The 144179-nt window shown below is 44.1% G+C and overlaps 4 protein-coding genes across 6 annotated transcripts in view; 1 reads left to right on the top strand and 3 right to left on the bottom strand.

Annotated features, from left to right (window-relative positions):
* Nucleotides 1-26206, bottom strand: part of PLEKHD1 (pleckstrin homology and coiled-coil domain containing D1) — a 38614-nt gene extending 12408 nt beyond the window's left edge. The window contains exons 1-6 of one of the 3 annotated variants that reach the window (XM_048308399.1): nucleotides 16865-26206; nucleotides 16374-16729; nucleotides 8842-8935; nucleotides 7825-7914; nucleotides 7239-7315; nucleotides 2370-2461 (exon numbers count right to left, since the gene is read on the bottom strand). In XM_048308399.1, the coding sequence (XP_048164356.1) occupies nucleotides 2370-2461; nucleotides 7239-7315; nucleotides 7825-7914; nucleotides 8842-8935; nucleotides 16374-16522 (502 nt within the window). In that variant the 5' untranslated portion in view covers nucleotides 16523-16729; nucleotides 16865-26206. Of the gene's footprint in view, nucleotides 1-2369; nucleotides 2462-7238; nucleotides 7316-7824; nucleotides 7915-8841; nucleotides 8936-16373 lie in introns of all 3 variants that reach the window. The other 2 variants (XM_048308401.1, XM_048308400.1) reach the window with 2 other exon arrangements.
* A 105-nt stretch (nucleotides 26207-26311) lies between these two features.
* Nucleotides 26312-45952, bottom strand: SLC39A9 (solute carrier family 39 member 9). Its single transcript, XM_048308410.1, has 7 exons — nucleotides 45444-45952; nucleotides 41583-41691; nucleotides 38295-38486; nucleotides 35792-35860; nucleotides 34504-34589; nucleotides 32478-32612; nucleotides 26312-30769 (listed from the first exon to the last, which is right to left on the bottom strand). Exons 1-7 carry the CDS (start codon nucleotides 45537-45539, stop codon nucleotides 30539-30541), a joined length of 918 nt encoding a protein of 305 aa, XP_048164367.1. The 5' UTR covers nucleotides 45540-45952; the 3' UTR covers nucleotides 26312-30538.
* A 196-nt stretch (nucleotides 45953-46148) lies between these two features.
* Nucleotides 46149-53539, top strand: ERH (ERH mRNA splicing and mitosis factor). Its single transcript, XM_048308098.1, has 4 exons — nucleotides 46149-46257; nucleotides 49287-49374; nucleotides 50428-50548; nucleotides 53050-53539. Exons 1-4 carry the CDS (start codon nucleotides 46255-46257, stop codon nucleotides 53150-53152), a joined length of 315 nt encoding a protein of 104 aa, XP_048164055.1. The 5' UTR covers nucleotides 46149-46254; the 3' UTR covers nucleotides 53153-53539.
* Nucleotides 53540-69676: 16137 nt separating this feature from the next.
* Nucleotides 69677-143471, bottom strand: GALNT16 (polypeptide N-acetylgalactosaminyltransferase 16). Its single transcript, XM_048307131.1, has 16 exons — nucleotides 143138-143471; nucleotides 106313-106488; nucleotides 103426-103524; nucleotides 97061-97128; nucleotides 94576-94641; nucleotides 93099-93220; nucleotides 90956-91043; nucleotides 89912-89996; nucleotides 88781-88884; nucleotides 85080-85206; nucleotides 84047-84139; nucleotides 81395-81478; nucleotides 80253-80394; nucleotides 78845-78961; nucleotides 72222-72361; nucleotides 69677-69798 (listed from the first exon to the last, which is right to left on the bottom strand). Exons 1-15 carry the CDS (start codon nucleotides 143339-143341, stop codon nucleotides 72224-72226), a joined length of 1713 nt encoding a protein of 570 aa, XP_048163088.1. The 5' UTR covers nucleotides 143342-143471; the 3' UTR covers nucleotides 69677-69798; nucleotides 72222-72223.
* Nucleotides 143472-144179: the final 708 nt, after the last annotated feature.

Raw genomic sequence — 144179 nt, 5'->3', positions numbered from 1 at the left:
CCTTCTAAGGTTTCCTCTCAATGTTCTTAAAGAACATTAGTGAACCAACCTTCACCATCCTCTAGCTGAGTCAGGAAAATATTCTTATCTCTGCTTCACAGATAAGGAACAAGGCATAGAAAGGTCAAGTGAGTGCAGAGGGTCACACAACATGTAGCAGCAGTCAGTTTTCCTGCAGCTCCGTGTCCCATCCTCACCTGCCTAGCACATCATCCCCTCCTTAACCCTCTGGGCAGCACTGCCAACTCCCTATTGTCACCTTGGGGTGTCCCAGCCAAGCCCAGAAATCAATCCCTAACTTAGCCACAAAACTGCTGCTGTACGGAGCAGTTCCCCTCAGCATCAGTTGCTCTGGTGCACTGAAGACACACACGCCCAGCAGAGGCTGTGCTCTGGCCCTCACCCTGCAGCCTGATGCACCTGTGCTGTGCTAGGCTCCAAGCTCAGAGGCTCTGCCTTGGGCAGCTTCCAGCCACGCTTACAGGAACCCAGACAGAAACGCTCCTCATAGCCAAGCCTCGGGTTTAGCTCTCAGCTCTGCCACCTGGCTGCCACAGGAGCAGGGGCAGATTCACCACAGCACTTTTATCTTCCTCCTGTCAGGCAAGTGGGATGCTACTGGTTTCCCTGAGAACCTGACAAAGTTACTGCTGCTGGCAGGATTACTACTGCTAGCAGGAATGCAAGCCCTGGACTTGATGGGCTTCTGTAAAGTCCATGTCTGCTGTGAAACCTGGATCCCATCTGGGTGGAAGGTGAATCAGTGTGGATTCAAGAAATTCCCCAGAGCAGTGTTCCTCCAGAGAACCTTGACCAGCTGCCAGCAACAGTGCCTGACCTCAAAGCTTGACTGCAGGATGGACACAGATCATTGAAGGTAAGGCTAATGAGGCAGAAGTGATAGTACTTATATAGAAGTAGACAGATCCTGTCAAAAGAAAGTAGCCAACTATGACAATTGACCAGTTCTGAATGTTCTTGTCATGGACCAAAGAATCCAGTGAAAAATATATTTTATATTCCAAATATCTCCTGTTTGCCACACAATGTGTATTCCTCTATTCCTTCATCACCTTTTTTTTAATTGTACTAAAGACCTCTTTAGTCTTTTAAGCCCTTTAGTTTGTGCTGGTAGTTGCAAAATAATGTTTTGATGAAACTTTCCTGTTTCTAATTTTTATCCTGTTTCTGTTCCTTCAGGTCCTCCTCTCAGGATCCCCTGTTTTTCCTTTGTCAGGTGTGGAAACACTTCTCCCTGCCTGCCTCATGTACGAGCCCATCCATCACCTCGCATGTGTGAATGGTGCTCAGATAGACAGAGTGAATATGCCTTCATACTTGAGTTATGATCACTGTTACATGTGAGACCATATAGTGAGATCAGCCCTGATCAGTGTGGATGCAGAAATGCAAAAAGCTCCTCAAGACTCCTCCAGTGGCTTGATTATTAGGAGTAGATACCATTAGCTCCTGCTCAAGGCATCACCAACCTGAAGTACCCAAATTCCTGCTATCTTGTTTAAAGAAGGTAACTCTCCAGACAAGTCACTGGGCCCACACTTCTGACCAGCAGCCCCTAGGTCAGAAGGTCTATTAGACCTGGGTAATGCTCTTAGAGGGCATCTGGGTTAAAAGAGCTACTCTCCCCTTGGCTCTTGCTACAGGCAATGTGGGGAAGAGATAACCGGACCTCCCAAGGCAGTCAGAGCATCCAAGATACCAGGCCATGCAGAGGCTGGTTCCTAAATAGGGGATTTGACAACATAACCTACCTCTCTTCATACCTAAATTATTTTACATTCATCTGGAGCAATTTTTCTTTCTCCACTGTCTACAGAGAGAGCACTGACAAATTAGCCACTGCCATTAGATACCTCAAACAAACCCATGTAAATGCTCCCACTTCCAATATGAGCAGTGTGAGTAAACACAGAGATGAAGTAGAGTAAGACCAAAAAACCCACCAGCTAGGTGAAGAAAACTCATGCATGAAAAGCTGTGACCAGCCTCAGAAGTATCAGTGCTGTCTGATTCTGGGAGACAAAGGTATTGTCTGTTTGCCTGTGAGCAGCTGAAACCAGCACATCCAAACATCTCAGGGGTGGCAGATATTTGTACAGATGAGCCATGCAGGACTGCAGCATGTTGGCCAAAGCACGTTCCTCCTTCACGCTCCACACACATGTCCAGATCCCACCTTAACTTTTGCATGTTTTGACTCCCTTCAGACCTGAATTTCAGCTGCTGACTACTCAAAAGCTTCAACCAGTGAAAACCTGTAGCTGCTTGTCTTGACCACACTGACAACTCCAGGAAAAGCAAAATTACTATTTTGGCTTTCATGGCTTTTCAAAGCAAGAGTTTCCTACCTAAATATTCCTGTTTCTCCTTGGCCAGCTGTAGTCCTTGAGCTTCCAGGCTCTCGATCATGGCTTCTCCCAGCTGGGCATTCTTCCAGGTCCTAGGGAGAGCAGACAGAAAGCAGGCAATGTAAGAGAGCTAAGGGTCCCTCAGGCTAGGACAGGGGATTCAGCCCAGCAAACTACCAAGGAATTCAAACATGCAGACTCTTATCAGTTGAGACAGCAATTCCCTAAATTTTTTCTCCAAAAATGAATTAGAGAAATTTCCCTGGCATTCAGTAATTTTTTTTTTTTTAATACATGAGCTGTATGTCAACACCTCACAGCTATTCAAATGGTTCTTTCAGTGTTTTGGAGATTTCTACACTGAGCTTAATTTTAAGGGCTCTCCAGACCAATCCAGCATATCCACAGCCTCTAACTGCAACAGGATGTAAGTGGAACCCTTTAAATGACAGGCTTTAGAACCTGATTGCAGCTTTTAACTCTAATAACTTCCCACTGTCAGTGATATTGTCTTCTGCAGCTTTTCCAATATTTTGCTGTTAGAGTCACTCTTCCCCTTCAGACTTCACCCATTTATTGAATCCTTCTTATGGCCTTCTACCTTCAGGCTTTCTGGTATCCATCATCCATCCTGGAACAATCAATCCTTCCTCTGCTAAAGCTGTAAGCCGCTAGGACTTGGTGTCTGGCCCTACACTGTGAGTCAAGTGCTTTTTCCCGACAATGAAGAACCAGAGATAAAAGCCAGACAAGATGCTGGCAAGTAGGGAATGTTAAAGGAAGCAGGCATATTCAAAGAGCACCTTATGTTATTGTAGGACCAGGGTATCTCAACATCTCTTAAACACTTTATGAAGCCAAGCTACAAAAAGTGCCTGTGGAGCAGATGCCCATTACTGATTGAGTTGACAGACAGGATAGGCTTTAATACAGATATTAAACACCAAGGACAAGGACACACAAACCAAAAACAGAACCAGAAATGGAGTTTGCTGCTCACTTCTATTCATGTTTCATTAGAAAAAATATCTACACATATAAAATGCATAACATTAAAACATACATAAAATTTATTTCAATCTGTTTATATAGATGTGCATACAGGGACAGCAATTGTTGCCCAGAAATTCTGCCATCTTTGTTAACTCCTAAGGGATCTTATTAATATTAAATATCTGCAAAGCTTCCTGTACTGGGCCTCTTTGTGAAACATTTGAAATTGTAGCTTTTTGGAAAGTGTTAATTTGGCAATCTCTTATTTCAAGGCAACCTGTACTTTGTCTCTTACAAAAGCCAGGCGAATAAATTAAACACACACCACCCCAGGGACCAGGCAGCTCACAGCTCCAGCAGCCCAAGCTCTTTGCATATAGATGTGTTTCTTGTCAGCTAATGAGGATATTTCTAAAGTAGAGAGGAAACTAAAACACTAATTTAAAAGGTGCTGTTTTGCCCACAGGTAGACATCTTCATCTTGAGTGAGAACACGTAGGTGTGAATATGTTTTTTCACTAACAATCCTTGTTAAAGGATGAATCTGATCCCAGAGAAGCCAACAGCAAACAGGTCAAGATGGGAGTGGGGGGAACGACAGAGTTTATCGTATGATTACATGGAGAGCTTCAAAACAGCTAGAGCCTCTAAGGTGTCTGTTTACAGATTCACCTTCTCAGTGCTCCCTTCCTTCCCCAGACTAACAAGACATTTCCCTGTTACTCAAAGGTTACTACACCCACTGCTGTGTGACTTAGAAAATGCACTCATATCACTGTGTAGCATTTAAGCATTTATTCCTTCATCTGCTGGCACCAGTGCCAGTGTAACCACAGCTACAGGGAGGTACAGGCTGTGACTTCAGCTGAGGGGCAAGCAACAGCTTTCTTTAGTCTGTATTTCTTGCCAAGTGAGTTTCCATCAGAAAAAGCTACACTGCTTAAAGTATCAGAAAGCACAGGGCCAGGAAGGCTCATGGGACAAGTAGGAAGCCCCTGCCTGACAAAAAAACCAAACCCAAAGCTGTAGAGAACCTCCATCACATATATATCTCAATCACTGTCTGTTCCAGTCCTTTTGCAGCACTGGGAATATCTCTTTAGCTTTGGCTGCATTTTACCTTTCTTGGGAGCACCCACAGCCAATTTTTGGAGACACTTTGCATGTTATAGTCCGCAGGACATAAGTACCATGTTATTTTTTTTCTCCCACATTGCCCACCAAGTTTACTTTCTACCAGTTCAGGGAAGGCTGATGTGGACAGAGAGAGTGTATGTGTGCCCCTGTCCCCCACTACCAGCAGCAAAGCCTTTCTGGGTGGAAAGAGAGCCTGGCAGTCTGGGAGTCAGGCCTTTGTGCATTTCCAAAAAGCTTTCACGATCTGGCAAGTGTGGTAAGTCCAAGCCACAACACATTAGAATCGTGGGGAGACCATCAGTTCCCCTCCACAGTGAATTCCCTATCAGGGCAGGAGGCTTGGAAAGGAGGGAAGAACTGAAGGGATCACCGAGCAGACTGTGATGGTGGAGGCAATAACCAGTTGTGCAGGCACATAGACATGACCCACCCCAGATGTAAAGAGGCAGTGGACAAAATTGAAACAAAGGACAGAGGATACTTCCCAGCCTAGGTTTGTTTTTCCTCTTTTGCCTATTTCCATATCTCAGTCTATGGAGTTTGTTCTGGGACTGGGTTTTTTTGGTTTGGATTTTTTTGTAGTTGTTGGATTTGTGGGTTTTTTTTGGTTGGTTGGTTGGGGTTTTTTGAGGTTATTTGTTTGTGGGTTTTTGGTTTTTTAGGGTAGTTTTTTTGGTCAGCTCTAAATAACGATAAAAACAGCAGGATGATCACAACTAAGTGCTGCGGTACCACTGGCAGTACAATGTCCATCTAGAACAAAAGGATTATAACAGGTTGCCTAGAATAATTCAACTGTGTTCTTTTAGCTTTTCTATTCATTGCAGATGAATTTATTGGCCCATGCTGGCCTTTCTGACTGCTGTTTAGCTCCCAACCTGACCCCGTTAAATCACATAATCTGTGCTTTTCCTCACATGCAGGCTACCATCAGCACTGATGAGACTGGCACTGGAGCTGCACCACTCTCTCTGATGCAGGAACAGAAGCAGAGAGGGGAGGGAAGGTGTCTCAGGCAGATTTTCAGCTAGGTGCAGGTGGTCTGCTGTATGATAGCAGCCCCTCTCTACTTCTGTTCTAAATGCTACTGCTGGAATATTGAAGCATGGACTAGAGAAAAGGCTGGCTCTGTGACAAATGCAGCAGTGCAGGGCTTACTTGTGAGTACCTCTCCCGAGTTGTGCTGCCTTCCTCCTTCCCTCCCACACACACCTGAAAGATGAACTTGGTCCCAAATTATTGCCCTTGGCAATAGTTGAGCTTAACATTGGTGGACGCAAGTGCAGACCTGTGCTATTCAACAAAAATCTCCAAACTGCTCAAGGGCTAACTAACTCTGTCACTTTTCCTCTGTAGTGGCCAAGGCTGCTCATGCCAAGGGGGTGGCAGACCTCTGCCTTGGGTCTTGTGTCCCATGGGACTCCTGCTCCCATGAAATTTCAATGGACAGCCTTGTGTTGCAGTTCATACACTACCAGGGAGGTAACAGCTTCCCCCAGCACCAAAGCCAAGCACACTGCAGCAGCACAGAGCTTGGCTTGGGATGATCCACCATAACACTGGGTTCCCCATTTATTACAAATCAAAATTTTGAGCCTCACAACATTGAAATTAACTGAGATACTGCCTTAGCATGTACACATACATGCACACACTGGTATTACAAGTTAAACAGCTTTTGTCCCTACAGTGACAAGAGACCACCCCGGTTGTAATGCAGCCAGGAAGGGCAGAGCAAAGCATCATTGCTTTAAGCCTCATAGCTGAATGGCAGGCTCTGCCCTACAGACTCAGGAAGTTTCTATATCTCATTTGGGAAAGTGAAATCCCTGTTTAAGTGTTATCTCTTCCTGCATCTGCTGAGATTTAGAAAGAGCCTGCTCTGGTTTTGCAGGACAGCTGCTCATTGCACTGTCAGGCTCCTGGGTGCTGGGGATTGCAGTGTTGCAGGCCAACAAACTGCAAATCTCTGTCCAGCATTCTCAGCAGAGTGTGAACCAGTGCTGAATGCACACAGCAATGCAACCCTCTCACCCCTGCAGGTGGGCTGGAAATGCTTTGCTAACACTGCCTCTCCTGGGATTTAGGCTGCCTCTGCATTTCACAATTAAACTGTTTTGAGAGGCCAAATCCTGCTGCTGCATGGTCTGAGCACCCTCAGATCTGGGCAGAAGGAATGCACACCCCGCAGACACAGAACTGCATCACAATTATGGTTATTAGTCAGTACTGTGCTGGTGAGGTCCCTGCTCGTAGCAGGACATAGAGCCATCTGGGCAGCTGCACACTATCTTTGTGCCTTGCCTGTTCTGCTCTTACTTCACCCCAAATTCATATGGAGGAGTTGTCTGACCCCCACTTTTATCAAGCCTGCAAACCTTGCTTCCCACACAAAATGGACCAGGAGGGCTCCCATTCAGACTCAGGTCCCACCTCTCTGAGGCACAAGAGAGGGATGGCAGGTGAACTGAGTGTATCAGCATTTGGCAGATGACAGCCTGGGGGGGTGAGCAGAGAGCCATACTGCACACACACTGCACACCAAGGTGGGAAGCTTTGCATCAGTTTTCGAGCATTCCTGTTTAGAGAAAGGACAGGTCCAGAAGGGAAGTGAAGCTCTCACTGTTTTTGAGGAGCTTGTCTGACTCCCCATAGCCCTTCTAGTCAGGCTTCTTCCTCTTTATCCTTTACACATCTACAGAGCAGTTCAAAGCAAGTAAGGAATAGAAAGAAGCTTACACTTTTCCAGACTCCTGTAGCATCTCCAGCCACTGAGCCTGCTCAAACTCTGATTCGGCTGCTAGAACAATGTTACCCTGGAAGAGGGGAGGGGAGGGGAAAAAAACCCAGATTAGAGATGCTGGTGCCTTATGCACCTCTGTGCACTCATGGCATGAACTGGACACAGCTGTGGTGGGAAGAGAGCCCACCACAGTCTTCCACATGGGAAGCAGGATCACACAGGAGCAAATATGACCTAGGCCTACCACACATTGGGAAGTGTGCACAAGGCAAACAGTCACAGTAAGAATAATACTGATAGGGCAACACGAGCTCTAGGGCTCCTAAGAATGTGTCTACTGGTCTGCTAGTATCATAAAACCTGGTGTCAGAAAGTGCAAGTTTCCTTGTTGGTTGTCAAAGCAGCAGCAAAACCTTGAGGGGACTTGGGATGCTAAGTCACCCTTGCTCTCAGGATAGTCTGTCCAGGGAGGGTAGGCACACCTTGGCAGGGAGGGAAAAGACTGCCAATACAGCTCTGCTCATCAGCATTAACCTGTTCTGTGGGGTTTGGAGCTTTTGAGAAGAAAAGAAATATACTTACATGGAAGTCTTCATGAGAGATCTTTATGGCATAAGGCATGTTGGCCTCTTCTTTGGGCTCCACGATGCAGCCTCCCAGGGGTATGACACCCTGGAGATAAACCAGGGCACTCTAATCAGTCAGAAAAATCAAATATAACTATCAACTAATCAGGAGCTGAACTTTCACCCTCAGTCACTTGTGGGCCACTGCCCTGCCTTGGCTACCCCAGGAGGGGCAATACACACAGTTCCTGAAAAGCAGAGGGACTCTCATCACCACCAGGATACTCCCAGCCAGCATCTGAAAGGGGGTAAAGATGGCAGTCCTGCCTTCACCATGGAGGGAAAGCTGTTAGCTAGAACATGGAAACAGGAACTCTTTCATCAGGGAGGAAGGGATCTCCCAATTGATTCAGTGTGGTATCATGACAGAGGCTCTGCATTCATTAGAGTCACTGACAGCAGTCAAAACCCCCATGTGCTGCATGGGGGCACGCAGGCAGCTGGCTGCCCCCAACCAGGATGGGTGAAATCAGCACTTTTGGAAGCTCACGTGCTACATCAGCTTCCAGTGACTACAGAGGACAAAAGCAGGCTCAGAGCACAGGGTCACCCTGTGGAGCTCCAGGCAGCAGAGCTACAGAGGCCACTCCTCAGAACTGAGGACATGTGGGTTACCAGCTCCTAATGAGTGCAAGTACAGGTTAGGAACAAGAGGCAAATGGAGCTCTTAACCCCACCACTGGCTTTGCCAGCAGTATTTTTATAGCCACAAGATTAGTTGATTAGATCATGAAAACAAGGGAATATATCTACTATCAGGTAAAAAAAATAGAAGTCATATGCCTGCTAAATCATTAAATATCCTGGAAAGGTACCAATGCGATTCTTTCTCTTTTGAGGCTTCCCTGGACCTGTGAGATCTTTGTGACTTATTGGGACTTACCTCTTCTTCACTTGCTGGGCCCATGGAGGAAGGGGGAGGGGGAGCTAGAAACAGAATTACTCCCTCCTTGTGCAAGCAAACACTGCTCACCTTGGGATGGATATTGAAGTATTTATTGCTTTCAAAACTCTTCTTCTCACTCTCAGCATAGTACAGCAGGAAACTTTCCTTAATGATGAAGAACCTTTAAGACAGAGAAGGGAAATACATTCTGGTGAAATGGAGGTTGTGGTTCACAGCACAAGGAAATCTCCACCTAACTAAAGCTGCTTTCTGAGCAGAAGAGTTTACTACTCCCACCTAAGTCTGAGGCGAGGTGCCTCACTTCTGCTCACAGCCAAGAGCTGGTGCTTAACAGCAAGTGCCAAGTTCAAGCACTTTGTGTTTGCAGCTTACCCCAGCACGCACACACCAGAGCTGTGGGCAAACCATGGCACCGTGTGCTCACAGGGCACAGGGACAGCGCTCTGTGCCCCAGGCAGGACCACAGGCTTTTGCCATCTCTACATGTGTGCTCTCTCTAGCTCGTGTGTTGAATTCAACCTGTTGGAGAGAGCTGCTCTTTTATTCAAGGGTCTCTCGCATGGGTTAAGAGCAACTAAATGCTCATTTGGCAATCAGCTGCCTGCCACCCTCTTCCCTCCCATCTCAGCATAAGCCAGAAGGGAAGTGTTTCCACTCTAACACAGAATTGCAGCCTAGCATCCCCAAGTGACTCCTGAGGCAAAAAATTGGCCACCAAAGCACTCAGGAGCAGAAATAAATTTGAGAGATATTTTTAAGCAGAGCACCTGGCAAAGTCTCCCTGACCTTCACAACTACAAAGGAAATAGAATTTTTTTTTTCTCATATCTGTAACATTAAAATATGCCTTGTTCTGCTCACTTAGCCTCAGGTATGCTCTGATGATCATTGTGCAGCAGCCACAAAATATCACAGCTTCTTTAAGCCGAGCTTCTAACTTACTGGAGTGTGCCCTCAAAATAATGATTAAAGGAGTGCCACCTTTAACTTATTTGGATTTTTGAAATGCTCCTGGGAGAGTCCCTCCTCTCTTCAAAAATTGAGGTTGCATGCACTCTGCAGGCGAGAGATACCTCACTTAGTTTAAATTTGGTCTAAATCTCTGCAGCATTCAAAAATTATGAAGAGCAGCTAAAAAGAAAAATGGGGACAACTTTAGTAGGGAGGCTTCAAAAGAGTAAATTACAAAGAAAATGTGTTGTACTGTTTTGTACATATTTTCTGACATGAGAAAGGGATTTGGGAAGAAAGTGAAAAGCAAGAAGGTGAAAATTATTTTTAAATGCCTTGTTACACTTCACAAACCACATCTGTGTAAATCACTTTCATGTGGTCCCAAGGACAAGAGATCATGAAGAAATTGGAAAGGATAAGGCATTTCTGTGAATAATAAGAACATTCCCAGGAAACCTTCTTGTTTCTGGGAGGGAACAAGAGGAGACCTCCACAGGCAGTGCCAGTTTAGTTCCAAAAACTAAAGAAAGATGTTGAAGCTGGCAGAGAATTATCACCAGAATAATAAAATTATATCTATAATTATTAATAATAATTATTATAATTATTTTTCTTGGGTGAAAGCTTTACTGCTTCCATCAGCTTCTATCTCTTGCTCTTCTGCCGTGGCTCTGGCAACACAGATGAAATTGCCAAATGCCATGGAAACAGAGACCATGGGCTCTTGGGGCAATAAAAAAATGCAGAACAAAGTTAAACTTCTGAAAGTCTGCAGCAAACTCAAGCTCTGGACCTACTTTGTACCTTCTCCAAAGTGTTTAAAAGTGACAGTCATTGAACACGTGCATATTTATATCCAGAAGTCTTCAGAACATACAACCACCAGCAGCAGTTATTGTTCCCCAATTTTTTTCTTCTCCTCATCCTCTCATCTATACCTGTTTATGCTCAAATCAGAGGTGGGGAGAAGCAGGCACTTTGTTTCCTCAGCAGGACACATTTGATACCCTGAGGACATCGTGGTTGACTGCCCAACCTCACCTCTTGCTCCTGACCACAGCCTGACAAAATCTCTCTAAGCAGAACAGCACAACTCAGTGCAAAAACCACTCCTCTGTGCTGAGCTTATTTAGTAGGTAGAGGACTGAAAAGGTGCTCATTCACAGTGCAGCCTGTCAAGCAAGCCGTCAGAGTAGGAGCAATTGCTATTCACCTTCCACCCAGGGGACCACCACCATTCCAGCCCAGACTCCTGTTCCTGTGCACCTCCCAGAGGAGCTGCATTTAACATTCCCTCAGCTGGGAAAGCAAGGGGTGACCCTGCCCATGGTGGCTGTCCCATACTTGAATTGCTCAACTTCAAGACACCTGCCCATTTAGCAGAGGCACTGGGCACATCTCTGGGGGATGCATTACTGATGGAGTAGATTAATTGATGTCTCATCCTTGGGTGAAACAAGGACTGGCATTTTCAGATATTTCAGATATTTGCATTAATGGCAAAGGCAGCCATGACCCCTGCAGCAGGCCCAGAGCTGACACTGGCCAAGGCAGGTATCAGAGACCTCCAGAGAGCAGACAAGGCTTGTTCCTGGTTCCTCCTGTCCACATTTCTTCTGTGAATAGAAGCCTTGTGCCTTCCTGATTAATTTTTCCTCCCACCTCTGGTCATTAGCTCTATAAGAAAGTTTTCCTTTGAGTAGCTGCATCTTCACGTTATGCCTCTAATGCTTAGTTCAAGGAGGACTTCCTTTTTTAGAGGGAAATGTTGCCTTATCTGCACAATACATACAGAAATAACATCTTAAAAGAACAAACCTGCCTGCCCAATGGCCTGTGCCTGGTCCAGTGAGTCAGAGGGAACCAGATACTGTGGGCACAAGTATGAATCTAGAGATGCCAAAAGTCAACACCACACATGACATGGAGAAAGTCTACTCATCCTGTTCGACACTTTTCAGTCTGAATGATCTCAAGAAACATTTTCCAGACAGGTAAAGATATTGATCTTTAACTTTGTGTGATTTTAAAGCCAGGCTTTAGTTTGTTACGTACTGTTTGTTGCTCAATGCTGATAATCCTCGTATTATAGATTATGCTCCAATGGAAACCAAAATCAAAGCAAAAATAAGAACAAAATATAGCACAAATCTCTGAAAATTGATGTGTCTCTCACAGATAAATGAACTTTTAGATCCCTGACCTCACAGATGTGGAGAGAAAATATGGGGATTTGGAATGAAAATATACAAAATAAGAGCTTAAAAAATAATAATAACAAAATCCCACTGCAAGTAATGAAGGAAAACCATCAAAAATCTGGTTAGCTTGTGGGCATAATGTATTTATGCTCAGATCATGTTCCCTCATCTATCCTTACCTGGAAAGCAACACCTGAGCAACCAAGATTGTCACTTTAAATGACCTTCAGGACAAAGTCTCCATACAACAACCCAGGGACAATTGACACAGCATAGTGAAAAGAGGCATCAAGTAAAGGAATAGAGGAGAGAGTTACAAGACTCAAGAGCAGGTTGAAGAGTAAAGCAGCAGCAAGGTGAGCAAGAGCAGAAAGGGAAAGGATGGCCAAGGGAGAAAGGGGGGAGACACCCAGTTAGGACTGTGATTGGAGGACTGGAGACACTGAACATGTATCTGAATTAGGCACAGATGTGGCAGCAGAAGAAAAGGGAGTGTTATAAAGGCAGGGGAAGATTTTGAATACAAACAAGAACGCAAAAAAGAAGCAATTTAAAAATAGAGCAGAGTTCAAAACCTTGGAGAGCAGCAGCAGCAAAGGTGTGAGAGGTGAGACAGGCTGGCACAGCCACACTCCACAGGCAGCACAGGTAATACAAGAGCCATTCATGTGGTCAGCTGCTCTGGTCACCCATCCCTGCTGCTGGATCCTGCACTGTGAAACCGCTGAAACCGCAGTGTAATTAAACTGGAATAGCAGAGGAACAGTAACAATTTGAGTGACTCAGATGTCACTGAGTCACTGAGAGCAGAAACAACAGCTCTACAGGACAAGTTGAGATACCTGATCTCTGAGGGGAAAGTGCTCTCTTTGTATCAGAGAGGGCTAATTAAATTAATTAGCTAATCTTTGTACAAGTTTTTGACATGACAATGGCCCAGATGAAGTAGTTACACTATAAAACTGCAGCAGTCTCCCTGGTCCTTTCTTCCGGAGGTGATTCTCTGGGCACCGGTCCAGGAGCACAAGCAGCGAATCCCAGCTATGAGATCAGCCCAGCTCTCTATCCCTGGGGACAGCTCAGGAAACTGATGAGCAAATGATCTTTATCAGCATGTCAGGTCAGAGTCCACAGTACCTGCCCCTCACTCTTCCTCACCTGGCAGGCTTCCCTGCCTGCCTCCTGCCCTGGTGCCCGGCAGGAAGAGGTGGATGCTTCCTGGCAGCCAGCAGCAAGTGGGACGTTTACATACATGGACGAGAGGGAAGCACATGCCCTCGCAGCCCCGATGTCTCAGCAGCCCCTGCTGCCCTGTGCTCCACACACACACTGCTCTGCAGCTGTGTGATTCCCAGGGGGTTTCTGAGCAGAAAGCAGTCCTAAATAATTATCTTTTCCATCTGTCCTGTGACCACTGTCAGTAGCCACTGTGGTAAACAAGGTTACGTGCATGCTTTGCCACAGACAGGACTGGCTCAAGAAAAAAAATTCTCTCTTAACTGTGCTGTTTCCCTCCTTCCAGCTTGTCATCTCTGATGGATTTACTGAGAGATATAAGCATATTTTGTGCTTTGTTCTCTCCTGTTTTCAACTTTCATGCTCCACCTTGCTTTTCTGACACTCAGTTGTCCACCAAGCAGATGCCCCTCCTGGCACTGTCCCACTGAACCCCAAAGTCTCAGACATAGATGGTAACAGACAGTTTAGAGCATGACACTCCTATATGGGACTGGGATTATTCATAGTAAAGAAGGTGTCACTTCCATCCTGGAAAGCTACTGCACCCTATTCATGCCATATCCAGGGCAGGTATGCACATTATGCATTTCACTCCAGCCTCCGTGCCAGGCTGATGCCATTACCAGTAAAACTTTTGTAGCAGGAGAGACTAAATTGCTTATTATTCATTAGAAGGAAGAATGGGGTGCAGTTTGTTAGGAAGAGAAGGATCATAAGTCAGGGACCAAGAATATGATTTTCCAAAGCCGCTCCAGCAGTGACCCAATCTTAGACTGGTCAAAAGTACCAGTAAACTCAGAAGACAGTTGCTTCTCTGTTGGAAAGATATTTCTTTACAAGGAAAGAAAATTCACATTAGGAATAGAACTTCTTTTCTTTAAGAGATAGGCATCAGGGTGCTGCTAATGGCATTTCAAAAATCAAGCTCTGAAAGGCAGCATGCTCAGATGTCAGCCCTGCAGATAAACACAGCCACACTGGTCCAGTGCCAGAAGCATCCAGCCCACTCTTGGACAGTACCTGAGGCAGCACACAAATATTTGGGCTTCAGAGTAGACCACTGCATGGGCAAAAGGAAGGACTGAAAATGCTTCAAACAGCTGCCTCTAGTCAAGTCCAGCTGTCCCCACAGGTGCCATCAGATCTAGCCTTGACTAAAATAAAGCTCTGCTATCCCTCCCTGCTCCCTGCATAACCTCTGCTGGGACAATGTGAAATTCCAAAACCTGGGATTTCCATCACCAAAGTACTGGACACCATGCCTGGACACTTTTTCCTTGATCTATTATCTAATCCGATTCCATCCTTCCCTTAAACAGTTGCTTTTCTTCTCAATTTCTCCAGAAACATTGCTGCTACAGCCAAGTGAATGCGATCAAGCCAGTAAATATCATGTATCTCCCACACAGACCTATGTTCATGGCTCACGGCCTGATGAGACCAATCCTCCCCTTATACACCGTTTTATCTCCCATATCTTGGAAAGACTTTCCTTGGGACTGGGAGTAGTACTGTTGTCCAAGATTTCAGGACAAAACCTACGTTTATCAGAGATCAGATCCCAAATGACATGAAGCAATAGTCAATTTTTTTTCTTAATTTATCTGGAGTGGGAAACATCTCTTCTCCTTTTCATAAAAAAATGCACTTGATCAGCTATGTGTTGCTGAGCCTGGGGGGAAAGAAGGGGAAATGAATGAATTGCTCATCTCCCCATAACGATTTGTTATAATAACATGCAAGGTTATTTTACTTTAAAGCAAGTCTATCCCATGATAAAACAAACAAACCAACCAACAACACATTGCTCCTCTCTTCAAGTCTTTTTACTCCAGTACCCACTTCCTTCCAAACCCTACAGATTCCCTGTGTTCAACTCTCATTGACCTGTGTCTGGTCCCCCAGGACCCTCAGCTGCTGTGCTTGCAACTAATCTTCCATATCATCCCTGACCCACAGTCACCTCCCTTTCTGTTCCTAGCTGCTATCACTAAAATATTTACCACTTGCTGAAGATGGGGGTGACTTCTAGGAATAGAACAGCACTAAATAAATAATGACAGAGGGAGCAGAGATGGGCCATTTGCCTGCAAGAAATTTTTATTAGGGAGAGCCTTTTAAGAAAGTCTCCTCCATGGCAAATTACCTTCCCCTCTGTTATTCTGTCCACTTCTTTTCCATAACACAGTCACATTAGTTTCCAGACGTAATTCATTTATTTATCAATATTTGGGAGCTGAGTAGGGAGCATCGGCACAAATTCTTTTCTGGGTGAAAATAGGCTGTTCTTGGCAGGGGAGGGAATAAAACCCACACACAGGCCAAAGACTGCTACAAAAACAAAACTGCTTCCCAAGTAATGTTTTTGTCAGGCTATGCCATCTTCACAGACTGGGCAGCACTATGGTTACTACAGAGAGCAAAGCTGGGAAAGCTGGATTTAGAAATGGTTTGTATCTATACTGCAGACTACAGCAAAGAGGTACTTACCCACAAAAGGTAAGTGCCAGAGATCCAGTGATTTCCATAAAGAAACTACACCAACTCTAAACTGATCCACCATTTCAGTATTATAGAACTTACTTCTGTCCTTGGTTAAAGGTTATGGCAAATGCTTTCCAGCTCCAAACTTCCTGGCTGCTGATAGACAACACACAGCAGCTTACAACTCCCTTACACCTCCAGATGGGAGAGAATTCAGAGCCACCTTCTCCCCAGGGAAGAGTCCGCATGTGCTGTTCCAAGCATGCTGTCACTGTCAGGCAGCACAGCAGTACTGGAGCTGGTCCACAGACCCCTGCAGACCACACACACATACAGACCCACATGCAGTCAGCTCAGCCCTTGCCTCTGGCACCCAAAGGACTCAAAGAGCTCTGAGTGCTAAAAGAACAAAGGCAGTTTAGGGGCAAAACACACGAGCTGACTCTTCCTCTTTCATAAGAGAATTATTCAGAGGAGGCAGTTAGTCTCTATTCCCACCCTGAAGTGCACATAGCACAAGGTCTGGACAGATAAAGAAGAGAGCACAATGGGGTGCCACATGTGTAAAGCAGACTCAGAACAGCAGGGAAGCTATGCCCCAAGTTTTACCCCAGCCTCTGCCTGGCTGCACTTGAAGAGTCAAGCACTCAGGCTCTTAACTTATCCCAGAACCCTTAGGCTTTGTATTTCATCTGAGCATCCCTCAGCAACTGGGCTTACCTCCTGGACCATTTGGCCGACTGCCTCCCAAAGGGTCTCTTCCAGAGCACACCGTACAGCTGCACTTTGGTGCTGATGTCCAGAGCATCTGAATCCGTCTGTTCCATGGATGGAGAAGGGGATACAGAACTGGATTTTGAAGCGAACATTATAGATGGATCTGGTTCTAACTCTCCCCCTCTGCGTGGCAGCTCAGGGAATCCGATTAAATGCAATGAACCAGCAGGACGTAACCAGCCCAGCAGACAGAGAGACTGGGCTTTGATTTGAATCAATAACTTGACTGCTCAGCACACAGTCGGTAATTCTCTCCCTGATGCACAGATGATGAGAGTTTTCTCATTGCGTATTACTTCCTGATGCATTGAAAACAGCACACATCCCAGCCCAAGGGAAAAAGAAGAGTGAAGAGAGTCAGACATCAGAAACACAGAGAGCCAGAAAGAGCTCCTCAGAAAGAAAGATCTTAGCAATAACATAAGCCAAAATACCTCTGCACCAGAGCCAGCTTGGAAGGTTATTTCAGTCGACATTGCAGCACTCCATGCAGAAATTAGGGCAAGACGGATGTTTTACTGACAGGCATCTCTGACACATATTCCCAAAATCTTGCGCTCGGAGACAGGTTCTTCTGATTTGTCCTGAGGAAAATTAGGGCAGAGCGAGTGGGAGCCAGCAAGTTCAATCAGACTCCCTCTGTCATCGCAGGCAGGGGGAGAGGGGGGCCCTTGCTGTGCCAGCCTGGCACTGCCCACCTGGGGAGAGTTCACGTGGCTGCTGGGTTTGGACTGGGCAGTGTCCATACTGCACGCCTTGCTCTGCCTTAAAGGGCCATTGCTGATCAAAGTTAGAGCATAAAATTCTGCCTGCCTTCATGCCTTGCTGCATCTTGGAGATGTGGCAAGAACAGCCTCTGCCCTGCCTCTTAGGTACCAGCTCTTTCTTGGCCTCAACATGGACACATAGGAATATATCACACAGCTCAGGTAAGTCCATGTTCATCTCCTGCTTAGTACTCCCACAGCAAGCTTTTTAATCTGCTTCCCTAAGTCCTTGTTCCGCTCTTGAAACCCTTTCTCCCTGCACAGATACGAACACCGTTCGCCAAAAGAACCTATCTTTTGTAATGCCCACAGGAAAGCAGATTAGCATTATATTGTTCTTTACTGTGTCCTCCCTCCCCTCCAGGATTAGAATTTAGGGAAAATCCTAGCTGCTAAAGCATCTGAGGTTTTGGGATATCATATAACCAGTACAGATGCATACACGCTGTATGGCGTGTATGCCATAGATGCTGAGGTGTCTGCTCCCGATTTAACCTGTGCCATCCTATGTGAATCCATTTGGATGCCATAATTGCTGCATGTCAGCCCTTCCCAATGCAGTTGCTCAGAAGAGACACAGTGCAGACACATGGTCCTTTCCCATTCCCAATCAGAAACCTGGGATGTGCTATAGGCCAGGTCACACCACAGGACATGGACTCACTTAGCTTTATTCAGTCAGAGGCACTTGCAAAGCATCTTAAAGAGAGGAGATGCAGACAGCCTGCCTCAGGTTCACAGACTGCATTCAGTATTAGAGAAATTAGAGATGCAGGTCCCTGATAAAAGTCACAGTTGATCAAAAGATGAGGGAGTCAGCAAACTCCACAATTTGTTACTTTCTCTCACCCTGGTTTTGACCAACCTTTTTGGTCCCAGACATGGGACATGTCCCATCTCAGAGTGCTATTGAGGCAGAGGGTGGAGAAGAGAGCAGCAGATACTGCCTCCATCTCACCTGAGCTCTAACTCTTGAATATAACACTGCACTGCAGAAGAGAAGCATTAATGCTATAGGCACCATTCCATACACAGCACTAAGAAGGAAATACTACTCATAATCAGGAGAGGGAAAATTTTCTCTCAAATTATGTTGCACAAAGGGTAAAAATTATTCTGGGCCCTATGGCCTCACTTTACTCTATAAATGTGCAGTGAAAAGCCACAGAGCTCCCACGTAAAGATAGATGATCTAATGCCCCTGCCATTGTACTGCACCAACAATGCAAAGATCTGACAGCAGTGACCTGAGGTGAGGAGAAACAGATTTTCATCCTTTACTTATTTTTACCTTATACAGACCAAGGGAGTAAAGAGGTTTCTGGCTTCGAACATCAAAAAGTGAGATTTTTTTTTTTTCCTCTGCAGTCCTCTAAGACAAGCAAGGCACTGACTATTTACAGCAAATTCTTTAAAGTCAACAGTCCAGGGAAAAGAGCAACTTGCTTTTGTCAAGTGACAGGCCAGTAATGCTAGGGCAGTAGAGAGCAGCAAGGTGAATTTTCTAACTGCTGGTGTCAGAACACAGTAATCTGTAGTAAAAGTGGCTCTTTTAACATTTCCTTTATGTGTGTACTAATCTAATGAAGGGGAAACACAGTTGTACATCCTTGAGAGAAAGCACTGGAGCTTTAATAAGAAAACCTTTCTGTGGAGCAAAAGGCTGCACTGGTATGGCAATTATTTTGCTAATATGTTGTCTTTATTTTTCCTACACATCAAGCCAATAAAAATTTGCTAAAAATAAAACATTTGAAGCAGACAGCAGTGCAAGCTATACAGAAATAACACTTCTTCACAGAATATCCTGAGTCGGAAGGGACCTACAAGGATCACCTCCAACTCTTAGCCCTGCACAGGACATGCTCAAGAATTACACCATGTGCCTTCACCACAGGCCACACTCCAGTCCAAAGATGCTCCCTTTCAGTTTAAGGAGACACACAGTGGCTAACTTCAGCTGCTGAGGAGGCTTGTATTTTTAAATTTTTTTTTAAGTGAAAAGTTATACCTTCATGCTCTGGGCAGCCTTTCAATACTGTGTTATGCAGAAAAGAACAAACTGCTTCTTGGGCTGGGGCCAGTAAGTTGACATGGATCAGACCTGCTGCAGAGTTGGAGAGATTCAGATCTTACCTTCCAGTAAGATAGATTCCCTTTCCTTTTACAGCTTCTGATAGGTTCTGATAGCCATTTTTAACCCTGAGAAACATTAGCAATTATGGGAGGTATTAGCAGGTACCTGAACAATGTGGAGAAGTCCAGCTCCACTTTCATTTATGATACATCATTCTTGCAAAGAGAAAATGTCACATGTACCCCTCAAAGTGATGCTCCAGCTTCCTAGGTGCACAGTTGAGTGCAGATGCTATTTCAAATAGAGCAAAAGCAACTACCATCACAACTAACATCAACCCACCTCTAGTGAGATACACTGACAGAGCATGTTTCTTTTGCACATGATTAAATTTTCAGTGTCAGATGGAAAGTCAGAGCTGTTCTGCAGAACTCAAAGAAAAGTTGCTCAGCAAATGGCATTAAAGTCAAATGCCTCTGTAGATTTGCAACCCCATCTGACATCACCCTTACAGATGTATAACCCCATTTGACATCATCCCTTGGTAAGAATTACGTGGTCTCAGTGACCTCTTCCAGCTAAAGCCCTTCACCAGACCCAGCCCTTCAAAACCACTCAGATTCATGGTGGATGGCCCAGGAGTCATATTAACCCAACCATTTGCTGTGGATGTAGCACAACTTCAGGAGACTTAGAGGAAGTCAGAAAATAAGGTATCAGTTTACTGAAGCAAAGGGATTTGACAGCAATCAGCCAGCCCCATAACTTGGCTTTTGGGAGGCAGTTTTCTCAGGAACTGACACCATAGTCAATGACCGTTTTTCTCAGCATGAAAAGGGGATAATTCTTTTTTTTTTAAATTCTACTAAGAGATCTCTTCTGGAAGAAAACTCATTTACTCTAGTATTTTGTTAAACAAAGATTTCTGCTAAAAAGCCATTTTTCAGAATACATCAGAGTGGTCAGCCACATTTGAAAGCTTCCTCTAGAAGACAGCCCACAGGCTTCCTGCGAGGCACCAGGTTTTCCCCCCATCAAGCCTAAATACAAAGTGATCACATGGCTGACAAACAGAAAATGTTTGGAGCTTCAGTAGTTAAATAGGCTGCTTCCAACCAGCAACTTGTCCAACAGCAGAGAATAAATACAGCTCTACTTGTTTTCTTTCTTTCCATAGACTATGAATCCACTGCCACACACTCCCTTCCTCCCTGGGGAAGGGCAGTGCTGCATGCCTGCAAGCCACGCTGCTCCAGCAGCCCCAGCCAGTCAGATCCCAGTCCCATCTCTGAGGATGTGGGAGAGTGCAGCAGCCATGGGAGTGCTACTTCCCACAGCAGGAGGAGTGGGTGAACCTCCAAACAGAGGGACAGGAAAGAACAAACCTTTCCCCAAGGTTTTGTAACAGCATTCAGAGCTGGTGGACTTGCTGCTTGGAACAGATACCACCTCCATTTCTATTTACCTTTCCAAGTGCATCTCCTTTTAGCTACATCTTACCTGCTTGTAAATGAACATAATTCTACTCAATCCTAAATGTAACAACAGCAACAGCAGTTACCAAGGACATGGCTTGAGCAGGTGACACAGCTGAGCAGCAATGGCTTAGGCCAGTGCTGCTGGAAGCTTTCTGCATGGAAAGTATCAAAGTCGAGGACTACCCATGGTACAGTTGCCAGCTGAGTAGCACGGGATATGTAAAGGACAGCTCAAAAATTTGTAAAGACTTTTTTGTCCTTTGCACCCCGTAATGCCCAGACACTCACGAGATCCACCAAAGAGATCAGAGACAAGGTTCAGAGCAGTTCTTCTGGGGGAAGTTCAATTGCTTACTCAGTCCCATTAATTTTGAGCATAGAAAAAGTGCTGCCTTTGCAACGAGGGCATGGAAGCACCATTCAGTATCCCAGGGCTTAGCTTCCAGACCTGGCAATGTCCTTATCTGACTGAGGTTGTCCTGTGCAGGGCCAGGAGCTGGACTTTGATGACCATTGTGGGTCTCTTCCAACTCAGGATATTCTATGAATCTAGGCAGGTAACTTGACTTCCCACTGTTCCTCATGTGTAACACTGGTACTAAATCCAGAACATCACAAGAATACATATACCAGGACAGTAGTTTGGGTACCATGGGCAGCCAAAAAGTCCTGCAAAAGAGAAGGATTTGTTAGCATTTCTTTGGCAGAATAATGGAGGGGGAAAATGTAATACCTCTACATATTAAAACAGGCAAACAACCAGAGAACCACCAGCATACTTCAGATCTGACAAAAAAATCCAGCAAGAAGCAAATGAGATCCAGGGCTGCCCATTCTGGAGAAGGACACTCCTTAGCTGTTCCAACACCGGTCAGTATATCTGAATTCTCCAAGTTTCTAAAACCAGGTTAGGTGCTGGACTTCTATGCACAAAGCATTTCTCAACTGCAAAGGTTTCAATATTGATTGTGGTCCACCAATTTCTACCCACTTTGTTCTCTTGGGTCACAAGAGGGAAAGAATTCATAGGCTTAACTTTTAAACAATAAATACATATCCAGGAAAACAGAACTGGCCAACCCACATATTTATTTCATTTGAAGTTCGTAAAATGCCCCGCACACAGAGACCAATATTGCTCTTGCATACACATTCAGTGCTTCCTTTACACCTACCATTGCTGTGATCACAGAAGGCAAGGCCTTAAAAAGCAAGGACACTGCAATTAGGACTTCATTCAGGAGTGGAAACTGTGGGGACCACACCACCAGTGTTCTTCACACCCTTTCCCTATACATTGTGCAATGCCCCTTAGTTAGCTAGTTGGAGCAGCCTCCTCTTCAAGTTTCTCCTTCCTGGTCTTGCTCATCAAGCCAGTCACAGCAAGGTCAGGGCTCCTGCTGTGCACATACACAGGGCAGGCACAAGACATCTCTTGCCTCCTTCCTATCCACATTCTCAAGTGGTTATCTAAGTATAGAGCACAAAGATCTACTGCTGCCATCTATCATAGCAGCAGACCATGACAGCTCTACTCTAAACCCTGCAATGTTGAGGAGAGCCAGCAGCCAGATGAAAGAAAAACTGCCTGGCAAGGAAGGACATTGAAGACATTGCTCTCTGCAACATACAGTAGGCTAAGAGGGCCATCTCCTTTTAGTCTCCTGTGAGCCATGCTGCCATACAGCTTTTGTAGATGAGGCTTCTCTCATAATGCCATAGTTTAGATTGTAGGGATAAACATGGAAAAGCTCCCAGACCCACTGCCTTAGTCATTCACTTGTACCCTGTCACCTTCACATGACATCTCTACACAGAGCAGGTATCAGGGGTACAAAGTTTTGTTCAAGATCAGTCGCCTCTCAATTTCTTTGTCAAAAAGAGACAAGAGAACATTGGAAATTCATTGCAGTCCTAAAACTCGACTCATTCTACTGATAGCACCACCCTCTGAGGACAAGAAATGCTTGAGTAAAAGTACAACAGTAAAAGTCATTCAGAGTAGTAGTAAGGCTCATAAGCAGGGTTTTCAGCAGGCCTCTTCACCCCTGTATAACCATGACAATCTCATTGAAAGTGTTTCTTCACACAGCAGAATCCCATTAACATCCACAGACTCCAACATAACTATAATCATATATCATAAGTTAATTACCACTTCAGATACTGGGGATACAGATACAGAACCAGCATTTTCCCCCTAATAATTTCAATCTGCTTTTAGATTTTCCAAATACTATATAGCTTTGGTGTCAGTCAGCATGATACAGCTTCATTTTTATTAGGTCTACAAGTTTTTTTGAATGAGGCATTTTTCCTTAACCCCCATCCACCATAAGCGTTCGTTAATCTCTCGACATCACAGACGAGAGGGAGAAGTGCGGTGATAAGGAGGGTGGAATGTTGTGCAATTCTGCCTGCAGGGATATTTGGATAAGGCTTGCACATATCAGTAGAAGAATGGCTTAATTTGTCAGCTGGAACAATAGATGACAGCTCATCATCTTGCTGCTGTGCTCATCCCTAATGAGTCTCTCATAAAAATGCTGATGTACATTTTTATTTCCTTAACAAATGAAGGAACACTCTACAGCAATCATCAGGAAGCATGCAACACCACAGCTCCTAAATATTTAAGTTTGTAGTGGTAACTCTTGTAACATAAATATACCCAAAGCACTTCCTCACATCTCCGAAAGGATTTACCACAGACTACAGTAATTAAGTCTCCAGTTACTGAGGTGACATATTTACTAAATACACTAAAAGAATGCTAATACACTGCATAATGCTTTACCACTAAAACTGAGTTTTGCTTGCAAAAAAACAAGACTGTCTGGGAAGAATACTGGCTTTCCCTTCTTAGTGCTTTACATCTGCTTGTACCAGCTTTAACAGCACCTCTGTCATTTGATTCAGTTCTCATACTGACTTTACATTAATCAAATTCTCTTGTGGTTAAGCCAGTATAAAGAGATTACACTCTCTCTTAATGACACAGGTCCTATGAGCTACCAGAAAAATCAAAAGCAAGCAACCAGCTGAGAGGATTGCTTATCGCTGGAGTGAAAGAGCTAAAACACTGTCTCACAGGATCTTAGATAAGTCTGTAGACAGCAAGTGCAGCAGAAAAACAAAAATCCTTTTTCTAAATGAATTGCTTATGAATCATCTCCATCAAGTGCTATCTCTTAAATGGATGCATGAAGTTGGCAAATGCACACATCACTCATCCTGTAACAGCAACATTCCCCTTTCTCTTTTCCGAAAAGGCAGGTCTGAAACCCAGTCCTGCTTACAGGGCAGCTGGAAAGTATGGAGAACATCTATACACTATGTCAACTCAGCAGCTCTAAGAGAAATCTCATCAATGTATACAAATACTTGAGAGAAGGGTGCAAAGGGCATGGAGCCAGACTATTTTCAGTGATGCCCAGTTACAGGATGAGGCAATGGGCACACACTGAAATACAGGACACTCCCTCTGAACGCTTTTTTCCTGCTTTACTGAGCACCAGCGCAGGTTGTCCAGGGAGGTTGTGCAGTCTCCCTCCTTGGGGATACTCAAAAGCCATCTGCACATGGTCCTGGGTAACTGGTTCTAGGTGGCCCTGCTTGAGCCAAGGTGTTATTTGACCTCTGGAGGTCTCTTCCGGCCTCCATCACTCTGCAATCAGTGCTTTTGACCACATTCAATCAGTGCCTTCCCACAATATGCTAAGGAACTTGCCAAGTACCATCCCCACACCTTATTAGAGTAAGGCCAGTCCATGTGTAAGCTGCTCAGATTGCTTTATTCCTTCCTGCATTGCTCCAGCTGATAGTTCTATCATACAATGTCAGACAAAATTGCAGACCACTGGCTTGCAAAACCCAAACCGCACAGATCTACCTAAAGATCTGAAAAGCCTATGCAGCTGTTTCCTTAGGGACTGCCTTGGGACAGGCAGTCAACTTCCCAGTTATTCCAAGTATCCCAACCCTGATTCTCATCCTTTCCCTAAATCCTGACAGTAGCAAAAGAATGCTGCAGTGGTAATAACTTTCTTCTACAAACCCCTAATATTGTACACACAATGGCAGATACTTTGGCAAGACACAAGCACCTTTCCATTTGCTCCTCCATTTATGTATTTGACCCCTACATGTGTTTTAAAATGTTAAATCTAGTCCCAGCCAAGTCTGGTAAAGTAACATTTTCAGTCAAAGCATGGTCATTCTTTAAAGTTGCATCTTGCCATATAAATCCACTGAATTTCTTTTTCTAAAAGTCTGCCTCTTCTATAATCACAGCACACAATGTGCAATTTACAGGATTAAAAAAAAATCTTTTATTAAAACCTATAGTCCCTAAAAATGTGGCTTAAAGTGTCTTATAGGAAAAAAACCTGACTGCCCTGCAAGCTTTAGCTCTGATAAAACAGAATTAATTGTCCAAGGACTACTCCTAACCCCTGCCTGAGCACCTGTTTCAGAGACCACTACTAAAATTTAATATCCTACTATTCTTTGCCACTCAAAATTATGTTGGTGGAAAATTCAACCCAGAGAAATTCAGGAGCCTGAGAAGGGAGGTTTTCTCCACAGCAAGAGCACAATCCTTTCTCAGTTATAATGACCACCATGGCATCAGAGAAAACACAGGAGAGCTATGGCTGAACAGGCTTCCATGTGATTACAGGCTGCAGGAGGAAGGTGAGCTGCCTTCCAGTAAAACTGCATCAGCAGTGAAGGCAAAGCAACACTGAAGAGCTGTCAACAGGTAAGCAGTAGGATCACTGGGCACTCACAAGGAAAGCTGAGCTGGGACTCTGTGCCTGAAAACAGCAAGAAGATAGGAGGGGAAAAAAACCCAACAAACCACGTAACAGGGGCATGAAATATTTCACCAGCACTCTTCCCTCATAAGACAAGAGCAAAAAGCAGGCTAGGGTTTAAAGCTGACTTTTCATTCAAATTTCACTGAAGCCCATACATGTATAGGAAAGACTACTTCATCACAAAGACTCCAAGAATGGAGGGACTTAGTGTGTGCATTTTGGGTTTGGGACTGATAAGACTGAGAGCACTGGATGGAATAAAGACAATTTCCTGTAGCTTCAAAGGGTCCTCAGGCCTTTTAACAGTGCCCTGGAGCAACCTTAAACCCATCATCTTGTTGCCCTCCAAAGAGGTCTCAGCTTTGGAAGCTCCAGAGATTTCCCTGGGGGTGCAGGAGGAGACAGCTTCAGGGCAATGCCAACTCCTAAATACTCTGTGAGAGACACAAGTTGCCAAACGCCCCGCTCGAGCAGAGCTGTCACATCATCTCTGCATTAATACCTCTGAACACATTAATAGCCATATCCAAAGCCACCTGCTACGCTGCCCCCCAGGATGCAGTTTCACATTCCAGGTTTGCAGGAGGTGCTCAGACATCATGAAGAAAAGCAGCAAACACCTTCCCACAAAAATAAAATGTACTGTCTGCATCGCTTGCATCCCCATTTAACAATGTCATTTCTTTCTGTCACAGCTGTCACAAAACCCCATGCAGTAAATGACAAGCCAACTCCAAAGCACTGCACCTAGTAAAAATTTAATATAATAAAACAAATTGAAAACGGCAATATTATTTTAACCATTCACAATTAAAGTGGAAAAATTATAAGGCAGCCATTCATGGAATGATTTTGTGTACAAACTGTTTGGAAAAAAGACATTAAAATTACAGTTCCATACATGGAGTCAGGTAAACAGCAATGACCACACAATGTTTTTCCCTGGAAAGCCAAGGCTGCTAGGAGATATAAGAACAGTAAGGAAAAAAAAAATATTTTTAAAAGAAGTTTGATGTGAACAGGAATCTGAAATTTGTGATAAAGAATCCGATATTCATCATAAATTTTCCCACCATACTGCAATCACTCCTCCTCCTTCCACCCTCAAAAGAATACAAGTATACTTCTCTTTTCTTTTCCCCAAGTCCCAGCACAGAACGTGAAGGCAGCAGCAGGAACATTTATTCCACATCATCTTTCTCTTTTCTGCAATCAGCTGATACCCCATGGACACATCTGCTACTGTCAAAAGCTCTTTGAAGGCTCTGAACTAGCTCCTGAATAAACATGGTGGTTTTCCTGGGCCTCTCGGGTAAGATTAGCCTTCTATATAATCCACCTGGAAATGGTTCTTAGTCAACAGTGGGTTTTCTGTGTCTAACACCCAGCCATCTGACAAGCCACAACAATAAAAAAATCCTGTCTTGGTGTGACAGCTCTGCCATCCTTACTTAAATTAATGTCAGTGCAGCTTCTGCATCTGCCATTGAGTACTGAAAAAGAAATATTTCCCTTCTTTATATAAGGAACAATAAAAGCATTAGAACAGTAGGGAAAGTACCTAGACATCAGGATCAACAGAGACAGCTTTAGTCCAATTCCTATTGCCAATTAAGAAACCATTAACTGAAAAGAAACAGGTGATGAGATTATGGATTTCCTAGAGGGACCTACAGAAGGAAAGGGGGACATGGCTGGCACTCGGTTTAAGCATTTACCTGCTACACCTACTGCCACCTACCTCACAGAAAAAAAAACCAGGCAGAGAGGGCTATTACAGAGAGAGTAAAAGGAATTTGTTTGCACCAAGGTCTCCTGAGAAGTGGAAAATGATACCAGCTGGCCCTGACTACACGCAATGCTTGGATTTACTGTGACAGATGGGGAGATAGGTAGAAAGAAAGGGTTATAATAAAATGGACCATTTAATTTAACTCATTAAAATACTCTGCTTCAAGAAAGTAATCCTCCATTTGGTACTAAAAATTTGGAAAGGTTTGATAATATAAAATTTTACATTCTCCATATCAACATAACCAAAAGCTTCTTTAGTCACTGCAGTTTCACTTACAGAATTGAAAATAATAATTCAACAGAGATAACAGGCAGCCAAAACAAAATGCTGTTGATACTTCTAAATGGGTAGAAGAAAAAATAAAAATCACAGAAGTCTTCCATCACTCAACCAAATGCCAACATGAAAAGTATGTTTTCAGAATTTTTGTGCCAATTTTAAGTTGCCAATGTTTTAATTCAAATTCCCTCACCTGCTGCTGTAACTTGGCCTCTATACTTCATGAATCATTAAACTGAGTATTACTATTTCTGATGGCTGCCCCAGAAACTGGAAACATGATGGGAAGGACAGGAAAATGGAAAGATGACAAGACCTCTCAGCAGTGGCACCTATGATTAATGTGCCAGAGGTTATGTCAGCAGTGAAAAGCCTGGCTGCCACATCCTCACCAATACACACTGGTCCATGTAAAAAGGTACTATCCACATGCTTCAACCGAGAACAAAAGGCATGAAACCATGAAATGGGACCTTACCTCCATAAACCATTGCTATTGTTATACACAAAGTGAGGCTGAAGGGGAATGCACTCAGGATGTCAACTCCCAGGGTGGGGTGCACATGCAAGTGATAGGACAAAGTTTAAAGAATAAAAACTTACTGCTTTACGAAATGCAAGTACCTAGTGCTGCAGTAAGCTATCTCCTGCTCTTGCAAACCCTCCAGCTTTTGGAAACGGTTATGTGGAAAGATTAAACGTGGTAAAATAGTGAGATTATCAAGGAAGAAGGTAATTAGGGAGAAATCAGGAAGAACAGAACTCTGGAGTAAACAGCCCCGTGTATCATTTGCATGTGTTAGGAACCTGTCCTGCTGAACTTTTTAAACCAGTCACTTACCAGTTGCATTATGTATGCTGTAAAAATCCCCAAACCAAAACAAACAGACAACACCATTGAAAAACACACAGAACAGGATCCCATCCACATCACTAATTTTGCAGTGGCTTTTCAGAACACAATATTAAGGTCTCATATTAAAAAATGCTTGTTTAGGCCTGAAGCACTAATTCTATCTGAAAATACTGTCTTATGGGAAAATATGACTTCTAGTAATTTTGCATTGATCTTATATAGTAAAACACACAAATGAACAAGCACTCCTGGGAATCAATACTAGGTTCAATCCTGGGATACATCCATACTGTTACAGAGCCAACAGACAAAGCCACCACTAGTCCAAGAGCCAGGCCATATACCCATTACCCTCTGAACTAACAGACAAACAGGACGATAACAAAAACGTAAAGAAGTTATGAGGCACAATGAGCTGTGCAGTTTAACTAACAAATGGCATGAAAAACAGTCACACTCATTCAAATAGAAACAAGAAGCACTTCAGTTGAGAAGATATATCAAGACTTCAAAATTCATTTTAAAAAAACCAAAAAGAAAAAAGAAAAATATATTTGGCAATGTTATCTTCAAAAGTGCAGACAAAGTATAGCTTAAAAGGGGTACAGCATTAAAAAGTTTTCCCCTAAAGAAAGAATTTTATGCTGATTCTGTGCATGTCAAGCATTCCTGACTTTTCAATGCACTACAGTTATTAGAGTATAACATGTTTTGCATAAGGGAAATGGTGCCTGATAAGACAAAGCTGTGCCTTGGAAATAGAGGGATCTTTTACCACTCTTCTGCAGTGAGAGACATCAGCAATTGGCAGAAAGTTGTCCAGTAGATTCACCAAAACTAATGCTTATCAGTAAGAGGAAAATGAACAATTCCCAAAGGAAAAGCAAAATGTCTAACAGGTTCACTGCGAATCCACCAGTTGGGTTTTTTGTTTGTGGGTTTGTGGGGTTTTTTGTTCAGAACTGCTTTAGAAACACTTTGTATTCTATCTGCAGCATTAATATTTAACTAAACATCTTGTTTTGTTAGCCATAATACCTTTATTTAGTGAAAAACCCACACAGCCCCCTACTGATTTCAGCAGCTCAGATTTTTGAAAATGAGCTAGTAAAGTTCTCTGGTCCCTCAACAGCTGTCTCCATCAGATTTCCACCCCTCAGAGCCCAGAGCAGCTCTATTTCAAGCAGCACTATGGGTATCTCTCTCAACAGAAGCAGTAGTGTTATCACAGTAGCCAATATGTAATTCCTGCTGACATTTTTGGTGCTTAACACTTGACTGACTTGGCAGAAGACTATCTCCCAAGAAACAATGCCTTTTTAGAATTTATTAACAATTGAATAAACAATCAAAACACTATTCTCCTTGCTTCTATCCTTCGTCAAACAATGGAATACACTGCAAAACTCATTTGCACTTTCTTAACCAGCTGATTTCTTACTCTAATCCTACACATTGTCTACATAATTTCTTTCCTATCAAGTGACACTTCTGTGACAATAGCAGTGTTATCCAGAGTTCCCAGTGTAGGCCATTTCTGCAATACAATTAGTGACAAGCATCACAAGGGCCAATCGCGTTGCCAGGACAATGTAGAACCAATGGGGGAGAACCCCCTTCTTCATTAGTGAGACTTCAACCTCTCACAACGCAGCCATCCTTGGGTTTTGCTCTCAGCTGCAGAAGTTGAACTGCAGAATACTTTGGTGATTGCAATTTCATGATGAGTCGCTATGTTCTTCCCTGCTCACCTTTCTTAAACTTCAAGTTCCATCTTCCCTGAGAATAGGGCCAGAAGTAACAATTAAAATAGCATGTGTCTTCAGAAAAGAAAGTTACATAGAATTTGCGTCCGGCTGCCAAAGTACATTTTGCTACACTAAAAACTTTCCCAGTATTCCTCATTTTGCAATCAAGATTCCCTCTGAACTCCATAAAGTAGATGGGATGAATGATGGGTAAAAGAATGATAAAGGGAGCAGCAGACATTTACTGCTCATGTCTTATAGAGGAGGAGAACAGTGAAATTTGAGCGTTTAGTGATGGTGTCCAATGGACAAAACTAGAGGAATAAGGCATCCTAATACTAGGGCTGCCACCTCCAGACGACTGAGTCCTTTTCCTCCAGTTGATTCAGGTTTGTGGCTATGAGCAATTCCTCCTACTTCTGGGAGAACATGAACTGTGGCAACATAAAGGAAAGTCCCAGCAGAAAACAGCATAGCAACTCCAGTGGCATTGACTTCTGAAAGGGCTTCTTTGCTGCTCTGAAACACAAACAGCAAAAAAAGTGAGAATAAGCAGAAGTTCTTCAATCAGTAATAAAAAAAATTTCTCTCAGTATCCAAGCACAGAAGGATTTCTATCAACTCTCCCTGTCTCACAATGACAATGGCTTAGCATGACTTTAGTGTTTTGCACCTTCCATGTAGTAACTGGCACTCTAAAGTTGTGGGGGAGCAGAAAGACACCCCTCCTCCTAGTCACTTCACTTTGGACTTACAAAAGAAAAAACCCTTACAAAAGAACCCTCAGAAAAGCAAGAAAGTCACAGTCTGCTGAAGCATCTTATTTGACCATGTCACAGCCAACATACCAAACAGGTTTTGAAAAAAAAATAAATTTCATATTGCAAAGCCACAAATTTTAGGGAGGATGCTCAAGATTGACTTTAAACAAGGGGTTCAAATAACATGTTAGCCTTTAAATATCTGCTCCACTGCTCTTCGGAACCAAGTCCCAAAACATCACTCATTCAATATTTTATTTGTATGTAGATGTAAACACCCAGAACTCTTCCAGGATTTCCATGCAAACTGCACGAAGAAACGTGTCTTCTGCATCAAAACTGAGCACCCCTTCACCTCCATAATAGGATTAAGATATGCTGCACATCAGTAAATGCAGTGAAATGCAAACCCACATATCAGATTCAAATGCTTCCTGAATGCTCTCCAACTCAGGTGTAATCTTAGTTCTTGTGTTTATTTCTCAGGTCATTTTTCCAGAGAAAGATACATCAGCTGGACCTATAAAACCACAGTGACAGCCCTGATGCCTTATCAATTCTCTGTTCTTTCTGAAGGGCAAAATGTAAACCCAACCCTTGATGAGAACACTTCAAAAGAGTGCTCAAAGGGAATTCTCTTTTCTATTTACAAACGCAACCTTTTTTTCTGCTGTCTCTTGTACTGTAATGTCAAATATAAATCCTATCCAGCTAAAGTAAAGGATTATCCCAGATGATTTATTTAATCTTTCCTCCCATGCCTTGAGTTTTGTGAGATCACGTTATATCCTTTACAACACGCCACCACAGCACGTCACCAGCATGACACACCGCAGTTCAGAAACAGAGGAGCATCCCAGGATATGCTATGAGAAGCAGAAACATTTAATTTGGACAAAGATGATAAACTCATGTGCAGTGTTCCATTTCACAGGCCATTTGTTGCACAGACCCAAAACACAACGATGCTTTATGGAATAAGGCAAAAAGACTGTTCTAGCTGAGGACTCAACTTCTGACACAGACTTTGAATATAAAGGACCACTTCTGGGATGGTGGGGGAAACCAGAGGAGATTATTTCCTACCTGCATATTAAAAGAAGAATGCATGCCACAATGCTGAAAATTACTTATTTAAATAGGCATCAGCTAAAACCTGGTATATGAATAAATTGTTCTCAGTGGGGAGCAGCAGAAAGGATAAAACACAGAAATCAGACTTCTAAAAAAAAAAGCTATACCAAACTCTATAAAGGAGTTACGTCACTGACTCTGATGGAAAAACATGGATTATTATCTCTTTTGTGCATTTATATTGCTACCTTTTCATCAACTTTTCTTAAATCTTCGTTCTGCTGAATTTTTCAAGCAGTTTGGAATTATGTAATGTGCAACTCGTATCACAGTCCTTTCCCCAAACTTCACCACTAAGCTAGATTTTGGGCAGAACAAAACCACGGACCTACCTTGCTTAGCCCTAAGTATGTCACCATCGACATAACAGGTGCTGCTAACGCAAAGACCAGCAAGTGTTTTCTGATTCGATTCCGTTCTAGCCCAGCGTGCATCAGGAAGGAAACCAGGCCAAAGGCAGCTGGTGCCTGCAAAAAACAATATTCACTGCTAATACAATACCTTCTAAAACCCCCAGAAAGATGAGAAAAGGTTGAAATATGACTTACTACATTGAAATGGACTGAACTGGAAGACATTCAGGGCAGGCACTAGCATGCTGCAGCTAACCCAAATCTAGAGCATTCTGCAGACTGCCCCATCTTAATAACGGAACCTAATGGAAACTCATGTTCTGGCTATGAGAAAACACGTACTTGTGTAGTCATTATAAATACCAAAATACTCATTTTGACTAGAGTCATCGCTATAATCCCTAAGACTCCATCAACTTAGGTCATTTCTCTTTTCGTCCTGTTACTATCACACATTAGATAGACAGGTTCTTCATCTGCAGTAGAAAAATTCTACAATTAACATGGGGAGGGAAACAATTGCCCAAAGACAAGTAACAGTCAGCCTCCATGTTAACAAAGACTTAAGAGCTCTTTTGATTAGTTCATTCCTCTTCTCACCAGGAAGCAAACAAATACTTCCTTTTCCCTCTGCTGGCATCCACTTTCTTATCCAAAAGGCATAGATGTCCTACTACTCACACACTGAATTTACCATATTTTTTCTTGCAAAAAGACAATAGCAATCCACCCTGACATTTCTGAGGTAACACATAAAACTAAAATACATTAAGCATTTTTATACAGAGAATCCTTTTTTTTTTTTAAACTTAGAAGGAAATCATAAGTGAAAAAAGATGAGAAAGAAAAAAGCATCAATCAGGATCAGAAGAACAGAAAAAAGATACCAGAGAAGAAATAATTTTCTCTTCTAATACCAAATATTCATAGGAGAAATTTTCCTCCTCTAAAATTGTACAATTTCAGAAATCAGTTAATTTGAACATTAAGAATAACAAAAGCAAGTTTCACCTGACAATAGCCATAAGTTAAGCTCTAAGAGATGACAGTGACATTGCCACCCTCAAAAAAAGTTATGTAAACCACAATTTCTTGCATGAACAAAGAAAAGACATAATAGATATGCATTTCCTAACATTTTGAACATGTAATTATGCAAGATTTCTGATAAATTTACAACTAACCACTGTAATCTGTGCATATGCTACCATAAGGCAAATTTCATCTGCACATGTATGTTTGGAGCCTATATAGCCAATAGGTACATTCACACAAGTATTAAGCAAAGATCACCCCCATCTTCAAGAGCCACTGTTTGCTTGTCACCATCAGCAAAAGATTTGTTCTCCTACAGAAATGGTATGAGTGATGTTGAAGCTACTACAACAGAGGTAACCAGAAGTTGTAATTTAGTACTCTGATATTCAGTGGTTTCAAAAGACTAACCCTTTAAACACTAAAACCCTTCACAACAAATATCCTCCCCATTTTCTGATGAACATCACGGAACCAAAAGATTGTTGTAATCAGCATAAAACTGCTTTTCCTCCTTGAATGCACTAGCATATAGTTCTGTGCCTCACCCTTTAGAACTTCTCTGAATATGTCTCTTGCAGCAGTAGTAATCTAGGGTTTTCTTGTTTGGTAAATAAACACTACCACACTAGCTTCAGAAGTCAGTGTGAAGCTGACACACTTCTTCATGAGCTACTCTTCTCTTCCTATTTTTGGGAGACTTTTCCCAGCTTCCGCAACCAAGGGAGGCGGTAGGCAGTCAGAATTCTCTCTCATTTGCACTCCTCTCAGACTTAGCAACAATCATGTGCTCTACTATCATACCTCATACCTGTGCTTTTTGGTCCTTGACACTGTACTAACCTCTTCATTTCAATGGCACTAAACACTTCTGTATTACCTCACTAATGAAACTGTAGATCTTTAGCAATTCCTGTGAGTGTTAACAGTCTTTTGAAGAACAAGTAAGATTTTTTTGATGATAACTCACCTTGTGCAACATAATCGCAACAAACACTATCAACTGGACACTAGTCTGAGAAGTAGAAGCTGCTGCACCCAATGCAACACCATCAGCTGAAAAAGGAGTGCAGATTCATGGATTATTCCTCCACATGAGCTTCCCCATCCCCTCAAAGGCTGACAGTAGAAAACATGTTGATTTAAGAAGCTCTGTTACTGAAAACTGCCATTAACAATAGCAACCCAATGGAGGATTCACTTGCCTTTGTTTGTTAAGCCATAACATTTCAGAGTATCAGACAACCCTCAACAGGAGCTGTCTCATATTTCCCAAAACCACAAAAACCATACCAGGAATCAACTCAGTGTTGACACATTCCTTCAAGTAACAAGGAACAAGTTTGGTTGTTTTGGTCTTCTGTACTAAAAGAGACTTCCTGTCTAAATTAAAAAACCTGTTTAAGATACTAAGCATTGCAAGAATTTTAATTATTACCCTTTAAATGATTTTTCAAATATAAATACTATTGAAATATTTTTTATCACTTACAATAAATATACTGTCTAAATGAAATAGAAAATGGATACTACACTACTCCTTAATATATAAACACTTTGGTTAGTGAAGAAGTATCTTTTTGATCAACATCTTCTGACTTATCTAGACAACAACCTTCAGCAGGACATGAAAATGCATCATATTTATACTACACATATATAGTGAAGAACTACAATGTGAACATGGCTTGACTGTAACATACACCTAACAATCAGTCTGCAAGTCAGCCTAAACGTGTTTCAGTGAAGTCTTTGTGCTCCACCTTATAATGTCTTTTTTTTCCCTGCAAGGTACCATTCTTTTAAATTAGTATTTTTTTAAAAAAACCATCAACCAACAAGCAAACCCAAAGGTGTTCCACACTACTCATCAAATACGTTAGCCTGTTTTCAAATTTAGCAGCTAAAGGAGTTAGCAAAGGAATTGAAGAGGCAGAGAGTGAGCATCACACAACCTTTCAGATGGGGAAAATAAAAGAGTAAAGTAAAGAGTAAAAGAGAAAATTCTGTATCCAAATAAAACTCTGTGAAGCATCTGAGCACCCAGTTAAATCTGGGGAAGATCCTTAGGTCTCCTTGCCTTTTTTTTTTTTGTTTTGTTTGTTTGTTTGGGGTTTTTTGTTTTTGTTTTTTTGGTTTTTTTTAATAAAAAGCCACCTTCAAAAGCAAAACCCAAGTGTCTCCATCACACCTGAAGATGACCCACACAGCAATGCATGTACTTGACAGGCACTAACAATTACAATTAACTGCATTACCTGCAGCATGCACTACTAGTCCCAGTGTTGTGGTGATTTTGGAATTGCCTGATCTTGCAGCTTCTGGATCTGAAACAGTCATGAGAACAGTTAGGATAGAGATCAAATGAATAAACTATGCTGGAAAAAATAATTGTGAGTATCACTGTACATATCTCTCCCAGCTGCTTAGGCAGTTGTACTCAAAACTACCAGCTTCTGTATTTCTGCATTAGACTTACTGTAAAATAGTTTGACACTTAACACCTTCAAATCACCTGAAGTTCTGCCAACAAACAAGTGACAGATTCGTAGACAATTCTTTGCAATTTGCAGGATCTCTCTCATAGGCCGAAGCAGATACTATTCTTAACCTCCTAAAATGAAATGTTAAAGGTTGGTGCCACCAAGAGAAAGAAAAGCTATTTTTGGATCCCAAGAATCCAGAACTGCTGCAAGAGTAAGGATGATTTGTCCCCACACAGCTCAATGTTTGTGGTTTCCTTCAGGTGACAGTCTGGGTCAGTTTTTGATGCAGTGTTTCTCTGGCAGTTCCTAGTAAACAATAAAGTCTATGTGTCACAGCACCAGCTGCAAAGATTTCCCTTTGACATTATACACCACAAAGGAGAAGTGCAGCCAGTGCTGCTTGAGATCCAGTGTTTGACCAGAATTGCCTGAACATTTACAGGTTAGCTCATTACACAGCACAACAGGGCAATATCAATATCCACCACTACACAATCAGTGGTGAAACTGTTATAAAGAATCGCTGCAGGGTGGGTAAGCCCTACACAAGTATAGAAACATCTTATTATTCAACTGTTTAATTCCAGACAGTTTGAACAGCCATGACTGAATTATCCCAGCGGTCTGTAAGACAACTGCAACCACACCTACACAGCTGCTTCACTAAGTCTGCAGTGATGCCAAAACAGAAATTCCAGTCCTGTCCTTTCCTCCTGCCTGTCCCCTCGCCCTCCAGTCTCTTCATTCCCAGGCACCCATGTAGTTTCCCAATGAGCCAGATCAGGGAAATAAGCTAGCTAAAAACTAATGCATTCTCTTTGGTCAGCTTGATCTTCTGAATGAAGGGAAGCCTATGTGACTAATTAATTGCATAAGCTGCACTTGCATGACAGCAATCGTTTACTCATGTCAAACGGGAAGAGATACTCACAAAAAACATTTCCTTTACAATTGTTCTGGATTGACCATTACTAAACACAAAGAGTCACATTTGACTTCATAACTTCACTGTGGCCTACTGAATTTTTCTAGTTTAGACTAACTTCTAGTCACTCGGTAGATAATAAACTACAAGACATTGGTTCAAGAGAAAAGTGTTCTTCTTCAGTCTCTTTAAAAGACATTACAAAACACTGCTACATCTCCTGTGATGTGTACAGGCTAGATAAAACTTAATATTCTATTTTACAGTGTGTATCTCTAACACAGATCACAGTCAGTTTTTTCCTGGTATTTGCTATGACCAGAGACATAGAAAAGGGTCATAACCTACACAAACCAAGGATTCTTTTGGAAGAAAAAGAATCCTTGCTTACCTGCATCTCCCTAACATCCTCACTGCCATTGTTTCTTTAGAACAGCTCTGAAAATCAGCTACCCATGGCCGTGGCTCCATTTACACTTCTTCAGGAGCACACAGCTGACATAGGCCCTGCACTGGCCTTTCATCTGTACCACCCCATACGCACAAGTTGCACTGTGAACTGACAAGAATCCAGCCAAAACATATTCCCCCTCCTTCGTGTGTGCGTTTTACTTTTCCTTTCAGATCAATTCCTTCGTTTTTCAGGGCCAAATTCCAGCATCAGAGGACATTGTGTGGGTGAAAATGAGCAGCCAAAGGCAATAAAATACCTTTTCAAATGACGGAACACCTTTGGTGCATGTCAAGCTACACTCTGAGCATGAAGTCACAGGCAGGAAACAAAGGCAACCATAGGCAATTTTAGAGTCTTGCAAGAAACTGACAAATCTTTATACAAAGCAGAAAGTATTTCAAAGTAAGTGAGGCTCTAGACTAGTATGAGAGGCCCACCTATGCAGTTACAGAGCTTACATCTAATAATCTCTGCCACCTTACTTATGATAACTTGTTGCTCTTTGCAAATTTTACCTACATATACGACAATCAAGTAGGAAAAAACAAACAAATATAAGACTAACCTGAAGTTTTTTAGAGAGTCAAAGAAATCCCCTATGAGTGATATTGTAAAACAGACAATAACTCAAGTGTCAAGTCACCCTTCACTCCCACACCATACATGCTCATACAGTTATTTCATCTTACTGAGGAAAGCTCTCAAATTATGGTCAATTTTGAGATAGATTTCCAGCATAAACATTTCACATGAACCTTCGTTTATGTTTTTAAAGCACCTACTGAAACTCTGGACATGACTGGACAAATTAAATCCCGGTAGCACTCAAAAATAAAAACTGCAACTTGTTAATTAAGACTAATTAGCAAGTCTAATTGAAGTGAACCTTTACTTACCATCTGTAGAGTGTACATGAGAGCTGCCTATCTGATCCACCAACAGCATGAAGACAAAGCCGAGGACAAGGGACACACCAATGTAGGCATGCAACCTGGAATGGTCGTGGACATGCTCATGTACAGCTGGGATTTTCACTACCATCTCAGACTCAATCACATGCTGCTTCTCGCTTGCTGGGTGATGCTTTCCTGTGAAAGGCAAGTGAACAGATTAGGAGACAGGAGACTAGACATGGCATAGTCACTTCTTTCCTCCTCTGCAAAAGCCTCCCTCACACTTTCCTGGACAATATACAGAAGTCCTTGTCTAAGGTCTTTCATAGACAGTGTTCTTAGCAAAGCCTGGCTGGTTTCTTCTCATACATCTTCAGCATGGAAAAGCAAAGAAAGCATTAATATGTCATAAGCCAAGCTGCATTTTAAATACAAATTAATTCACAAAAATTGCTGTATAATTCCTTTTTTAATTGAAGCTGCCAGTTTTGTCAATATTCAGAGATACCGTCAAGCAGTTACTTCGTTATTTTCATTTAAGTGAGAAAATACAGGATGAGGAGATAAAATGGGTTCCATTTAATAATAGATTTAATACCATCTTTAACTGATGCTGAGATACAAACAAGCTAGTATTGATACACCCCATTGATACAGACTATAACAATAGCTTAGTCAAGCACACTGATCTACAACTGTCAGTACCATCCCAGAAACCCAAAGTCCAAGTCCTAGGGATGAATGATATGTGGTTGTTTCTTTTCCCTACACAAGCTATTAAAGCTTGCCCATGCTTTTTTCATTTTGAGAAGGTCTTTTGGACAGCAACTACTCTTCAGAAGCTTTAAAAACTTATACCAACAACTTGACTTACTCTAGCAAGTCATCATCTTGCTGGAATATTCATACATCTTCTTGGATGAGACAAGTTTATGTTCATCCCACTGTACAAAACATCACAATGCCATTACTACAATCAAAGCACATCAGAATGGGCTTGGTAGCAAAGATTTCAAACATATCTTTGCTGAACGAGATTGATCCCTAAAATTACTTTGGACCACACAAGATTTTTGCCATCTATGTTATGAAGCTGACTTTACTTCAGATCATTTCAAGCCATAAATCTGTGTAAAACTCAGGGCAATCTTTCTGACAGTGGTTATACGGTTTCAGCAGCTAAAACAAAGGACTGAAGTCAGCAAAGGAATTTTATTTGCTGGTAGTACCCAAACCAAGATTTCACTACGCTCATACACAGGTTTATGATCAAAGAATAATCCAAGTCATGATATGCTGTTTGCTCTCAGCCTACAAGGTCAAAAATTAGAAGTTATTTATTCCATAGTTTGTGGGTAAATACAGAAGTAATAGTAAATTATTTCCATATCAATGAAAAGCACTCAAGTGCTTGATAGCAAGCAACCAGTCAGTTAAGCTACACCTGAAAGGGAAAACAAAGCTCTCTTTTTGTTTTTCTACTTACATTAATATACCTCAATGTTTCCCTTAGTTGCACCTTTCTACGTTTAATTATGTAAATAGATGAACTTGGAAAAAAAAAAAAAAAAAGAGAAAGCTGTTCTCATGTCTTAAGTTTGATTTTGAATATCCTACTTTTCTAAGAAAAATATGAGAAATATTTTTTGTAGTTAAATCTGTAATACCCATTAATTCTGCCCCTTTGCAATTATAAAAAAAATTTTACAGATAGACTGTTGTTAGACAATACTGTGAGTCAGACATCAAGTCTGAAGCCATTCACAGACAAACTCTTTTTTCCTAGGTAAATACTTCTGCTGTTACTACTACAGTACTGGAAAGTGTCTTTTTCTGCCATACACTAACAAAGTTATAGCCCGTACAGCTCTACACAACAAGCTGTCGAGTCATACATGAACAGTATGCCCCATTTAGTGAAAAAGTATTAAAACCCACAAATGTTCACAGCAATTGTATTCATTGCTAGCTGTACTATTACAAGAGAAAATTAGTCTACTCAGAATTAAAATTGAATAGAGAGCAAACCCACAACTACAGCTCATTAGAGACATCCGACATCAGAGTGCACAAATTACAGTACAGTATAAAACCATAATCAGAGCTTCTTTCACTTCTTGATAAAGCATGATTTTATGTATTATCTTCCATTTATTCTAAATCTAAGCAGAACAACATAAATTTAGTGGAAGCTAAAACAGTATACATTAAAGCGTATTACTAAAATGAAATATAAAAGTTTAGAAACATGAAACCCAGTACTACAAGGAAAGCAAAGGACTACAGTTACCTCTCAATCCCAGATCAGCAACAACACTACACCAGATGTTTGCAAGGTTCTTTACAGCCTCAACTTCATAGTGCTTTCCCCTGCAATCAGCAAGCCATTGCCATTTACCTTCAAACTTTTGATTCTGAGAATACTGGAAAAATCTCATACATGCAATGGCCATCTAATAGCACAAGTCTCCAAGCAAAAGCAAAATTTAAAGTGTGCTCCAAACAGAGGTGATGAGCACTGGCTATTTAAAACAATGTCATAACCTCAAATTGAGCTCTATTAAGGCAGTAAGACATGCTCCACACAAACATCCCCGCAAGACACAATCTCTGCTCACTTTGAGCTCTTCATTAGAGATGATGAGGTGGTGAAGACAGTGACAGTAGACCGGAACTGGATGCTTGAACACAGAGATTTAGAGGTGTAATGTACACCACCATCCAAGAAGAAATGCCTGCTACTCTGTGAATTAGCCCTATACAACCATAATTTTCAGCTAAGTATATTAATTCCAAGATGTTCTTCAGCTTCAGAGGAAATTCTTATTAGGGCAGGGATACAAATCTGTAAAACACCTCCTGCAATTGCTTTAATGAGAAGCTGTCTAAACTACAAAAAGAAATAGCAAATACTCCATAATTTTATTCTCTGCCAAAGGCATCCTTACACCTCCTTTGAAGTTCCAGTGGCAGTTAAAATTTCACTCTCCCCAGAATAAGAAACACTACACATGACCTATCATAAAAGGCTGTTATTCCATGAACAGTACAGTATCCAGACACACAAATGATTCAATAACTCAGGAAGAGTCATCAATCTACAGTCTGATCACATCCTTCAACATGCAATATGCCTACGGTAGTTTTTGCATTTCCATGCCTGCTTTGTGTCATGCTGATGTGAAGCTCTTCCACCAATCTCATGCTAAAAACCGTAAAAGGGTGCCTTGGTATATCATAACGCCACGACCTAAGTTATTTTGAACGAGGCCATCTGGGTTTGGTTCTTACCCTCCAAAATGTCTTCGTAAAGTGCATGTACTCCTTCTGGCACAATGACAGCCAAGGCAGTTCCACACAACAGCCCAGCACCCAGAACAGTCACCAACTTCAATCTCTCCTGCAAGAAAGTACAAAACAAGTATCATCTTTAGGAATGAAAATGCTTTCTTTACTCTCCCTTATTAAGAGAGGCTGGGGAAGGGGGTTACTTGTTACATAAATATTGAGCATTTGCAATTAAACCTTACCAACAACACATAAACTTAATGTTTTTATAGTATAGTAAAGAATAATAGTTTTGTTAATATTTTTGGAAGAATTTCTGTAACAAAAATAGAAAACACACATTGTTTATCAGTACTTGCTGCTATTACTTAGAGTTATCTTCCTAGTTATATTCTAGTTTGGGGCAAAAAGCTTAGACATCTCTTCCTCTCAACCTAATTACATTCTGTTTTACCAATAAATTCACCAATTCACTTCCTTGTGACTACACTGACAGGCTAAAGTCAAAGCCATGTACTAAAATCCAAATATATAAACATATAATGGGGTCTAAAATATGACAGTTTGCAAAGGCCATTACTCATAATTTCTGTAAGAACCCCTATCACGTAACATGCAGCAACCATGGGAGTTTAGATCCTCCTAACAACTGTGTAGCAAACATTTTGTGGCAGGACCATCATCATCTTCCATGCTCAATGAAGTCTTGAGTGCCACCAAAATACTCATGTTAACTACTGAGGACCTAGAGACAGAGGTCAGCATTTGAATAACAGGAAGCCACTTGTTGCATATCATTATTATGCCATCCATTCTCCTTCATGCACGGTAATGACAAATTGTTCTGTCTCACCGAAATGTGCAACACTTGCATAGAAGAAGCAGGAGGCACTAGGGACATGCACAATCAGCTTCCTGAAAGCAAGCCAAATGTGACCATAAGGGAACAACTGCAGTGCTACTGGGGAAAACGCAAAGTGTAAAGTTGCCACAAACATGCACTGCATACTAATGTATGTAATGATTATACTTAGTAAATTGTCATACAGTGGCAATCTACATGAGAAGATAAATTTTCAACATCTGCTGTTCATAAAGTAATTTTGCAAAAATATAGTATCTTACAAGGATAAAACCATTATTTTTATCTGCAACTATAATATCTTTTGCATACATACACAAACACAGAGAAAATTGTCAGAAGGAATACTGCTTTATTACAACTGCAAATACAGAGTATAGCTTGCTTTCAGTTGGGCACCTGTGAATTTTAAAGGTCCATTAAAGTAATACAGACTAACAAGTTATCATTACAAGATAAGTCTTCACATCTTCTTCAGTACAAAATAGTTAGTGAATACAGAAATTTAGTAACAACAGCCTACATAGATAGGCAAAAGTAATATAGTTTTATCCATTTCTGTTAAATACATTTGCATGTTAAAAAACAAAAGCAACACAGTAAAAAGTGCTAAAATTCCATGGAAAAAATCTCAAATTCCTCAAATTAGCAAACTGTTCCACTGCTCAATATTTGACATTGAAACTCCTACTCGGACCTATCAAAAACTCACACCTGCTTTCAGCAGGAAGTGGCCCCAGTTTCTGCCTCTGTTACACCACCACAACATTCAAACTGCTCCAATTCCTGGGGGTTTTTTAGGTTTTTTTACATTTAGACTACACTTTAAGAGATAGCCTCAGAACTGGTACAGTGCTGTTTCCAGCCCTAAATTAGACCAACTGAGTCCTGTAAATTAGGATTAAGCTGAAAGGGTACCTCTGCACACAGAACTAAGGCAAATCTCTGTTCAGTTTGTACCTTTTACCACCCATGTTTAGTCATACCTGCCTTTCCTGGAGTTTTATACTTTCAAAAATACCCTAATCTAATAGAAACAATAGAACACAGCATGAGATCAGAACACAAGTAATAAATTCCATGGCAAAAAAAATAATCTGAAGGAATGTATTAACACTAATGAATAATTTTATTTTTCTCTAGTATCTGGGGTCTCTTATGCGTAGCATTCACTTTTATTTTCAACTCAATCATTACATTAGCCAGTGGGAAGAGGCATTTTTACTCACTGTGGCCATCCACAAAACTTTTTGCAAACTATAGAATGGACCGTCCAAACATTCATTTCAGTTTGAAATTGTCTTTGTTGCAGAATCCTAAGCAATAATTTTAAACGAAACAATTATAACTTCTAATTAGACACTTCCAGGATTAGCTGGGATTTGCACATCATGGACAGAGATATTTTGCTCTTTTAAACCAGCATTGCATGCAAACCCTTAAAATATCTTAAATAAAAGACTTAAATCAAGTGTAAAACTGAGTCAAGAATTTCTGAGAGCTTAAGATACCACAATAAACTTGACTGCACATTTGTGTACTGATGGTAAAATACCACACACACAAAAGGCTAATAAGATGTGATTACTGCTTAGGCAGTTTTGGATCCACAACAGACCTGTATTCCTGCAGCTGCTGGAAGCCTAGAAAGGTTTAAGAGACCACTGATTCAACTATACAAAGAAAACACAAAGACAGATCAAGAACCTTACCTCCAAACAAGACTGAATATAAATTACGAGTTAACAGGTGACTATCAAGTACATACATGACTAAATGCAAAATTAAATTTAAAAAGAGACAGTATTAGCACATGAGGCAGCACCCTCAGCAAATTTGCAAGAAAACCCTTCGTGGGCTTCAGGACAGAATTGAGTTTTGAAGAGCAAGGCAGTGGAAGCAAGAACACTGAAGACACATAAGGCAAGGTCCACCAAAGCATCAGATGAAGCACTGGCAAAACAGAAGTCTGCTGATGTTCATGTGAAGATGCCCAAATACACTGTTAGGCTGAAATTCATTTAGTTGAGTTGTACTTTTCCTAAAATGAACAGCCTTTCCTTCTATGCTGCTCAGGGTCTACAGCTCCCAAAGCCTCCTAGTAATAATGGGACCAAAGGACAAGTGCAAGCAGCCCTCTGACTTGATGGAAGACAAAGGCACATTTCTCCTCCGGCGCCCTGCTTCCCAAAAGTAGCACTACTTCCAAGAGAAATGGGCACCCCTCATCAGAGTGCTCTTACTACCTTAGAACAACTAAACTCTCACTACACCATACCTCCATACAGTAACCATCATTTAGACCGAAAAAAAACCCGCGGGTATCAGAGGATATTAGGAAACTTACAGAGACTGTGACAATCGTCATCACCTCAACAACCATTCCTTAGACGCAGCCAAATATGATTAATGAGGAACTCCTGTACTGTCTGGAAACTTACCCGATCTAGGAAAGTCTCCCTCTCCTTTAACAGTACCTTAGTTATCCAAGGTATTTTTCCAAAAGAATGCCAATTGACTTTCACGTGGCAGTAACTTGAAGTTCTACAGTAATCAAAAAGCTAAGGTTTAATTTTCAACAGTGCAAGCTGTGAACCAAGGTTTTCTGAGAATATTCTTGGAATTTTTTTTTAAAGCCTTAATTTGAGGAGCCCACAGGCACATAATAAGAGATAATCTGTGACTTCACCAATTTCTTACACAAGCTTCTAAGAATAGCCATGCTTATTCATGTCCTTATACTACATGCTGAGACTTCACTCGTAACAGAGACTCGACTCAAATCTGGCAAGTTTAAATAGCTTCTGTACACACTGTGAAACAAACATAATTTCACACAGCAGTTTTAAATGAAAATTAATACTGCACTCATAACTTTTTAAGTTACAGCTTCATCCTTAACAGCGCTGCCGGATTGCAAAGGGACGGCACCAACTCCTACTGGGAGATCTCTCTGGTTTCTCCGTTAGCAACCAACGAGCAGTTTGGCGGAGGTGTCTTACCTCGGAAAAATTAACCGCCAAGGGTATAATCCCTGCCACATAGCAGGCGACCAGCATGGCCAGGGACAGCAGGCAGATGGAGGGGAAGTCATCCATTTCGCCGCTTTCTGTCCGGTCCCTTGAAGCGAAATCCAACAGCAACTTTTCCACCTCGCCCCTCCGCACGCCTCAACCCGTGCAGACACCGAGCTCCCAGGAGAGGCTTTCAGCCATCTCTCTCGCCTGGCGACAGCGGCCGACTCGACCCCCAGCCGGGGGTGTTCGGCCAGCCCGGGGGCGGCCGGGGGGCAGGAGCGGCCCTCACCTGAGGCGGGGGAACTTTCACCCGCACCGCGCCGCTGCCAGGACACGCGGGAGGGAGGGGTTGGAGACAGCGAGCAAGCGGGCGGCTCCTCACGGCGGGGCAGCCTCAGACAAGGCCGAGAGGACCCTACGGCACCAGCGCTCCCACCCCACACCCACAGCCGCTGCCCCGGCGGCCAAGTGGCACCTCAGCGCTTCCCCTTCCGGGACGGGCCGCGACCCGCCCCGCCCCCGCGCGCTTCCCGGCTCCAAGATGGCGGGCGGGCGGCGGCCCGCGATGGGCCGAGAGCGGCTCCCTCAGCAAAGATGGCCGCGCGCCGCGCCCCGCCCCGCCAGCCTGGCCGCCGGCCCTGCGGGCGCGTGCGCGCGCGCGCGCGAGCGGCGCTCTGGCGCGGGCGGCTCTATGGTGGCGGCCGTTGGCGCGGCGGCGCTTCCGGCGGGCGCGGGGGCCTGTGGGGGATCGCCGCGCGCCACTTCTGCCCGGCGGTGCTGAAGGAGCCGAGCCGCCATGGTGAGAACGGGACGGGACGGGACCGCCGGGCTCCGTGCACACCGCGCCCGCACGGGCAGCCTTCCCTTCCCCTCCCCTCCCTTCCCCCTGGGTCACTGCGGGCGGGAAGGCCGCGGCCGATGGTGCGGGCCCGGGAAGGCGGCAGCACGTTTTGGCGGGGCAGGGCTGGACGGGGCGGGGGCACAAAGGTGGCGGCGGCGCTCGGGGAGCGGCGCGCTGGAGACTCCCGCCCCCCTTCCCCGGCACCTTCTGCCCCTTCTCAGGGCGCTGCTGGAAGCGCAGCGCTTTCCCGCGAATCTCGCCCGTTGAGCGAGCCTGCCTTAAATGGCTGATTTGCGCTTTCCATGCTGCTTTCCCTGCTCCTCCCCTCTGCTCGGAAGAGGGAAAGGCGGGAGCTTGCGTTGGTGGGCTGTAGGAATGGCACGCTGAAGCTCAAAGGCCTCCCTATCATCGTGGTTTCATGCGTTCATCTAATAAATTAAGATCTGTTGAAGGAAGTTGGTGCCCTGCGGTGGGAGGGCAGCTGCTTGTCGGTTTGCAGCGAAGTTCCACATCTGCCTGGCACTTGCTCCAAAGCAGTTGGCTTCGGCCATGATGGGCAGCTACAAGCCCTGTGCCTGGTGGCCAGAGTGCCTGGCAGAGGTAACTGCAAGACATTTAGGTGTGTGCAGTGTGCTACTGGTATTTGCATCACTGCACGTCTTACCCTTACAATGCGTGTTTAGCTTCCACTTTTATTGTTTTGGGGCTTTTTTTTTTTTTTTTTTTTTTTTTTTTTTTTTTTTTTAACGCTTCCTTGTCAAATAGACTACAATTGGTGGAAGCCTCCTTGGGCAGATGCTGCCTAGCTTTTAAGTCTTGCTGGTTTAGCTCTTGGCACTGCCTTAACCAGTTTTACAGGGTTCTGCCTTCAGTAACAGGAGCAATTTCCAAAGTGCTCTCTAGAAGTTCGAAATTGGTATAATATAAACCATGTGGTGTCTCATTCCGTGTCCTGCTGAAAAGGAGCCAGTACAACTGTGCTTTTAAGGAAAATGCAAAGGAATCTAACTTATGCATCATAATAATAAGGGTCCGTATTGGGCTTTTCCAGGTAACCTGGTGCTAATGCCAAAAGGTTTATGGATCTTCCCTTGTTTTCGTTTTGTGTCACCTAGGCACACAGGGCAGGTAATAATAGTTGGAAGAGACTTCCCTCAGGCTTCTGAACTTGTCATTCTTTTGTACCTACATGGTATGACAGGAGCGGCAATTTTATCAAATCAATTTTTTTCCCTTAAATTAAAATAATGTCAAGTTCCCAAAGAAATGTTTGAAAAGCATTAATTCTACAATACACATGATCCAATGGTACCAATTTTAAAATTTTTTCTGGGCCAGTATCTGGTAATGGATATTATATAGTATCTGAAGTCACAAATGGCTTAAAGTCAGAAGCCCAAATGATTTCTGCTGTGAAGTTCTGTGAAGCTTACATGTCTGGCTCACTTATTTTTCTATAATCTGATTATTTGGATAATTTCAGAATTTATACATTCATTTAGCGCTCCTCAGTGATCAGCTAATTAAAATGATAGTGCTGGAAAAATTATTTTATAATAATGTTTGGCAATTATTTGGACTCCCTGCTAAGACATGCCTGTTCAAGTACAATGCACTTTGGAACAGCCAGATGCCAGCCCCCTTTGGGGAATTCCTTTCAAATCTATCATCCTCTGGCACACATGAAAGTGCATTTAAATGATCTACTCTCCTTTGTATGACTTTTGTTGTTACAGTGTGCAGCTCAGAATTCCCCTTTTTTTCCACTTCTGATTAGGAAAAGTCTTGCTCCTTCTTTTTGTCTGTGTAACATTTTCCTGAACTTCCCAGAATCTGCTACTGCCATGTTGAAACAGAATTTTAAAAACTGAAAACTGTATTCCAAGGATGGGAGTACTGTCACTTGTGGGTTAAGAATTTGTTCTGTTTTGGTTTTTTTTTTCCTGTAAATCCTAACATTTCTCTTTTCTGTCACTGCGTTTGATGAGCACTGAACTGGTGTCTTCACTGATTTCCAAAGTATGGGTCAGGATTTTTCTGTCAGCAGCTGGTTAAGCCAAATAATGTCTTACCCTGCCATTGCCTCTATGTTGTGTGCTCACCTCATATATTAGCACTGAAAATGTTGGATCCAATTAGCAGCACTGGAAACGGCCGTTTGCAGCATGCTTGCAAACTTTCTGTGCTATGCAACCTGTTAATTAGATCACAGATTGTGTACACTTCAAAAATCTTGCTTCTTTGCTCAAGTTACTTGCTGTAGCCAAGTGAAAAATGTTATGGAAATAATGGAAGCCACAGAGTGTACAATCATCTAAGTCTTCCCTGCAGAAGAACAAGCTTATGGACTCCAACATTTGGAACAGTTTTCTGTGCCATAATTACTGTTTAAGTAAACTCATTGAAGTGTGAAAAACCAGTACATCTGTTTTGCAGGAAATAATCTTGAATGTTAAGTGCAGATTTATCGTATCGTTTGTGCTCCCTTGAAGGTAAATGAGTAACTCAAAATAGCTATTTCTGTTAAAACCTTTAAGGTGAGACTGACAATGTGGTTAAGTTGGGTCCCCTCCTTGCTCTTTATTTGGGGCATTGAAAATTTTACTAACAGCTTGCATTTGGAACAAAATAAGTAAATGCACTAATGCCACAGCTTTTATACATCAACTTTATTGCTTTGCTTGTCTGTCTAAATAGAAACTATTTCTGTGGTATTTTTTTAAACACAATAGCTGCTTTACTGGTGATTTTACACATTTTAAAGTTCCATAAGGATTGATAGGACTTGTTGGAAACAAAACTTACTAACACAGCTTATATAAATAGTAAATGCTATTTGGAAAATGTCTGTGTCCTTGATTGCTAGTCTAATATTTTAGTATTATACTTCTTTTTACTTCTTCTTTCATATAAATAACTTAATTCAAACAAAAATCATTCAAAGTGCAAGTAAACTGTATTTTTTTGGTGTTTGTTTTCTTTTCCAGTCTCACACAATTCTACTTGTCCAGCCTACCAAGAGGCCAGAAGGCAGAACATATGCTGATTATGAATCGGTGAATGAGTGCATGGAAGGTGGGTGGATGCAGACAGGGTAGTTAAAAACTGTTGCTAAAACTCTATTTTTGACATATTCACAAACTTAGTAAGAAAATAAGTTATTCTTCATGTTTTTCAAAGGTAATTCACAAAACCCCTCATACTTTTAGTTTACTAATGTTCTAGCAAACTAAAACCTAGTTATTATTTGTTTCTAAAACTTCCTTTTTCTATTAAATGTCTGGTTTTGATTTAACTAGATGGAACCACATCCAGTTTGGGAGAGTAGACAATATTCTTTCTGAGCCCATGCAGATTTCATTGCAGGATCAGCACCTAACTCTCATATCTTTTCTTAGCACTGTAAAGGAAAGATTGCTACTGGAAATAATATATTAAATAAAGGATTGTATGCAGTTGATACATAATTTGCAGTCTCATGGCACATGTGCCAGAGTAAAGATCCTGTGAGACATTGATACACATAACGAGCATGAAAAGAAGATTGAAATATTAGAGCTGTAGTTCACTTAACATTAGTCTTGCAGGAAGTTTTGTGAAGCAAACAAAAGTATAATAAAGACCATGTAAATCTCTGTGCTCACTTTAATATTACATTTTTCTCAAATGTACCTGAATTATTAGTAGGCTAGCTTAAATTTTAAAAAGTGCTTTAAATCTGTATACAGGCTTGTGCTGTCACTCTTACCTCAGTACCCTCTTTGACTCTTGGATCAAGAATGATCATTCTTATGAGTTCTTCTGTTTCTCAGGTGTTTGTGCAGTAGAAATACATGTTCTAATTGCTGTCTTAAAATTAAGCTCCATTGGAGCTTACTGCATGGAAAGTTACATATTTGACAGAGCTACAACTTTTTCCCCTAGAGGATGAAAACTTTTCTTTCCATGCATCTTACCTGCTCTTATGGTATTATGTTTCAATGCAAATCACTAGGAACAAAAGAATTTTAACTCTAGGAAATCTGATTGGTTTTATGGTGATAGTCTCTAAACTTTATTTGCGGACCAAGAGCTGAAAAAGTTTCAGCAGTTTTCTAATATTGTGTTGTTAATCTTGTTTCTCTGTAGGAGTCTGTAAAATGTATGAAGAGCATCTGAAGAGAATGAATCCCAACAGTCCATCCATTACATATGATATCAGCCAGTTGTTTGACTTCATCGATGACTTGGCAGACCTCAGCTGTCTTGTGTAAGTTCAGTTGTACAAGTCCATTTCAGTGACTTAGGAAAGTCAGAAGTCTTCCCTCTAAACTCTTTCATGTGAGTTTAACATAATGCTCGTTTATGTGGTTTTTGCAGTAACTGTAGTGCAGCAGTAGCGCAGCTGCCATAACAAGTTGCCCAATCCAATTAATTGCACAAATATAAGGTATCTCTAAAGAAGGCTTAGAAACCAGCAGTTCTTGGGTTTTGTTCACATATAAGCTGACAGCATTTCAGATACTGAAATCCAACTGTTTAATACAGCTGACTATTTTATTACTGCTAGAATCTGTTTTAAATTTACCTTTGTGCTGTTGGTCCAGTTCCTCAGGAGGCAGAATGGTTACAGAATTTTTTTCAGCTGAGGCAGTACTAGTGGTGGGGTAGAAGGCTACAGAAGTCCATTGCAGCCAAACGTTTGTTTTGATCAAGATATAGCAAGATGAAAGTTTCTGTAAATGCTGATTACGTGGTTAAGGAACAGAGGAATTCTCTGGAGAGCCCTAGCTAATTGTTAACTTGGTCTTGTGAAAACATCTCCAGTTCTCATTTGTGTGTCAAAGCTGGGGGCAAGCAATGGTGGTCTTGTGCACTTCCCATTCTGACTGCACGGTGCAACTGAGTGTTAGATTTCACTGTTCAGAACAAAATTTATGTTAGGTTTAGTACTTTCCATACAATAAATTTCAAGGTGATGTTTTGATATGACAGTGGTATCAACTTTGCAGAAATGCTGTAGAAATAAGGATACAAATCTCATATTCAAGTAACAAAAGACATAGTATTAGGCTTTTGAATTTCAAAATACCAGAAAATTTTTAAGTGAGACTGTGGTGTAGACATTCCTGCAGCCAAAATCCCACTGCAAGTACTTGTGTAGCTGTCCATTGAAAGACTTTCCCAGTTTAAAACACAAAATTATTTTTAAAAACCTGAGCATCAGATTGTTTTCCTTTGTATTCTGGTTACTGGTGCTGACTTACTACAAATGCCATTTGCCAAAGTTTTCAGTAGAGCAAATAAAATGAGCTCACAGTTCTGCAGATTTACCTTGTCCCTACATATTCTAACGCGTTTGATCTTCAGGTGTTGTAGTGCTGGACTGATGAAATTTGAGAAACGCAGTTTATCTAACAGACTGAAACTAGCCACTTGTTTTAGGAAGTAGCAGCTGTTTTCTAGGATAGTTTTGTGCCTTTCTTAATTAGGCTTGTAAAATCAGTGTTGTGCCAAATTCTACTTCAGCTTACAGTTTTCCACCAGATGGCACACATAGCATAAGGTGTATCAGACATGTCTTGTGTTCACAGAAATTCCTGAAGTACTTGATATCTGCTTTTGCTGTGTAGCATTGTGAATGGATTTGGGGATGGAGGGTAGAAATCAGTAACTTTTCCTGAAATGAACATTTCTTACAGTACACTAGAACTGCTGCTGCATGAATATATACTGAAGCTCTTTGGCCTTGATCCAGTCATGCTGGGGTTTAAATAATAAGACTTTTCTAAGAAACAGCATGCTTATGGTTTTTTCCTTAGGTAAGAACTATAAATTGTTCTGGAGTGAATTAACTTGGGATTTTTACTCAGCTTCTTACCACTGACCATCTCACCCTTCTTATCTGATCAGAAACAGGTATACCAAGATTTAAAGACTGACCAGGATTCTAGTAGCTCTTGAAGCATTCACTGAGAGCACCATCTTCATGAACAAAATATTAGCTTTAATGACTGAGGGAGAAAGGAGGGCATGAGCCTACACAGATAACTTCATGCAGTTTGCTTTCATTTTTCAGTCTCATTCTGTTTTAATTCATCATGCCCTGAGTAACTGAATTCTCTGGCCCTTGCTAATGAACTGCTTTTGTCAACTATCCTTGAGTAGCAAAGAAAATGCATCTGTGCGTTCTTGTTTTCAGTTGGCTTTTTATGAAGTGCCCTTGTTAGACGTAAGCTTGCCCTCCGTGCCAACTGGCAAGAATCCTTTGTCATCCATCTACCTTTGCTCCTGGAAAAAGTTGATTTTATTAATTTTCAAAAAATTCCAGACAGAAGTTGAACACTTGAAAGCTTAAATAAATCCTTGAAGTAATGTTGAAGAAGTATTTGACTCATTAAGATAAATTAGATTGTTTCCTGGTGGAACTATTCTTCTGCATTCTGAGCTTTAGAATACTAAGATTCTCTATTTGTTGTCTCCCTTAAATAATTAAATGCATGAATTTAAATGTGAACACACTGTGATCCAGTCACTCAGTAGTCCTTGGAGCATCTAGTTTTGTTTCAGGCTCAGGCTGATGTGCTGGGCAACTGTTTTTGAGAGAACAGGATAATCCATTTGATAAGTGGCAATTCCCACCTACTTCTGATACTGTCTTCTGTACACAACTTTCTGCCTCATACGCTTGAGGACAATTAATTGTTTGTGAAGTTCTTCTGGTAAACATATTACAGAGCAGACTGACATTGCTTCGTGTTTCCTCTGCAGTTACCGTGCTGATACTCAGACATACCAACCATACAACAAAGACTGGATAAAGGAGAAGATCTACGTCCTCCTCCGCAGGCAGGCCCAGCAAGCAAGCAAATAATGGGGGCACCATCATGGCATGGGTTTGGGGAGGGTTTGGACAACAGGTGTGTACAGAGTGTAGTAGTGAACGTTTTGTATTATAGTCATCCTGTTGCCATCTTGATAAACTCCTTAGCCAGGACTGATTGTATTTTTAGAGATACAAGGATTTTGTTGGATTTTACTTTTTTTTCAGTGTAAATGGAGAAGAAAGTACAACATCTTCAGCAGAGTTTTGGGGTTTTTTTCCTCCTTTTGCTAATGGTCCTACCTTATTTGAACCCCTGGGGCTGTTCGCATTGTACTTCACCACATTTGCAGTATGTGTCCCTCTGTGGGTTTTTCAACATTCAGTTATGTCCTTGAGATGTCTTAATGGGAAATAAAAAACTACCCTTTAGCTAAATTTGAGTGCTCAATTTTGTGGTTCCTGTCAAAAAATACAAATCTTTTTTCTTGTTACCCAAGGGATAGGGCTTCAAAGGTCACGTGGACTGAACCAACAGTTGTTTCCTGTATTGCAGAGCAGCTCAAATTCTGGCTTAGTCTTGATACTATTTTCCCTGGGCATCTTTGGGAAACACAGCAACCCTCTTGCACTCTACAGCTGATCTCTCTACAAGGCGTTTGTATTCACGTGTGTCTGCTCTGGGATTGGTGGTGGATAACAGCAGGCTGAATGTATCAAATCACAAGCACTATGGATTAGTCTGCTTACAACTTCCCCCCAAGAAAGGAACAGGCAAAGCAGATTGTTCCCATGGGAGTCTGCCCCAAACTTCATTTGCTCTTTACAAAAAATAACGACTTAACTGTTTGCACACACTATTAAGTTATATCTGCTCCCATCTGTCTTGAATGCTCATATTTTTTAATTTTGTTGTACTGAAAAGGTTTGGGTTGGAGGACACATAAGACCAAAAAGTAGAGCAGGTATAAAAGAAAGGCTGGTTGGTACTCTGTGCCTTTAGAGTTTGCCTGCTATAGGAACAGACTGTACAGATATGCTCAACCAAGAGCAGTTCTGGGATTGACAGAGGAATGCAATTCTCTGCAGTGCACTTAACTTCCTAATACACATCAAGTTTCTGATGGACCTCACAGCAAATGCACTGGCTGAAAAGAATCTGAGGTTAAAGTGACTGTCTATCGTAAAGCTTTAATGAAAATACTTAGGTGATAAGTAATAGCTACTGAAGACTTGCAATCAAATTACTGAAGGGATATAAATTCTTAGATACTGGGTGAGGGTGTTAAACTTTTTCTCAGCAAAAATACAGGTTGGACATTAGACCTACTAGCTCTAGAATTATAGTGACCAAGAACAAATTCAATCTGCTAACATCAAAACATGCCTCCTTTATAATGAATAGTGATTTTCAAAACATAGTAGGTCAGAAGTATATTAATCCCCTTAAGGTTAATTAAATCTGTAAATACTTTGGCATGTAAATTTTATATCCAGCTTGACACAGTAAGTAATACTTAGAAAATTCACAGTTGCCCCTATAATAACATTCAGATTTAATACAATTCAATACGTTATTGAAACAGCTTTTCTAGTTTATCCTCCTGAATAGCACATACTAAAATAACATGTTTGAGGTTAACTTCAATTTTTTTTTTTTGGTAAAAATTCTAATATTCTCATGGATGCAATTTTGCAGTCTTTAAATGAAGCCAAATAAACATTTACCTCATTCTGTGGACTTGTTTTCAATTTAAGGAAAACCAGCAATGTGGTCTCTTTCCTTACTGTGAAAAGCACAAAGGAGTATGCTGAATCTCTAGTAATCAGGCATTGGAACACAGCACAGCTCTTCCTTCAAAAGTACCTTAAGTTTGGTCTGATTGTAAAAAATCTTCCTTGATTTTGGCTCTACTATAATAACTGTGCAAACTCAGGCTAGTAAACAAGTATAAAATACAAATTTCTTACATTAGAGCAGAAAGTAGGAAGAAGGTACTTTAAAGCAGGTGGTAATTAACCTTTCTGCCTTTTGAAAGGGACTTTGTGAAGGCATGTTTTTTAGTGTTTTAGAAAGCAGAAGGCTTGCAAGCTTTAACTTCAACGTCAGTTCACTTTTTTTTTTAAAGCATACAAACTGCTATGGTCATTTCAGTAACTGAAGTTTTCACAGAATTGGAAAATGCAAGTAAAAGGTCATTTCATACCTCCGGAGCCAGATTTCACCTTCTGCTGATAGAAAAGTGTGGTCTATAGATCACTTTAGGAGAAGGGACTTGGGCACCATCTCTTTTTCCCCCTTTTCACTCAGCTGCAAGTCTTTTTTTCTGAAATAAGCTACTGGTTAAAACTCTAGTGTGTAGTTCTTGAGCTGCTGTTTTCCATAGTCCTTCAGTGCATGTTACTTGATTAACTATTAAGAAAACAACAGATTTGTTGCTTAGCTGAGTAGCTGACCAAATACACTGAAAGGAAGAAAGAATGCTACAGTATCTGATGTGCAACAAGCTAGAAAGAAGAATATGGAAAGTTGTCTCCCACTAACCACTGCCTTCAGAAATTTAGTGAAGAGGGTTACGGGCACTTGGAAACTTATTGCGTGCTAGAAGACTGGCACTCTAGCAATGCAGTCTGCTCTAGCAGGGCATGAAAAGTGACTCCTCACTTTGCTTCTTGGCTCCTACTGAGTAATGGATGACAGCAGGGCATGTAGTACCTTCTGCAGTTGCACTTGTCCTCAGAAGCATCAGCACTTTGATAGCAAGATACTGATAACTGCCCAAGTTCAGCCACTACAAAAGTGAGGTTCAGTAGCAGCATTTTGCAAGGAAAGCCATAAAAAAAATGGCATGATTACAGACAGCATGTCAAAAAAGAATCTGTCATCCCATGCATGCTTTGCCTGCAGCAAATTGTCTGGTGCTTCTTACATAATGATCGGTACAAGTAACTGTGCTGGTCATGCCTGCTACAGCGTGGCAGTAAACGATAAAGGAAATTATTTTGGCTGCTTCTGCAGGAGAGTGCTGCAGTATTTTAAAACAGGGATTAAGAATGGAATCCAGAGACCTAGTATTTCAAAGTGCATGAAAATACTTAATTTTTTTAAGAGCAAGTCCATATGGAAGCCTAGCCTCAGACCAAGGAGCTGTATAAGCCCTCATCTATTTGCCAGGATTGCAGAGCAACTGAGGTGCTTGCCTGACTTGGGCTTGCCTTGTGGAGCCATAAGCCATGCTGCTTCTTTGCTAATCACAGACTTGGGAAGTCCTCCCACAGTTTCTGGACTGCCTGCCATGGACTTCAAGCTGAGGTATGACCAGACTGGTACAACTCATTTCCTGGCATGGCTATTCACTAAGTGAATAGTAGACTGAAGTTATGTGAGATGGCTGAGCTGATCTCAGTTCAGCTGAGCTGATCAACAGTTCCCTGCTGTTGAAAGGCATAATGCTACTTCACACAATGTACAAAAGAGATACTGGGTATTGTGGGGAAGGGGAGAACAGGACTGCTAGCCAGCACGAACAAGCAGAGCAGCTGGTCACTTAAAAAACCAAAAACTACCTGATATTTTGAGAACAAGGACAAGCACGGTAGGTAAATGGATGTATATATAAAGCACCCATTTATCTACCATTGCAAGCTCCTGCCAGTCAGTAATGCACTGGGTCAGGGAGTAATCCTACTAAGATTAGAATTTGAGTTGTGTTTGACACCACAGTAATAACAGGATCACTCTTACAGGAATCCCACTCTGCAGCCTCTGTCAGTATGCTGAAGGAGAATGGTGAAAAGCAAAACTGAGCTTGCATTCCTGCTCTGAGGGTGAAATAAGCTAGGTGGTTAAAATACTTGTCTACTGTTACTGCGATCATCACGTTCTTTTAAAATGGACTGAAATCTTGACATCCATCAGAATGCATCATAAGGGCAGGAACAACAGCAGGAAAGTAGCCTCATTTCTAGATCAGTCTGTTCTTGTGCTTATCAGCACCGTCAACGTACAGTGGAGAAAACAAGTAGTAGTCAAGACCACCTTGTTATCTTCCTTAGTAACTAACAAACCTGTTAACAGCAAGAGGAGATGTGACTACGCACAGTATTTTTAAGGTTGAAAGAACTACCAGATTTTTCACTTGCATTAGAAAAGGCTAAGTTGCAAAGTTGCTGGTTGGGTTCTTATTACCATATGCCAAGCAGTTTGTGCTGGTTCATGATGCACTGAAAGCAAGGATGCTTCTTAGGAAAACTTGCTGTCAGAGAGAAGAGGGGAAAGCTCCAGCTGCTTGACTTTAGAGTATATAAACAGTTACACACATTTGCAATCCCCACTGAGTAAGGGTCTGATTGTACTGGAACTCTGCTATGCTGAAAAGTCAATCCATCAAACAAGCTAATAAACAGAAACATCAAGGGTAGCTGGGTTACAAGTGCAAAGTAATTAAAACCTCCCATTTTTTCAATTGCTATGAAACTGATGTTTTCTAGACCCTGGTGAGCATTGAAAGAAATTGTTTTACCATTATCATACACTGAGGGGGGCAGGGAGTTTAAGTTAGCAGTTCTCCAGCAGAAGATGGGCTGTGAGTGAGGCTAGAGATTCTCAGCCTCAGTGAGCATCTAAGCCACTCATATTAGGTACCCACTTGTCTTTGAAGTCTGAAAGTTTTGACTTCAATATTTGTGTCAAGGTAAAATGATAAATAATTTGTACTAGCTATAGATAATAGGCAAGAGTACATCTGTTAAAATAGAAAATTATTTTGCACCTCTGTCATACTAGTCAATTCCCTCAGGTTTTCTACACCAAGTGTATTGTCTGCTATAACATTACTTAGTGTTGCCCAAATACAACCTACCATTCATGGAAACAGCAGGGAAATGAATCTGCCACTGAAACTCAGTGAATGGAGATGCTCAGCTTTGCACAGTACAAGGCAGCTCTCTTATTATCACCCATTAATACATGCTTCTTCCTCACTATGTCTGAAAAGGATTAAAGTAAAACCTGTCTTGATTTGTTACAGGAAAACACTAGATTCTAGGAATTAGTTTTCTCATTTCAGTAATCCTAACTATGTCTGTGGGAACAGTTTATCTGGATGAAGTTTGGGCATAGCTCCAGTTCATAGGTTCTATTCAAACTCTTTGTGCTGAGTTTACAATGACACACAAGTAAAACTTGCATGCTGCATGTGCCTGGTGAGCATTAGCAAGGGTTTTGTTACCAATTTTGTACAAACCCGAGTCATCTGCTGCTAATCCTAGCAGTTTTCTGCATGCTTTCCTATGACTTAGACTCCATGTCTAAGTTTGTCTTTGAACCTAGTTCAATGAAATAACTGCACCTGCAGCTCTCAATGAAGATTACCAGTCTTTCATACTATGGTAGTGATATTGCCTTAGTCTTAACCAGGAATGGTCATTTAATGGCCTCTAAAACTGCATGGGGTTTTTTCGTGTTTACAACACAATTGTTCAGTGATCACTCAGTGCACCCTCTATTCCTTGCCTCTATCATCTCCAAAAAGCACTCATTATTCATACAAAATTGAATAACTTTAACTAGAAAGCTTGAGAAAGAAACACACAAGAATAACCAAGTATTTGATCTTAATGAGGTCTCACCTCAGATATTCCAGGGAACTCAAAGCTTGTCTGAAATAAGCAGAGTAGGATCTACATTTAACTGTGTTGCTCTGTTTCTTGGCAGAGAGGCACCCAAATCAGGTCAGCCATAGCTCCAGGAGGTATTTCCCTTCTGAAAAGTCCAAGGAAAAATAGGCACCTCCCTCCATCTTGTAATTAATGGACTAAACATTTTGGTAGCATGTTGCATAACCTAGGCAGATCTCTACTCAGTGTGCTGGCTTCACTCCCTGTCTCACTCCTCAGACCTCCTTCTCCTTGGGTAGAGGACACCTAAACAGCTCACTTAGAGTCCACATGCCTCTTATGGGGGAATAGCAGCCAGCAGAATTTTTATCAGCCTTCACCTGCCCCCAAACACACCTCAAATAACACATTTTAAGCTTCATAAATCTGATTTCTCTGTTTACCTCCAGGCATACTGTCTTCAGAAGATAGACATCACTCCAGCCTAGTTGCAGGGAGAATAGAGGTCCATCCTCAACATATTTAACACATAACTCAGATGGAAAAATTTACCTGTGTGTCTAGCCCAGACTCTCCTTTAGCTCCAAGAGCAAAATGCAGGTCCCAGCCCAATGCCAGCTAAGCAGCTTAATGCTGAGCACTTCGGTGCAGTTCCCCCTTTTCCCTCCTCACACATGCATCCACTTAACTGATACCTCCTGCTCCACCTTTGTCAAAAACATGACACTCACCCTCACTAGCAGGAAGTAGTGCTAATTAGTGAATGCAGAGGATCCTCAGAGAATGGAAACGCCCTCTTCCTATTTACTTAGATAAACCTTATAAAGAGAAATCCATGGTGGTTGTTAAATGCACAGATGACAGCCCTGGCTCAGGGAGTCAGTGCATCAGAAGTAACTGAGGGCCCTGAGAGTGTTTTGGGAGAGGACCACTGTGCCATCCCCTGTTCTTGCACTTTTCCCTAGACACTCGGTGTAGGTCATTGACAGAAACTGGCTAATGGGCTTTGTGGCACTTGTATCTAATCAGATACACAGAGGAACTCTACTGTTGGGGGGTTTTCTTGGACTTTTTTGTTTACTTGGCAAACATCTCCCACAGATATTTTGCAGGGAAGATGAAAGGGTATTTGCAGACCTAAGGTAGAAAAATAGTGGGGTTTTCCATGTATTTTCCACATATTTTCCTCGTTGTTTCCACAAATTTGATGTTTTGGGCATGGTGTCCTGAGAATGAGAGAACTGGAGACAATGTAACTCTAACTGATACTGTTTAGGAGCTGTTTACTCATGGGCTTCATGGAAACTCAGAAAATAGTTGCCCAGAACACAAGTGGTGCAAAAAATTAGTTGAAATATATACTTCATGGCACTGGGTGGTTTTTAAAGTAACCCTTAACATGGCAGATAACTTTTTTTTGTAAACTTAAATGTAATTAATAATACTGATTTAGCCACATCCGCATTTCTTTGAAGTCTAATGCTTCAGCACTCTTGCAATTACTTTACTCCAGATGAGTTCTGAGGCCTTGGCAATTGCTTGCTGCTGTTATTTTGATCCCATGCCCTAGGAGTATAAACTTAGTTATAGAAACTCCATCTGAGTCCATTTAATGAACTACATGAATCAGAGACCTGCAATAAAGCCCAATTAGAAATGAGTGCACAGGGAGTATTGATCTCCTTAAAACCTTTTACAGCTTTCAGGATCTGCCTGGTCACTCATCACTGCTGCAGGCACTCGGCATTTCCTGCTAGTTCTCTTTCACTTGCTTGCTAGGATTATGGTCAGATTAAGATGTGATTGAACAGATCAGCTGGTGGGGACCCTGGGGTATGAGGGAGAGCCTCCAAATAACCCTTCTCACACATGTTCACAGTCCTCTAAATCAGGTTGTATTACTAACTAAGAGGGAATTTCTACAGCAGTGTTGCTTCTCCTCTGAGCAACACCAAAAAAACCCTCTGAGATTTTATCATCCTTTTCACTAATGAACATGGTGTCTGGAGGCTCTGAGTTCACAGATGACAGCATTACCATGCACAGCACACCCATGAAAGGGTCCTGAGAACTCCCCTCACTCAAGACCGTCAGCCTTGTTTGCAGTATATTATAAGATAAGAACCCCTGTGGTAATGAAGCACACATTATTCAAATGAGACATTTGAATAAGAAGTTTAAGAAGTGTGCATGAAGAGGGATGTGTGGCATCCTAGCCAAAACACTACTCGAAGTCAGATGATTTCAGGCTGTTTTCCAGGCTGTACCCCAGATGATGTATGGTGTCCAGAAACCCATGTCCAAAGGGTGTAGGTGGGATTTGAATCGTTTGGATCATTAGATTTTTGGAATTATAAAAGTCTCTGTTCAGTTGTTGTCCAAAGCTGGATACACCTCAGATATGCACATTTCAGCCTTCACAATTCAGGATCCGCTTCAACACCCACACAGAAGCACTCTAGTCTCAGCTGTGGTTAGACCACCTGCATGAGTAAGTGCTAAGGGAACCCAGAAACAAAGTGTTCCTCCATATTGCTTGATTTGATAAGCTTCTCCAAACACAGCCATTGCAAATAAATGAAAGACAAGAGTCACAGCTTTTTCTATTTAACCAAGCCGTATAGGCTTGTCTGGGGCTGGCAAGAGGGATTAGAGGACAAAACACTGAATGTCTTATAATGAGGCTCTTTTAAAATCCTTGGTATGGAATATCTGAGGATGACCTGCACCAGAGGGAAAGTAATTATCATTTTCTAGTAGCAGCTGGAGTATTTACAGGAAGGTCTTGCATTTCAGGCACTGTTTATGAGCTTGAAATTAAATAGTTGCTGCATAAAAATGCAAATTAATTCCTGAAGCAATCTCGGGCTTCAGGTCTTGCTCCAGAGACTGAAAGCTCTTCAACCACTGGGTTAGAATTATACACCCTTTGTTCAAATCAAGCTTTACTATCATGAGAAGTCCAAAGTGGAACAGCTTTAGCAGGCAGAGCTAAGAACAGCTGCAAGGTTGAGAAACCCCGGGTTCCCAAAGAGTCTGCTCCTTCTCTGATATATTGCATTGGTACAAGGGTGGGAGTGATTCCTGACAGCCATATGAGGTACAGTGAGCAGCCCCCTCCTATGGGTTTCCCCTAGCAGGACTCTCTGCTCAGGTTGGGAAAGCCACTGCACAAGCCTTGTGGCAGCCCTGGGGCATTCATAGTTCAGCATATGCTACCGATGTCCCTGGACAAATGGGGCTCCAGCTGTGCTGGCAGCTGCTGGTCCTGCCAAGGGCTCTTGGATGCTGCAGGCAGCCACCAGTGACCCAGCTGTGTCCTGTTCTAACCTGGGAAAGAGAAGCTGCAAAGACAGGTAGAAGCTAACTTTTCTACAACCCTGGTGCTCTGGGCTAAACTCATCTCTGATTTGGGTACCTGGCTTACACTGGTGACAGGCTGGTGTAGTTCACTGGCACTATTTATTTTTATTTTTAATAAGATCAAAATCAAACTGGGAGGGGAGAAATGGAAGAGTTTCCAAGAAATACAGATCTCTTCCCTCTCAGGACAAAGGATTTGTGCTCTAGAAACTTTCTCAGACTCTTCAGCATAAACTCAGTACCTGACAAACTCCTGCCATGGAAGTTTAGAGTAAACAGAGGTGATGTGTGACACATTAAATATTCCTAATGAGCATCAGGTGTTTGCAGGGAAAAATGGTTTCTCGTCTTAGATATGGTAATTATTTTAAAGATCTATTTAGCATTTAGATTGCTTGAGGGGAAAAGAGCTTGGAAGAGTTGATTGCCTTGAAAAATGCTCAAGTACCAAGTGGGTCTCTGAACATGGCTTTCATCTCCTCAGAAAGAAAGCAGAGGTGACACTGCAACTTGGGGTAATTAGAGGGACTTTGACATCACTAGTTGTCCTTCTAAACGGCGTTATAGCGCGCAGCCTACAGTTAAAGAACCGTTTAAGAGAGATAAAATACAAAAGATTGAATAATCTGCACTGAAGCCTTGAGAGGAGCTGTGAAAGAACTACCTTGAACATTCGCACTCCGTAATTCCACCCCAAGCAGAAGATCACTTGGTACGCTTTTAGACTTAGCTACATCTGTTGCATTTTTAATTCTCCATTTCCATCAATATCATCAGATCTCACTCGCTGAGTGTTTTACACTAAATAAAACTCCCGGAGGTACAGGCTCCATGAAAATCCCATATACGGCAGGAGGTAAGAGCCGGGAACCCGACTCCCCTGTGGCAGCTGAATATCTCCACCCACAGTCAGGCTGCACTGTGCTAGCCTGTGCCAGTAAGCCTGGTCTAGGGCATGGATTAAAACTACTCAGGCCAAAAGGACAAAGCAGCCTGCAAGCCTAATACATCAGGCTGAGCAAACCTGGCAATTCCTGTAGTAGAGAACAAGTCTCTACTGCAATTTGCTACTTTTCCTCAAAAATCTGAGAAATGGCCTGAAGAAAATGACTTCTGCCTGAAATAGATCCCTCCACGCCTGAGTCACTGAAACACCACTGGCATGCTCCCCGCCGTGCAGCATGCTGAGCAGCAGAGGCCGTCCAGGTGACAAGCCAGCATAGTCAAGCCTTAATCTACAGCTGTACTAAGATGTTCTTAATGGGCAGAAGTATCAGTGTATTAAGCAATATTGCAGATTAACAACTTGAGATAGGTAGGGTTTTTCAGAAGGGAACTGATGCTGGACACTGAGGGAGGATCTGTAGAGAGCATTCCCTGATCATGGCCAGTACAGAAGGCAGAGCCTATTCAAGCATTAGCTGTATTTCTCTTTCCTAGTAGGCCCTTCGAGATTTATATTACCAGTTTCCCTGTGTCTGCTGCTGAAGAAATACCAAGCAGGATAACCACCAATCTGCCTTCTAGCTCTCAATCTCACACCTGCCTTTGTCCAGCTCTTTATTGCTGCTTCTGCCACAAAGCCAAGTGACTGCCCAGCAGCATTCTCTCAGCCATTCACAATTCTTGAAGTCAATAATGTTAAAATTCACAAACAGAAATTTAGTTCAAGCAGGAACAATTCAGAGCAAGTCTGTTTCCCAAATCTCACAAGTGCATGCTCTAATGAATAACATCCACACAACGCTGCAAAATGAGAAAAATGCAGCCGTGAGGAGAAAGCCCAATGTCAGTTTCTGCTAAGAAGAATGTTTCTCTGTTCAGTCTCCTCACCCATAAAATCTGCTTAAAGACCTGAAAGGAGGAAATCAGATGTAAGTGAAGGTGATAGCAGAACACACAAGGACTAAATAGAGCAAGAATTTCATCCTTGGGCAGGCAAGGCCATAGGTGTAGGTGCACACACCAGCTGCAGGGTGGTCACTGCTGTAGTGGGCACAGCAAAGGGATTAGGACAGGCAAAATGCCCCAACAGCAGCACGGTGGCCCCAGCAGCTTGTACAGCCCAGCCTGAGCTCCCAGCAGTGCCAGCTGCTGTGCAAGTAAGTGCTGAGCCTGGTGCCTGAGGGAGGGCTTCCTTTTTTCACGCTGCACCACAAGCACAGAGAACTCAGACACTGATCAAGAAAGGAAACAAGTCAACAAAGAACTAAATGACTCACAGGAGAGGCTTTATTAGGAAACAGCAATAACAAAAACGGGTCCTATTTTCCTAGATGGCCGAATTCAAGTTCACTTCATGTTGCTGTGTTGGGATGATGTGACTGGTTTGCAGCCACTGGGGATCACGGCTGACAGCAGAACACATTCCTTTTGCTCTGTCCCTGGTAAGACGAGGCAAAACTCAGAATTAAGCGTCCCTATTTATGTTCTCCCCACTGAACTTCCAGCTGCAGTACTGAAGGCTCTTGAGTTTATTTTAAAAGGGAAGGAATCACTGAGATGAGGGGTGGAAAAGATCTAGTTCAGTCCTGGCCAGCCTTGGACTGTCCGATCCTCACTGAAATCCAGAGAAACAAGACTCAAGAAACAATGTTCAGAGACAGCAAGGAGAGAAGCAGGTGGATGCAAGACTAGGCTGAGACATCAGCCTCAGCTCACCCCAGTGCCCCACTTTCTGCTGCAGCCTGAGATATAGACACCCTCACACCAGCACACCCTGCTGCTAGCGGCATAACATCCCTTCAGAAAGTCACAGTCTGAGCATGTTCTTCCAAGTCCTGGCTGGCTGGCACAGGCCAAGCTGTCTCCTGAAATGGAAATGGGACAGCTTGCAGAAGGCCTGGAGGCAGCTGACACTAGAAACAAGAGACAGGTCTGTGTTGTCCTCAGAGCCTGACCCAACAGTCTTGTCCTAGAAACACCCCCAGCCATTGCAGGAAGAGTCCTACTCCTTTCACATCTCTTTCTTCTTCACCCTGTTGCTCTACTACTAATTGAGCTGAAAGGCACCCATCAAGCTTCTTCCCATTTTCCCTACGATGGAAACTATAGCCACATTTGAGCGTCCTCATACCTATTTCAGCACTTCCACTGCTTTTCTGCTTGCCACAGCAGTGGGAACAACACTGCATCTCTTCAGCAAGGGTGAGACTCAAGCCATCCCCTTCAAAACATACCAGCATTGACACGATTTCTCGTTTGCCCTCATTATATGTTGGGAGGACTGGGAAACAAGCTGTTTTGGTGGGTAAAGAAATTCACACAAACTCTGAACCATAAAATATGTCATCTCTTCAAATAAACTGTTCTGCATACTTTGTATGCAGCTGTCCCACTTTGAAACTGTTGTGGGCACTTCCAAAATACAGCTATACTGCAGGGCCACCTCTGGTCACCCAGCTGCTGAAGGGAAGCCAACAGGAGACAGCAGCATGTGTACAGGTTAGAACTAAACAACCACCAGGAGACCCCATGGCAGTCCCAAGGGGCAGTAACATGAAATGCCAGTGCAAGAGGGGAAAAGGGACCTCAAGAGCTGGGATGAAGCCTGGGAGAGCTCACAATCACCTCGGCAGGCAACAGCTACCATGCTTACAAGGAGCTCAGGCTGCTTGAGAAGGGCATATTGAGATCCACCCATCAGTTGAGACTGAGATGGGGAAGGGTAAAGCAGCCTTGCACTCTTGAACACGAAATTCAGGAGGAAGAGCCATTGGGAAAAGAAAGTAGACAGATCTGGAGGTGCAGAGGGATTCACGGGTGGCCTTTTGGGTCAGTGAACCTGTTTTGTTCACTTTATGCTCATGAATTTGTGCCTCCCCCAGGCACTGGCCAGCTCATCACCCAGAGCACCACTGCTGTTGCTACTGCCAAGCTCAGCCCTGCTGCAGGCAATGGTAAGCTGTACTAGTTTCCATGGAAATCAAAGAGAGAGAAGCTGGTTTCCACCAAAATCACATTAAAAACACATTTTTGTCCCAAGTGGATTATTTTGTTATCTTTTCTCTTGTTCTTTTTTTCCCCACCATGCAGTACAGATGAAGCAGAATTTATTTTAATGACTCAGATTTGTAAAGCACAAGTTTCATCAATAAGTCAGAAGCTGCTATTTCCATTCAGATGGGATGTCTCAAAAAAAGGCAAGCCTGAACACTTACCAGTGTAATTTTCAGCAAAGAAATACTACCTCATTCTGGCCTGATTTTAGTGACTGGTCAGTCACTGGTGAGATTTAAGCAGCATTTCTCAAACAGATGTAGATCAGTCAAAAAAGTAAAAGGTTGTTCACTTCCCTCCTGTCCCCAGGAGTCCCTGTCCCAGTGGCTCCTTTGCAACATGCCACAGTAAAGAAATATTTTTTAACACAGCTCTGGACTGTACCACAGCTGTTTGCAAAACGCCTTACAGAAACAAAGCCTAGAAATGGGGACGGCTGCTACCTTGAACCCCAGCTGGGAGAGCGATGGAAGGGCAATGCCTCCTGTCCACACATGGGCACAGAGTTCTCCACTGGAGAAGCAGAGCCAGAAGCCCAGCATGCTGCAAATATCCTGTTTATTTTCACAGGGCACTGTACTGCTAATTTTTTGCTACTATAGCAGCAAAACAAACACACTGAAAACAAGTTTTCTTTCAGGTAGATGTAAACATCTAATTTCAATATTTGCAGTTCTCCAGGGCTTCTCTGGCTCTGTTTAGAGTTCTCACAAGCCATGATGAAGGAATGAATCTTAGGCCCCCTAAAAGGGAGGGACACAGGAGCTCTTCGGCTCTGTCTGAACACTCACCAAGTAGTAGAGACCAAAAGAGAAAGGATGCAGGGAGTATGTTAGGATGCTTGCCCAAAGGAAGAGCAGCAGTCAGGTTTCCAGATGCTTCTGAACTTAGAATGTACTTCTAAAGTGCTGAAGAAGTCCAATTAGAGGGCGAGAGATATCCCCTTCCACACGCCCTGCAGCACAACAGCAGAGGATCTTGAGAATTAAGAGACATCCCCATAAGGTCTCTGTATCAAGCAAATCCCTTTTAACAAACTGAAGAAAAAGATGGTCCCTTAGCACCTAGATTTGTTACTGAATGTAGCCTGGAGAATACCTCTATTTCTAAGAAAATAATCTGTTTTGTGAGTTCTCAAATAAAGTATTTGAGTATTTAAAAAAACCCAACAAACAAGCAAACAACAAATCCAAATAACACTTGATTTTCCTTTTTAGATAAAGCATCTACTGAATTTGACCCAGCTGTATGACTGCTGTGGACATGGTGTTTCTATGTTTTCAGCCTCCAGCAGAGAAATTACTCCCCTATAATTTTTCCCACACTAGGTTCTAGTCCCTTTTGAGGCACCTGTTTCTACTCCAAACTCTTCTCTACCTTATGTATGTGTCAGACTGCTGCATGTCTGATCCTATCCTCCTCAGAGGATAACCCATCCCTCACCCATTTCTCCTTCCCTCCCAACCCCCCCAGTCTGGCTCTTCAGAAGATTAGAACCCTATCATTTTCCTAGGCAGGACTAATAAAATCTTCCCAGCCATTAGAGCTTGAGAACCTCCTGGTTTTTAGGGCACTTTGGTGGTCATCACTCAGGGTGTGCATGGCAGGGCTCCAAGGACACAGCCCAACTGTGTCTTGCTACAAGAGCAGCACTAAGAGAGAAAGCCCCAATTCTTCTCCTTTTTATTGAGTTCCCGCACCACTCAAACATCAGGCAGCATGGATAAGCATTGGTTTCCCCCCACACCAGCTGACTTCCAGCACACCTTCACCCTCCTTCCCTAGACAGAAGCTCTGGCACAGCTGCTTTCTGTAGAGGCAGACCCAGCTGACCCTCGTTTGAAAAAGCCTCTACGAGGTGAGCTGGCAGGCTGTTAATCCTTGATTTTAAACGCAAAGTCTCCACATCGACACTGCTGGCTGGGCTTTCTTTTTTCTTCCCCCCCCCTCCCCCCTTTTCTTTCTCTCTTTTTCTCTTATTGTTTTAAATAATAAGAGGTTAGAAAATCTTACCAGCCTCCTTGGGGAGTTACAATATTTGAAGCTCAGAGATGCACATGCTAGGAGACATCTGTGGGTTGTGATGCTTCTTTGCCCTCAAGCCAGAAGCAGAAGAAAAGTCTTTGAGAGGCTTATGTAAAAAATAGGCAGGCTGCTAGCTTAAGGAAAACATCAAGGGAGGAGTAACAGGAAGAATTAATTCCCCACAACCCCAGCTATTTCTTTCAGCACTTAAGTCAGCCCATTAATTGCCAGGAATTATACTTGTCTCCCTATCCAGCTGAGAAGGACTTTTCAGTCCTTTTCAACTGGTACACCATTGTTTCCTAGAAGCATCTCTGCCAGCTCCAGCAGTATCCCTCCTGAGGCAGCCCATGAACCCATGCAAAGAACTGGGGTATGTATATGTAGGGAACAAACCCAGTGAGAGACAGAGGAGGGGACTGGCAAGAAAGGATGCTCTTTTTCAGCAGAGGAAGCAAAGAGGAATAAGAACAGGCTGAAACACTTTCTTCAAAATGGATTTTATTCCAGGCATTAAACAGATTCTGGCACATGCTTTTTTGAAGAAAAAGGAAAACTAAACTGAGTTCCACATAAATTACATCTGGCAAAGTGCAACTTACAAGTGAGTGGGAAAAATAAACCTTTTGAAATCTATTTCTGTACAACAGTAGATTCAGCTCCTCTTAAATAAACCCCCATTGGTTCACAGCACAGGAAATTACATTGGATGCTCTGAAACAATAACAGCTTTCTTTAAAGGTATTACCAATGCAAATGCTCCATCTTGACAGTCTAGGGGGCTAGACTATTAAGTAAACAGGAAAACAAGGGTGAGCAGCTGCTTGTTCTGACTGTTAAAAATAGTCAGTTTGCTTGAAAAATCCTAGGAGACACCTGTTACAAAACATGGCACTGCATGGACCTTGGGGAAGAAAGCAGAGATAATATTGTTCTTCCTTCCCTTCAATGCAAGGGAAATGGAGACTATGCTAATAATGAATTTGAACAAGACTTCGTTTATTGTGAGAAATTCAGTTTGCCCACACTTGACAGCAGCCTTTTGTAATGTACCTCCTTTTCAGCAACTGTTAAAATACATTGGAAGCCAATGGCTTCCAAAAGATGGTGTGTGGGGAGATCTCTGTTGAGCTAAAGCAATGCTTTAGCTGACAGAAAAGTGAGCAGTTGGAGGTGACCTCAGGAGAACATGTCCAAAACCAGGCAGAATTAAAAAATTAAACTCCAAACTCCACAAGCAATTTGAGTTATTGACATCTAGCATATGTCCACCTTTGCCCATTTCCTCCCCCAGGCCAGGGCACCTGAAGAAGGAGAGTGTCCAATCTTCAGCTGCCCCAGCTTACAGCCCAAGAAGGGTGCCAGTTCACACTCTGCCAGGAGAGCAGTAGGAAGAGAGGCACAAATCAACACAGCTAGTCCAGGTATGTCTGCTCCAGGAGCAGTCAGCAACCTCCAGCACTGGAGCCAAGCACACAGTCGAGGGCAGCAGTCGTTGTGCTGACAAGAGCCCTTTGAACCAGGGCTGGCCCAGAGCTTGGAGACTGTATACAAGCAGGGCTTCTGTGGTCTGCAGCAGTCAGGAGCATTGTTTGTAGAGGAGCTGGGTCCTGGTCCCAGAGTGGTTATGAAGAAGGAACTGCAAGAAAGCTGCACACACAGAGTGGGAGCAGGGAGGAAGGAGGCAGTACCTGGTAAGGGAGTGAACATGCTGTTAGCTGCAGCCCATAAATTGCTGGAGAGTGAAATGGGTGGAGGTCAGATGGTCCACTTAGACTGCGTTTTGATGAAAATATGTAATCCTCTCACACTTCATTGTATACAGAGCTTACGAACAGTACCTGCTCAGTGGCCCTTCATCTGTCTTTGCATCAACATTTTTCAAGCCAGGTAGGTAAGAACTTAACTGTTCCTGTCTCCTACTGCATAATGATGCTACTCTGGAAGGACCATCTCCTGTATATTCTTGTTTAAAAATGCAGTAGCTAATAGGATGGCATTTCTCCCCTCAATGGGTCTGTCTGGCCCACTCTCTTTCCATTCCTAGGCTATTTTCCTTCCTTCTCTGCCCTCTCCTGACCTCAGTGGTTCCAGCCCAAAGCATGTCTATACGGGGAAAGAGAAATCACTGCAGAGTCAGTGCCCTCATTTCCACACAGAAGAACAGTTGCACCATTCTGTAAGAATCAAAAGAACTCCCCTGTGAGTTTTCAGAGTGCAGGCAGGTCATTCTTCTGGCTAATCAGTGCTGAGGTGGGGATCTGATGTCAAAGTGAAGCAGGAGACAGGAAAAGAGCCCCTGCCACATGGTGGATTTAATTTTTTTAAACCAAGAACAAAAACCATTGTTCAGTTTTCACACTAAGCACATGCAATGTATGAAGAACATTATCTGTTCTTTTGTCAACTGTTTGGGCTAATACCAAGCTAAGAGAAAGAATTCAAAAGAGATACAAACATGATCAGAAGCAAACAGCTGTTCAGAATCCAAACGAACAACCTGTTTCTTCTACACCAGATCAGAAAGGATCCAGGCAAGCGTTTGCCTAATGAGGGTGGTCCCACCACCTGGTTCCCCTGTCAGTTTCTTGGAAAAGAGAGTTGGTTTACAAAATCTGTCTCAAGGAAAATTTAACAGATCTAGTTAGGAGAAGGTAAGCTTGTGGGGACTTTATTTACTTGAATAGGTAAGAGTCCCTTGGCAGGTTTGAAAACTCACACAGCTAGAGCTGACTGGTAACTGGGAGCAGGATTGGGATGCTAGCTAGAGACACCAGTGTCTTTGGTTTTTCCAGAACACAAAGGAGAGGTCTCTCAGGGCAGGCCTGCACTGTGGCAGCATTTGTGCAGGGGCAGTTTCAGCTTCATCAGCTAACCTCTCCCTAAGGTGCTCACCGGGAAGAGAGAGGGGTGTCAAAAGTAGAGCAGCCCTAGCCTTTCTGCCTTGTCTTTCTCAAAGAGAGGTGAAAAAGCAACTAGACAGAGGGAGTGGGTGGTTTGTCATGCCAGGCTGTATTCACAGGGGCTATGCAGAGCTGGAGAGACAAGCACGAGGACTGCGGTCCTGCCCAGCCAGCAGCAAGAAGTCTGCTATGACCTAGGGGCTGTCCCCCTGTGTCTCTCACAGTGGGGATCTGGGTGGGCTCCTGCCACAGGCCTGAGCCATGTGCAGCACCTCTGTCTGTGTGTGCTGCCCACGCAGCTCTGTGCACAACCTTCAGTGTGGGCTGCAGTGGGCAGTGGCTGGTAGCACCAGGAAGAGCAGCCAGAGAACAGTCCCAGCTTCCCTAACATCCCAATGTGTTGGCACCTGTCTCTGACTGCCTCCACCAGAACATGGGACCCTGAACCTGCAGGCTTGGGTCACTCTTGGAGGCAGGGCTGGCCTTCCACACATAAAAAAGCTGGAAGGAAGAATTCAACAGGGAATAGTCCCTGAAACAACCCCTGGTTAAGCTGGTAAAACAGATTGTCTCTTTTCAATCTCTCTTGTCAGCATTGCCCAATCTCAGCACATTTGGCTGTAGGGCAGCTACTCTGGGCAGAGGAAGGAATGGGCCCACCAAAAAGAGGTGACAAACTTGCCCCCAGAATCTGCTAGCTCTTTCCCAGCTTCTCCAATGATCATGATGACTCTTCTGGCCAGTCCTCACTGGGAGACATATGCATAAATGATGCACAATGTTAGAGCAAAAAGCCAGGGAAGACAAAGAGCTACCAATGTTTGTACAAGCATAGCCTAAAGCTGCTGGACTGAAGGTCGTGAGCTCTGGATGCAGAGAAAGGAAAGGATGGGGAGAGCTGCAAGGTACTTCGGGTCACTCCAAGTATTGGGCTAGGTCCTTCTCCATCCCTAGGTGCAGCTGTGCACAGGCATCAGCTACAAAGCAGGACTTAATAGATAGGAAGATTTCGACAACTGTCCTGATCCCTCTCTTCCCCAGCTTCTTATCTGAAAAGCTCAAAAACATCAAATGCTCAGCTGAAATGGTGGCTTATTGATGGGCACAGTGAAAACATTTAGGGTCAGACATACAAAACCATTCCTCCCTTCCTGATCCCCCTCTGTTCCCAAAGTCTCATGCACAAAGAAGCAAGGAGATCTCTGTGCTACCATCATGTTGCTTGTAGCAGCTCCCACTGTTGGCCAGGTACACCTGCTTGACAGGGGTTGGTCACCACTCTTCCAGTCTGGTTTTCCAGGCAGAGACCGCTGACAAAGTGTTGAATGAAACTGCCTTTCATCTTCCACTTCTGTGAGAAGACAGAAAAAACATGATGTTACTTCCATTCCCCTAGAGAACGGTGACTTCAAGTTGAGGGTAATAAATTCCAACAACTGGGGAGAATGAAAATCTGGGTATGGGCAGCATCTCTAAATCACTGGTTGCCTGTACTAACGATACCTGCAGTTAGGTAGGGTTAGGGTTTAGCTGAGTTACAGGGCTGCAGACTCAGAAGCATCTAGAAGGCAAACGGCACTAGTGGTCACAGCACCAAGCCTTGTCTGAATTCAAGAAGCGTTTGGACAATGCTCTCAGGCCCATGATGTGACTCTTGGGTGTCGTGTGAAGGGCCAGGAACTGGACTCAATGATCTGGATGGGTTTCTTCCAACTCAGCATATTCTATGATTGTGTGATTCTATCAATACAAAAATGAGCAAGTAGTGGCATTTTCAAAGCGTATTATAGTCATGGTTTCCTTGCCATTCTCTGTCCTGGGCATCCAGATACCTGCCAAAACTTGAAACCCTCCTATGGTTGCCTTCCAATCCATGGAAAGCAAAGCAAAGCACTGAAAGGTCTCCCAACACAGAAAGCAGCCTGTCCACAGAAAGCAAAAAATATTACTTCCTACTGTTTGACTGGATCTCTCTCTCTTCCATTGTCCCCTCATCTCTTCTTTCATCACATTCAAAAAGTCCCATATACAACCCTTTCCTGAAGGTCCACTTTGGTTGTGCTACTTACCAGGAAACAAAAATACGTCCTAACCTTGAACTGAAAATTCTACTGGGAAAGGGCTGTACTTTCCATCCCTGCTGGAAAAAAACCTGGGAACACTGTGGCTGATAATGAAGAGAAAAAAGTAGAAATGAGTCTGTGGATTTGGGATCTCTCACATGAGGTACTGCCATTCACCTTAAGTGGGGCACAGCTGAGCTCAACAGGTTGAGAAGATCGAGGAGTCCAGGCTCCAGGGGTTGTCCCTTCATTCTTTTCAGTTGCACAGATGACCCAGTTAGAATTGTGGTCTGGGTGCTCAGTCAGTAAACAGCTTAGAAATATTATGAGGATGTTTTGGCTAACCCATGAGACTGATGAAGAAAGTGTTTGACAACACTGATGGACCTCAAGGGTATTGCAGAAAAGATATGCAAAGGGAATTTAAAAATTTCCTGCAATATCTGGGCAATGTCAAAACCTACAAACATTTTAATTCTTGGGTAGCACAGCAAAAAGACTGCCACATGCTGTGTGGTTTAAGATATTCAGTTATGTTCACATATTGCTGGCAGCTGTTATGTTTCTTGGAGGGCAGGGCAGTTGCAAAGCCCAGAGTAACCTGTTGCTCCTGTATCATCTATTTCTTCAAGTCTAAATACCAGAGGCAGCACCAATTTGCAGTACTGCTAGCCCTGTTTGACAGGATACCGCTAAAGGAGAGCTGTTTGTGCAGCAGGAAGAAGCTGATTTTAACAGAGAAGGGGGCAGAGGAACGCAGTGATGATGGACAGGGAGATACAATGTAGACTTTGCACTACAATGCCCTCCCCAGCTGCTGCAACCCACTGCCTACACAGGTCCCAGAACCATCTGGCTCCCATCTGGCAGAAGCCTCCCTAAAAAGAGCTGAGGAAGAGTTAGTACCATAAAGCAGCAGCTGTAATGATGCAGTGTAAAGGAGGGGGCCTTCTCCCCTGGCAAGCCGTGCTCTGTGCCTAGCTGGTGCCATTGCTGCATGACAGCCTCCCCACCAGCATCTCCAGTGTCATAGACACCCCAGTGAGGAGCCTTTTGACCTTCTCCAAAGCCCACCTTCCTCCTTGCCCTCCACTTTCCCACTACCTCTCTGTATTTGTGAATTCCCAGTCTCCACATCCCCCTGTGCATGTGCTAGAGGAGGCCTGCTGGCTGCCTCTCCCACGCACCCCACAGCTCACCAAAAGACCCTGCTGTAAAAGAAGATGCTGTTACGAGATTTCAGATGGAGGACAAGGCAATTACCAAGAGACATTGGTTTTCTTCTTCCCCCTCGCTGTTCATGAGAAAACTAGCACCACTGGAGGCTTGCTCATGTTATTCCTTCAGATGAGAGACCTGCTACTGTGGCACCTGTACATGCTGAGCAGGTACCCACTGTGATGACAGTAGGGAGTCTGCAGCAACAGGCACAGCAGGACATTTACTGCTGCTAACAAAATCAATCAGCTTCTCAGTGAGTCACACCACTGGAAAGCCCAGCATGTCATGTGCACGTTACAGGGAGTCCTCTCTTCTCCTACACCCAGACATTATGACTGGCCTGTACTTGGAAGGAAAGCTTTTGGAAGATACAGGCATTGCACAATCTGAAAAATGTTGGCTTGAAAATCCTCTTTGGTCTCCCTTTCTTGTGCAGATGGAGATAATACAGTTTACTGGTCAGAGTAGGTTTGGAGTGAAGATGGAGGAAGGAAAAAAAAGAATCCATATTTTCTTTGAAATGTGTCTTGATCCTCTTTCCCAGTGTCAACCCAAAATTTCCCCCACTTTTTTGGAAATCTCTCTCTCCCTCTTTTTTTATCTATAATTTCAAAATACTTTTAAGTGGCTGGATAGAAGCAGTCCATGTGCAGTTACTAAGAGAAAACTCAGAAAAAGCCAGTACTCTTCTATCCAACATATACAAGAGCTGAAATTGTTTACACTAGTCTAATTTTTCAGGGTAATCAAAAGTTTCCTTTTAACCCCCAGTAATCCAGGCAGTCCAGGGCTTCTCTCAAAACCCTAACTGTGGAACAGTGGAATCGGCCAAGCTCAGGAGGCATAGCTGAGAAAGGCAAATTTTGTTCATGAGGACAGAGATACTTCAAACAGAAATGTACAGAGAGCTGATAACTGGAGTAGCCAAGGAGGCTGTAAGTTGTAATTGAGTGTATTTGCAGTGCCATGGGAAGCCTGAAGCTGGTCTTGAAGACTAAATTTTAAATATATGAGCAGAGACAGAGGATGGAAAAGCTCACACCAGCATCCACCAAGTACTGCCTTCCTTTGAGCACTTAAATTTCTAAAACTAAATCACAACTGAGAGAAACTCTTGCCTCCTGAAAACTACTTTCAAGGTATGGCATATTGCCAGTATTGTGTTACCTACTTATTATCATGAAGATGCTGAGTTAGGTGCTTTCAAAATAGACAGGCTTTCACTCCTTTTCTTTTTGGATACTCTATATAAAATTGCATTCATCTTCAGGTAATATACTGAGAAGTAAAGTGGGAAAAATTTCCCAATGGCATACAAAGGGACACAGAATTTCAAACATTGTCTCACAAGAAAACTCAGTGTCCTTATTTTCACGCTGAGGTCTCATTCCTTCAGAACATTTTAATGAAATATAACCGTTTAATAGGATTTCTCAGCATTTCTTGTTCTGTTGGGAAATACTGTGCCAATGCTTCTCATTTTCATTCTCTTGTTTTAGTGTCTGACTCTCACTTTGCCTTCTATTTGTCCTCGCTATAATACAAATTAAAACACCACTCCTACCGTCAGTCAGAGCCAAAAACAAAGCTGAAGGCAATAATGTATTGCGCATTCAACTAAAAATGCTATTCTCCAAATAACATTATGGATAACATCCATCTGGTTTGAAATCTAGTTCTGATTATGCAGAATAGCTTTTGGCTGGTCCTCTGCTAGCGGTGCCAGCTGTTGCTGTTGAATGATCAACAGGATCATGTTGCCAAATAGATTTCATTTCTGGTTTCTTTGAACCCAAGGGAGTCTGACAGCACTAAAAATCATCTAAAGTGTGACTATTGTTTTGTATCATCCTGCCTGCAAAATTCTAGACTTATTTTGAGGTAATACTCTAGACACAACTCGTAATAGTCTAAAGCCTCTGCTAGAGTATTATCTATATGTTAGATGGGCTGTTGTTAGCACTCAAAATTAACAATAAAATTATCTGTCCTTGGGACATGCTTAATGCAGAACAGCTGTGTAGCATGGGCACAGCTTCAGTATGTTTGAAAGCAGAAACCAACTTTAGGAGCTGTGTGGTGCTGTCATAATGATCTAACCCCGGGACACTAAAAACCAAAGCTTTCACATGTAGAGTCTTTTGTCAGAAATGTTGCTTTTCATGACTCAGACACAGACATGAAATCTAGATCCAGAAAAACCCAAACATCTTTCACCACAGATCTCTGATGACAGTGACAGGAAAGATGTTCAAAGCTGGACTTTTATTATGCTGCCATCTCCTCCTAGGATATTGTACGTGTGATGTGTGCGATGCATGTTGGCCAAGCTCCCCTCCTCCACACTCAGACCACATACTCAGGGCTCTGGCTTGTCACTTCCAGCTCTCCAAAGTAGCTCAGCTCCCCTCCCTCCACCCTCCATTGAGCTCCTCTGATTTTCTGAGTAGCCCATTTGATCTGAGAAGTGGATATACTCATGCACAGTTTGGAAGCACTGCTCTCCCCCAGCACTTGCACTTCGGGCTGTGAGTGTCCATGGGGAGACAGGCAAGTTGTAGGGCAACTGAGAGAATTTGTTCCCTGCAGCTTTGCTCTTTCTTGGAAATCAACCTCTCAAATATCAGGAGGAGAGAGAATGGAATAGTTTACACGATGACTGACTTCTAGCTAATTAAAATCTAATGTCAGTATTAACAACAATTACTGTTGTGTTTATGGAAGGAAAGAACCATAACAACATTCCCCAGAAACACAACAAACTTGAGCATTGCAAGTAGAATTGGCTTTACAAGTAGAAATCTGAAATGGGAGTTTGGGACTACAAAAAAGATCCCAACATTTCAGAGCATTTCAACCCAAATTACATTAAAAATTCAAATGCATTTCTCCCACTTCACCCCACCTTGTCTCTTCAGCTGCAAGGCAGTTTGGAATGGCAGCTGCAATTCAAATCAGCCTCTAATTATTTGAAATGCTTAAACAAAATCCTTGCTTAGAGTCAGTTAGTTAAATCATCTGCTAGGTCAAGTCCTTGATGTAAGTGCAGTTTGCTCACATAAGGTAATGGAAAACAACAGCTCACACCCTTAAGTGTGTGTATGTCTTCATAATGAGCCTGTATATAATCAACACATCAAGACTCAATAAATCCTATTCCAGCAGCAGAATAAGCCTGCTTGTATTACTGTGGCTTCTGGCTTCTGATATAGCTTGGACTCCACCCTCCTTGAGGGACCTTGTCCTTCTGTGACAAGGGAAGCAGGGAAAGAGAGCTGATTTTGGCAGCTGCTAGAGTCCTCTCTGCTGCCAGCGAGGAAAATACTGCAAGGCACATAAGAAGAAGCTAAGTGACCTAATTACACAGCAAGGGGGTGAGTGACTGCCAGCAAGAAAAAGGAGCAGGCAAGCACAGCCCACCTGGGATACCCTTGCAGACTAATCCAAACTCAGAGTTTTCCCAGCGTATTCATGGTGACAACTCTTCAAGGCATTTCTGCATTAAGCAATCCTCCAGAGGAAAGTCTATACAGGTTTTCCATAAATGGCCAGGACTGGATTTCAGTGCTTTCTTTCAGGAAGAACTAATTTCAAGGATTCAGACAGCATTAAAAAGTACTGACAAAAGAAGATGCTGCTGAGAACTGGTTAAGGCTGAGCCATCTACCTTTGGGCTATCAAAACAGACGTGTCAGAAAGTACAGAGTCAGCACAGCCTTAGATGACAGAAAGTTTGTTTCCTCTTGGTGTAGAGGGAAGCACGGGAACTAGGAATGAAACAAGTCCAATCTGCTGTCTGCCAGTGTTGCGTTGTTCCTTTCTGTGCTTTGCCCAGTTCTGATAGAAAAGCACATCACATCTCTATTGAGGGCACCCCAACCATTGCAGAGGCCATCCCTTACCTAGTGCTGTAAGGCAAAATGATTGATTTGTCCTGACAGATCAGGGATGCACATCTTGGAAACAGCATAAGTCAAAGACCTGCATTTTGTTGGGAACATTGCTGCTGTGTATTTTGCCTATAGGGAGCAGTTCAGGTGGCACATATGGTGCTTTATGTCAGTCAGTATTTCTTAACTGAGTCGTGCACACTCAGTTTTAAAGGTCTGCTCACGTGTCCAAAGAACAGCACAAAGAACACAGTTCTCTCACTTCTAAATAAAAAACCAAATGATAGCACACACCACCCTTCCCTCAGGTATCTCAAAGCAGTTGCCTTACCTACCTCTCTTTGGTGCTGTGCTCCATCCATGCACCAATCTGGCTGCACATAAACTTATCCAAGAAGCAAGGTCTGGGTGCTACTGAGCTGGAGCCAACCCCGCTGCCAAGGGCCCAGGCAGAGCAGACACCCACACACTGCGCTTCCTGCTTGGTCACACGCTCTCTCATTCATCCAAGCTTATGAAACACACCAGAGAGGGAGATGCAGAAGATGGAAAGGACTTTTATGTGCTTTGATAGTACTGGTTTGCCCTGCTGGCTGCACTAATGTAGGTACACTCATATGTGGCAAAGAAGGCATTAGAAACAGGTGCCCAGTTACCTACCTGTCTGCCTTCTTTCTGATTGCAAGCTTCCAGTGTGATCTGAGAGCCAGTAGAGAAGGAGGTAATGGAAAGACACTTGTCCTGCTGTCTAATTAAAGGGTCACTGAATATCCACTCCTTTGGAATAAGAAAAGGAAAGGTTCCATTAGGATCCCAACAGTGATCAGATGAGGGAGAGAAAGCTTTTTCTATCAGATATTTAAAAACCCTCTATCTTTTGTTCTCTTCCTACCAAAAGCTCCCTGGGAAGACTACCACAGCAGTTGTCACCTGAACAGAAGTTTGTGCTCAGGCTGGGTGCATCATGACCATTTCAAAGCCTGCAGCTGGCTCCCCTCACTATCTGAGGTGTCTGATTAACCCCGGATCCCATGGAACTTTCTGCTCTGCAGCTTTACAAATTCAGGCCTACAAAGCAAGGAGGATCCTGAGCCCTGACACACATGATGTACAACTGCTTCTGCATTTTTTACATAGCAGACATGTTCTGTAACAGGTATCTGGGACCTATAGATTGTCAAGCAAAGCAAAACACGTGCAAGCATATTCATATATCACCAGCACGCAAAGGGGACAAGCCAATTCATTTTTTCCTTCCTCTGACTAGATGGATATCTGATCCAATCAACTATTATTACTATACTTTCCCCAAGGAAGAAATACAAAATGCAGTAAGCTTCAGGGATTTCAAGTGGTAATGACACAGAGCAATGAGTCAGGTTAAATGGCACACTGAATGCTGGCTGCAAACTAGTTTCCAACAGTTAACAGATGTGAATATGTATTTTCTGGCATAAAATATCCTACTGTGACCCTTAACTTTGTCAAGCTGCTTCCCTGCTGCTTTCAGTCACCAAAGCACTAAAGGAGAGTCTGAGTGCAGATCTTCAGCTTGTATATAAACCATCACAGCTCCACTGCAGTTAGGAGACCTGCACTGTATTACTGCCACTGGGGTCAGCTTTTCAAACTCTATTTGTGCTTTATACTGAAACACATCTGCAAAACAGCACAATTCAAGTCATCTGCAGCTACAGCTGAGCTGGCAGAGCAAGGAAGGTTTCTGATCCCGGAAAAATCTCTTACCCACATGCCAGGGTGCTACCCAAGCACAGCCTCAAAATGATTCTCAGTGAGTCTGTCACTCCCTGAGCATTTAAGCACTACCTCTTGTCTCTGAATGATGAAAACCTTAACGTTCTATTCCTGACTGCTGAGTCTGTTGAGCCAACAGAGCTCTGAGAGATGGGCACAGCTTCCTTTTCTGCTTACTATTAAAATCATTACAGGGTGAAACTCTCCCTTCCTTCACCTCCATATAAACCCACCAAAGCCCAAGAGGCCTCTTCATTCAGGTTATAAAAAGGGTAGGAGCAGGAGCAAAGCACAAAAGCAAAGCCTGCCTTACCTGAGTGACCGGTGGATTGTTCACCGTCTCTTTACAGTTTCCCATGCCAGCCAACATATTCCCTGTGGTATCCTGTGCCTGAGACTCCAGACAGTTTCCTCCTTGTCTGATTATTCCTGGAATCAACTCTTTTTCAGGAATCCTTGAAGTAAAATGACAGCTACATTGTACTTCATACACAGACATGTCCACAGTACTTTCACATTTATAAGGGTGTAATTTGCCCCTGACTGAAATACAGGCCCCTATATTTCACAGAAAATGAACAATATCATGCTATTCACTGGAAATATCTGGAGGAGGCAAAAATGAAGTGAGAACTTGGTGAGAAGACTGGTACTCTTTTGTTTCAGAAGGCATATCAGGGTCTTTAGGGGTACCCTAAGCAGTTTAATATAGTGATTCTGAAATTCTGAAAGAGGCTGTTTCCAGTAAAAAGCCATATCCACACTTGATTTATTCTGCTTCTTCCTCCCGCTTTTTCAGTCTTCTCCCTAGCTAACACACTCATTGTCTCATTGGTCGGACTGCAGGAAGGACCTGTCAAGGCCAGACTACAGCTGGATGTTTTAGCCTCCACTCATGCTGGCCACAGACTGAGGAGTAAAGATGTGTTGCCTGTGTGTGCTGGTTTGCACATGCCAACAACACAGCTCTACCTCCCAGCTGAGCAAGGACACAACACTACTGTGTACTGACCCAGGGCAGGGCAAGCCACAGGGACAGCTGGTGCTGGCACTCATTGGAGCCTTCTCTGAACCACCCAAACATCTGCACTGAGGCTGTCCAGTTCTACTTGGCCCAACTACCTCCAGGCAGAGCATCCAACAGGTAGAGACCAAGTCAAAACTGGGAGGGGCGTAGTGCTCTGGCACTTGTCTACACCCTACACCTCTGAAAACAACACTGTTGCACATCTCCAAGGGACAGCTGTGTGGGGCAGAACAGAAGGCAGACCTTTTGCAGAGCTGTGATAATACGAGCCAGGAAAACACAGGAGGTTTCTCACCAAAAAGAAGAACAGAGAAAACCTTTTCCAAGTGTAAGTCTCTCTTTTGCCCACTGCTGTCAAGGCTCATCTTCTCAGTGTGACCCACCTCCCAAATCTTTCAGAGATTTCTACAAGCAAAGAACTGACTCACTTGAGCTCGGGGTAGACATTCTCCAGATACCACTGGAAGGATTTACAGTTCAGCTTGCGTCGCAGCTCCATTCGGTCTGCAACACTGGAAACACAGGCAGTTTGTTGAGAGTAAGGCAGTGAACAAGAGGGAAGGGAACAACAAAGATTGGCCAGGAGGTTTGAGGGAGATTACGTGACTTTTTGCCATTACGCACTCTCCCACATAATTGTTGCTGGGTTTAGAGCACTAGCAGTGACCTGAGGTGAAGAGGAAGAGAGAGGCAAATGGCAGGAAATAGAAATGGAAGACAAAACACCTTCAGAGAGCTGTTCTTGCACTTCCTTTGGCTCAGAGCGATGGCAAGGCCCAGGCCCTACCTTGTTAAATAATACATTGAAATAAAACTGCTGTAAGATCAGGAAAGCGTTTCTGCCTCTGGGTGCCCCTGTAGAGGCATACCATGAAACCTGCACAACAATCAGATGCTGAAAAGGCCTAGAAAGTGTTTGTGCTCAGGTACATACAGATGATTCATTTGTGTGTGCTAAAGCAAGTCTCTAGCTCATGGTGATACCTTAGGTTTTAACTTTAATATTTTTCAGATCCTGTACTGTTTAGTATGTAACTCTGAAACTTCATAGAGCCTGTTAGCTACTGTTTCCTCATTCTGGTTAGACATAACAAACCCTCTCTAGGTTTGCACTCCAAGGACACCTTGTTGTCCCAGGCCCTGAAATATGTGAACTAAAGCCTCTGAACGGGGGGCAAACTTGGGGTAATTACTTCATTGCCTGAAATTGTAATTGGAGAATTAACCCTGATATGCAAATATACCAAACTTATAAAAGTGTGAAAAACCTGTGACCCAGGGTCCATCTTGGGTGTAGCCTCTTGACTGCCCAAGGTGTACCTTTGAGGGCCCTTCAATAAATACCTGCTTTTATGCTCTTAATCTTGTCTAGCCTCTGTTTTCAGGTAGCCACCTGATGTTTCAGGATGCCATCAAGGCATCAATGGCAGCAGCTCTAGGCTCAGGTTGGAGAACTCAGACCTGGAGAACTTAATTATTTGTTCTTAAGGAGTTTGGGGGAAGGGTGGGAGTATAAGGGGAGATTAACTCAACACGTCAGTAGCTGTCTGATGTGGCAGTCCTCCCATTGCTGATTTGTTTGGCTTTAGCTGGCTGAAGAAGAGGATTTCCCTCCAGCAGTCCTATTGAGCAGAGAAACCAGGAACTCTTGTCTTTAAGCTGCAACACTACATTTGTGTGTTGGGAAGGAATTTCAACTGTACCCATGTACATGTCCATCCTCAGCTCACAGAGGCCACTGTACATATAACATGAGGCCATATAGCTCAGCGGAATGTTCTTAGATTTTATATCCACATCAAAGTTGTGGGGAAGAAGTGTCCATTTTAGGCCCAATTGTCAGTGATGGTGGCAAAGGCATTTGCACCCTATAATCTAGATTTAATGCAGGTTCACAGAGCTGTTACTACAGGAAATTGCTTGAAATCAAAGCCTTATGCTCTGCTTCAGCTTTTATTCAGCCAACACTGCCAGTAAAGTCACTAGGAAGTCTGTGTGAACAAGAACTGAAGATTTTGCCACTAAAACACATGAGCAATATATCCACATACAATATGCAAGTCTGGTTTCCTTCACAGGCAGCAGGGTTACTTGCTATTTGGTCCCAGCCCAGCTGCTGCAGTCAGCTCAAGGACTGATAAATTAGGTAGGCAAAGCTATTTTTATGAAGATATGTAATGCATCATGATAATAAAGCACAGTGTACAGCAAGAAAAGTGAGCTGGTTGTCATAAATAAGTAGGAGATGCTTCATTATCCTGTGCACACAGCTACACATTTGAGATACAACCACATCTGCCAAGACCTTACACTGATAAAACAATAGCCATTTGTTCACTGGCAGACAAAACCCACAGAAATACAGCACTCCTGGGATTTTTACATTTATTTGGGAGTCATAGGGGTTTGAGAGCACAGAGAGCAAGCTCTCCTTTCATCCCAGGTTTGGTGTCCTTCACTGATTTCTGGGTCACAGGGAACTGGTTAAGCTGGTAACAATAAGCCCCATGTGGACTGAAGACAGCTTTAGCAAAGGTGCTGTAAGAAGCACAATTCTGCAGATTGTGTTTCTAAATCTCACCATTGGCCATACTCTCTCCTGCCCTACAAACCAGGCAAACTACCTTCCATCCACCAGGAAAGAGGGGAGTGCACCAAGTGCAACGTGCCCCATGTGCCATCCAGCTTGGGTTGCCATCCATGCTTGCCCTGGGATTCTGCATCTGCACAGGGACTTCAGATCAAGCTCTAGTAACTTCACAGCTCACATTTCCAGAACAGCTGCATGCTGTGATAGAAAAAATATTCCTGTCTATCCACTTAAATGTCTTGTCTTCTAATTTCATTACAGATCCCTTTGGCCTCCTGCTAACAAATGGTTTATGCAGTGTTACTGGGGAAAAAATAAAGTGAATTAGAAGCAAACCTCATTAGTCAGACACTCCAGCTACCACCTCCCTGGAAAGCCAGCCATTCAGAGCACCTCTATTTCTCACGCTTAGCCCCAGAGAAGACCTAAGAACTATTTCTTGCTAGCAAGGGGTTTACCAGAGCCCTCCTCAAGGTCTGGGACAGCTTACCTTCCAAATGTCTTGCCAATAGCAGATGGCCGGGCCTCATAGTAGTACTGCTTGTATTCATCCATCCACACCTCTGCTGTGCGCTTGGTGTTCCTGCATGGGGATGAGCAGATGCTGTGCTGAGGAGATGCTTTGTTGCAGAACCTGCCCTCCCAGCAAGCAGGCACTGGGTGGGCAGACCCAAGGCCTGTCTGCCAGGAGGGAGTGGGGGACAGTCCCAAACACAAAACAGAGTGGGCAGTATGGATGGATAGAGATTGAATGTGTTAAGTCTACAAAGCCTTGCAAGAATACTTCAGTTCAGAAGTTACAAATTTAACAGCCACAGTTTACCATGACTTTTTCACACATATTTCCTCTGCAGAGACACCGGGCTTGATTGTCACCATCACATGCATTACAGTATGCCTTTTCCCAGATTAGAATAATGTCATGGGATAATTCAGCTTGGAAAGCACCTCTCTCTAACCTCTAATCTCCTGCCCAAAGCAGACTAGCTTCAGATTAGGTCATGTTGTTCAGGGTCTTGACTGGTTGAGTTTTGAAATCTCCAACGATGGAGATTTCACCATCTCTCTGGGGCCCTGCAGCAGTGCTTAATCACTTTCATTGTCAAGCACTTTGTCTCATCTCTTTTCTCTTTTCATCTGTCCTGCAGTAGAAGTTGTCCTCAGGGCTCATCTCAGAGCATGTACAGCTCAGAGACACCAGAGATGTCCAAGGACTGCTGATACCCAGGCATATGTCACAGGGCAGCATCTGTGAATGGCCAGGGTGTCTCCTGGCCGTACTGCTCCTCCCCCACCCCCGCCACCAGAGACTGAGGAGGAATAAGAAACACCAATACAAACACCAGAGAAGGGAACAGGTTTTGTTCACACAAAACAGCAACTCATCCTTCCCTTGAGAACAGATGCTCAGCCACAAGCTGTTCTCTGTCTCCAGGCAAAAGCACAACAAAGAATTCAGACTTATTTAGACGTGCCCAACACAAAGGTGGCCCGGCTGCTGCCCGGAACTACCCAACACCTACTTGATGTAAGTCAGCGCATTGCCCTCAGGAAAGTCATAAGGATGGCGCTTCCTGAACACGTGTCCCACTCGACTGCAGGGAACGATCTCCAAGCTGCCACCACACATCCACACTCGGAAAGAGAGCTCTGGAAGAGATCCCAAGAGTCATACAGCTGCAACAGCTCCAAGAAGAGCAACTTCCTTGCCCCTCTGCTCTAGGTGTATTGCCTGCAACAGCAAAATCAGGGAAAGCAATGCCATGGTGATAGCGGAGACACTGTCCTCCCTTTGTTAAAATGAAGGCAACCATTGTGGCTCAGGGACTTCTAAGCCTTCTCCAGTCCTGCTCCTCTTTGGTCTCATTTCAGTGAGACACCTTTGCATTTGACCAGGTCCTCAAGGTTGGTCAGGATGTCAGGTCCTCAGGATGGCATTTGGCAACAGACTGAGACCACTCCCACACACACACACACCCCCACCCCGTGTTTTGGACTTCTGTTACTCTCATCCCGGCACGTAGATGGAATTAAAAAGGAAGAATTTACTGTGTAAAGCAAATTATGTGAGGAAGACAGGGAGTTTAGAAGACAAGGGGAAAGAAGAGAACAAGATGAGGGCATAGGGAGTCAATGTCTAGATCTAGGTCCTCTCCCTCATACCTCTATGTTATCCACCCTACAATAGCTCCTTCTCCTCATTTTGGTTGGCTCTATTACTAATGAAAAAAAAGAGGATGACTGTGTTACAGTTGCCTCTGCTGGGGGTACTGCTCAGAGCAGATACCAGTCTAATATAGCATGACTATGAAAATACAGACAGAATCCTGCTACTTGAAGAAATCCACCCTATCCTGAAGCTAGATTCAACATTTTGTTAAAGGATTAGAAGAGCATGGAGCTTTGATGTGCAGGCACTTATTTGCATCACAGAAGGTATGTGACCTTGCTCAAGCTTATGGGTCTGTCCTCACAAGTTTAATCACTGCCATACCGGAGGGGTTTCCCACTTCCAATTCATGTGGTGATGAGAAGAGAAGGAAAAAGGAAAATGAAAATTATCTGGGTGGTTTGGTAGTCCTTACCAAAAGGGCTTCAGATTGTACAGACTGATTACTTCAAAAACTTTACTCAGTTGGGATCTCCCTCCGGTAATGCCTGATTCATGTGGCTCTGATGCTTATAAATTAAAAAGAAATTATGTATCCAGATCTAATGGATGTGTGAAACCATGTATACACTCTAACATCTTCCCAACCTTCATCTTTCTCCACAGTTTTCCTCTCTGCATACTGAGCAGTAGTTCAAACAGTGAGTTGCAGGGTGGAGGGAGACGGTGTGTTTAATCCAGCTTCTAAGTAAAAAAACCCCATTTGATTACACTATATTTTGTCTTATTTCTCACGAGCTCTTTTCTCTCATGACTCTTATCCAGAGCTAATTATTTTCAGATTCTTTCTAACAGGGAGTTCCAGATTTGAAGAGAGGAAGGGTTTTAGAAACAAACAAATAAAAAAAACCCCAAGATGTAAGTTTCTGTCTGCTGATGTGTCCAGCTGATATTTGCTCTCCTGGAATGAGCTTCTGACTCACTTTGGCCTACAACAAAAACAAAACTCTCAGTCTGGCATGCGTAACTTAAAAGTGATGTCCATTTCCCAAGAGAGGATTCCTCACACCATCTTAGAACCACTCTCTCATCTCATCTACAAATGATGACCTAATCCAAACAGTCCCTTTCCACTCAAAATTGTAATATTTAGTAAAAATAATGTTTCAGAACATTATCAATATTTTTCCTTGATCAGAGAACCCAGTTTCAATTAAGTATGCTAAACTTTTTTTTTAAGAGGGTAAATTAACCACTCTGAATTCTTCAAGGAAAATGAATACTTTTTGTTGTCAAATCCAGGTTGGTTTCTATCCTTCAGCTTTCAACAGCAACAGACTTGATGGTGGATGAGGGACAAGTGACAGGAGACACTGAATTTGAAGAAAAACTTCATAACAAGGCAAAACTGGCAAGCCCCGTACCTGTGGCTCAGTCGCACACGGCCTGGCCCAGCCACTGCCAGGCTTTACACGAGCTATTTCAAGGAGAATGAAGCAAATTCTGTGGAGCAATTCATGGTTTTCATCAGCTCTACCTGGAAGATCGGCTGTGAGCATGCAAATAATTTACTGCTACTTATGGTAAAGAGCTCTCTCTACTTAGTGTCATGCTACTGACATATGGACCAAACCACAACACTGGGCTCCCAGGTGGGCAGAAGCAGACAGACAAAAGCCCAAAGAAATATTCTCCATCTTTGGGATTTACAGCTTTTACACAGCTGCAGCTCAGAGGATGGCAGAATGGCCAAGTAGCTGGCTTTGCAGCTGGAGCAGGGCTAGTGACAGCAAGGAGCTGAGTTGGTGCTGCAGAGGAGTCTGAGGGACATAGGGGAGGGGATCTTTGTGCCTGAGCAAAGGCTTCCTGTTACTTCTGCCACAGTGCTTAGCTGATGCTACTAACACTGCTGACATTCCAATGCCAGTACCATTTAATTTCTCTTTTTAATATAACAAATACCATAAAGCTGAAGCAAGACCTGGGAAAACAGAGAACACTTGTTATAAGATATTTTGCTTTTAAAATGTGGTACCTCGAGAGTCTATTATCAGCCCAAAATATTATTTCCTGGTTTCAGAGAGCATTTCAGAAAGAGGCAGCTCTCCCAGCTGTGTTCAGAGAAACAAGTTTCCTCTTCCTGATCATTTAATTCTTTCTAATAGATACTCCAGGTGCTAGGAAACAGCATACAAATTCTTCTTTAAAGGGTTTTATTTACAAATCTGTGACATTTATGGAAGCTGTAGAAACAGAATTTTTTTTTCTGGCAGTGTTAGCTACAGAGAAATCTACTTAAGTTGCCTACAAAAAGTAAGGCTTTTATCTCTTCAGCTCCACCTGCACCATTTCTAAATGAATGTCCTGAATACTTGAGGTCTCTGTGAACCTCTCTTTAACACTCTTCTTGCTTTTGTCATTAATACCTGGTGACATTGCAGCATCCCTTCACACAGGGCAGAGAGAGATGCCTGGAATATCTGTGCCACCATTAAGTGCAAGGAGATGGGTTTAAGCACCGTGCCCCATAACAGCACATGAGTGGACAGACTACACTGGGCCTCTGAATTCCTCAGATGTTTGTGATGCCCTAGCCTGCTTCCAAATGTTTGCTTTCTCAATCTATTTGTAACCAACTTCCATTTACGAAGAGGCTGGGTTTATTAGGAAGAGTATCTCTCTGACCTGTCAAGCTGGGAAAGCAATTCAGACTTAATTGCAAGACAAACAGGTACAAGAGGAGGCCGTAGGAGTGGCTGCCCACTTCAGAGCTGGGGCACCACAGACTGTCATGTGAAGAACTGGAGGAATATTCTTCATAAACAAGCAACAATTTAAATATCAGGAGGTTCCTCTTTCTTTCTTGTACTGTGGAAGCTCCTGCATATAGCACATATGCCTGTAGGAGAGTGTAGCCCTGATCACACAAAGTCTCCATTTACTTCATGCTGACAGCAATACAGCTCTGACCACCTTGGGGATTACCTGAACATGTCCCTAACCTTACACTGACATGAACATCAGATTTCTCACAAAAAGAGTTCTGGTAAGCGATGAAGACTGGGAAGTGCTTCTGCATTAGTGTGCCATTCCCTTGAAGCATCCTAAACTTACCAAAATTTTCTCCTCCCCAGATGTCCATTTGAGTATCATATTTTCCCAGGTGATTAAACCAGGACTTGTCAATCACAAAGATGCCTCCTGCTATGACAGGGGTTCTGGAAGAGAAAACAGAAATCCAGGCAAAATAACCACATATATATGTAGCACCACAAACCTAATTTTAAAGGGCAGGCAATTTGTCCAGGCCTCACAAATCATACCTCACTTAAAAGAGAAAAATAGTAGCGCTGGAATGTGAGCCTGCAGCAGGTTTCTGAGATGCCCCTCACTAGATCATCCTCATGCCTTTGTTAGAGGGTCTTACAAGCACTACAAGAGTAATGCTGTGTCTTTTGCATTGACACAAATATGCACAGTGTGAAGGAATGACGGACACTGTTTGATGACTGTGTTCACCAATTAGACATGGTGTGACAGGCTGCTGCTCTGCTGTTAGCAAGCTGGTTGCTTCTGGAGTGCAAAACAGAGGCTCACAAATTACACAGAGGAATTAAATGATACTTTCACATTACAAACAGGGAGCCGTCTGCCTATACAGACAAGCATGGTGACTTTTCCTAGCAGGATTTGTTACATTCTACATGTCTCAGAGCCATGTACCCTGCAGTGAGGCTGGCAACACCTGCACCAGCCAAGAGAATTTCTTTTGTCTGTGGACATGCAGATTTAATAGGTGAGAGTAATTCTATGCCCATGTTACTAGGTAAGATTCAGTTCTCTGATCTGCTTTACACATGCTGGATGACTGTTTATCTGCTTAATTCCTTAAGTTTTCATCTGAAAGATGGAGGTGATTAAAAAACCCCAAAGCGATTTCTGAGGCATGCAGAGTGTTGAGTTAGGAAGAACACAACAGCAAACAGAGAGAAGCAGAGGTGGCTTGCAGAGGTGGTGTGCATGATAGTACATAATCGCTATTCTCACAATATTCAGAGAGCAGTACTCTCACACTTAGGGTATAGGCTTCAATGTACTCAGGAAATGACATGAAGAGTTCGTCATAATCAAGTGAATGCTGTGGCATTTTGTCCTCAGCAAGGCAGTCCCTGTACCCTCCTTGCCACACTGGTGAAGGCCTAGTAAAGGCATTTGGAGGGCTGTACCCTGTCCATCAGAGTGTACCTTATAGACTGAGTTGGGTCTGTTCTGGACATCTTCTGCTCTATAGGAATCTGTTCCCACTTAAAGTGAAGGCTCCAGTCAAACCCTGAAAAGAAAAGACATGCCAAATTGGTTTTCTTATTGTAAAAACAGTACTACTAGCTTCAGTGATAGTCTCCACCTTTATATCACAGGCTCTCCCTCTGTTCCTTCCCCAACCTCCCTCACAGTCTACCCAAAATGGCAATAGTCTATCCTAATGCAGACCTCACCAGCTTCTGTCTTGGCACTACTATTCTTAGCATTACAGTTCTCTCCTCAATTTCACTCCACACCTTCAGGAGAGTGTTGTCAGTCTGAGACATAATAGTAATCCAGCCAGTTCGTCTTACCAAAGGCAAACCCTGTCTGCCAAAGTTATGAGGCTTTAATAAAGGACTTTGTGGGATGTGATATATTCTGGGAACGAAGGCCTGCAGATCATTGGAAATACCATGTCTTTGAAGACTTATAGATGGTCTGTGGTGGACAGCAGAGCATAGTGCAGTCACTAAATTTATACCATTGTTACGGGTAGCCAAAGAACAGGTAGCCTTTGGCTGGCAAGCAGTGCAGCAGTGAGCCCCAGCCATAAAAGATGTAGAAGGGCACCAGGAAGTGGGGTGAACACAGGAACAGCTGCAGGGGGTTCAGCTGAGAGGAAAGAGGTGTAAATGCTTTTCAGAAGATGCCACGAGATAGCCTGGCAATCAAAGCAGCAACTGGAGTGCCAGTCAGACTCCAGTGTACATGTCACATAGTGAGGACATGGTGAGATAGTTAATCAACTAAATCCTGAAACTGCTTAATGTTATGATAGTGATTCAAGTTCAAGAGGAAAATAGTAGTTGATTTTTGTTCTAACTCTTCAAAAGATCTGACTTTGCAAGTTTCAGAGAAAAAGGGACAGATAATCTGTCAGGAAAGATCATCACACTCTTTTCTCGGAAAGCTGGAGAGAATACAACTTAGTTTTCATGCACCATCCCTCAGGTCTAACTTACATAAGCCATTCATTATACCCACCTCCCCTCAAATCTGCTGATGCTGCCAAGTAAGCAAAATTATCCAGGCTGATAACATCAATGATTGGACTCACCACTCGGGTATAATCCTGAGGGAGAGAAAGGGGGAAAAAATAGGAGTCAGGCTTTTCTTGAATGTCTGGCAAAGCTGCCAGAGATCAGGAAACACAAAGTTGTACATGTAAATCTTTGTCTGGTTTCTCCAATATGGTTCTGGTATGTGTGCAAAGGATCTATGGCCACTACATCCAAACATGGAGGTGGTGGGTACTAGTCAGCTGCACTCCATGGATGTGGGGAATGGAGTTGGACTCCAACACCTAGGAATGCTGCTAAGGAACAGCTCTTTATTTCCTGCCCAAGTCACAGGGCATGAATCACTGTCCCAAGAGTTAATTGCTTGCTTTTGATATCTATTGACAGCACACTTTCTGCTCAACCATCCTTGAATTAACTCATTACCATCAGCCCAGAAATTATCAAACCCCTAATAAAGCATCTTCCTAAGAAGTACTATGAACCAAGACCCCACATTTAAGAGTCATAGTGCAAACATCATATCTTTATATGTGTATATGACACATTGTATACGTTATAATATCAAGATATTGTGAGTACCTTATTGCCATTAAGGCATATAGATAGTTACAGTTTTCCTTTGCAATCCTTAAATTAAGTAGAAGTTGAACAATTTTTCAACATCATGAGACAGGGCATTAAAGACAGTGTTGTGACAGCTGACATCTAAGATGAAGCTGAGATGGCAATACCAGAAACAGCACCTTGTTATTGGACAGCTGCCAGCGTCTGTGCCTTTCCTATCAAACCTTCATTTTGTGCCTTGCAATAGTTCCTGATGACGTACCACACTTGGCTAGGATGGGACATCCTTGCTAAGAGTTAACATTCATGTTTTTTCCCATCTGAGCTGTGATGGTTGCCCAATGAGAGTGTGTCTGCCCAGCTTGAGAGCCAAGCACCCACCTGGCAGCCTGGTGTGCCAGCCACTACTCCAACCAGTCAGTGCCAGGACTGGCTAGGGCAAGACTGAAATCTGAAATAGGATGCACATCAGAAATGTAGGAAGTAGGTCAGAAATAGGTTGACTTGAAATCTGCTCACTAAAAAACTGGTACCCAGTACCCAGGCTTTTGCAATTTAGATCCTTCCCTAAAGAAATGAGTGAGGTTCTTTCTGCTTAGGGAACCCTATGCTGGCACTGCAGCTTGGCTTAAAGACCAGTAAGTAAAGTAAATATCTATGGGCTTCTGAGACAGAGAATTTATTGGACAGGAATAAAATGCAGAAGCTTTTAATTCACCAATTCTGAAGTTTCACCTTCTCCCGCTCCTTCACATTAAGCTAATCAGACATGCTTACAAAGCATCATGAAAGCCTCCACCCCTTCTCCTGAGGTCCATTACTTCATGGGATCCTCCTTTCAGAGGGAAACAATCACAGCCACTTGCAAGCATGGCTTCTCCCATCGCCTCTCCCCTGCCTTTTCTTACAGCAGAGCTGTATGGTCTCCCCCTCCAGCTCTACAGCGCAGTCAGGGTGACAGCTGCTAATATTTCTGCCTCATTTTCACTCTTCATGCCTTACATCAATCTTTTGCCAAGTGAACCATCAAAGGGACATCCCTGCACTCACAGGTAGCTTCTCTGTGTTAGGAAGCTGCCTGCATGCAGGTGATGTATGTTGGTAGCTCAGTGGGAACATTAATGGAAGGAAAATTTTGGCACTGACAAGGCAGAGGGGAGGGTCCAGCAGCAAGGGAGATGGAAACCATGGAAAAGTTGCACAATGTATGCTGCCCAAGGGGCTGTCCTACGTACAGGTGAACAGCACTAGGAAGCACAATGCCTGCAGGAGAAAAGAGGTACAAATTGGTGGTTCCAGCATTCAGCATTGCATCCCATCACTCTGCACCTCCTGCCTTGTCACACTGGCAGAACACAGAATCCCATCAGGGATCTCCTGCCCATCTAACTCAGGCTGTACCTTCCTCTGTAACAGCCTGCCTGAAGAGTACCTTGGTAGGCTTTGTTCTCACCAGTACTGCTGATGGCATGTGAGGGCAGAGGATCCACCAGCACAGACAGGCCAGCTCCATCCATCCCAGAGAGGGACATGGTGCTCACCTCTTTCACTCTCTGAAGCATTGGCTGCAGCCACTCGTTGTTGACTTCACAGTGACTGTCCAAGAAGGTGAGGATGTCAGCAGTTGCCATTTCAGCTCCTCGCACCCGAGAGCGAATCAGCCCTACAAGGAGAAAAGGACAGCAAAGGAGCCGGAGGGTTAGGAAGGCAAACAGTGGAGCCTCCTTCAGAAAAAATTCTTTGTGTGGCCATTAGAGGGGAAGAGCAGGTGATTCTCCTATATCACATTGTCGGGGTCCTTCCCCCCTGCCATGTAGCCCTGGCAGAGGGGCCCTGGGACAGACACGGGGTTTCCCTGCCCCTGCTCAGCCTCGTTCCCCATCGGTTGTTTTGTGTTCCCCTGTGTGGGCAGGGACCCTCGGGTCCCGTGATTGAGCAGTTCCTCGGCAGAGCCCCGGCCCTGCGGCTGGAGAAATAAACATCTCTGAAACATCTACCAAGAATAGGTCCATATCTATTTCTTTTCCACGGGACTCCTTGTTTGATATGCGTGTTACAGAATCCCCACTGTAGCATCACATCTCCATCAGAAGCAGAGAGCAGCTTTGGCAGGGCATACCCTGGGGACAGTCAGATGAACCCTCCCACCACACAATGAATGACCTCTCCTGTCACTTCCGTCCATGACACAGAACTTTCACCTGGCTCCTTGTTCTTCCCTTCCAGTCCTTCTCACAGATACCTCGCTGCTGCCTGCTCGCTCTCTCTCCCACTGAGCACCCTGCTGCCTCTGTCACCAATTCCCCATGGCCAAATCCTACTCTCTGCTTTTTGCCTTCTTTACTGGGTGATCTGCTTTATTCCCATTTGTCCTTTCTTCTGCCCTGCAGAGATATCACCCTGGTTCTCAGATGACTCCTTACTTTCTTACAGACCATCCCACTATGTGGGATGCTCTTTGTGAACTGAACAGTGATTCCTGTCTCTCCTTCTACATCCTCATTCCAAACCTGCTGTGCACTGACAGCTTTAGAAATAAGCCAGCACATGTGAGTCAAACTAAAGAGCAGCTGGGAAAGTCAGTGTCATTTATATATGTAGGAGATATATGAGAAAAAACTTTCCTTAATTGTACCTCTTTATGACAGATATATGATTGTTTTTCCTTCTCCCACGTCTCCTACATGGCTTGTTATCTTGCACTTGAAAGTGCCAGAGTTAGTTTGAGTTTAAAAGGACAAGACTTACATCTGCATCTTTATTTATAAAAATCTTAAAATGTGGTCTTTGTTCCAGCCAGGGCCTCTGGACACCACTCCTCATTACTTAAGTACTAAATGAGACTGCTGAAGCCTGAGAGTTGATAAGCTGTGTTCTTCCTCCATAGAGCTTCCAAATGCTTATACTGAAAAAACAAACTGTAACTATAAGAAACAATGTGTAAGCATCTGGCAGGCAACCAGGGTCATGTAGAAAAATAGGCAAAGTCTTTGTACTTAGAACGCTTTCCACACTCACCTTCTCGACGGGTGTTTCGTAGACACTTGACCTTTGGGATCTTGGTAAGGAGCTGGCAGTCCTCAGCTTGGGGAAGGAAAAAAGACATTTGGCACACATGCATGAATTATTTGGCTTCAACAGAGAGCCCCAAATAACTGTCCTCCTGCTTCTGCACGGGAGGGGAAATTCTGCTTTCATTTAACATCACATTAATCAGCCTGATGGCCTTAATCCTGTTGTCTATAGAGTACACAGAAGAGCACTGCCTGGTTGCTGTCCTCCTCAGGCAGCTGAGCCCATGTTTCCCAATCCTCTGAGCAGCCAGGCCTCCATCTCCCCTGCTCAGCATTTCACAAGAACAATGGGGCATGTGCTGGCAGCGTGGCTCTGGGCACTAATGAAATGGAGGGAACACAGGCAACCAAGACTGCAAATCACCAAAGTGCCAAGGAAAAGGGAGTTCTGTAACATAAAGTGATCTTATCCACTCTCTTTGCCTTCAGTGGCTCATCTGGGCATTTCCTGCCATTTGTTCTCAGGGCAGTTTCCGCTTGATTTTATTTAATAAAGGCCACTGGGATGTGACCCGCTTCCTTGGAGACACCATCACATTGACACATGGATGCCTGACCAACAGCTTTGCTGGCAGCTTGCCAGAAACTCCTGGCATCCCTCATTTACATTACCTTGGGAAGATGAGGGAGAGGAACAGTTACCTGCTCCAGCCAGGTACCAATGAGCACTGAGTCTTTAGTTCTGTGTCATCCTCTCTCTACTCCTGCCCTAGCAGAGGTCATAGCAATAGCAATTTCTAACTTGGTCTTTTTTCTTGCTCCATCAAATTCACTCCAGTTTCCATTCTTATCCCATATTCCTTTTCATGTCTCATGTCCCCTCTTTCCTGCTGTCATCTTCCCACAGACTGAGCACTCTGGGGAGAAAGCAAAGGCCCTTAGCCACAGTGCACCTCTTAGCACGTTCCTGTAAAGCATTTCCATTCTCAAGGATATGTGCAATCTGAAATACTGCTCTTAAGTCATCACTTTGGCAGGTGCCACATCATCCAAGGGAAGTGGCAGATGCTCTGAATTACAGAGCATCAAGATTTTGCTGGAACTCTGCTAAAAGGGAAGGCAATGCTCTTATCTTGGCCAAGTCCCAGCTTCAGGTATGAGAATCCTTATTAAGTCATTCACTCTGCAGGAGTGGAGTACCTCACTCTGCCTGTAGCTACTTGCCAGAGATGACAGACTCTCGGTATATTTGGAGAAACTGAGGCAGGTATTAAAGCAAAGTGTCAGACCTCAAATATGTGCTGAAGTGCCCCCATGAAAGTGTCTCAGGGAAGTGGCTATATCCACAAATATCCAGCTGCCAGTGAAAAAATAAGAGCTGTGATACGATAGAACCTTTAAAAAATGTTTCTATTTACTGAGGAGCCTAAATGGGAGTCTCTGGTTGAACCCTGTGCAGAACAGGTACCAGAAATCCATCACTGTTGGTCTGGAAAACTTTGCCCATTGAGAACTGAATTTTTAGAATGTGTTGTTGGCAGTGCTCAGAACACTGAACTTAAACAGCTGAGCACAGCTCAGTACTTATTAAAATCACACTGAAAGGCCCTCAGAAACTTAAGTCCCTTACCTCAGCACCCACCTTTAAAAACGTTTTTTGGTGGCCAAAGCTACATAAGTATTTAGCTGCAAAATCAAAATAGCATTGCTTCCTTACCTCAGCAGGCCAAGGTGGGCATTCGCAGCTATCTGTAAAGTGTTCTGAAGGAGTAATTATCAATTATTATAAAAGGTACATAACTAGATTGTCCTTGAATCTAGAACACATCATGGGAGAAGCAAGAAGTCTTCTATCCCCACCACCTCACAACTACTACACAACAGCCAGGAGCAAGAGCAACTGTTCAGATGGAAAGACTCCAGAGCCTCCAGTCTGCAGGTCTGGTGGAACTCATGCAGTAGACACTCCATCCCTGTACCAAGCTGCAGAAGAAGGTATGGTGCTGTCCAAAGCAGTAACTCTTCCACAGCTTCCCACAGGGACACCTGGGATCCCAGGCACAGGGAGGCAGACAGCCAGTCTCACCTCGGCTTGGCTGCAGGACCCCAGGTAGAAATTTTCTGCAGGCTCCACTGCATCCTCTTCTTGTCTCCTGGTCTGTAATTACCTGCTCATGTACACCATTGCTACATATATATCTGTGCTAAACTGCTCACCAAATGGTGCATAATGAAACTTGACAGAGATCTCTGGCAACCTAGCAAAAACTGCCACGCTGACAGAAAAGGAAGACCCAATGGAAAGAAAAAAAGAAGCTCTGGCCTCTGCCATGCATGGACATTAAACATAGAAGGACTTACTTTTTTTTCTTTTTCTCCTGCATACAGACAAGAGGGAATCTGTGAGGGAGGGAGACTCAAGAGAGCAAACAAAAAGTGGGAAAACAGGTGGGAAGAAGTAAGTGTAAAGGAAATAGGTCCAAACTTACGATCTGAGCTGAAGTCATCTACCAAAATGATCTCCTGGATGAGACTGGGAGGGGTACGGTTCAGAACACTGCAGGGACCCAGGAAAGAAAAAGACACTTTGTGAGCTGCCATAATAACAACAATGTTAGGACTGATAGAAATCTGCTGTGCTATGCATTACAGCAGGAATACCAAGCTCCAGTAAAGTGGAAGTGGTGACCTTGCCCTTGTAACAGTGTTCATTGGCAGGAGCCAAACTGCAAGTGAGACTATCCCAGAGAGCTGTGACATCTCAGCCAGACCTTACAAGGACCCACAGCCAGGAGCTGACTGTGAGACTTGCCTGGGGCAGCTAGCAAAGGATGCTGCAGCATGCTCTCTGCCTCTAAACAGAGGCAAAATGGAGAGCACCACCTGCCCCGAGGCAGCCCAATGGCCATTCCCATCTGCCAGGCTCTAGGCAAAACTCATCACTGCTGGAGAGCAGAAAGTGCTGCCACTTTCCCCACCAAGGAGCTCTATCTCAATGCAACAGGTGAGACCTGCTCAGACTTCCTCACCAATTCACTTCTTTGGAAGGAAGTATTGCCAATATTCAGGATTTGGATTTTTTTCCCCCCTCTTTTGCTGTTACCTGTCTGTCTTTCAAACCAGCACCACACCTGCTGAAAGCACCCCCTCTCCTCAGGCTGGTTGCACCATTCCATGGAATACCCTTGGGATAGCAGTGAGGTTGCATCTGCAGGACACACACAAGGAGAGCCCTCCTCAGAGCTCAAAGCATTCTGGTACCCTGGAGTCTGAGCAGTTTGGTTCCGACCTTTTATCAGTCTCATGCATTTAAAATGCTTGAACTCATTTTCCATGAACTTCTTCAAGTCTTTCTCTTGGCTTTACTACCATCACACATCATATTTCCCCTTCAAGCCTCCTCCAAAGCCTCTGTGCACACACCAGTCCTCATTAACTTCAACAAGGTTGTTCAGTGACACTTAGGCAGTCCAATGAAGAGGGCAGCTATGCAAATTTTAATACTAAAAACAGAGGCAAATACTGTCCTCCTAGTTCTAACAACTTGTCTCATTTCAGTGGCACCTGCTCTTTTGAGCAATACTGGAGAAAAATTTCTGGATTTTTTTCTCTTTTGGATTTTTTTGTTGTTGTTTTATATAGCAAATAGACAACAAGAATAGTCCCATACTCCCATCCATGAAGGTGTAGAGAAACAAATTATCATCTTGTTAAATGACATTACTGATGGCTTTGCATACTGAGCTGAAGTCGGAAGAGCTTTCTGCTTTCTCACACAGCAAAATTCGGACTGTTCTGCTGCTCAGTAACACATCCCACTCTGTTTCAGATTCACATTGCTTTATATGCTTCTGATAGTGTTTGTATTTTGAGCTTACATGTCCCTAGATGACTGAGCTTGCATTTTCCATAGCTGAATCTCATTTGCTTCTCTTGGCTCATGTTTCTCTGGATCCTCTAGTATGGTGGGGTGGGAGGTGGGGGGATGTTCCTCTGTCATTCTAAGTGCAGCTTCTCCCAGCACAACCATCATCTGCATATTTTACAGACAAGGTTGCCCTGCACTGAAATTCTTGTCTGTGCAAACACAGTGCAAAACAACCCAGACAGACTGCGGTATTATGGCTGTAAAATGGTATTCTACATCTTCTTCCACTAGCTTGACTATTGGCAATGCTCATATTTTCTCCACAAGTTTCAGGTCTTTCAACTCAACATAACTGGGGAAGAAAACCCATTCTGTTCTCTGTTCTTTACCTGTCCACTGATTCCCCAGTGGAGAGAACACACCCCTTGAGGAGTTCACAGGTCATTGTACAGTGTCCTGTTCTTCTCTCAGCTCTGCAGTTAACTTGCTGTGGCTCCTTGGGAAAGGTACTTAATCTTCTTTGCACTTTGTCTTCCCTGTCTTTTTAACAAGGAGCACAGTAATCCTAATATTTCCCTTCACTGAGGTGCAGAGACTGCCATGACAATCACTTTTAGACACAAAAATGTGTGATTAGAATTCCAAAATCCAAATGACAATTGCCTGTTACAGCAGAAACATGGACTCTGGTTCCCCCTTAATCTCATGGATTCCCTACCTACTTTGCCTTTTCTCACAGCTTCCTTCTTCTTTCTGTATCAGAATCCTTACTCTCTTGCATGACATGACAGCAGCACTGCCAATGAGTTTCTCTCCTCCGTCCATCCCCCCCTCAGTTCACCAATAATTTTGTTTATTCTGGATATTAGCAGAAGGGTGTATCTTTTCCCTTTGCCCTAAAATAATATCCTTTTTTGCCATTATTTAAATTGTCATTGTAATGAGATACTACACCAAAAGCTCTAGCATTACAACAGCATCCTCTTAATCAGAATTTTAACAGGCTCTCTGCATAGGCACTGAACCACTGACAGCTGTTCAAATCCATTGACTTAGAGCCTGACAATTCACCTTTACATTTGCACCAAAACCAAACAGTCCCTGCAATAGTGACTGAAATCAGAAAGAGAAAGAGAGCGACCAAACAACAAAGCAGTGGACATTTTCTTCTGCAAGAATGATCACAGCAGCAAAGTGATGGTATGGCTTAATGATTAATCATGCATAGACATCAATCACACAAAATGCCTTTTGAGTGACAGTTGTTTCTGAAGGAGACCAGGATGCCAAGCAAGTGACTGATTCAAGAGTGACAGCTATGTCCTAGCAAGGAAAAGAGATCAAAGCAGGCAAGCAACTCTTGAGTGACACACATCTCCTGCAGGACTGAGGATGCCAGCAACAAGCCATTTGAACTGGCATGTTCATGGGTTTTGCCTGATAGCCCATTTCCCTTTTTTTTTTCCCTATTTCCCTTCTTAGTCTCTTGCTGGATATTTTTAACCAGTTGTCTCCCTCTACACTGGAAACATATGGCTGGAGCCTACACTAGAAGGCAGGCATGCAGCCCATGCTGCCTCTGAAGGCCAGGAGGGACAAGCAACAGGGCACTTGAGCGAATATGTTATTCCTCCTCACGGTCACTCCTCTATTTCCTCCTCTCCCTCATACACAAACATACACATACATCCTCAAGGAGCAACAACAGCACATTGTTGTTTCCACCCAACAGCAGAGATCCCAGAGACAGCAGGAAGAAGTAGACAACTGCTGAGCTGCCAGAGGCATTAAAGTCCATGTGTTCACACATGCATGTGGGGTTAGCAAGAAGGGTATGCAGATCAGAATCTGGCCCCTACAGCTGCCGTGTTTAGATCATCCTGCAATAAGCCTGTGATGCAGGAGTATCATCCTTGGCTCACTTCCCAAGGTCTTTTGGTACCAGCATTGCTACTTTGTTGAGTTACCTTGCAGTAAGCCAGTATCTGGCTCAGGGGAGCACATTTGGGCTCCCTCTGGGTTTAAGATCAGTTAAATCCCGGTACCCTTTTCATGTATTTCATTTTAGAATTTCCCAAAGTCTTATGCCTGGTTTTTGACTGCCCAAATTCAGACACTCAAAACCACACCTGCAAAGGTTTACATATGAAAACTTCAACTGGTAATACATTTTCTATTCACCTCAAAAGATTCAGCTTTTCAGACATAGAAAATTTTGCTTTTAGTGCTGCTCATTGCCATCAGTTTTCCTCTTTCACACCCATTTCTCTTACAGCATCCCCACAGTGTAATTATGATAACTGAACTTGGGAAAAGGCCCCTAATAACAGTAGAATCATATTTAGCTTTGACCAAATGCATCTCAAATGGTTCATTCTAATTATCTAAATAATCATGCTCTACCTGGTTTAAGAAAGCTCTTACAGATACAAAAATAATTACAAGCTGCAAGCCTGACTAGTCAGCAGGTAAGCAGGCAATGCAATTTTATGCTTCCTGTTGCTTAATATCACTGTGGTCCTCTGCAGACTCACAGCCAGGTCATAAACCCAACAGAACAGAACAGTTATGTCCCTTTGATACTTGACTTATCCCAAAGTGCCAGGGATGCAAAGTAATTACGTAGTGCTGGTGCACTGACTGTGTATGTGACTTGCGCAACAATTACACTCAGAGCAGTAATTCAGCCTGGCACATTCAGACGAGTTTTGCTGAAAGACGGGACTCTCAGGTTACAGAAATCCCTCTATAACATCAGTGTCAACCTGTAAGTCAGATTTATGCCTATGCCTCTTCTAGCAGTGCAGCCGTGACCTGAGCCTTTACCTCCGTGTATGGTTGTCAAACCTTCAGTGCTCAAAAGACAAGGCTACTAGCAATGCTTGGTTGTGTGGCACTGCAAGTACTGTAGAGTCCAAGAAGAACTCAGCCTTCGGGATCTCTCATGAGACAGGGATATATTAGTGACACTTCTGATGTGATTTAAGGAAGGAATAAATCCATCACCTGCACTGGCTGTAAACCATCTGGCAATGAAAACCCCAGCTGTAGCCAGAGGTCTGGGAGGAAATTCCATCCACTGCACCATTCACAGCAGAATGCAGCCAGCTCCTCACAGCAGCACTCCTCCAGTGGCAGCAGGATGGCAGGGACCAATCTGAACAGATGGGTCGCTCATTTTTCAAGGTCTTTGTTGGGGGCTCTTGTTGCAGGAGACCACATCTGAGAGACTGGTAATATCACATCTTAAGTGCTGTGTCCAGTTCTGGGCTTTCCAGGACAAGAAAAAGTGGGACATGTTGAAACAGGTCCAGTGAAGGACCACTAAGATAATTAAGGGACTGGAGCATCAGATGGATGAGGTGAGGTGGAGAGAGCTGGGATTATTTAGCCTTGAGAAGAAAATGCCCAGAGAGTTTGCTGAGTCGTCATCCTTGGAGATACTAAAAACTCACCAGGCACAGCCCTGAGCAGCCTATTTCAGCTGACCTGGCTTTGAGAAAGCCTGGCCTGTTCAGCCATCAGTGACACTCATTAGTACACATCACTTCCATGGGATCTGGATATCCATTTCTCTCTCTATGTAATACTCTGCTCTGAATATCATCTTCTCTTCATTTAACTATCATGGCATCTGGCTACTTGATTGGCTACCTTGAAATTTTCTTAAGGATCCTACTACCATGGTTTCTCAGCGCCTGTTTACTGTCTGACCTATGACTGAAAAGGCAGAAATCTCCTCCAGCTGCCCTAGCTGATTCCAAACAAGTCTGCTCATTTTCTGAGCAGTGACTCTGTAGAGTTGTATTGTATGATTCAAATGAAAAGGAAATTATAGAAATAAAAAGACAAAATGTGTTAATGCAATATATACAGGTCTCTGAAAACACAATAGCATCAAACTTGGCAGGCAGAAACCCAGCCTTCTAGACATGCCATTCACATAGCACATTTCTTTAAGTCCACAGGGCCTGTCAAGGGAAGAAGTGGCAATGATGAATAATGCATTCCTGTTAGTGATACCATCAGCTCAACCTTCTACACAGACAATTCACTCTTCCTTCAGCCTCAACAGGCTGTTCCTGGGCCTGCTTGCAGGCTTCAGAGACCCTTTGAGAAATTACTTAGTAAGTCAGAGAAGTCAGAGGGCATTTTTTTTTTCTGTAGAAACTAAAAGGAAAAGAGCCTCCCTGGGTTCTGTGGGGGTGATGGAAGAGGGAGGTGAAGGAGCAGCTGGAACATCACTTTGTGGTACAGATGACTACAAGCTTCCATCTATTTGGGGATGCTGACAGGCCCTATGCCACCTATTTACTTAGTTCGATTTGGCCCCTACAGATACTCAGATAGGAGGAGACACTGGTACAAGATAGCAAGTGTCCTGCAGGCTCAGCAGGGGCTATGTGCAAAGCTGGTGGCCCATCAGGTCCAGCAGCTGTTTACCAGCAAGGGACTCTGAGCAAGGGCTTGCTCTCCACCAGAGTTGTTCACCACTTCGTGCTTGAGAGACTTGCAAGCTGTGCTCCTGCCCTCACTGAGCCAGCCTCAGCTCCTGTAACACGTGCCCTAGCAGGGAGCTGGCTGCTTATTTCCATGTGTGGAACACAGTCCCTCCCAAGTCTCCATCCCTCAAGTTGCACCTGGCAACACACAGTGTTCTCTTTGGTCCCCCCTCACTCTTCCAAACCAAGCTCACACAGAGTGTTCTCACCTGTGGATGCAGGTCCAGCTGCCCTTTCTTGCTGCTCATGACTCCCCCAGTTGGAGCCATACAGTGGCTAACTACAGATATGCTGTGCATTTGAAAATATGCCCACAATGCCAATCCAAGCCCCTGGCCTGTCCTAGTGGGCCAGCTCGAGAGTAGAATGCAATCACTTGGGGAACTGCAGCTACCCTGCTTGTCTAGCTGCTGGAAAATGCCTAATTTCCACCAGAGCACTTCCAGACTCCACCACCTAGGTGTGGCACCCCAGCTGAACTCACCTCTTTACCGTGCGGAGCAGGGTAGATCGCGCCTCGTTGTGGAAGGTGATGATGAGACTGGTGGCTGGCAAGTCAGTGTCATAGCGTACAGAAGTGCACCTGCAGCACAGGAGAGCAGAAGTGTAATCCAAACATTACCCAGCAGTAGCCACTGCAGCAGTGTACCTGGAATTTCTAACAAGAGAGCAATATCCTAAAATCAGAATCGGCACAGTTGAGCTGCAGCAAGGGAGGCCTCAGCAGCCCCTGCACCAAGGCTGGCAGAGCTTAAAACCAACTGTGCCTATTGAAAGGCAACTTTTGGAGGCTGTGATACCTAAACTCACAAAGCTGCATGCTAAGGAGGCCATATGGGTTTTATAGTGAGCTAAGTTTCAACATCATGGACTCTAGTCCCTGGATTTTCCTGTGATTCACATAAAATCTTGTTTATTTATGCACAGGACATACACGTGCTAAGGATGCATGGAGCTGATATACCCAGGCATTGCTGTATAAAGCACTTCAAATTCTTTGGACACTCGACAGAAAGGAAAACACTCGCTAGTGCTGTGATCTCCACTGGGGAGTTGCTGAGGCTCAACACTATTAGCCCCCCTGGCAATGAAGAGCAATCCCTTCTATCTTCTCATCTGACTTTGTAATGTTAGGTACATACATACATTCTCACACTCAGAACCAAGGATTATCTTGCACCAGGCTGCTTCTCCCTGTGGAGAACAAAGTTTCTGTGAGGGGAACAACTCACAGATGTGAATCCTGAATCCAGTTCTGGCAGATGCTAAGCATGGCACATTTGGGCTGACCTGCTCCTCCAAAGTGTCTGCCTTCTTAACTTCCAGACAGTGTCAAACTGCAGTCAGTCTGCTCTAATTCCCTGTCTGATGAAGAACCCACACCTACCTTTAATAACTCAAGGCTTTGCATAGACTGAATTTCCATCCTGAGAGGGAATACAATTCGCTTCTTAGACCCACTACTTGTATTTCCACATTTACTTACTATTCTTTCATGGCTGTTGCTAAATTGTTACTGTTTTCATCATCACTTTCAATCCTACTGTTTTATGACTTTTTCCTTGCAATGTTTTATTAAGGGGACAGCAGCTTCATACAGCAATTTTCAAATATACAAAGAAACCTTGATAAAGACTAAAGTGGAAAATATGATAACGGACATGAGACAGACCATATTTATTATTGTTTCAAAATAACTCCATGATGTAATGCATACAAAATGTATTAAGGAATCATGAAGTGGGAAAGCAGAAGAGGCTGGTGTATGTGTTATTTGGGGAAGTTTCCCCAATATTTCAGCATCACTACAGCATCACAAAGAACAAGGACAAGGTTTGTGCTTGAAAGTTGACCCTCCCTTTGGATCAAAGAAACAGCTACATGCTAAGTCAGAAGGAGCCTGTAGGATGTGGAGTCAAGTATGTCCATGCTCTGCTTGGGTGCATGAAGAAAAATTGATATTTTAGTGGCCTACAGACTCCCCCCATTCCTTAAACAGAGAGCCAGGTCCACAACCTAACTTCAGTCAGCTGAAATAGGTCATCATCCTGAGTTGCCATCCCAGCAACTATTCCAATATTGTTATAACATAAGATTCTCAAACACAGATTGCTCATTCCCAAATTGCTCCCCATAAAGGGGAGAAACATGGAAATAGGTTTATTTTGCAGGGAGTCACATATATATTGCTCTTCTGACTGAAGTGCACAGATGAGGCTCTGCACAAAAAACATGCTCTGCATGCCATCACAGATCAAAATAAACAATAATTCACCTTTGAAGTGGGCTGATTTTAGGCCAGAACATGACAGCAGATTAACAGAAAACAGCAATTCTGCATGGCAGGGAGGCTTGTCAGTAACACAGCACATGACACCAGTGCCTCCAGGTCACTAGGAAGCCAATCCCAAATATTATGCTGGAGAACAGGAGCCTAAGACTTGGATCCCACAACCAAGGTCCTGACTGCTTGCCTTCACAAAGCACTCTGATGGCTGTCAGTGCTGGCAGGCTCACAAAGCTCCATGTCTCCTGGCATCCTTTTCACAGTTTCAATCAATTTAGATGCCTGGTTTCCTGCTCCCAGCAGCTGTGAAATGTTGCTTTGCAACCATACCTAGAACTGTAGTTCTAGGTAGAGTCTAGGACTAAAGTAGACCATTGTACACTATCCTATTACTATTAAACCTTCAGTTTTCAAGACCCTCTTTTTATTACAGCATTACCTTTTTGTACTCCAGAAATGACAAAATAGTTACCTGAGCACTATTAGCAATTGAAAGATGATTTTTTTCAGCAGAACAAATTCACCCTCAGTGAAACAAGGACAGAACAATAAGCACTGTGCAAGCCATGAAACACTGTATTTGCACAATAGTTTCATCCCAACCCCAGCAGCCCTCATCCAGTGATGTTCAGGCCGGAAAGAAGCACCAAACCAGCTTCAGACAGCCAGGGCACAGCAGGTGAGAAACACTAGAAAAGAGCAAGGCTGCAACAAAGGTGTGCTTTGTGTGCAGCCAGGACAGAAGGATGCTGAGGGAAGCCATGAGTGTGGGGGCAGTTGGGCAAAAAACAACTGTCCAATGAGCAATCTGAGCTGCAGTGGAGGGGCTGTGCTAAAACAGGATGATGCTTGGATCTGGAAAAAGAGATGTTAGAAAAGTCACAAGCTGGGACTGAATTAGTCAAGGTTCTCTGAACATTTGAGACCTCTCCAGATAAACCATGAAATTCAGAGAAGTAGTGGACCATAGCTGGCAAAGAAAAACCCAAAATATCCTTTGTTGGCATTGCAGACTGACACAGGAGAGCAGTGGATGCCCTGCACCAAGCAGCAGCCCCGGCTCGGAGCAGGGGCTGCAGGGTACCTGTAGTGCCTGGTGTCCCGAATGGGTCGATCGCTGCTGAGTTTGTCACTCTCCAGCTGGTTAAAAGCGTGCTGGCGGTAGGGGTCTTCTCCAGCCTTCAGCACCTTGGAGGACAAGTAAGCCTTCTCGTCAAAACCCCGCCGGCTGCTCTTCTCTCCTTGGGGAGCCCTCGTCATCTAGAGCAGAGACAAGCATCAGAGCGTCAGGGAGAGCAGCTGGCCCATGTTTAGACAGAGGTAGCATGTTCAGACATTGCCACACATCTGGAAGTCACTCACGTATGGGGGAAGGCAGGACAGGCAAGAGCTTGGAAAGGAAAGCAGGAAGTCCTCACAGATAGGGTGTTAAAATTGCCATCTCTGAGCAAAATTGCAGGCTTCACTATCCTTACTGACTGAGCCTGGGGTGAAAGCTGCTGTTCCTGATAGCACAGGCAGAGCCAAATTCCCTTTAGCACTTGTTACACAGAATGTATGAGACTGCAGGCATTTGGAAATTCTTCCAGGCAATGTATGTCTGAGAGCAGTCTGCAGCCAAGGTGGCTGAGACACAGTATTTTGAGGAAAAGCAGTTTCAGCCTTTCGACAGTCACTACTGCATACAAACACAGAGGCAGCTGATTTAACAGGTTCCTTGCTGTGCCTTGCTCAGACTTGCCCAGTCTCACAAATGTCCCTGATACAGTTGAAAGCTGCACATGACTGTCCCCAGTACCCCACAAGAGTTAAAAGACCTGGGCCATCCCTCTCCTCTCCTAACTTTCTTCTAACCTTCCTAGGCCACAGAGTCAGTACAATACCAGCACCTGAAAATCATTCACTAGGGTCATCAGGAGAGAGGACAGGCACAGCTCCTGGCCTGTGCTGAACTCTTAAGTTCATGATTCTGGTTGGAAACAACCTACAAACTCTAAACTATCTGCTTCTAAAGCAATCAAGATTGTTTATACAATAAAAGTAGTTTAAGAAGTTGTCTGTGGTAGCTGTTTGATAGACCAAATCATGAAGAAGACAAAACACTCCCAGCCTTGCAAGGGAGTCCTGGAGCTCCCTAAAACTGCTGCAAGAGGCAGATACTGGCACATACACTTCTCATTCAAAGCACTAGATAATTCACAGATCTTGAGATCATTTTCTGTAAAATAGCTTGGATTCCCTCTAATACCAGGCTTGATCATGTTTCTCCCTCTGCTGAACGGCTCCTTTTAGGAGTTATAGAGGGCAAGAGACCAGAGAATGGCCCCCAGTATCACACAGCATGTTGGCTGAGCCATTCTAGTGGGCTGGGAAAGAATTCAAGAGACCCAACACCACAGCAAATTCTTTAAGCAGGATAGTGCTTAGAAGAACACTCATCTCTGCACCTTTCTCTGACAAGGGCTACCCTGCAGTGCAGACAACCAGTCAGTCAGATAAGATGATGGCAAATGAAATTCAGCATAGAGAAGTGCAAGACAATGAACATTAGAAAAAATAAATTGAACTACTAATGTACATTGATGGATTTCAAATGAACCGTGACCACTCAGGCTACAGATCTGAGCATCCCCGTGGACAGCTCAAATGAAACCTTGCACTCGGTCTGCCGAGATGGGAAATGTAGCAAATTGAGTGCACTGCAAATGGAACAGAGAAAACGGAAACCATCGTGAGCAGCTATATGAAATCAGTGACAGCTCAGCAGCTGTGGCCAGAGCACAAGCTTTGTCAAGCTTGTATCTGGAAGGAAGGTACTGGAGGATGAAGAGAAATTAGAGGTTAGGACTATTCCATTTGGAGAGAAGGTGAATTAAGTAAAAAAAAAATTGAAGGTGGCCCGTAAAATTATGCCTAACACAGCCAAGGGTCAGCCTGATGCTCAGATTTCCCTTTCCCACCATACAAGAATGAGGCAAACCTCTTTTTGTGGGAGAAAAAAAAGGCTACTGTTTTCAACACAGAGAAATTCCTTCAGCCACTGCACAACCAAGGCGATGTTTATGGATTTGCCCTTGTGTAGGACACAAACAGGCACACTCCGCTGGGTGAGCCTGCCTCTGCTCTGCTCCTCCGGGCAGAGTGTCCTGCTCTGCCACCCCTTTTCCAGGGATGCTGCTGCCATCCTCTCTGCCCCTTGCAGCCACCACCACATCACCTGGTCATGGTGCTGGGTTTTTGGAACATCTTAGCTACTTTGACGGCTGGTTTCACAGTCTGCTGCCTAGAATCTTCCTTGAAATTGCATTTTCAGTGTGATGAGAAAATAATTACTTTCATACCTCTAAAAACTGAAATGTTTTCTTTCCTTAAATCATACAAGAAGTTTTGTCAAACTCAGCTTCCATTTCTCTTTTTCCTTTTGCCCTAGAAACAATGCTGGTTTGCAGCAAAAGCCCAGCTTATCACACACCTTTAAATATTTTGCAGTCACTCGCTTGCCCTTTGCTACTTATCTCTTGCCTCTCCAAGTCCCGTAAAAGCAACAGCTGTTTTTGGTTTATGTTGCCAGGAACATACTAGAAAATGCTGGAAATGACAATATATCTTCGGGAGACATTCTTCTCAGGACAGCGCGAGGGCTGGGTGCTCCCTATGGTGGGGAGCAGGGTCTGGCAACCAGGGACCGTCCTACATCCCAGCCAGAAGTGGGCACCGGGGCGGGGGCACCGGGGCAGCCCCACCCCTGGGAATCAGGCACCTCTCTGGGGAAGGACAGGATGGGGGCCCACCTTGGCAGGGCAGGGCAGGGCAGGGCAAAGCTATTGGGAGCTGCAGACCAGCCCTGCTGCAGCGTCACTGGGGAAGCGGCTGTGAGACCCTGGGGTCCTGGCCATGGGCAGGGAGGGGAGAGTCCCGGGAGGTGGGCAGGGACAGAAGGCCCTTCATTGCCCTCAAGGCAGTGACATATTTAAACTTGAACTATCAGGGGTAATTCCTCTAGATACTAAAGTTCTCACATTACTTACACATCAAAAAGTGGTAAAAGAGCACTGGAAAAAGAATGCCAGTTAAGAGTTAAGCCCCACTTGCAGTTTTATCTCAGACAGTATCTCTTTGTGCTCTCTTCAAACAGGGAAAAGGGAGCATTCAGAGGATGATAGCCAGGAGGGCCTGGCTTCAGCTTCCAGAAAGGCAGCTAATCAATAGATAATCAACAAGTAACCAAACACCCACCTATGAGCACCAAGAAGATAAGACAGTAATAAATAGGAGCTAACTGAGATTTGTCAAGACCAAATCATGTCAGACCAATCTAATTTTCTTCTGTGATGGAGTAATCAGGCTCAAGGGTACGGAGAAGCAGGAGATAGCTACATCATGACTTTGATAATGTTTTTGGTAGAGGCTGTTAAGATGTTTTCATTAGCAAGCTAGAGAAATAATAGTCTAGGCGAAACTACTGCAAAATGGGTGAAAATGGTTGGAAAGCTACTGTCGGAGCATAATTATTAGCTGTTCACTGTCACAGCAGAGGGGCTATGGTAAGAGCAAGTCTTAGGGGTTTGTTCTGGATCCAGCACTATTCAGTATTTTCATAAATACCTTGGATATTCAGACAGTATGTTTGTCAAACCCATAGGAAATCCAGAAAAAATATCAGACACATTGAGAAACAGGATTAAAATTCAAAAAATTACCTCAACACAGGGGAAAAATGTCTGAAAACAGTAAATGCAACTCAATAAGGGCACTGCAGACCTTTACAGTTCAGCAGGTCTGTGCTGACACTAAACATGGCAGAGACAGCACAGTGGCAACTCCTCAGAAAAGCCCTAGACATTACAGCTCATTACAAACCACACGGCAGCAAAGGCAGATTAAAAAAGCAGAGCAAACACAATCCGGAGTGGAGACTAGACAGCTATGAACTAGCCTGACAAAGTGAATATAAAGCTTATCTTTAAGGAGTGCCTTGCTCTATCAGATTATATTCCTAGAACACAGATGTTGGACTACAGGACGTTTATTGCTGTGAAGTCAAATGATACGTGACAGGAACAGTGCAGGTTCTCTATGAAACCCTGCCAAACCCTGTGAGAAGGGTGGACTAATGTCTACTCCCCTCTTTCCTGTCTCTTCACATTAACACCTCTCACTTCAGGAAGAAGTCAATATAAGCAGATATTAGCTTTGGTATGTTAAAGGCACAGTATGTACAGCTGAGTGCAGAGTCAAGACTTTTACCATACCAACAGGACAGTTCATACCCCTAGGTCCTTGACGTAGTTACATGCCCTGTATCCCCATGCTTGGGGCTGGAACTACAAGTGCGAGTTAGGGGAGCAGAAGAGCCCAGTTCCTTATGACTGATGCTCTCTGATAGATCAAAAACAAAAAAAAAAGTGCTACATGGTAGCAGAAATAAAGATGAATAGGCACTGGAAATGTGAGTGTCTAGACTAGGGATTAGCAAACAGTTTGCACGAATTAAGTTTTGTCCCAAACATTGCTGAGACCTCAAAAAAATTTCACATATCAAAATTTCAGGAAATACTGTAAACCTTCTAATCTTATTTCACCATTTCTCATTTTCACATATGCTTTTGCCTTTCAGTGACCATATGGACTCAGATGCTCTTGTGCTGTTGATAGCATATTCTTATTTGTGTTTTGACACGGTTTGAGAGGCCGGAAACTATTTAAATAGAAAAATTAACTTTGTAAATGAGGGATTAAGGGAAAGGAATTAATGCCATGCATGTCCATGAAAACTTGAGAGCCTCATTTGTCAACTAACACAGGGATATTCCTCTAGGCCAGATTCCTTGTGAAATAGCAAGACTGTAATACAGACAGTGCCATTCATCTCTATGCATTGTCACAGTCTGCCATCAGACACAGGCACAGCAGCTGCCACATCGTGCTAACAGCCACTAAAACCAGAGCTGGGGAATTCAGGGTCCCAAGATGCATTTTTTTAACAGCAGGCTTGGCCAAATTCAAAAAGAATAACCATACTCCAGGGGTCATGAGGAATCATTATTTAATTAGAGTAAGGTATGTAAAACTCTCAAAGGTAAATGCAATTATTAATTTTACAGTTACTGTGAAATTAGTCCAACAGCAGTTTTATGTAACAGGACGTATACTCTGCAGCTCTTGCACTTCTTACAAGTGTTTAGCACCAGCACAATTAATGGAGCAGGGGGTGCCATTCTTCGCCTTTGTTTTAAGCTCATTTTCACAATTGCTTCAGCTCTGTCAAACCCCAGAAGCGAAAAGCTTCCATTCCAAGCCATCCCTAGTAAGTGTCTTTCCATGGAATACCTAACTGACCAGAAGGTCTAGTTGACCAATATGGACACAAAGCAAACCAGGGAGTAACAACTTCACCAAACCTTCTTCCCTCTTGAAGCCCCCCTTCAATTTACGCCGCTGCCACAGCCTCACACACTGTCACTGCCACAACCCCCAACCCTGCCAGCACCTCCCTCCCACAAGTTCTGCACGTCCAACTCCCCCCAGCCGATTTCCCTCCTCTGAACTGGTTTAATGCCAATTTCAACCTATATTGAAACAACCCAGATTGTATCAGATTGAGATACAAACTTGCTGGCTGTGCAAATCCTCATCCCTCAGAACAAAGGTCAGAGCCAAGTCACCTCTGCAAACCCCACCGGTGCTGCTGGGGCCCGCATGGTGTGACACTTCTCTGTGGGCTCACTCTACATGCTCCATGCACTGTCCCAGTGACCTGAAGACAAGTCCTGGAGAGGACAAGCCAGCACAGCCCCATCACCAGCAGTGAGATGCTGGTAAACAGAGCAGTGCTTGGGGATGCTTCAGAGACAGGTGCTGCTCAGCTCTGTAACCCATACGCTGGCACATGGATGGGCTATGAATGGCGCAGATCACAGACAGGGCAGGACTGAGAGCTGCAGCAACTCCGGAAAAATTCCGAGGGAGCAAGCTACTCCCTATGGGCTGAACCTGCAAGATCACGTGAGCTAAATAACCTGTTGCCAAAAGCATTTGCTTTAGACGGTGTGTTGCATTTCCAGCTGGGGCTAGGAATCCCAGTGCACACATGGCTTTCGTTATGTCTCACGAAATAGCCTGTACACTTCTCTAAAAAACTGCTCACAGTCCTCAGAGACAAAAGCCTGTGCCTGACAGCACAGGGCCTATTTTATTCATGCTTTGTTAAACTGTGTAAAGCATTTTAAGTGTGGTTTGGGAACCATGCACTTATGGAACTTCTACTATGAAATTTTAATAAAAATTACCACAGTTAAATAGAACCATCACTGTTCTTCGAGAACAAGTGCAAGTGCTGACAGCAGAGCCCAGAGACCAATTTGAATGTTTCATTTGTAGCTTGCACAAACTGGAGTAACACAGTGGAAACAGTAAAGCAACTCGATCAGTTCCCACAGCACCTAGCTGGTCACAAACAATTTCCACTGCCATTAACACTGGGCAGTCTTGAGGCCTGCTGCCAGTTCCAAACTGGAGACCAGCAGTCGACTCCCAATAGGGCTATTTCCAGCGCCCTCTGAGAAGAGCCCATGGTGAGCAGCTCACAGGGCTTCTCCAGGCTCTGTGACAGAGCTGTAGTTGCCATGGGATGGTGAAAGTGAGAAACAGAGGTTGACTGCTGGGGCTTGCTTTCCAGTACTGTTGCTTGCCCAAAGTGCCTCTCCACCTCACTATTCTTTTCCATAGTCTCTGGGCATTTATTGCCTTCTGTCCAAGCAGAGGCAATTCTCTGCCAACTCGGCAAGACTTGCATCTCTTCTCTCTTCTGGTTTTGCCCTGAGAAGACCTTTCTCTCTACACCTGTCTCATGACTAGAAAGTCATGTCATTCCACCAAATATTTTCTATTTCGTTCTTCTTTTCTTCCCTCACAGCTTTGCCAAACATTGAGTTATGGACAAGGAAAGTGTCCTCAACAATGTGGCCTGCAAAGGTGGAAAGTCTGTACAAGATAAGAAAGGAGAAACAACTACATTTCTGTGTTTGGTTTCCACAGCAACGTCCTCCCTACAACCAGCAATTTTTGGATGCTACTTTCAGACCCTCCTCCAAGAGATACAGAAGATGGCACAATGTATTCCATGTTATTGCCTGCAGCATGGATTAGGTGAAGATCACACACTACCACGATGTCAGTCACAAGCAGACATGGGTTGTTGGTGTGAAGAGTTTAGAAACAGGGTGTTGCTGACTTACAGGTCACAACAATGTGTTGATGGACAAGGTTTGGTCACTTTCTTTGGTCACAAACTTGCTGTGTTTTGACAGCTGGTCTTTTGGGGAGTTTTAGCGAAGAAAGCAACACAAGAGAGCAACACAGTGTGTGGGAAATTTACAGAGGGAGCAGCAAAAAAAACCCCTTGAGTAATTAAATTACTGCCTCTATCATGAGCAAGGGTTCTCTGATACCCTCATCCAACTTCTCAGCACACAGAAAGGTGGTGTCTGCCCTACCACACTCCCAACTCCTTGTTTTCTTGTGTAAGTACTCACAGTCTTGCTTCTGAGGCAGCCATGTGGCCTCTGCCTAATGATCCTACTTAGCCATCTCTTTAGTGTCTCTGTGGAGAAGCATTCCTCCTGTAATATCTCATCCAGATCCTGCAGTCCTTGTCTAGAGGAGGGAAGATATGCTTCCAGGAAGCATGGCTGGATCACTTTGCCCAGCTCTCAAAGATATGCAAGGCAGCATGGGTTGACAACCGGAGGGCAGCGAAAAGTAACGCAGAGTGCGCAAGTGCCAGCACGGCAGCACACATCAGTGTCACTCATCTTGCGAACAGCAGCCCAAAGAGTGTGGGGTATTTGCTGCCGTGCTGGTTACAGGAGCTCAGCACCACACTGTGTGCAAACAAGTTACTTCCACATGCAGTGACTGGCTTCTGCACCAACTAACCTCTCTCCATGCCCACTTAGATTAACAATCAATTCATAAATCCTGCCAACTTGGTTTCCCCTCTGAATGCAGTCCTGATGTATATTCATTGTAGAATGATAACCTGAGAAGCTGGGATTTATTATACAACCTCTCATGTGACAGATGCACAATACTACTGTTTATCCTGCTCTGCTGCTGGCCAAGGCAGATATAGTATATATAGATATACAGCAGGAGATGACTTCTATAAAGTGTGTCCATCTTTGACCCAGCTATTCGATCCTGGAAAGACTTTCAGCAGTTAACAAGGGTTAGACCCTAAACAGTGCTCTGGCCCAGTTGCCCAGAGGCAGGAAGACATGCCCATAACTGGAGGGAGGGGACATGATGCCCTAAGGTATCCTTTTGGTCTTTTGTTTTCAGGAGTGTCAAATAAAGCAAAGTAATGGAAGCCAAAAGGGCTTCAGATACCTGAGGGCACTCTCTTCCAAACAGCTTGGAGGAAATGAGGCTGCTCAGAACCACAGAAATCCAGACCCCAGATGAGGTAATGCAGTTGCCAAGGCCCATTTCTTTCCTCAGCTTCAAGTCTAGTGCACACAGATGTCTATTATGAAAATGTACAATATAATTTTTTGGTTTAATATATTTATGATATTTACATACATTGATTTTGTATAAACACCCACATGTCCAGACTTGCATACATCTGGTTTCTATGTTTGTTCAGTCTATCTCATACCTTGGAGTAATGTCATTTGTTCTCTATTCAGCAAACTTTGTTGTGACATGAACACTGCCACTTTTGCTTGTAGAAACCTTTATGCTTTTGTATTCCACTCCAGAAGAAAAACAATGTGGAAAACCCCATGAAAAACAGTGAGTGGATGGCCTTCAAAACTGCTGGCTACCAGCACAAGAGGGGAGTGTGATGTCTGTAGGGTTGCTGTTCCCTGAAACGGCACTTGTTTTCCAAGCACATCCACAAAGATCCATGACACCACCTAAGGGACTAGGCCATTCAGACATCTGTTTAGTATCACACAGGAAATCTCCTCAGCAAAAGCCATCCAGGTTACTTACTGTATGTAGGAATACTGCTCTACTAAAAGTCATACCTACACTATTTGTAAAAGTGTGTTTTGAGGTCCTTCAGAGTAAAAAATGCTACGTGAAGATGCATTTTTTTCTTTTGGAAAAATATCCCCGTCTTCAGAGACATTTAAATATGCAAAGAATGCCTCTGGTTTCCCAGTGATTTTGACTTAGGAAAACAAAGAAGAAAAAGAACAATATTTTGTTATTTGTCTTCTAAGCATTAGATGCTCAGTGGCCACTTGGGTGTCACCTGAACCCTGATTTATAGCACCTATATCAAGACAGACTGACATATAGCATTCTGTATCAAGATGATGCCCCATGGTTACCTTGTAACAGCCAAAAAGCCAACAAGACAGTTCAAATGAGGGTGGTCTATGTCTTCATAAATCATCAGTCACATAAGCTGCACCTCTCTCTGCCCACTCCCCACCTACGCTGTCTGCACAGACACAACATGTGTATGTGCCTGCCGTGCTGATATCTAGTCTATTCCCTTTGAACTCAAGTGACCTACATTCAGTCCTTTCCTCCCAGTGAATCACAACTGTCTGGAGTGACAGATGCCGCCACGGATATTTTCACAGAAAAGGAGAAAGCAACTTTAGGCTTCATAAGCTGCTACCATAGTAAGCAGTGAACTGGTTATCTAAGAGATGAACAGAGGTCAGCTAGCACTGAGAAGCAGGCATCACTCACCCAAAGTATTAAAGTATTTAATTATATTAAGCTTGGGGCTCATTTTCTTTTCCTTCAAGATTACCCTGCAAGGGCTTTTTGCTAAGGCTAGAAAAAGGAAGCTAAAGTACCTTTTTAATCATTCATCCTCAAGAGCTAGAGCTTTAAATGGAGATGAGAAGATTAAGAATAAAATAGTGTGGCTTTGCAATTAGCCAACATTCACACTCCACAGAAATACTGTGCACATGCACAGCTGAGCCAGGAAGACAAGGGTACACCTCAGGACACTTCACACCCCCACCAGGGACAAAGCCAGCCCCACAGCAGGAGGTGGGAATTTCTCCCTGGCTTCCAACAAGGAAAAATTTTTTCCTAGTGTGTTTTTGTTAGCAGGTCTTGCTCAAACAGTCATGATTTTAAGTATAATCCAATTCTGCACCAACTCTCTCCTCTCTCCCCATGTTAATCACCAGACTGATCCTGTCACACCTGTCACAGTAGCTGCACCAGGCAGGTGAGAAGAACTGCATATCCTGCAGAGTGAGCCAGGTGGCAGTCTGGCCTCAGCAGCCACACTCCTTCCTGCCTTTGTGCCAGCTGGGCCCAGTACCATGCTGCTTCTGAAGGCTGGCCCACAGCCCCAGAACCTGCACGGACCTTGTGTTTCCAGGAAATAACACCTGAGCAGGACCTGACCTTGATGAGTCAGGTAATTTACCACAATGCTCCACACAGCTCCTCCTCACATTAGCTTTTGAACATCACAAAGAAAGGCTTTTGGCAGGACATATTGTTTAGGAGTCAGACAGACCCAATATGAAAATGCAAATTGTCTGTAAACCAACAACCAAAGTGACATTTAGCAGAGTGACTTAATATAACTCCTCATGTTGCCACCGAATCATGACCTGGTTTCTTGGAGAATTCCAAGAATGACCTTCAGCTCGCAATGTAGACTTGTATTTTGGAGGTTTGAAGCTATGAGATCTACTCCCAAGGACTGTACTGACATTCCTTCTGCAGTGACAATAGTGATGGTGCATACATATCCGTGATTTATTACAAAAATGAGTCTTTTTGTATAAGACCTTCTTCATGCAGACATCTTCTCTGCCAGGCATTCAGCCCTGCAGCATGCAACATTGTTTTCTAACAGTGGAAAAAGTCACTGCCTATCTGTCTGTGAAGATTTGAGACTATTGGGCCATTGCCATTTTGTTTAGGAGCCAAATGATATTCCATTTTAATTGATTAGTTTTTCAGTTACTGCATTGCTCCAATTCCAGGACCTAGCAATCAGTGCGAACAGACAAAACCCTAAGAGCTGCACTCTGATTCTGCTTGGGTCTCCATTTGCAAAGGCATTAAATTCACCTCCCCAACAGCAAATTTAATCAAGGATGCATACCAATGAAGAATCATGCAGCAGGCTCATAAATGCCTGTCAAATATGAAAAACACCTGTGTTACACTATGCAGGCCTCTGTCATTTGAGACTTCAATCACACAAATAATAGAGGCCTCCTCAACGGCCCCCCAGCTCTGCCATTTAATCACTGTCAACCAGGAAAGAGCTGGGCACATAAGGAAGAGCAGAACCACTGAAGCATCACAAAAATACACTCAGGACAGGTATGGCCACGACCACTGCTCATGGAAATACAGTTCTGCCCATGCACAAAGTGCCGCAGTCCCTCACATAGCCCCTTGTCTCATTCTGCAGGTGCAAACTGCAGCAAAACAAAGTCAATGATAGTGAGGATCTTTAAAATGCATCACTCAATCAATCCCTGTCCAATAAAAAGGGCATCATCTGATTCTGCACACACAATGCTCAAAGTTCTGTAGTGTAAAGACATCTTGCAAAGATACAACTCCTGGGCTATGTTGTTACGAGAACTCACAGCTTTTCTATGGATAGGATAAATTTTTGCTGTCATAGTTGCAAAAAAGAAAAAGGTGGATGTCTAGAAATTCAAAACCCAGAAGGTAAAGGACACAGAACTTGATTTTCAAATCAAGTAATGTTTGACTTTTTTGTGGTCAGCAATAACACCACTACAGAAACCTCAGGCTATAGCTGTTTCTTTTAGCCTGGCTTAACCATAAATCTGATCAGGCAGATTTTGGGAGCTGCTGGTTTTGAGTTCATTTATGAAAAGATATGTCTGGCATTTTCCTCCACATATTCAACTAATGAAATTTTGCCCAAATTCCATTTTTAAAAAGCTCCCAGAGTCATGCAACCAAGTCCCATTTCCCTCTCACCCAAAAACTGCACTCCTGACATACCCCCCTCCTCTCCTGGCCACCCAGCTGGCTCACAACCCAGTCATCAGCTCAGCAGTTTCCACTCCGTGAGCAAGTTTTCACTTTTCAAAGTTCACGTATGGGTCATAGCAAGAAATGTGAGTGTCTCTTTCTGATAGCTGGGGCTGTGATCCTAACCTTTGGCTTCCCAGAGGAGCGTTGTGTGAGTATAACCAATCCTGTCAAGAAGACAGTTTTTCCTTCTCAAGATCCATTGGATGTTTTTTAGAAGAGTCTTCTCTTCCAAAGTATGACAGCTAAGTACAAGCAGTAGGATTGAGTGACCTCCATTCATAAGCCTGGGCAACACAACAGCCTCACTACCTCCCATGGCCTAAGGGGCACCGAGCAGGTGCGTTTTTCACCACACAGACCTCTTTCACCAAAGAGAGAGAACAGCTTCAAAATGCCACTGGCCAAAGAACCTTGCCCAGGCCTTCAGCAGCCTTACTAAATATGAAAGAAAAATAAACATAGACACATCCAGTCCTGTCACAGCTCCATGAAACCCACAGGGCTGCTTGTGAGGATGAGCACTGCTCAGTGAGATCTGCTTTCTCCTCTCCACACAAAGCTACATGAAGCACATAGGCTTTGTGCTCAATGTAAAAGTCTGACTGACTGTAACTTACTACTTAAATTCAGTGGTAAAATTGCCAGTGACATCAGCAGGATTTCAACCACAACAAAAAAGTAAACAATGAGAAACAAACACACACAGAGTACTCACGAAAGACCCTATTTTCCACTATCTTTCAGAATTTTGGAAAAATTAAACTGCTTAGCACACTAAAGTTCCCTTTCTTATAAGTCTTTATTTGCTCTGGACAATGGCTCTTGTTTAGAAACCATTTTAACTATGTTGTAAATGGCCTTCATTACCCAGAATACAAATAATGTACAAATTTTTAGCTGGAGGTTGTGGTGGTGATGTAAAGGTTAAAAGCAAAACAGCTTGTTTGAGATATGGAGTCTGTAAAACAGCTAATTTTCTCCCAAATAGAAAAAAAGTTGAGGCATTCTTCACATTTCTGGCTTGCTCTTGTTGGGTTTCAGTGTTTCTGGCTCCACAACGGAACGCGGGCGATGAACAAACATGAACAAAGGAAATGTGCTGACAGGTTTGTTCAGAGTAGATAAAAAAACCAAACACACACACACAAAAAAAAAACAACCGCCAATCAAACGCAGAATTGTGGTTGCAAGCACCAAAGATATCACAAAATAAACTTAAAAGAACCTCCAAACCCTGAAAACCAGCCACCCAAGAACTTGAAAGAACAGTTATAGACAGGGACAAAGATGCAGGAGGCCTGTCCTTAGACTACAAAAGGTGAATGAGAATTAGCTTGGAATTCTGCATTACAGTTTGGAATAAGCATTTCTTACCATAACCGGCTGAATGTAAAAAGTATTCTGTATGAGTCTGACCATGGCAAGACTGTGGACCAGCAGCACCCAGGCACTGTATTCATCTGCATGCCCTATTCCAGGCACTTTCTCTCTGCCAGAGCTGAAGGTGGTTGGACCAGCAACACACCCAAATGCCAATAAAGAGCAACACTCCTTAGCAGAGCACTTTGTACTGAAGAAAGCAGATTTACCTGTTCAAATCTTACTTTTGATTAGCACAAAGGCAGCTGCCAGTGAGGTCCCTGCAGCCAGAACATGCACAGTAGCTCTCATGCTCAGTGAGTAACATTCAGTGCTCACAATCCAGCCAACTGCCAGGACAGCATTCTTCAATCTTGCTCCCTAATTAACAGATATTTAAGCAACATGTACTGATTAAGGACTCTTCATGATCTGTCAGTAGATACAGCTCTTTATACAGTTGTCACTCACACAGCCTACAGCTCTCCCTCTTGTTCACTTCCTCCCCAGGTCAAAATAAAAAAGGTGTATTTAAAGTTGTAGAGTTAGGCACTCAGCAAAAAGGGCAATCCTGAATTATAATTGTTAATACAAAGCTACTTCTACCATGAATGTCCACTAAAAGCTTTAACTGGCATGACTGCACATAATTACATGCCAACGTATGTCCTCATGCAGAGACTGAACTCCCCGGAGTTCTTCCTCTGCTTCCCTGCAATCACGTGCAAAGTAGAACAGAAACAAGTGGCATGCCAAAAGTGTCCAGATCAAGTCCCCAGTGATATCTCACACACAGTAGCTTTAACAAATTTGAAGCCTGAAATCATAGTCAGGCCCACAACTTGGTCCGAAGCGGAGCCAGAGCAGCACTAAGCCAGAGATGTCTTTTCATTCCAAGAGGCAGCTTTCTTTACACACGTTAGGATCCTGTCAGGATCATCCTTAGGGAGGGATGTAGGAAACAAGACTTTTTTTTTTTTTTAGGAGGCAGCATTTTCACAGAATCACAGAATGGGTAAAGTTGGAAGGGACCACAGGGGGTGATCTGGTCCAGCCTCCCTGCCCAGGAGGATGACCTGCAGGGTCATCCTAGAGCACACAGCACAGGATTGTGTCCAAACGGCTCTTGAGTATCTCCAGTGAGGAAGACTCCACAACCTCTCTGAGCAATCTGTTCCATGTGGATGGTCACCCACAGAGGACAGAAGTTCTTCCTCATGTTTAGGTGCATCATTTCCTGCCCATTGCCTCTTGTCCTATTGCTCAGCACCACCCAGCAGAGCCTGGCTGCATCCTCTGACACACTCCCTTCAAGATACTTAGACATACTGAAAAGGTCCCTTCTCAGTCATCTCTTCTAGAGGCTGAGCAGGCTCAGCTCTCTCAGCGTTTCCTCGCAAGAGAGATGGTCCAGTTCCCTCATCACCTTTGTCGTTTCGAGGTCTTTTCTCCTCTCCAAAGCCAGACCTTCTCAGGACAGGTCTTCTCCTCTTGTAACATCAGCCTCTGTAATTATAGCAGGGTCCCCTACACTGCTGTAATTGCCATTCTGGAAGTTCCTTCCCTTTTTCTCCTTATCTATTGCCCAGTCCTGCTGCGTTTTCCAGCAGATGCTTGTGGAGAGGCAAATGGCTATCCAAGCTACCAAGAAACCCCATGCTGTAGGTATGCTTTGAAGGACCTGCTCCATCTCTGCCAGAAACTCAACATGCTCTGCTACTGGCACCTTCCCTCTAGTACAATCTTAACACTGCCCAAAACAGTGCAAAAACGGAAAACAAGAATGAAAACAAAGCAAAACCCAGAACCACTGCACAGACAAATAAGCACCACACCAGGGAAGAAGCTGAACTCCCTTTGCCTTCTCCCAGGCCTGCCACTGAATGTGCTGCTGGAAGCTGCAAATGATACCCATTTCTTCAGCTAGTCTAAGCCCTCTGAATGTCTGATGAAAGACCCAAGCTGTTCTTAAACTCAAACTGCAGGATATTGCAGTGCGGCAGAATGCGTTTGGCCGCTCATCTCTCATTGCCTGGATGGGTAGCAAACATGCAGTGACAGACCCACACCAACTGCCTGCAACTGCTCCTAGCTTGCCTCGAGCAAAGGGAGCAGTAGGTCTCATATTTGGAAAGATCCCAAGGTATCATAAACCTGCTGCTGTTTCCCTTTACAGCAACATTTCTGTCTCTGATTGCATATGCAACCACCAGGGCACAGGCTATAAAGCCCAAGCCTACAGTTGATACAGAGATCTGCCTGAATTTCTAGATGTTTGTTACCATAGCAATACCATAGCAATACCACAGTACTTTTTAGCCTGTTTCTTGCTTTTGGTTTTTTTAAAGCTAGGTCCTTACCCAGTGCACACAGAACCAGTTCCCAGTTACCTGAGAAGGAAACCTCGCAGTGTGCTGTGGCTGTGGCAGAGCCTCCTCCCTGGGAGCAGGGTGCTAAGAGGAGATGCTCAGCTCCTGCCTCAGACCCACTGCGATTGCAGGGCTCTGCCCACTTCATTCACCAAAGCCATTTCTGACGCCTGCACCCAGCATGGTGTTGCTTCCTGCCCACGCTGATCAGCAGCACATCACTGCACTTCTTATCTCTTGGGGAGCTCTTGTGACTAACTTTTCTCAGAACACCCATCAGACTGTTAGGAGCATCCACTTTCAGTCTTTTCGTCTTCTTCCCAAAACAGCTCAGCCAAAGGCAGCTTACAAGACCAGCACAAATAATGTAAAGCCAACTTTTCCTTCAATGCTAGAGTTTACTTCAGGGTCTGGTAGTGATCTACAGAAGCCTTGAAACAAGTATCATAAGACTGTTTTCCAGGCCTGCCATACCAACACACAGCTTGGTCAACAGCTTGTTTTTCAGCATGTCATTCACAGGCTACTCCAAAGAACATGAAAAAGACAAAAAAAGTTGATTGACAGCTATTTACTCCTCAAATACAACTAACTGTAGTCACGTTAAGCATCAAAGTTACCCACAGGAGAATCCTTCCAGAAGAAGGAAAAAAGGTATCCTTTTGCCAGAACATTTCTTTTATCTTTTTATAAGAGTCAAACACTTGGTACATTCGGATAATTTTGGAAAGCTGATACTTTAGGAACCAATGCCCCAAGTTGGTGGAGCAGAAGAGCTTAGCAGCATACTTCATTAGAAACTGATGAAGTTAAACAACAGAAAATTGTCTCCCACCATCAAACCTTTGTGAGGTATGTCCATCATAAAATGGAGCAATTTCTGCACACCTGTCTTGCTGATACACTTGGACTGCACACTACCCATGTCTGTATGCCAGTTCACAGAGGGTAACTGGCTGGTACAGGTCCTGCAAATGAATAATCGCTCCTTAAACACAAGCAGCAGAGCTTTGTACTGCAACACTAGAGGCCTGGAATTGATACATATCTGTCAGTCATGTGGAACAAGAAAATGAATATTTTGTTAGAAATGAAATTCTAACAAAATGAAATTCTAACAAAAACAAAATGAAATTTTGTTAGAGGATAGTAATAAGGTATCTTTCAAAAGTTCATTGATCTTTAGTCACAGACTAGGGAAGAAATCATGTTTCTCATTGCAGAAAAGTGATTTTCCTCACTGAAGGCAAAATTGTAATATGAGAAAGACTGCTTCAGAAATGGCTGCCTTTGAGAGAGACAATTGACACAGACCATGCACCATGGCGAAGGCAAAGCAACAGCAATTTATATCTCTGCATTAAGCAGTGTCAACAGCTCAAGTCCTACTGTGCCAGGTCTAAGACATGCTGATAGGTGTCGAGAAAAGAGATATCTATCTCAAGAAGGCTGATTAACTTAGGAACACTAAAAAAATCTATTAAAATCCTGTGGGCTGAGATAATACAACAATCACAAGTAAATGCTCATTTATTGTGGTTTTAATCAATGGAGTTGAAAGCACTTCACCAGTTTTTGCTGGTGGGGCCTCTGTTGCAAGGCTCAGAGATCAGCTCCAGCTAAAGAGGGGTCTATCCGCTGCAAGTCACTGGTGACTTTATCAAAGGATGTATGTGTGAGTGATCCCATCTTAACTAAGCCCACCCTCACACAGGAGGGTAACCTGGCCTGTCTCCAGCTCTTGGATGCCCCAAATCCTGCTTATGGGTGCCCAAGACAAGAGAAGCTTGAGAGGAAGGAAGGCAGCTGGATCCCAGAGCTGCCTGCTCCACTATCCATTTCTGCAGGATGCCTCCGGGGCTTTTAAACTAAAGGTATTCAAGACAAACCTCTGCTTGGTGGGGATGGAAGCACGTCAGCCAAATTGATCAGGTTTGGCTTCTTATTAGGCAAGTATGTCAATTCTTTTGGTGAATACAGGGAGGCATTCTGATCTCCAGTGGTTTTGCTCAGGTGTCCAAATGGCTTGCTAGTATTTTGTTTGTACCACTCAAAGAAGTAGGAGAAACAATAGACCTGAATTACTGCTTTAAACAAAACAGGAAAATAAGTACAAAGATGATAAAATTCCTCTGTACTGAAAAAAGTCTCTGCAATGAGAACTTCAAGGCTTTCAGTATATACCCACACAAATAACGTGTACAAATCTCCCAGACAGCTCAGTTCAGAAACTGTGAATGCAACCATATCTTTGGTTTCCTAAAAAAAATAGTGTCCCTTTTTTTCCTCTTCTGAAAATGAGGAAGGTCTACAGGGATGTTAAATAACTGCTGTTCTCTGTGGTCTAGAGCCAGGGGGAAAAGCACAAGGAAACAAAGTTGGTCCTATCTTGCCACTTGCAATATGCTTCCTGTCCAAGTTAGCTTTCTTTATCCATCCTGCCAGGCCCCCTGCAAGCTCTTCCCATCCCATGCCACTTAGATGCACTGAGTAAGAGGCTGTGAAACTTTTCTATCTATAGGTTAATATTCACTCTCTGAGTTATGGAGCCATTTGGACTAGTGTCTCAAACTGGAAGGATATTTCCAGCAAGGCTGCTCCAGCTGTCCTTGGAGCTGAACTGAGAGCTGCTGGTCCAACTGGCACCTTTCCACCCTGTCCTCCACTCGGTGGTCAGCTGGAGATGGGGGTGCAGCAACCACCCCAGCAAATGACCATCTCTACCCTGGTAACACCTTAACAGATGAAAGATCCTACAATTACTCCCTCACCCATCAGGTATGCCTTTGACAGACTCCTCCTCTTATAACATATAGAGCAATATTGCCAGAACCAATTTCCAAATGACTGATAAATTTTGTAGGGAAGCAGCAAGTGGGAAAAGCATATATAGAACACCCATCCCCACCCTCTGTTTTCCTACACACATTCACCCCGTCAATCTCTTCCCAGAGCACTGTGTTAACCTGTGCGAAGTAGTAAGTTTTTAACTAAGAGGAACTCCCTCAACTTCTTTTAGTTAATAATGACTTTATGTTACCCTTCACTGCAAACTTTCATGTTACCAGGCAACTAACAGCCATCATCCCTCCCATAAGCCCCTGGTTAATACCAGGCTAACAATAGGAATTCTCTTTGCAGTCAACCCATCTGAAGCAAAACATTACCAGAATGCTGTCTTCACCTCCACCCAAGTGCTTTAACCATGAGTACAAACATCATGGCAACAGAGCAAAAATAGTTTTCCTCAGGGACCACCGCCAGCATCTGGTGGTGATAACTTGGCTTTTGCTTCTCCTGTTTCCCCCCCACACACTCCTTCTTAATACAACTAACATCCTTCAGTGTCTTCTCAGCCCAGTTACTGGAAGATGACCTCTGTCTCTAGACCTAGCAGGGCCCACATCTCCTGCAGGTATGGGACTGTACTGGCTCAGCCTCTGCCTCTCTCACAGCCCAAAGGGGAGGCAGTACCCAGGGACAAGGAAATACAGGCATTATTTGCAGACACATGGAGGGATGTCTTGGTAAGACTAGTTGCTCCTGTGTTTCACAGCCTCCCAAGCAGTGTCCCTACTGGCAGCTGGCAAAATCTGCCAGAATGGCATAGCTGCTCATCGTAACCTGCAGAGATTAGTGCCTTCTCAGAGCAAGAGGAGCAGTAATAATTGCTTGCAGGCTCTCAAATCAAATATTCTTGCTTCTTTCAGCAAGCCACCACAGCTGCCTACCGCTTCTGCCATTTGCATGGTTCCAGCAAGATCTTTTGGAGGGCACAATCAATGAAGTTCACAAGACTGCAGTCATGTCTTGCAGCACCCTTGAAAAGTGATTAACACTCCCTTTCCATCTCAGCTCAAAGGGAAAACTGCAAAGCACAAAACAGCTTCATCAAACATCTACTTCCAGAACTACCCAAGTCCTTCACCCAAAAGAGCTTGCTAATCTAAAACCCACAGTGTTTTATTTAATCAACTGCTTCCAGCAGTGCAAAGCAGTCACTGAAGAGCAGGTCTTCATTAACACATAGACAAATATTCGTCTCCTCTCCAGTCATACCACTGATGACCTAGCTTTCATGCTTAAAGGACAGAAGCAGCTGAAAATCCCAACTTTGACATACTGTGAGAGCCAGAGTGGGATTTGGCCCAGTACAGTACAAGTGTGCCCACCTGCTACAGCACTGGCCTCCTCAAAACACACTTACTCTGTTCTTCCTGTAAGCTGCCTATGTGGGCTTCCCCGTATGCCTCTGCCTGCCACACTGGTGTTGCTCCTCAAGGCTCCAGGGTTGAGAGCAAAGTCTTTGCCAAGTTAAAAGAGGGCTCAAAGCTCATGTCTGAAACAGCTTCCATACGTTCACTTCCTTTTTAGTCAGGGAAGGAAACACTTCTCCTTAGCCATCTGTTAATACCATGATATCCATCTGGAGAGGAAGAAAGGAAACAAACCAGCTAAAACATTTCCCCAAGGAGATAAATTGAGGTTATTGGCTAAAAACCCACCAAAATCCATTCTGCATCAGTCCAATAGTTCCTATCTTAGGAGGAGGGCCCTGCTGCACCCCTGGCAAACATTTCAAATAATACTGACGTGCTTTGCAGCAAGCAAGATGTTCTTGCTTTATTCTCTGCAAAAGACACAGACCCTTCAAAACCTAAAGGTAAGCAATTAATCCCTGGTGCTGGAAGATAGGTTTCACATAGAAGAACCTAATAAGCCGTTTTTAACCTCTAATTCTTGAACTTTGCACAGACAATGCACTTTCTCTTCTTTGAATGCTTTCAAAATGGCATGCCGTGGCCACCTGAGGGAGGGCAGAGAGAGAACGCAGGGTGCAAGATCTGCCCCAAACCAAGCTGCTCATTTTGAAATTATCATAGCAAATTATTTTCTTGCACTCTGTTCCTTCCTTTCTAGTGGCAGTATGGGAGAAGAGAACATAGATGTTTTAAGAGAGGGCTGCTGTGAAAAATTTAAACATGCCATGATTTTCTCCCTTTATCCCAGCAGATCTAGATACTTCTGAATATGCAAGTTTCAAGCATTTGCTGATCAACAGATAGCAAGCCTTGTGGAACTACCTCAACTCAAAAGTCACTAGTTCATTAACTAATTACAAGCATAATAGTGGTAGCACAGTAATATCAAATGGAACCTCATCTTTCTGCAGACATCAAGGATTGCCAATTTCATGAAATAGTACACAACAGATGCATTTCTGAGGAATTTCTGAGGATGTGATTAATCTCTTTCCCCTGCCACAATAACAAGAGAAAGATGTCCATGTTTATGATGAATTCTTCTAATTAAGAACCCTGTGCAAATGCCATGTGCCAGGAATCAAGTTCAAGGATAAAATTCAATTGCATAGCTAGGTAAGTACAAATCACAGTGACACTCTTCCTTCTGCCAGGCAGGAGCCAATAAACCATTCCTGGACAACTCGTTACTGTCTGCCTCATTTGAGCCACTCATTACAAGGGCCTTCACCTTGCAGCACTGCAAGATGTCCCACTTGCAAACAGAGACCTGAGTACTCTCAGTACTGCATCCTAAAGATACCCAGTGAGGAGAGGCATCATCCTAGGGGGGCAAAGCATGCTGGCACTGTGCATCAGCAGGGTATATTCACTTCAATTTTCCTTATTACCCCTGCATTCCCTGTAGAAGAGCCATGACTATTTAAACATGCACTGAAGCTCTAAGGAAGGGGATGTCAGTTAAATGCCCAGCGGGAAAGACATTCAAAGAGAAAGTCAATGAAGCCTGAGCAATCAGTGTAAATCAAGACTTTAACCTTTCTGAGCCTCCTTCAGACTCTTGATCTGTAAAAGAAGATGCTTAAACACTTACCACATTTCTGAAGAGTCAAGTGCATGTGACCTGTCAATGCAAAAAATGTTTATTACCGAAAGTACCCATTGAAGTGTCTCAGTCTTATTGTCTGCGGACTGTTTTCCCTGTAAAAACCATGGGGCAGAACAGATGCCACTACAAATCTGTTTAAAGCAGATATATGGATTCACTTTCAACCTGTACATCTCTAGTAGACAGATTCTTAGCTTGATGCAATATCCAAGTCCTAACTAATCTGACACTAGTAATTAAGTCATAACTATAGCAGCCAGTACCCCAGCTTCTGGTGCATAAAACAGCAGTTTCTGTTTATTGACCAGCAGAGAGAAATCTGGCTGCCTGGCAGCTGAATCAGATGGGAGCAGTCCCTTTCGAATGCAGCAAAGAAAACTTTCAAGGAAAATCATCCTCTATCCACTGCTCTCTGGGGTAACACAATTAGGCCATGACATACAGACAGGTCATTTAATACAATATGAGAAAATACATTGATTGCATTTCCCTTGCCTGAATGGAAGGCAGGCTGTTAAATTACCTCTGAAGGAGCAGACAGGCCTCTCTAACAGCAATCCACTCCTCCCAAACCACACATCTTTAAAGAGCAGCCAGCTCCAGCCCAGTCACATAGGATTCTACCCTGTAACCCCAGCATCCTTAGATAATTTTTCCTGCTGGTTCCAGACACTGGTTCCAATCTGGCTCAATATAGACTAAAACCACAGCATTGTGCTTCCTGCATTTTATATTGTCAACCTCTTTAAAGGAACAGAGGAAAGAAAGAACTATCAGATGGTTTCTGTACCTCCTAAAGCAAGCCAGAAGCTCCAGGAGCCATGGAGCCATTTCTGCAAGAGGCAGTCAACATCTGCAGGGAGGCTGAAGTTATTTTAAGGCAATATTAAGAGCCTACATTTCAGTGAACATTCAAGTATTTTAAATGCATTAAAATTGTTTTAAATATATTTTAATACTTCCACACTCTCTCTATACTAGTAGAACATAATAAAGACGAAAAAGTCCTTGCACCCCACACTTCTTCATACACCTTTCTCATCCCAAGGAAGCACCAAGCAAGCTTCTCCAATTCAGATAAGCTAGTTCAGCAAATCAAGGAGAATATTGCCATCATACTCTCAAAAATGTACCAAATCAGTTTAATTAAAGCTTAGAGAGTTTTTTTTTAAACGTTTTTGAGAAATGCACAGTGACAAGTTCTTTCAGGTCAATACTTACTAAAGCACAGTATAAATACCTTCCTCCTTGCCAGACTTGGTGTCTGTCCTGAGAACAGATAGCTGAGCTGCCCTCTAACATCGAAGACATTCCCATGCAGTTGTTTTTCACACACTCTTTGGTAATGCTGGAGGTACTGAACTAGCAGGAGAATTGCACATAATTCTTCTGGAAGCACAGCCTACAGGAAGCCTGAATGGCACTACCAAACAGGTGGGGATTTTTCACTCACCTTTTTAGGAGCAAAGGTATTTCTTTTAGATCATCAGGCTTTTGGTCTGTTTTGGCCATCTCTTCCCCTGAAGTAAGTCCAAAGAGCCCATTTCTGCTTACAGTGCAGAGCCATTCTAAAAAACCAATTCTGCAGAACCAATTCTGTCCCACTCCCACTACCCCAATAGCACCATATGGAGATACTCAAGAAGCAATAGCAAGTCTGTGTCAAACAGGACAGACTTACCTAAGGATGTTGAGTTGCTTGCATTTTTTAGGAGCTTTCTTGAGGTGGCATATTGCTGCTGACCTACTCCTCACCCCTCTGATCAGGAGAGGTGCTCTCCAGCATGCCTCACATAGCGGGTTATCCAGCCCAGGTACAGGCTGTACCCAGGGCCCCACACTTAGACTGCCAAGTTTCCCCTACCTGCATTACAGAATTATTGCCAATATTACCCAATATCACTTGCCAAAACAACAGTGGTAAAGGCCTGGCCATCTGTTTGTAACTTTTCATCACCCAGCTGGTGTTGTCCAGACTGGTGGAGCCTGAACTAGCTAAGTACCCCTTCTCGACGCAAAGTTGGGTGTGCAGTGGCAGTGGCAGGTGCCCAACATTCAGACAACATCTGAGGGAAAATGAGTACAATCAGCTCAATTCACCCTTGTAAAATTCTGCTCCTACAAAAGTAGACAATGTTGCTGTACTTGCATTTGATTATTAATAACTCGTGGGGAAAAGGCCATACGCCCAGTCACATGGTAGTGCCCATGACAACTTGTGCCACATGCCACCAGCCAGGCATATAAACATTTCAGCATCCAGCACCGCTGTTTTTACCTATCTGCACAGAGAACTGGGTAGCAAGACAATAAATGAGTACCTGCTACAAATGCGGGGAACATATTCCCTGATGAAAACACTCTTTTTTCTGCAGAGAGAATGATTAAAAGTGTTACAGTGTATTTTCCACTCAGAAGAGCAAATTACACAGAATAATGGCTTAAGCACATGGGTAAGGATGTCATTTGGCATGAAAACAACGTAACATGGGGAACCTCACTTTACCCTGATTAAGTTGAGAATTTAAGTCTTCAAAAGCAGAATTAAGAATGAAGAAGCAGCATCAGCCCCAAGGAGCACTGCTGGTCATCACCCCAGCCAGGTTAAGCAGTGTTTCAACACCATTCAGTATTTAGGCTGAGGTGGGAGAGGCTGAAGTCCACCTTCCAGAGCTCAGCAAGCACCCTGAGATTTTACTCCAGTACAGCCTGGCAAGGCAGTTTATCACGATGAGAAGTCATGTTGCAACGTGGTAACAGGTTTAATGATTAACATTTACACATCACTTAGAAGTTTTTTCGAACCTGTCTCCTGTCCCAGCAGCTTATTCTCAAATGATACTTCCCCCCAAATGAATATGCAGAAAGAATTGCACACCAAAACCCAAGTTGACCTTTGAGGTAACTGAGGTAATCTAGCAAATTCATTGAATATGTGTAGGTACACAATTAATATCCAAGCTGTCTTGGCTTCACTGGTGTTTTCACCAGAGTTAATAACCAGAAGTTAGCAGTTATGAATAATGCTTTGTTTCCTTTCAGCAGAGCTCAAGGCTTAATCTCTGCTCTGCATCTGAAATCTCTGAAATGGGGGAAAGAATGCTTTCTATCCCCAGCTCTTTATCTCACTCATGTACAGAGGTTATGAACTCCAGGACAGAAGCTGTCTTTTCTGTTCACATTTCACAAAAGAGCCCCTAGTCTGGATACCCAAAGAGATCTGCAGATAAACAGGAAGCGCCCAGCAGCACAGGCCTTGTGTGAGGTCTTGGATAGGAGCAAGACAAATGGGAGATCTCACACAACTCTTACATGCAAATTGCTTGGAAAAGGATGGCAAGGCAACTGGTAACTCCAAGCAGGCTTGTGGCAGCCCCTAACGGTTTATTATTCAACCAGTCTCCCTTCTCACTCTCCCTTCACAGAAGGGCCCCGAACAAGTCCTTCCCATACAGAAAGAGCCTGCTACATACAGACACACATCCAGCTGTGAGCTGTGCACTCCCCTGGTACACACAGTTACACCTAGGGCAGGGGAAAGGAGTTTTCATAGAGAACAGCTTCTCTCCACATCTCTCCTTTTGCACCTGAACCCTCAGCACACTGCCAGCCCTCACCCAGCTCTGCCAAGCAGTTCCAGGTAATGGCTGGAGTCACCCCCATCGCAACCCAGCGCAAATCTGATCTCTGCATTGCACAGCTGCTGAGCCACCCCAGCATAAGCAGCATCTGTCTCAAATGTCTCCCACCTGACAGGCACTGATCAAAATGCATCTAAATTTACCCCTATCAGATATGGGACAGGTATATGGGAATTAATCTTGGGAAGAAAAATACTGAACAGAAAACTTGAAGCGAATTCTGACCTCAGTGGAAATATTCTCCATTCAAATTCAACTCACCTACTCAAGATCAGAAAGATATGAATTGCCTCTAATGATTCAAAATAACCTTCTGGCAATATGCTTCATGGCTGTCCTTGCCACAGAGAATGGTAAAGACCACACTTAAAGCTCTGCACAGGGCCAGCAAATTAAATATAGCAGTGGGAACTGTATTTCTAGCAGAATTATAAAAGCACTAACAGAAAACTGGACAAGAAAATTGATGATGTATTGTGGATACTCAGAATTTACTTAGTCTTTATGAATCTGCCACAAGACTTAGTTTAGCAATTTCCTGGATATTTAATAAATACCATGTGTAGCATTATTTCCTAATTTCTCAGATTCACTGCTATATGAGCTAGGGAATCCAAATGGTCACCCTGCCTTTCTGTTTTGTAACACTTTTAAGTATTCTACCATGATGAACAGCATCACCCAGTTACAACCCTCCCCTCCTGTCCCTCACAAAAAAACAAGTCAAGATATTTCATTTGAAGTTTAGATTTTGGATTCTGCTGAAGCCAAGCTGAAAGAACTGTGCAGAACTGTGTACTGGGTTTTCTGAACATGCAGCCCACTGGCAGGAGCAAGTTCCTTTTGTACTCTGGTGAACTGGGGAGCCTCACAAGGCTCCTATGGTACCGGAGTCACAGAAAAATAAGAAGGGAATCCCTTTATACACCCAGTTTCCAGCACCACTCTCCCCTCCTGCAGCTGCTGGTCCTGCCCAACTGAGTGCCAGAAGTCCCTGCTCCTGCCTCAGGCAATCTGTAGACACAGACTAAAGCCGGTGTGTGGGGCAGCTGCCACAGCTCAGGAGGTCATGAGCATCCTGCACAGCCCCTGCAATAATGCAGGCACAACAGGGTAGGGAGAGTTTTCTCCCCTCTTCTTCAGTACTTGCAGTGGTGCTAATACCTGTTTATCCATTCTTGGCCATTCTTTATGATGTCTCTTAGGAGACATTGGGCAAAAGCAGAAGAAAAATACAGAGCATTCCAATCCCCTTTAAGCTCAATGAGACAATTTTAATCCTCTAACTAAAGGGAAAGAGGGGGAAAAATGAGATGGACTGTGACAGGTTGGAAGGACTAAATCCCCGTTAACTAGGGCACCAAGATTTAAAGGGCTCAGCTTTGCACACATCAAATCTCTCTCACAAAGTCCTCACAGAACAGTCCCCTCCAATTCCTCAGTGCAAGTGAGAGTTGGTGAGAGCCACTGCCCCAAGGATGCTGGCAGTGGGCAAGAGAACACTACTGCCATGGCATTCCCATGCCATGACTGATGCATCCAAACCCATGGGGGTGGCAGAAGCATTCAGGCAGCCCTTTTGAGTCACAGGTGCAAGGGGTAGCAAAGGTACCAACCACGCAGGGCAGTACTGCACAATTAACAGCTGAACAGCAGCAAGAAGAATGTAGCCATAACCTGTATTTCACATTAGCCCTGCCACACGCAATGATTTTTATCACCCCACCATGTTTCCTTTCAACTCCAGCACATCTTCCCTGAAACTGAGGCTTTGGGCCCAAGAAAATTAACAAGTAAATAATTTTAAATGCATAATTTTTAATAATGCTGTAAGGAGAGTGATGCAGGCAGATCAGCAGATTTTTCCCATTACCTGATGTGACTCAATCTGTATCCTGTGCTGAAAGGACAGTGTTTGCTTTCACTGTTAACCACCTCCTCATGACTCGCCTAACCTGTAGCTTGACATTCGTGTCTATTCAAGGACCTGACCTGAGCCAGCAGTCCAACTGCTCACTTAAAATCCTTTCACACTCAGCCAAAGGCAGCTTCTGATAGATGCTTGGGCAGCTTCTCCAAGGCCAGACCTCACTTGACTTCATCTCATCATTGCCTGGCCTGACAGATTCACAGTCAGTTCTGAAGGAATGCTGATTTCCCAGCCCTTGCCAAAATTTCTTTTGGGCTGCTCAGCCAGTGTGGTCTAGTTTTCCCAGCACAGACTGGAAATGCCCCAAAAAGTCCCACAGGGCCACTCAGCTAGCAGGCATGACACAGCAATCTGGCATTCCAAGGCACGGGACAACTAGACTCAGACTACCCAAACACAGGGAGGATACAAACAGACACCAAGTTCATCCAGGTTTGCTCCAACAGAATTTTTGAAAGGGTTTCTTCACTGCAGATCATCCATGCTTCTGCTGCCAACCCAAGCTCAGTATAAACACCACCCTGCACCCGAGCAATGTGCTCAGCCCAGCCTGCCCCTGACAGAGGAGCCAGCTCTGCAAGTGAAGCACCAACAGGGATGTGGCAAATGAACATCCCTAGGCCAGAGATAGGGTTATGCCCCTAGCTGTTTGTCAATGCTCCTGCCAACCCCCCCAGAAGTCACTGTGAGAGGCTGTTCCCTATCTTTAGGCATAAAACAGGTAGTTCAGCCAAATGGAGACATTTCAGAAGGTTGGGAGACACATACAGCCTACTCCTGGTGGCTGGTAATTCCTACCACACAACCAGATCTGAATAAACCTCACTGAAAGGTACAAAGAAAGAAAATGATCCACAAAAAATGACATGCATATTATAGCACCTGGGAAATACAGCATGATCCCATGCACCAGGATTTGGCAATGAGCACTTGTACCATTCCCAGTTTTTAACTCCAACACTTTACTATTGATTTTTACGATTTCAAAAGACTACAGGGAACTACATAGGAAGCACACAATTGTTTCAGTTTCATTGTGTGGATGTGATGGCTCCCATTTGCACTGCCACTGCATCCAGATTCCTGTACTCAGAGACTAACTGACCAGTTACCCAAGGAGCTGCACTGCTTTCTGCACCTTGTATATACTCTTCCTTATTTATTACGCTTTTTACTGCATACTTGGTACCAAAAGGCACAAAGTTACACCATGGCATTACTGGGCATGACACTCTCTGGCACCAAATACTTTGTTCAGGGCACTCAGCATGCAAGCAGATGGAAAGCATAATTTTTCCAATTTTTTCCTGCAGAAGGAGTTTTTCAGAGAACCTCTGAAGACACTTTCATTGGTTAGAAACACTTTTCCAGCCAAGCCCTAGCTGTTTCAGGGCTGTTATCCAAAACAATAAAGGCAAGGAAAAGAATCCTTTTTTTTCCTTACAGGCCCACAAAATGTCTGATGCAGATTTCAGCACAGGTGCTTTCTCTCTCTGCTACTGTTAAACAAAGCCTCCTCAAAAGGATTGTGTTACAGGTTACAAGATGAAAAATTTGTTAGGTGGGAGAACTGAAAACAAGAGGTTAAAGCAGATAATTTTCTGCAGTTTTAGCCAAATGTCATCAGTGACCATGCTGTAACAGTCAGAAGTTACAGCTCTGCCCCAATCCAACCACGGCAGCCTTGAAGCCTGAACTGCAAACTCAACCCTCCAGCTCCATCATGGCAGGATGACCAGCCAAGCACCATCTGAGCAGCCAAAACAGCTTCCCAGCCTAGGGGCAGCACATGTGACAGCTTCATTCTCATCCTGGGGATGCACAGGGACACCAACAGTGCTGTGAGACCTGCAGTGGCACTGCAGAGGGAGCTGAGGCAGGTCTCTGCATGGATGATGTCCCCGAAGGAGCCGAAAGAAAGTAGCTCCAAAGGAAGCATGCAGCTGCCTATCAAAAACCCAGTCTCTACCAATGCTGAGAAATTACCCACATGCACAAAGCACGTCACAACACAGGTAATTTCTCTGCAAAGATGGGGCCCAAGAGACCCCTATTATTTTTTACTTTGTTTTTGATTTTGTTTTAAATCTACTGCCATATATCTCACTGTTTCCACAGCCCCAAGCACAACTGGGGCATGGAAATCTGAAGCGGACAGTCCACCACCCGTCTTTTATCACTTTTATTAGTTGCAAGAATATGTGCTTGTAAAGACAAAGCAAAAGACAGCAGCAGTTAATACACAACCTTTTCTAACAAATCCTGCTGTTCAGAGCATGGAGCAGCCCGTGCTGTGCCTTTAACATGTTCCTCTTGCGGCAGATCGGCCCTGACCTGCTACATTCCTGCTAATCCCCTTCCTTGTTCAGAGGGTATACAAAGGGAGAACTCAACCATTTTGCTAAGGTTATCTCTTTCATCTCCAGCCCTTTACAAAACTTGCAAGCTAAGCTGCCCAAAAGCCCTGTGAAGTAGATAAAATTTTCATTGGAGACTTTGGGGAAACTGAGGCATATGAAGAGCCTGTAAGGAAGATAAGTTCAGCTCAGTCAACAAGCCAGCTCAACTCACAGCCCATGGGTCTCACTGTGGTTCAGTCTTTACCTTAATGCAACAGTATGGGATGTGCTGTGGATCACGGCCTCTGCGCTAGGCACCGGAGGGACAGAGCAGCAACGACAGATGACAGGACAGCCCCAAAGAAACTACAGCTCTACTGCAGGAGCTGGCAGACTGAGCTGGAGGGGCACAGGAGAGCAGCACACATGACCAAAACAGGAAAGAGAAAGCAAGGGCTTGGGACTCTTACTGAGGTGACATAGAATAGGAACAACCAGCTGGCATTCTATGGGGAGCCAAGGAAGACCAAAAGATCCCACCTTGCCAGGCTCTGCCCTGGGGCTTCTCCTGCAGAAGGGAGACAATGCACAAGTGAGTCAGGGTCCCCCTGCTGTCCCATGTGCTTCATCCCCAACACATATGCCTCTGTTTGTTTCATTGCCTTTGTGCTATGCACATTTTTCCAACAGGAATAATTAAGTCAGTTTTCAGTGCTCCAAAATGCTCCAAAATGCTCCCATTTCAGTGCCACTGAAAAAAACCCATCTTCTCCCCCTGCCTTTTAAGTGACTCTCAACCTGCCTGCCTTGGGATGAAGTGTCTGGACCAAGTTTCACCATGGCAAACAGCAAACTGAGAAGTCTACCAAAGCTTTCTGTTTCCAGCAACACTACTAAATTTTTAGTTTTTAAATCTTAAGACAGTTTTGTATATGCAAAGACAAACCTACCAGAGGAAGCAGCTGCATACTAAAGAATGCTTCAGCTCGCTAAAACTTGCAACTGCTTCACGTACTGATTTAATGAAAAGGCTCTAGTAAAATAAATCATGTTCAGGAGCACTACACTGGCACTCCCCTCACTTCTACACACTGTCCCAGGCTGCCCAGACCACCACATTCCCCAAGCCCCGGCTACCTCACTACAGCTACAGCATTGTTTTGATTAACAATTAAGGCTAGTGCTGCCAACTGGATTTTATTAATATTACTATTGTGAACAATTTCTTTTATTTATATTTTATTTTTAATGTACCACAAGGACCTCTGGGACAAATTAAATATAAAATAATTTTCTGACATTTAGGCAAATAGCAGTCATTCCCACATTTTTAAAACATAAACACTGTAAATAAAATATTAAACTGTCAAGCTGTCACTGAATCTTCCTCCTGCAGTAATATCCTTAGAGAAAAAGTTACCAAGTCATCCTTTCCCAGGCAGCTGGCACAGGCCTCATGTGCCATAAGAGAGACGCCACAGAGATCCAAAAAAATCAGTGCTGCAAGGGTCTGGCCACAGCAGGAATTGCTGTCACAAAACCCCAAGCATTAAGGGCTGTGTCCCCCACCCTGATACAAACTGGGAAGAGCAGAGGCCATACAGGTGCTGGGCAGAGCCAGGCGGGTGCTGGATTTTGGCAGTGGAACAGTCCAGGCTGAACAGCACAGACAAACCCAGCAACTGGCAGGAGCACCTTCACCTGCAAAAGCATTGGCACTGCCACCTGCAGCTTCTTTTCCATCTCATTTCCAACACCCCAGATATTTGCAGAGCCACGGGGAGTGGGCTGCTTTGCAGGCTGGTAGGATGGAGAGATGAAGTTTCCTCCACTTTTCCTCTAACTTGAAAGGAAGATGTTTTAAGAAAATGAGAGCATTTTGTGAGCTGTTGAACATGGCTTGCTCACGGTACCTTGCTGGTCTCGAGCTCCTGCAGCCTAGGTGGTCTGGCTTACAGGCAGCATCACAGCCTTGTGGAGACCACAGTGTGCTCAGTCCACGTGTGCAAACTCAAACACAGACAGCATAAGAGCAGAGAGAAATCTACAGAGCCATATGCCTGATCCTTGCCCCAAAAGGCAGTAGACTCAAGAGGGACCAACCTGCTATGAGTAAAATGGTAAGGAAGCTGCTGAAATGAACTGTGGCATCTCATTAAAAATTAGGTCTTTTCTCTCCATGGCACAGCAGGTCATGAGATCAGGTCTGACAATATGTCAGTGCAAGGAATTAGTACTGTTCCCCCTCTTGTCGTGTTTGTTGGGTTTTTTTATTTATTTAGGATCCACCTCAGTTTCCAGAGTTACATGCCTGAGACTACAAGACCTGCCTCCAGGCAGGCACACATGCAGGAGCCTCACGGGACACAGGTCCCTGAAAAATCGTATCATTTAGCAGACCATGGAAGTTGCAGCTTATCCCAGTCATGAGGAAAACAGCATCCTCTGAAAGCTGCACACAGAGGAAATGTGATGAAGGGATGAGAATAAAATCATTCATCAATGCACAGCGAACATCAGCCAGCGCCTGCTCTGTGGGATTCAGATACCCAGGAGCCAAAGGCAACACAAAACAAAAGCACCAGAGCATGCTGCTAATTAGGTGTTCCAGGGTCTGAAGAGCAGACATCAAGGTGGTCATACGTGGTGTCAAATCCAAGCATGGCTAAATGTGCCAGTTTGGCAACTCAGAGAAGCAGGTAAAGCCCAGCCACTGCCTATTTTCTGGCTAAACAAGACGTGGGAATGAAACAATTGACATCTTTCCTCGCCAACTTGTTCTTTGCCTACGCACACCACCTGCTCTGAGTAAAGCATCCCAGTGGAGTCTCCTGCTTGCTGTCTCACCACAGGCAGGTGACACTCAGTTCAGTGATGTTTGCAGAGCTTTTACAAATCCTTGCTACAAGGAAAAAGGATGCCTTGATCTCATCTCCCCAGCGCTCACTTTACATGGCTGAGCACAGAGGTAGGGAGCAGCCAGGAGGGCCGAGCCCAGGCAACCTGAGCCAGCATTACAATACAGGGCCTCTCTGCTGCCAGACTGGCTCCAGTGGGGTCACAGAGCAACTACACAGGTCACAAAAGTTGGCAGGATGAAGACAAGAGACAACATACCGGCTCCAAAGAGCAATTGACAAAGATAAGAGGCATCGTACCTGCTCCAAAGAGCAGCTGGGCATCAGCCTAACACAAGTCAGAGCATTTAGATAACGACACTATTCTGTCTCCAACTTCCAGGCGTGTTGCTGCTTTCCTGCCACCCCAGAGAAGACAGCAAGCTGAAGAACCCTGTGGGCAGCTTCACATCCCGCTTTTGACTAGGGAATAGGAGCAAATACTCCCACCCTCAGCTCACAGTCAGCCAACAGAAAAATGTCTCTTTCAAAGCTGCCTACCAACCATCCCTCTCACTAACAAGCTTTGCCCACACTGCAGCAATGGCCTCGCTCTCTTCACTGGGACACAAGTATGCTGGGTGAGCTTCCCATGCTGCAGTCTTTAGGCAGGGAAGAGCACAGCCCTGGGCTCTGCTCATCAGTGCCATACTAAAGCACATAAGCAGCACATGGCGAACAATTAACCACCAGTACACAGTGCAGGAACGATGCCAAAACCCTTCCAAAGACACATGGCACAGCTTCTGGCCTTTGGAAATTTCCTGGAGACATGAGACAACCTTTTGCTAGGGAGGGACAGAAAAGAGTCCAGGGAATAAGTTCATCTTCCAAAAACACACAAAGCAACCATCAGAGGTCTCAGGGCTCCTTCTAATCAATATGAAACTATGCTGTGCTCCAGAGGAAAAATGCATTTCTAGGAGTGTGATACTCGCTTGTGTTTCTACCCTCTGTGGTAAGTGGAAGGGGAAGCATGCAGGGCTCAGCATGTCACCAAGTGAGCCCTGCCATTTACCAATTTCTGAATTTTCATTTCAAGCATCTGTAGAGCCTGTTTATGAAGAGCCTATTGCAGAGAGACCACATGTCAAGATTTCTATATATAAAGCAGATATCTGTAGGATCACTATTAATGCACAAGCTGTTTCTGGGACACTGATCTCTGACAGCTCCATGCCCCAGCTTAAATATTCAAAGGTTTCCCTGGATGACTCCAGGAATCAGATTTTAAGTTCAAAGTTGTGCTAATAAATATGAGGTCAACAAATAAAAAACAGTTTCAAGCTGAGACTTGCAATTGACTGTTTACCTAAAGTGATTTTTATTCTTCACATTAAGAGAGAATAAAGAAGTAAAACACAAGCCCAGAAAGCACTTCAGTTTTTAAACCCATGCAATACACCTTCACTTGCCCAGGATTTGAAATGTCATAGCATAGATGCAAGAGCAGAACTCTTGGACTTGCTCATCCAAAAGAAAGATTTTCTTATTTTTCCCAGACACAAAAGCAGCCAATTTTAGAAAACTGAAGAAATATTTTTCCAGAGACCCATAAGTCACATGAGTCACCCTTAATTGCAGATGATCCCAAACCTGAACTCCAACACCATCACTCATGCAGAGCAGAGGAAACCAGAAGCTGGATCAAAATAGGCAGCTTGTCTCAGTGGCTCTGCAGAAAGCCAAGGGATAGAGGAGCAGGCGGAGCACAGGCACACCTCCCCATATACATGACTGCCATTATACATTAAGTCAAATAATCTAACTTCGAGGGGAATGAACTCAGGGTTGAGGGCTCTGTGCTGCCAACGGACAGCTGCTTCTCTAGATCCATTATTTCTCCAGCGGGGCACTAGAACTGGCACATTTCTCGTGCTGGCTGGGAGCGGGAGGTGGGCTGTGCTGCAGCCCACACGCCGTGCAGCCAGGGACAAAGCCGGCCACATGCTGGGGACCGTCCGCACAGCTACTGCCCCGGCCTGACCAGCCCTCAGGCTCACACACGCAGCTCAGACCACAAGACCCACTGCTCAGACCCTGCTACATGCCATGCCCTGGGGGACAGTGCTGTCCCCAGACCGCCACCAACCTTCCCACACTGTGCCCACCTGCAGTCACTTCCCTGCTTCTGCCCCAGCAGCGCAGGCAGAGGCCAAGGCTGGGACAGCTCCTTGCACACATCACTGCTAAGCCTGTTAGGCACCCCACAGCCATAGCACTGCATAGTTACTGCATTTTACCACCTTGCCTCTCATGGCAACCCACCAAACCCCTGGGAACCTGCATGCATGAGGGAAAGCCCAAACACCACAAACCCTTCCTATTTCTCTACGTTTCCCTTCTCTATGCAAATACATCATGGCAGGTCAGGATGTGATATTTCCACCAAGCCCCACTGCCAAGTGCATCAGGAGAGGGTCCTCCTTCATCTCAGAGACACCTGGGAGCCCTACTGGGAGGGCTGGCGCATCCTGGGACCTCAGTTACACAGGGACAGGAGACACAAAAGATGATTATATTTCCTTGCTAAGGGATTTTGGGCATGGAGCAGAGTTGGGATGATTTACACTGTTTTGAGAGCAGGACCAGATTTGGAGTGGCTGTTGCGTGACACTGTATCTTGTAAGGACAGGCTTTGTGGTTAGCCATGAGCACATACTGCCTCCCCCCAAACAGCAGCAATATAACAACGTGCAGCACTGCCACAGCATCCTCCTCACCAGGATTTTAAGATGCTTGCAGGCAATATGGATTCATGTAACCTCACAAGCCCTCTGAGAGGGAGTAAAGTAAATGCTATAAAAAACCAGAAGGGATAAGCAGGGCAACAGAGAAATAAAACTGCTAGAGCAGCATGTTCAAGCTCACACAAGAAATCAGAGGCTCAGGGGCAGCTTCCTCTGCCACTAAGGTGGAATCAAAAGCAGGAGTGCTCCAAATCCCCCGTTTGTTCAACTCAGCCCTGGCCAGCCTGAGAGCGTTTCCCAGCACACCCAAAGGGCTGCAGCAATAACAGCACTCGCAGAGCTCCTCACTGTACTCATTCCCACAGCCCTACTCCACAGAGGGTCTCACAGCAGAGCAGCCTGACCTGCCAGCAGTCCCCGGCCCTAGCGAGCAGCAAATAACCTAAGTGCTCTGCCCAAGAGCCTCAGCTTTGACTTTGGAGTTTCAGCAGCTGCAAGCAACGGCCAAGGGGCTCAGCTGAAGGGTTTCCACTGTGCTGCCTGAGGGCTGGGACTGCTCTGACAGCATTTTCCAAACATTCAAAAGGCTTCCCAAACACGCATACACACACCTCCCATCCCCACTTTACAAGTGAAGAAAAGCAAGACACGGGCCAAAAAAATCCCAGTGCCAGCCAAGGAGGGGAGCGGGCAGCCCTGGCGGCTGGCCCCTGCTCCGACTCTGACCGGGCTGCTGCTTTTGTTCGCTTCCGTGTATGCGTAACCAGCTGACAAATGGATTCACAGCCAAAGAGTGACACACAGTGCAGTTCCCGAACTGCTTCAGCTGGATCACTCCTGGGAATGGTATTGCTGGGCCACTTCTTGCTCCAGGGGCTGATTTATTTTTTATGAAGCGATTGCCTAGAGTTGGGAGAGCTTTATTGATGCTATTATACAGGCTGAAGGGAGGACAAATCACCCCCACGGACAGAGCAGAAAGGTCCTCATCATCCTTAAGAGGGGAGCTCAATTTTATCCCCCTACCGAGCCCACAGATACCCAGGGAGGGCAGAGTGTGGAGCTTTCAACAAAACTAAAGTAGCACATCAGGGCACCGCTACCACCCCTCGGGTTAGGAAGGAGCCCTGGGGGCTCCCGCCATCTCCCTGCCCAAACCCTAGCCTGAGCCCGACTCAGACTGCTGTCTCTGGCTTAAAAGAGACAAAACTCCCGAGTGGCGCCCAGGTCCCCCACTGGCAACCAAGCGGAGGGGACCGAGGCAGAGGTTGGTACCAGCTGTACAGTCCCCCTCTGCAAGTGCCACTCGCGTTCCCCCGGCCCGATGCTCAGAGCCCGGCTGGCCGGAGGAAGGGCTTGAGAGAGGTCATGGCTCTCAGCTGGTCCTGACGGGAAAGCACTGTGATCACATACATGTGTCTGTACATATCTGTATGTGTGCGTCTCCTGAACGCGAACCAAAAACCTTCCAGCTGTTTCACCCGCCTTTTTTCCCGGCCAAGGGCAGCCGCTCTCAAGCCGGAGGAGCAGAGCCCGGGCTGAGAGCGGCGGAGACAACTCGCGAACACTTTACCTACGGCATTACTCTATTCCCCCGAGAGTGCCCACCCTGCTCCCCGATTGTAGCGGCTGCCATGGTGACAAGCACGAATGCTAAAATAAACAGAAAGCAACCCGAAGGCAAAGCGCAGCCCTCCGCCGGCGCACCCCGCGCCCGCCGCGGCCGCTCCCTTCCCGAGCATCCTCCCCGCCGCGGCAGGACGGGATGCTGGCGGCCGCCGCTCACTCACGATAAGGGGGATGGTCCTCTCCTCCCGGCGCAGCTCCAGCCTGCCGGCCGCCCTCTGCCCGCTCCGGGCGCCGCCGCTACCGCCTCCGGCGGACCTGCCGGCAGCCGCCGAGCGGGGCTTGTTGTCCTGCCATAAGTAGTAGAAAGTGCCCAGGATCCAGGCGACGGTCAGGATGGCGATGGCATTGGCCCTGATCCTCCTCATGCCGAGAGCCCCGGGGGAGCCTGGGAGCGCTGCCTGGACGGGCAGGGGCGGCTGCGGGAGGAAGGAGAGAAGAGGAGGAGAGAAGGAGGCGGCGGCGCGGCTCCCCCGCCCCGCACCGCTCCGGCCCCGGCCCCGGCCCCGCACCGCCCAGCCGCCGCCGCCGGGTCCTAACGCCTCGCCCGCTCCGCCGCAGGGGGCGGAGGGCTCCGCGCCTCCTCCTGCTCCTCCTCCTCCCGGCCTGGCCGGCGCGGGGAGCGGGGAGCGGGGGCCGGCTGCCGACGGGGATGCGCTCGGCGCCGCAGCTGCAGCGGGGACGGGGCGGCGGGGCCCCCGTGGAGGGGAGCGAGTGACACGGGTTGAGCCTCAGGAGATGGCTGCTGGGACGCGGGCAGCACAGCAGCCTGCCCTCCTGCACCGCTGCCTCGGTGGGACTCGTGTCTGTACTGCCATGGTCGTGCCCGTAAGGCAGGCGGCCACCGTGGCAGCCCACGGCACACAGGATCTAGGCACCCGCGCCGTGGAGATGAGCCCATCTCCCACTGAAGCTATGGTGCTTCACGGGAGCAAGGCTCTCGGGCTGACAATGGAGCTGCTCAAGCACCTGCTCCCATTGCTGCCACACGCAACAGTCACGGACGGGCACAAGGGCTGGGCGCCTGGGCCAGCGCCACAGCCTCGAGGCCTTTCAAGCCCTGTGGGAGGACAAGCATGGCAGTGGAGAGGCAACGATGATACAATTCCACATCACAGGGCACTGCTAAAGCTGTAGCGGTAAAAAGCTTACTGAATCCTGCCCTGCGGGCAGCTTGAAAACAACAGAGCATGCAGCTTGTGAAAC

The sequence above is a fragment of the Corvus hawaiiensis genome, chromosome 6, assembly GCF_020740725.1.
Source record: "Corvus hawaiiensis isolate bCorHaw1 chromosome 6, bCorHaw1.pri.cur, whole genome shotgun sequence".
Lineage (NCBI taxonomy): Eukaryota > Metazoa > Chordata > Aves > Passeriformes > Corvidae > Corvus > Corvus hawaiiensis.
The sequence above is the reverse complement of the archived record's forward strand: the minus strand, read 5'-3'. Positions and strand labels throughout refer to the sequence as shown.

What these genes read in the sequence shown, in the direction of transcription:
- ERH (XM_048308098.1), top strand. An exon ending in GGTGAATGAGTGCATGGAAG is followed by an intron (nt 49,375 to 50,427) that starts GTGGGTGGATGC and finishes GTTTCTCTGTAG; the next exon opens with GAGTCTGTAAAATGTATGAA. An exon ending in GCAGACCTCAGCTGTCTTGT is followed by an intron (nt 50,549 to 53,049) that starts GTAAGTTCAGTT and finishes TTTCCTCTGCAG; the next exon opens with TTACCGTGCTGATACTCAGA.
- GALNT16 (XM_048307131.1), bottom strand. Translation starts at nt 143,341, where the DNA reads ATGAGGAGGATCAGGGCCAATGCCATCGCCATCCTGACCGTCGCCTGG. An exon ending in CTGGGGAGGAGAAAATTTTG is followed by an intron (nt 85,207 to 88,780) that starts GTAAGTTTAGGA and finishes GATCTCTTCCAG; the next exon opens with AGCTCTCTTTCCGAGTGTGG. An exon ending in AATGCGCTGACTTACATCAA is followed by an intron (nt 84,140 to 85,079) that starts GTAGGTGTTGGG and finishes ATCCCCATGCAG; the next exon opens with GAACACCAAGCGCACAGCAG.
- SLC39A9 (XM_048308410.1), bottom strand. Translation starts at nt 45,539, where the DNA reads ATGGATGACTTCCCCTCCATCTGCCTGCTGTCCCTGGCCATGCTGGTC. An exon ending in TGGCGGTTAATTTTTCCGAG is followed by an intron (nt 41,692 to 45,443) that starts GTAAGACACCTC and finishes ACTTTCTTGCAG; the next exon opens with GAGAGATTGAAGTTGGTGAC. An exon ending in TTACGAAGACATTTTGGAGG is followed by an intron (nt 38,487 to 41,582) that starts GTAAGAACCAAA and finishes TGCCTTTCACAG; the next exon opens with GAAAGCATCACCCAGCAAGC.